Genomic DNA, 139919 nt, shown 5'->3' with positions numbered 1-139919 from the left:
TGAGACGTAGAACGGGCTGGGAACAACGGTAAAGGGGCCTGGGCTTTGCTCAGAGGGAAGGATTTGCGGGGGGAGCTATTGGTTTGGGGGAGGCGGAGGGCTGTGCGCTGGGTGAAAAAGTCCTTCCTTGTGTTTGTTTTAAACCCACTGCCTGTTAATTTCATTGGGTGACCCCTGGTATTCTGTCATGTAACGGGGTAAATAACACTTCCTTCTTCACTTTCTGCCCACCAGTTACGATTTTATAGCCCTCTACCATATCCCGCCTTAGTCGTCTCTTTTCCAAGCTGAACAATCCAAGTCCTTTTCATCCCTCCTCATACGGAAGCTGTTCCACACCCCTCATCATTTTTGTTGCCCTTCTCTGTACTTTTTCCAATTCCAATCTATCTATTTTTCAAATGGGGCGACCAGAACTGCAGGCAGGATTCAAGGTGTGGGCGTACCGTGGATTTATACAGTGGCATTAAGATATTTTCTGTCTCCTTATCTCTCCCATTCCTAATGGTTCCTAGTGTTCTCTTTGCTTTTCTAGCTGCTGCTGCACACTGAGTGGATGTTTTCCAGGAACTATCCACCATGACTCCAAGATCTCTTTCTTGAGCGGTAACAGCTATTTTAGATCCCATCACTTTGTATGTATAGATGGGACTATGTTTTCCAATGGGCATTTCTTTTCCCTCATCAAATGGATTTCATTTGCCATTTTGTTGCCCCGTCAGCCAGTTTTGTGAGATCTCTTTGCAGTCAGCTTTCGATTTAATTATTTTGAGTAATGTTATCTATCTATCTATCTATCCCCATACGCCCCATCTATCTATCTATGTATCTATCCCCATATGCCCCATCTATCTATCTATCTATCCCCGTACACCCCCTCTATCTATCTATCTATCTATCTATCTATCTATCTATCTATCTATCCCCATCCACCTCCCCTATCTATCTATCTATCTATCTATCTATCTATCCCCATACACCTCCTCTATCTATCTATCTATCTATCTATCTATCTATCTATCTATCTATCTATCCCCACACACCCCCTCTATCTATCTATCTATCTATCTATCTATCTATCTATCTATCTATCCCCACACACCCCCTCTATCTATCTATCTATCTATCTATCTATCCCCGTACACCCCCTCTATCTATCTATCTATCCCCATACACCTCCTCTATCTATCTATCTATCTATCTATCTATCTATCTATCTATCCCCATACTCCCCCTCTATCTATCTATCTATCTATCTATCTATCTATCCCCATACTCCCCCTCTATCTATCTATCTATCTATCTGTGATGGGGATCCCGGGGTGCAACCTGGAACAGGGGTCAGGGCCGGCTCCAGGCACCAGCTGAGCAAGCTGGTGCTTGGGGCCGCAGACTGTTCCAGGCGGCATTCTGCCCAATCCTAGGGCGGCACGGCCGCTTTGTTGTTGTTGTTGTTCTTGTTCCGCTCCGGCCGCCCTGTAGGGGGCGGCAGCGCGGAGAACCATAGCGCCCTGTAGGGCAGTCCTCTTCCTTCCCTCCCCGCCGACCGGAGCGGAGCCCTCGCGGCAGGCGGCAGGAGGCGGCGCAGCGGGAGGGGCCGCGTGGCAGCGCCCCTGCTGTAGCCCTGGCCGCCCCCTTCTCTCTCTCTCCCACCCGCTCCCTGCTCCCTCCTCCCCCCCACCCCCCAGCCGGCCCCCCTGCACCCGTGCTCCGGCCGCGCCGCAGGCTTTGTTTTTTTTTTGCTTTGCCGTTCTGGCCACTCCGTTTTTTTTTTTTTTTTTGCTTTGTTTTTTTTGCTCGGGGCGGCCAAAAAGCCAGAGCCGGCCCTGACAGGGGTACTGCTGAGCCCCCTGTCCCACCAGCCTGGGCTCCCTCTCACACTGTGATGCTGATATCAAGCCACGGACCTCTGACAGGCCCTGCACTCACACAGCCATCCCCAGGCTGGGACACACCCACCTGAGTTCCATGAATGGTCTCCCAGCCCCTTATGAACCACCAATAGGGAGGCTCCAGCCAATTCCCCCCACTCCAGCCTTGCACCCCAGGATGGTACCGTCTTGCATGCGTCAGAAGCCTGGCCAATGGTAGCTCAGTACTTAGTTCTCCACTTGGTCAAAGGAAAGTGGACGTCCAGTCTTTGCAACCCAAGCAGATTTCTCAAGCACTTTAGACAAACTATCTGGTAAGGATAAAACATTTAAATAAGTTTATTAGCTACAGAGAGATTAATTTTAAGTGATTCTAAGTGGTAGTCGTAAAGATCAGAGATAGTCACCATAAGGAAGTAAAATGTAAACACGCATTCTAAAGCCTAAACGTTTAGTCTATGCAAGAGATGAATCAAACAGCTTTTCTCACCCTGGCAGATGGTACAAGCCGTACTCCTGGGGGAATTCTGCACCAAAACATTAACAATTCTGCGCACAATATTTTAAAATTCTGCACATTTTATTTGTCAAAATAACACTATATAATCATGCCAGTTTCAATTATTTTGGTAATTTATTTCAAAATACTGTCAGCAAGTCTGTCTGTAACAATACAGACACACACAAAAATTTCCCCAGGAGTAGAGTTAAAGAAACCCCTATGACAGCCCAGTTCCTGTTTCTCGGCCCCCTTCCCCTCGAGAGCTCAGCAGGGGAGCCAGAAACTCACCCCCCCCCCTCCCCTCCAGAGCCCAGCCACGCGGGTTGCCAATCTCTGACCAAACAAAACTGAACCCAGGTGTTGTGTTGGGGGGAGGGGGGGGGGACTGAGGATGCCACTGTCTCTCTTTTATACTTTCTCCCAGCTTGCTGGAAAGATCTTTGCTGTGACATCAGGAGCACCGCCCGCTTTTCTGCCGCCCTAGGCAGCGGAAGGTCCCGCCCCAAAATTCCGCCCCCCATAGAGGCGGTGGAAGGTCCCGCCGCCAAAATACCACCACAGTCGCGCTCCCCAAATTGTAGTGCCCTAGGTGACCGCCTAGGTCGCCTAATGGGTTGCGCCGGCCCCGTGTGACATGTGTTATAATCCGCTACCACGGCGTAAGGGCCTTCCCCGAGAGGTCTATAGGATAGTGGATTGGGTATTGATGAGCAATTAACATTGTCTGGCTATTGATGGCTACTGCTTTGTTGTAACTGAAAGGCAGGCTGTGGGCGTCTCCCAACCTCACAACATAGCTCAGTAGCACATGTAGCAATACCGCATAACCTCACCTACAAGGCTAGCACATCCAGTCCAACAGGAGATTAATGTTCAACTAAACAAGACTTGAAAACAACACTTCACAAGGCACGCATGATACAAAACAGATCATAATTATAAGCCAGTGGTGAATGTGGGGGCTCCAGGGTGCTGCTTTGAGGTACACCCTGTCACACTATCCCCATACACTCTATCTATCTATCTATCTATCTATCTACCTATCTATCTATCCCCATACACCTCCTTTAGCTATCTATCTATCTATCCCCATCCACCTCCTCTATCTATCTATCTATCCCTGTACACCCCTTCTATCTACCTATCTATCTATCTATCCACATACACCTGCTCTATCTATCTATCCCCACACACACCCTTTATCTATCTATCTATCCCCATACACCTCCTCTATCTATCTATCTATCTATCTATCTATCTATCTATCTATCTATCTATCCCCATACACCTCCTCTATCTATCTATCTATCTATCTATCTATCCCCATACAGCCCCTCTATCTATCTATCTATCTATCTATGTATCTATCTATCTATCCCCACACACACCCTTTATCTATCTATCTATCTATCTATCTATCTATGGAACCACTAAAAGATCCAAGCATTGAGGACAGGTGATGCCCAGGAGTATAACAGGAAAAAGGGGACATGGGTGAGAAAGGGGAGATTTCTGTTCTCCTGGAAGGCAAAGGGCCTCTGGGGAAGAGACTAGCTCATGGTTCTGTGTCTGTACAGCACCTAGTGCCATGGGTCCTTGGTCCTTGGCCCTACCTACTGCTTGGAGATGCTACCGTAATACACCTAATATATAATAACGATAAATACAGGCAGCAAGGGAATTCCCTCTGTGAAGGAAAAGCTGATGGCAAGCCTCAGGAACATTGCTGTAGCCATGAAATGAATCAAGCTCTGAAACACGGCCCAAGTACCATGGGTTCCAAAGGGGTACGGAGTTGGGTTAGTACTCGGGACACCTGGGTTGTAATCTCTTCTCAGCCATACTGGGGGCACTCAGTTGTCTTGTCTGTGCCTCAGTTTCCCCCATGTGTAGAACAGGGATCATGATACTAGCAAGAGCTGGTCAGCAAATGCCCATTCATTGAAATCGAAACTCGCCATGGAAGCAGCTTGATTGTGATGAAGTTTGGTTGGATTCATGCCTCGTTTCCTGACCGCTCGCCTGCTGGGCTACCTCAGAGTCAGGGAGACCAGGACAGCCAGGGTTGCAGCACAATGGGGCCGGATCTCAGCTGGGGCAGGGCCTGTCTCTCGCTGTGTCTGTGCAGTGCCCAGCACAACAGGGCCCTGATCTCAGCCCGGACAGGGACTGTCTCTCGCTGTGTCTGTGCAGTGCCCAGCACAACAGGGCCCTGATCTCAGCCCGGTCAGGGACTGTCTCTCGCTGCATGTCTGGGCAGCGCCCAGCATGATGGGGCCCTGATCTCACAGGGAGGAGTGTTGCGATGAGGTCACCTAGGAATCGGGTCAGGATTCTCCCCTGCTGTCTGGCACCTGTTAGAGTCGGCAGATGCAGAGAGCTTATAGCCCATCAGAACGCCCCCACTTGGAGCAGGTGAATAATGCCAGGGGCAGGGAAGAGCCGCCACCAGGGGGCAGAGAGAGGAGAGGAAGAGGAGGGAGCAGGAGCTGCTGGGCAGTGCCAGGTGAGCCCAGAAAGGAGGGAGGGCGTGAGAGAGCCGCTGGCTTCAGAGAGGTCAAGGCAAGCCAGGAGATGGTGGCAGAGCTTGGCAGAGTGGAGAGGGAGGAGCCGGACTGGAGCTTCGATTGCCTGGGTCATGTGGGGCCAATGATGGGTTGCTGGCCCGGGGGATGTATGCTTGAGTACAAGGGAGAAAGGACAGTGCACCAGACCATGGGGCCTCGGAGAGCGACTGCTGATAAGATCACTTGGGTTTGGATCTAATTGTGACCTGAGGGCACCTTCAGATCCACACAGGATCTGGTGGCAAAGGTGCTTTCATCCCACACACGTTAGTGGGCTCCGCAGAGGAATACCTGAAATTGATCAGGGGGGCGGGGAGGAGCCACACTGCAATTGACGCTGGAGGCGGAGCGTCCGCACTGCAATTGACACTGGAGGCGGGGCGTCCGCACTGCAATTGACGCTGGAGGCGGGGCATCCGCACTGCAATTGACACTGGAGGCGGGGCGTCCGCACTGCAATTGACGCTGGAGGCGGGGCATCCGCACTGCAATTGACGCTGGAGGCGGGGCGTCCGCACTGCAATCAATTCTAGGGGCGGAGCGTCCAGCCTGCTATTGGTTTAGGAGAATTGTGGGGCCACAGTAATTGACTTTAAGAGTCAGATCTGGTGGGGGTGAAAAGAAGCGAATTGGTCTGGAGGAGGGGCCAAAGGGAGGGCTGTTTTGGGGGTGCAGGTGGGAGAGATTGGGAAGGTCAGGGGGGGTTTCTTCAGAACCCCGAGATTGTGACTTGGGGGCAGAGAGGCTGGGGGCTGGGGCTTAGGATGGGGGAGACATTTCAATGTTTCCGAAGCGATTTGCCACCACCACTGAATTTCAGCTCGAGGGGACATTTCAAAATTTTGGTTTTCGTGGCAACCAATTTTTGAGATTTCCTGCCAGGAAGAAAATTCCCAACTTGCTGCCGTACGTCGAGGGAGGAATGTGGTGGGAAGGCGACACAAAGGAACGTGGTGGTGCCAGATCACGACCGTCTTCTCCTGGGCGACGCTTTGCCGGAGGGACCCGGGTGGTGTTGGGGCTCAGCCAGGGAGTGGCTTGCGGCAGGCACAGGGGAGGATGCGATAGCTGGGGCTGTGAGCACGGGCAGGGCTGTGGGCATAGCCAGTGCCACGGGAGGAGCAGGGGCAAAGCAGTTGTGGGTGGAAAGGAGGAATCCCTGCTCCCCTGAATGATGCCCATTTGATCCCCCACTTAGTGACTTGGCAGAGAGACCGGCTTCAATACAGTCCTTTAGCAGGATGGCTATGGAGCTGCTGAACATCGTGTTGCTGCTAGTGCCGGCAGGTAGGATGGAGTGTGTGTGTGTCTGTGTGTGTGTGTGTCCCTGCTGGAGGGGATGAGCCCTGCTCTGTGTGTGTGTGTGTGTGTGTGTGTCCCTGCTGGAGGGGATGAGCCCTGCTCTGTGTGTGTGTGTGTGTGTGTGTGTGTGTGTGTGTGTGTGTGTCCCTGCTGCCCCCTGCTGGAGGGGATGAGCCCTGCTCTGTGTGTGTGTGTGTGTGTGTGTGTGTGTGTGTGTGTGTCCCTGCTGCCCCCTGCTGGAGGGGATGAGCCCTGCTGTGTGTGTGTGTGTGTGTGTGTGTGTGTGTGTGTGTGCGGTACTCTTCAGCCCTCCTTTGCTTGCATTTATCATGTGGGCCAATTCCCCCTCACTCCCCCTGGAGTAAATCAGGAGTAACTCCACTGCAGTCAATGGGGCTGGCTCATTATAAAACTGGTGTGAGACTAGAACCAGGCCCTTGGTTTTTATTTGCAGCTGTCTCCACACACACACACACACACACACACACACACACACACACACCCCTACCTCCCCCGGCTCCAGCGTTGCAGTGCTGTGTATTGCTCTCCCCTTGCAGTGATCGCACAGACGGACACGCGGATTGTCGGGGGCTACCCCTGTGAGAGAGCCCAGCCCTGGCAGGCCGCGATCTTCGATTTAAACCGGCTGTACTGCGGAGGAGTGCTCATCAACAAGGAGTGGGTGATGACGGCCGCTCACTGCAGACTGCCTGGGTAGGTGTGGGGGAGGGGTGTCCCTGCTGACCCCTGCTGGAGGGGATGAGCCCTGCTCTGTGCGCAGAGCCTGGGACAACGGGGTCCTGATCTCGGTCGGGGTCTGGGCAGCGCCCAGCACGACAGGGCCCGATCTCGGTCGGGGTCTGTGCAGCGCCCGGCACGGCGGGGCCCGATCTTGGTCGGGGTCTGGGCAGCGCCCAGCACGACAGGGCTCTGATCTCGGCTGGGGTCTGTGCAGCGCCTGGCACGACGGGGCCCGATCTCGGTCGGGGTCTGGGCAGCGCCCGGCACGACGGGGCCCGATCTCGGTCGGGATCTGTGCAGCGCCCGGCACGACGGGGCTCTGATCTCGGTCGGGGTCTGTGCAGTGCCCGGCACGACGGGGCTCTGATCTCGGTCGGGGTCTGGGCAGAGCCCGGCACAACGGGGCCCGATCTCGGTCGGGGTCTGGGCAGCGCCCGGCACGACGGGGCCCGATCTCGGTCGGGGTCTGGGCAGCGCCCGGCACGACGGGGCCCGATCTCGGTCGGGGTCCGGCAGCCTGATCTCTCAGCTGTTTTGCAGTCAGTTTCCCCAGACAAGCTGCTATTTGCATTTGCTTTCAGCACCACCAACATACGGCTGGGCGAGTACAACCTGCGGCAGATGGATGACTCCGAGCAGCGCCGGGTGGCAGCGAAACTCATTCCCCACCCCAACTACAACCCCACCACCAAGGACAACGACATCATGCTCATCAAACTCGTCACCCCCGTGCAGCTGAATAACAATGTGCACCCCATCGCACTGGCCAGCAGCACCGCCCCGCCGGGGAGCACCTGCCAGGTGTCTGGATGGGGCACCACCACCTCCCCCCAGCGTACGTTGACCCACCTGATACAGCAATGAACCTGGGACCTCTAGGCTCTTAACACATGAGCTGATGACCAGCTGCATTAGCCACGGCTGCAGCCCGCTCAGCCACCACTAGAGGGGGACATTGAGTCAGACACATGTCTCCTTCATCTGGGATGGGGTGGGACCTGAGAAGGGCAGAGGGGGTATTCCAGATATTGAGAAAATTTCTCATCCTGACCCAGGAGGAAAAATTATATTTTTGTTATTTAAAATTTTCAATTCGGGGTCCATCATAACCTTTTGTTTCGATCACTTCGGAACGTTTCCTTTCGCTTTCAAACTTTCCCCTCTTTTTTTTCCCTAACATTTCAAAATAAAAAGTTGTTTCAACTCACGCCCCCTCCCCCTCAACATTTTCCAGTTTGAAAATGTTGCAAAACTCTCGACAATTTCGAAACTCTGTAAAAAGCGACAGAGTCCTGTGGCACCTTAGAGACTAACAGACGTATAGGAGCATGAGCTTTCGTGGGTGAATACCCACTTCGTCGGATGAACGCGGACACTCATCTAACGAAGTGGGTATTCACCCACGAAAGCTCATGCTCCAATACGTCTGTGAGTTTATAAGGTGCCACAGGACTCTGTCACTTTTTACAGATCCAGACTAACACGGCTACCCCTCGGATACTTTCGAAACTCTGTTATCCAAAAAAGGGTCGAGTCGGGAGAGTGGCCGAAAACTCCCCTGTTCAACAAACCGGCACGTTTCGGTGCAAAACCCGTTTATTGAGCAATTCCCCGCCTGCGTTGATTTTCCCTTTTCGTTGCCTGGGTGGTGCAAATGAGAATTCAGAGCCATTTAGCGTTGATTGTTCTATTTCTCTTGCATCCAGCAGCGTCATTCCCAGCCTTGCTGCAGTGCGCTGAACTCAGGATTGTCTCAGCGGCAGAATGTCGAAGAGAGTATTCCAGCTTGGTCACGGACAACATGCTGTGTGCTGGTGTGCGACAAGGAGGCATTGATTCTTGCCAGGTCTGGGACATTGTTGCAGCTACGTTGGGTAGATGCCTGGGAAACGGGTGTCCTGTCCCGTGAAAAAATTCAGTGCTGACGAATTGCCATTTTTCAATGGAAAATTGCTTTGTCAAAACATTCCCAGCGAGCTCTACGTTTGACCTCGAGTGGCGGAAAGAGGATCAGGGACTGTGGCTGGCAGAGAATGGGTAGTGTGGGGTCTATGCCGACCCCTTTTCAGCCCCTCCCCGTGTCGTGGCAGCATGTGGGGATGAGTGTTGTAGAAAATTCCCCATGCGTGGGGCATCAGGGATCGAACCTGCCACTGCTGGGCCTTCAAGGAGGCCGAGCAACAAGGAAGGAGGCTGAATGTAGATGCGAGCAGAGGGCTACAAAGCGGGGGCAGCCGGGAATATTAGGGGCAAGGTTTTAGCGCTGGAGCTGACACTATGGGTGGGGCTTCTGCACTGCAGTTGACACCGGGGCGGGGCCAACCTGGGTTCCGCCCAGTTCCGTTCCATGTGATGCTTTATGCAAATTATTTCAGCAGTTGATTTGCATATTTGCCGCTCCCCTCTCCAAACGCATGCTTGCCTCCTTCTTCCCCACTGAGCCATTGCCCCCCCCCGTCCCCCATGGGCACATCGGGGAGGGGTACACGGCTGGTGACACATGGTTCTATCTCCACAGGGTGACTCCGGGGGTCCCCTGGTATGCGGCGGGAGCCTCCAAGGCATCGTGTCGTGGGGGTTGGAGGAGTGCGCCCAACCTAACAAACCGGGTGTTTACACCAAGGTCAGCAAATACATCAACTGGATCCAGCAAACTGTACGGGGCGGGTGAGTCGCCCCGGGAACCCCAATAAAACATGAGAGACACACCCATGCCTCCGCATCTTCTTCTGTCCTCAGAGCTCTGGGTTTCCGGGGCAACAGCGGATGCAGCGCTGCCATGGTGATGGGGCTGGCGGCCCCTCAGTCCCCTGAGTGCATCTAGCTCTTGGGTGGAGCTGGCCAGAGAAATGGAATTTCTGTTGATTCAGAATCGGGCTTGAATCCAAAGGAAAAGTTGAAATACTGGCATTTCCTGCGCAAGGAAATGTTCCCCCGAATGTTTTTTTTTTTTTTTAATTGCTGGTAATACACTATTCATAGCTTCCAAGGCCAGAAGGGGGCACTGGAGAGCGGAGATCAATTCCCTCCCCTGACACAGACGCTCCATGTGTGGCTGTGGGCAATTAGCTTGGTGCCTCGTTTCCCATCTATAAGCTGGAGATGGGCGCATTGCCCTGCTGCCCAGGGGTGTTGTGAGGATAAATATTGCAACGTGCTTAGCTACTAAGAGGAGAGGGACCAAATAAGCACCTAAGATAGACAGACCCCTCGGGTGCAATATCCGTTCCAGGATGCAGGAACACCAAGAATGTGGGTCACACTCACAGGCTGGGGGGCGGTGCCCTGGAAAGCAGCTACTCTCAAGGACCCAGGAGTTCTGGTGGAACCAAGAGCTTCCCAGGTGATGCTCTGGCTGGAGAAGCAGAGGGCTAACGAGTAGGAGCCAGGTGGCAGGGTCCCCTCTGGTACAGCGTCAAGAAGAGCGTGAGTGGAGACTGCGCCCACCTTCGGGCCGGGGGGGGCTGCATGTCAAACAAGACATCAAGCAATTGGGGTTCAGCAGATGATCCAAGGGCTAGAAAACCTGCCCGACAGCCAGACACTGAAAAGAGTTCGATCCAGTGAGTTTCTCCCAGAGAAGGTGGAGAGGTGATTAGTTCCCAGTCTATTGGCAGCACCCTGTGGAGGAGATTTTGGGGAGCAGAGGGCAGACAAAGGCAGAGCACAGTCTGACAGCTGACAGACAAATCCAGACTGGAAACAAGGGGCAGATTTCCCCCAGCGAGGGGAATTGATCCTTGGAACGTGTGCCCCAGGGATGGGATAGATTCTCCCTCCCTTGGAGTCTTTCCATAGAGCTCCATAGAGATCTAGCTCACCCACCAGATATGGGTTTGAAATCTATGAAGGGGCAGAGTTAAGGGCAAACAAGCAAGGGGGCAGAGTTAAGGGTGTGCTAGCTCGACCCCGAGACCTGGGCCTGAGGCAGGGATCCGTGGGAAAGGTTCTGCAGCCTGGGTGAGGCTGCATGGCAGAATGGTTCCTTCTGTCCTACAGATCCGTGGCCTGTTGCTCAGATGCTAGTGTAGCATCAATACACCATGGCACTGAGGGGCTTGTGCACTCTCCCCCACCCCACAACACCCACACAGCCCCTGTGTGGCAGTGAGTATCAGTATCCCCATTTTGCTGATGGGTAAACCGAGGCACGGAGTGATGACATGAATTGCCTGAGTTCACACAAGGACTGTGTGGAAGGGGAAAGAGTTGAAGCCAGATCTTATTAGGCCCAGGCCAGCGTCTTAACCCCCGAGCCAATCTCCCTACAAAGACATAGACTCATTCTTGTTTATTCTGAAATTGGTCTGCCCCCATCCACTTAGCTCCTTGCAGTTGCCCAGGGCGCCATCTCAGGCTGAATTCTGGCTTGTGTGTTCACCTGACGCCCCAGATTTGTCCAGCGCCGTGGGAAAGGGTTGCCCCCGTGCCGTGTTACAAACTGCCTTTAGCTTTCACAAGCTATAAAGCAGGGGACGGGAAATCAGCTGCTGTGGCTTATGGGAGAACTGCCCAAATCTCCCAGAATGCAATGCAGCCCATTGGTTGAAATCCTCCTGGATTACGGGAGGTTGCACTAGTCTTTGAAGTCGCTAAGTGCTTTGTAAGTGGCCTGGATCCTTACAATGGCTTTCATTATGATGCAGTAGTTCTGTTCCAACTCCGACTTCCGAGGGAATGATGGAATGGAGCAAATGTCTTGCCCGCAGCGGGCCATAAAACCATGCTCATTGACTTGCCGCCAGAGTAAATGATTTCCAAGGAACACGCTTAACTAACATGGATGTTCCAGTAGAACGGGTGGGGGGGGCAATAATTTTTGCAGGGGGGCCACTCCGCGAATTGTGGTAAATCGTCACGGGCCGCACATTTCTACTGTTTTAATGGAGGGGGTGTGGGGTCTGGGAGGGAGTTTGGGTGTAGGAGGGGCCTCTGGGCTGGGGCAGGGAATTGGGGTGCAGAAGGGGGTGCAGGGTCTGGGAGGGAGTTTGGGTGTAGGAGGGGCCTCTGGGCTGGGGTAGGGAATTGGGGTGCAGAAGGGGGTGCAGGGTCTGGGAGGGAGTTGGGTGCAGGAGGGGATTCTGACCTGGGGCGGGGGTTGGGGTGCGGGGGTGGTTGCGAGATGCAGGCTCTGGCCAGGAGGTGTTTACCACAGGCAGCTCCCGGCTGGCGGCGCAGCAGGGCTCAGGCACACTGCCTGCCATAGCCCCACACCGTTCCCGGAAGCGGCTGCAGCCGGCTGCTGCTGGCACATCTCTGCGCGCCCCTTGGGAGGAGGGGGCAGCGGGTCTCCATGCGCTGCCCATGCCACAAGCACCACCCCTGCAGCTCCCATTGGCTGGTTTCCGGCCAATGGGAGCTGTGAGGACAGTGCTGGGGATGGGGGCAGCGCGTGGAGCCACCTTCCCCCCCCCCCCACACACACACACACACCAGAGGCGCGCAGAGACATGCCAGCAGCAGCCGGCCGCTTCTGGGAGCGGTGTGGGACCACGGCAGGCAGGCAGCGGGATTTTTATGGCCCGGACTCGGAGATCGCGAAGGGGCCGGACAGAAATGTTAGACGGGCCGGATCCAGCCCACAGGCCGTATTTTGCCCACCCTGCAGTAGAATCTAGAGGCAAGGATTAGAGTGAGGTGACGCTGTTCAATCCAGGGGTTCTCAACCTTCTTCTTTCTGAGGGCCCCCAACATGCTATAACAACCCCACAGCCCACCTGTGCCACCACAACTGTTTTTCGGCGTATAAAAGCCAGGGCTGGCATTAGGAAGCAAGGCAATCGCCCAGGGCCCCACAAAGCTAAGTTGCTCAGGCTTCAGTCCCAGGTCATAGAATTGGAAGGGACCTCAGTCCAACCCCCTGCTCAAAGCAGAACCAATCCCCAGACAGATTTTCACCCCAGATCCCTAACTGGCCCCCACAAGGATTGAACTCACAAACCTGGGTTTAGCAGGCCAATGCTCAAACCACTGAGCTCTCCCTCCCTTGGGGGTGTCAAGGCTTCGGCTTTCTACTCTGGGCCCCAGAGAGTCTAATGCTGGCCCTGCTTTGCGGCCCCTTCAAAACCTGCCCCTACCTTTCCACCTGGCACCCGGATCTGGGGGTGCTTGGGCGGGGGTGGCTCCGGCAGGAGGGGCAGGGCTGTCAGACTGTGAATTGAGCTCACCCGTTTCCCACGAGCAATCGTCAGTCTCATGATGTCACCCAACACTCTTTCCAGTCACTGAATGGACGGGCAAAACTTTTCGGAGTGCTGGTCTACACCAGGACCTTACATCGGCCCAGGGGTACATCACTCGGGGTGGGATGAAAAACCCATATCCTTGAGCGATGTCATTAAACTGACCTAACCCTCGGTGTAGACAACACTAGGTCGACGGAAGAATTCTTCCATCACGGGCAGGTGGATTCCTACCCCTCCTGTCAGCGTAAGTAGCGTCTACACTGAAACGCTCCAGTTTTAAGGATACCATAGGCGCTGACTCAGTGGGCACTCCGGGACTCAAGCACCCACATAAAGCAATAGGGGGTGCTAAGCACCCAGCAGCTACGGTGGTTCTGCCCCAGCGCTGGTCACACATCACCTGTTGGGCGGAGCCCCGCGGGAGGCGCTCAGAGGAGGGGGCAGAGCAGAGGGCGGGTGTGGAGAGGCCTGGGCAGGAAAAGGCAGAGTGAAGGGAGGGCCTTGGGGAAAAGGCAGAGCAAGGGTGGGGCCTGGAGGCAGAGCAGGGGGCGGACCACACACCGGGAAAAATCAAGTCAGCGCCTGTGAAGGGTAGACTTACGCTACGCGACTGCCACTGGCTGCCTGCGCCCTAGCGGTGACGGTGCCTGTGCAAACCTGGCTGACGCACCGGGGATGGGAGCCGGGGCCCTCCAGAGCTAAAATCTGCCACACTCTGGGCTACAAAATCAGCCCTTTGTCAGTGGGGGCCGTAACAGCTGCATGTCCTCTGCGGAAACCCATAAACACACTGATCAGTAGGTTACAGATGTAAGCAGGGTCTGAACGAACTCTGCCCTGGCAGCTAGTCTGGGAGGGGGAGAGACTTCAGGAGAAAACTGTATTTACATGAACACACCTACTCTGCCTAGGTATCCAGCAGACAGGCGTTGTGTAGCGCCAAGTGATCCGCTTTGACCGGTGTTGGGTTCCAATCACTTCAGTACTGAATGCAGGGGCAGTGACATGCTGTTATCGATGTTGTCGTCTTTACTGTAGAAATAAAGGGGAGCAGAACTGTGCTTAACCTGTCCCAGATGAGGGGGTCACCTTCAGCTGAAAGGACCTTTTTAAGCCAGGGGCTCGAATGCCAGAGCCCTGTGAAAGTAAGAAGAGGTGGGGACAGGCATCCCAGCCAGGACCTGAGACGCTCCCTAAGGGTCCCCAGTCTGGTTTAACCTGTTCCTCCCGCTGTTCAAAGATAGAGCTCAACAGGTCCATTAGGAGCCTCTGTTATTTTAAAGTGCTCAATCAGAGCTGAAATCACCTGAGATGGGGCAGCATTTCTGCCCAGCCTGCAAAGAGCAGAAAACCACCAAGAGACTGACCTGCAGAGGTCACAGCAGAGAGGCAGGTGGCACCAGAAGGTAACTGACAGTCGGCCGGCGAATGAGCCGCTGGCGAGCGGCAGGTGAGGTGGCCAGTGGAGAGAACCGAGAGGCTGGCGGGGCGGCCTGCGGAGAGGAACAGCCAGAGGAAGTGCTCAGCTGCTGGAGAAAGGAAGGTGCCTTCTTCCCCGGCTGGGAGGTGAACTCATACGGATACACCTCTGAACCCTGGCACCTCACTGACCAAGGACAACCACTGCGAGAGGGGTCTGGTGAGGGACCAGAGGGGGGCACAGAAAAGGAACTTTTGGTTGTAGAACTCAAGAACATGAGGCGAAAGGCATTAATGTGGCAGCTCAGAGAAGAAGGGAAATGAAGCAGATTCTCTACCAGCAGGAGACTTTGAATTGAGATTGGGAGATTCCTTCCAAAAGCTCCACTCTAGCTCAACCCCCCCAGATATGGTCTGTGGGCAGAGATCTACAGTGGAGGTTTTCTGGCCTGTGCTAGGCAGGTGGATCAGGCTGGATGGACAGCATGGACTTCGTTGGTTAGATCTATGGATCTATGAGTGCCCAAAGCTCAATGCAGATAGGACATGATAGATAGATGGAGAAGTCGCAGGAAAATCTGGTGGGGAGCAGGTGGTTGCCGTTGGACACGGCTGGGCTGTCACTAGGGGGCTGGGAGGATATTTGCACAGCTCGGGGTTGGGAGGCACAGCCAGCCCCCACCCTAGGTCTCTCTCGGAGGAGGGGGATGGATTCAGGGCTGAGCCATTCCTTGAATGCAGTCCTTCATGACAGCCAGGAAGGTTCTTTGGGATGCATCGAGATGGGAGGGAATTCTCCCAAGCTCCGTCCATCACCCAAGCTCCACCCACTCCTGACATCAGGACACCCCATCCACCACAGATTGTGGATGATGCCACTGGCTGGGATGTTCCCAAGCTCCACCCACAGGCCAACAAAAGGAGACCCAGCTCACAATGGGTTGCGGAAGATGGCATTGGCTGAGACGTTCAAAGACACCTCATGGGGATGACCACGGAGCAGGTCAAACTCATGCTATGCCAGGGGTCATGGTACAAGTGAGGGGTTTGGGGAGGGGCAGACAGAACTGATAGCCTGCCCACTGTATGGGCGGAGCTTATTTAGTGGGCGGAGCTTGGAAGAGCGGCATGAACTATTTCTTCTCCAATTTGCTCTCTGAGTCCCTGAGCCAGGTCTTGGGCTGCCCGCTGGAAGTGCCTTCCTCAGGTGGGGCCTCTGCCAATCTCCCAGGCCTTGTTATGGCCAATGAGGGGAAACAGAGCAAAGCGGAGCCGGTGCAACTATTGTTTCATTGTGCTCCTGTGACATTCTATACCGTGGGGGAGTGTACTGTGACCCCCATATTCCTCATGGTCATATAATCATGATCTTACATATAAAGTGTGCCTTGTAAGGTATCAGGGGAGAGGTTATGATCTGCTGAAAGTCACTTCTCTATCCATAGATGTGTATCATTAATGCAGATGAAGTTATGAGAATTGTGTTGTATGGTGGTCACTAAAACATGCTGTAAGTTGGGGAATCTGCCAGATATTTGCTTCCCCAGGGGCAACAGCAAGGAAAGTAACCAAGGTCCGGGCTGGTGTCAAACAACCCATCAACAGCCATTGTCCAGCAATGGAGCTACAAGGCAAGGACTCACCTGCATGAGGCCACACCAGGGGAATTGCGCAACCTTGCCTGGGGACTCAGCAATGCCCCAGACATGCCTGGACTTGTGTTCTAGAAGCACATGGACTGAGGGTATAAAACAACCAGAGCGGACACATACTGGGCCCTTCACCTGCCCCCACCTACGCTGCAAGCAACCAAGACACTGAGAAGAAGACAAGAGTCCAACACCGGAGACTGGCCCAGGTTTAAGGAACAAACCTGTATATTAAGAACTGCAATATCCAGTGGGGTGAGAAAAACTGCTTCATCTAGTTACTGCCCAGTCTAATGAGGTTGAGCGTTTAGACTGCGTGCTTAGATTTTATTTTATTTTGGTAACTAACTCTGACTTGTTACGTTTTGACTTATAATCACTTAAAATCTCTCTTTCACAGTTAATGAATCTGTTTGTTTATTCTACCTGGAGCCGTGCGTTTGGGTTGAAGCGTGTCAGAGACTCCCCTTGGGATAACAAGCCTGGGACATAGCAATTTCTTTGTTAAACTGACAAACTCATATAAGCTTGCAGCGTCCAGCGGGCATAACTGGACACTGCAAGACGGAGGTTCCTAGGGTTGTGTCTGGGACGGGAGATATTGGCTAGTGTATTCGGTTGCACAATCCAAGGAGCAGCTTTAGGCCAGAGGCTGTGCGTGAACAGCCCAGGAGTGGGGGATCTCACAGCAGAGCAGGGTAAGGCTGGCTCCCAGAATCAAGGATAGGAGTGACTAGCAGATCACCAGTCCGGATAACAGCAGAGGGGAACATCACAGCTCCCCAGTCTGAGTCCACCCATTGTCTCAGTTCTTGCATTCAGCTTGCAAACTCTTTGGGGTAACACAGCTGGAGGATGCTTGGGGCCAGCTGGGTCTGCAGTCCACCCACCAGTGCACCAAAAAGGGTCATGCGTGATCGCCGCTGAAAGCTGTTTTCCATGATCATTGCAACACTTGTGCAAGATGCTTACGTGCGGCATTATCGCCAGCCCCTGAAAGTGATGGCCGGAAAAGTGATCCACACGTTCTGTTCACACAGGGGAGGTGGGAGGAGGAGACGTTTCTCTTGCGCTGGCTGCGCATTGTGTGTCTTCCAAAGTATGGCCGTCTGCACATGAAACCGCGGGTAATCGAGTCGGCAAAGTGGACAAGAGATCGCAACGCCTACGGACAGAACGCACAGCGGGAAGGGGGACGGTTTATGCCTAAAATCATTGAATCGGGCTGGTATATCGGGGTCGCAGTAGTACACCCCGTTCGTTATCCTTCACCCAGGAGACAAGCAGCCAGCTGGTTTGTCTTAGGAACGGAGGGGCACGGCCAGTCCCAGTCTGATGCTGGGAGAGACACATTGGGTGAGCTGACCTGGACGAGCTGGGGGACTGTCCTGTTGTTGGTTAAGAGCATGATGGCTCTATTTTATCCATCAGCCTTTGCCTCCATTCCTTCCACTTGCTGTTTCTCGATGCCGCTGGTCTTTGTGAAATCAACGACTTCATGCTCCGGCTCTAGCCAGACTGATGTGCTCTGGGCTGGGCCGAGCGGTGATGTGGGGTGGAACTGGGAGGCACTGCCTAGTAAAGGTACCTGCCTGATCCCCATTGCTGGGGCATCTGCTGCCTCAGTCTTTCATGTCTGTATCCTCACAACCTGCGAGGTAGGGCAGGGCTAGTATCGCCATTGTTCATGTGGGGAAACTGAGGCACAAGGTGACAGGCTTCCCCCCAACTTAGCCTGGAAAGTGTTTCTGAGGCACAGAAGAGGCTGGTTAACCTGAGGGATGGGGCCACCGGAACAGGGAGGCCATGGCCCCATCACTTTTTTCCGGCCAGAAAGGCAAGTGACGGTGGGGGAGGGGCAGAGACGAGCGAGCGGAGGGCAGGGTCTCAAGGGAAGGGGCAGTGTGAGGGCAGGGCCTCGGGGGGGGGGAGGAACGGCGCAGGGATGGGGCCACAGTTGGGGGGCCGGTGGCCTCCCCACTTTTAGGGAGCTTCCAATGCCCCTGGAGGATTAGGTTTGATGAGCCATCATTGCTGGAGAATGGAGAACATCTGGGCAGGAGCAGGTGGGGCTGGCACAGGCCGATCAGCGGGGGCTGAAGGAGGCTGCAATGTAGGAGCTCGGCAGGCAGTCTCTGGGCTCTGGGAGGGGAAAGGAGAAGCCCGGAAGGAAGGGTGCACCCAGAGAGGTGCTGAAGACGGAAAAGGGTCCAGGAAAGAGAAGCCAAGTTTGGGACGGTAAAGACCCAGGCCGCTGATTCAAGGGTCCCCGAGCTGCAACCTGGAGTTGCAGGTGGGCCCAGGTTCCTCTACCAGCCCCTGGGAAAGTGGCGCAGTCCGGGCGGTGAATTGGGAGTTTGTACGGAGACCCTTTGATAGGGTTACCATACGTCCGGATTTTCCCGGACATGTCCGGCTTTTTGGGCCTCAAATCCCCGTCCGGAAGGAATTTCCAAAACGCCGGACATGTCCGGGGAAATAGGGAGGCATGGTAAGGGGATCGCCTCCACCCCGGGCTCCAACTTTCCGGGGCCAGGCAGCGGCTGTTCGTTCTCCCCACCTGGGCAGCCGGACTCGGGAGCAGCCCTGCTGCAGCTCCCACTGCCGCGGGGGGAAGCGGCCAAGCATGTGGTGCTCGGTGGCTGCGGCTCTGGCGCCCGGGGCGTGAACCCCCTGAGCCCGGGCCTGCTGCGGGGACCCAGCTGGTGCAATCCTGCGGGCAGCTCGGGAGTGGGAGCAGCAGGCCCCAGCCCCCCCCCCTCCGCCCCCATCCCGCTCGGGTCCCGCAGGGGAACGAACAGGGCTGGGCTGCTGATGCCTCCACCCCGGGGCTGCCCGCGGGATAGCACCAGCTGGGCAACCAGCCCAGACGCGACTGGCCAGGGGCTGGGCGCAGTGTGCGCGCTGCTGGGTCCCCGCAACAGGCCCGGGCTTGGAGGGTTCGGGCCCAGGCGCCACAGCCGCCGAGCTTGGCCATCGGCCACTTCCTCCCCCCGCGGCAGGGGGAGCTGCAACAGTGGCTGCTCCCGAGTCCCGCTGCCCGGGGGGGAGAACAGCCGCCGCCTGGCCCCGCGGGCCGCCCCCTCCTCTCCCTACCGCCCGACTGAGTCCTGCCTGCTCGGGGCCAGGCCGGACTGTTACTCACCCCGGCCCCGCGCTTCCCCTGTGTCTCCGGGGCCTCCCTCCAGCGCTTGCGGAGGGAGGAGGAATGGGGGGGGGGGGGGGGTTGGTTGTTGGTTTTTTTTTTTTTCTCTGGTCACCCTGGGGGCGGAGTTGGGGTGGAGACTTTGGGGAAGGGACTGAGTTGGGGCGGGGGCAGAGTTGGGGCAGGGCCGGGGCCCCGTGGAGTGTCCTCTTTTCGCAGGACTGAAATATGGTAACCCTACCTTTGAGACCCCAGGAGGGGCAAAATGCCAGCGACCCGGCTGGAGGGCCAAGCCATGTGGCAGCACAAGACAGAGAGCCCCTTCCCCTCCCGAGTCCTGGAATGTGAGGGGTGCGGACACGAGGCAGAGGGGGGAGCCCAACCAGGCCGAGCTAGTCGGATATCCCCAGATCCAGCCGCAAGGAGGAGCCCGCCATGGAGAGGAAGCCATTTCCTCACGGTCAGATGGGAATTCTGTAGCAGAGGAGGGACGGTTGCAAGCTAACCGACTAATCCTTCCAGCCCTTTAGAAGATCCACGCGGACGATTCAAGGCTAGAAAACCTGCCGTACAGTGAGAGGCTCGGTCTGATCAGCTCCACACAGAGCAGGTTTGGGGGTGACGTGATCCCCGTCTATCAGTATCTACCAAGGAAACCAATATTTCATAATGGGCTCTTTGATCTCGCAGAGGACGGTCTAACCCAATCTAACGGCTGGGAGTTGAAGCCAGACAAATTCAGACTGGAACACATTCCAAAATGAAACATTTTGCAGAAGACAAAATCCATTATTTGCATTTGAGACAAGCAGAGGAAATGCCAATTTTCTCCCATTTTTTTCCTTATTGGAAAAAAAAACAGGCAAAGATTTTTAAAAAGGTGAGAAAAAAGCCCCATTTCTTTGCAGTTATTTATATTACCCACTGGGAAAGATGTAAAGGAGTGAGAAAAATTGTTTAAACAGCCTTAGAAACTTTATTCCTGTTTTTCTGCTGGGAAAAAGATTTTGTTGCATTCCTGACTTTACAAGTCTACACACGCACACACACATTCTTTTCCAGTGAAAAAAGGTTTTGTTGAGATCAAAGTCTTTCACTATTTTCCATTTTCCCAGGAAAAAAAGGGTTTTGTTACATTTGAAATTGTTCACTTTTTTATTCTGTTTTTCAGGAAAAAAGTGTTTTTCTTGAGTTAAACTTTTTTACCTCATTTTTCCAGTAAAACAAATTTTGAGTCATTTTTTTTCACTTTCCCCCCCTTTTCTCTGGTGAAAAAAAGATTTTGTCACATTCAACGTTTTTCAGTTTTTTATCCCATTTTTCCAGGAAAACAAATTTGAGTTAATCCCCCCACACACTTTTTTTTTTCTAGTGGAAAAAACATTATCTTGCATTCAAAATCTTTCACTTTTCTTCCTGCTTTTCAACAAAAATATAATCCCAGCAAAATGGTTTTTTGCGTGGCAATTTCTCGATCAGTTTTTTACTCCTTCCTACTTTTTTTCCCAGTGGAAAACGCTGGGGGGAGGGAAGCTTTTAAAAAGGGAGAGAAAGTGAAGGAGAAACACCCCACGCCCATTTTCTCTCACGTTTTAGACTTTGGGGGAGAGGGTTGACTTGAAAATTGAAAAAAAAATGAAATGAAAATGCAAAAGGAATGTTGGGAAAGAGGTCGGTTTTGAGCATTTTCATCAAAAAATGGGGAACTGAAGTGAAAAAAATTTCCAGCGGCATTTAAAAAATAAGCAATTTTCTTTCCAAGTTATTGACGGAGGGAAAAAACAGTCGTGAGCAGAAGCACAGGATGCGCAGGCCAAGGCGGGAAAGGAGATGCTGAGGCTCAAGGGAGTAGCACCTGGTTTATTCTGGGGTCCCAGCCCAAAGCAGTTGGGGGCTCAGTTTGTCCACATGGTGGCCTGCAGCCAGTCGTGGTATTTACAGATGTTCATGTAAACGCCGGGTTTCAGGGTGGAGACACAGGGCACGTCGCCCCAAGACACGACGCCCTGCAGCTTCCCATTACACACCAGCGGGCCGCCGGAGTCGCCCTGAGGAACCCACAGGGAAAGTGTCAGAAAATGAAGACAGGACACGTGGGGTCACAGGAGAGCCCCCTCACCCCACAGACCAGCCCCCTGCACCTCCCCATTGCACCCCCTCAGTGATCCCCCCCCAGAGATGCCCCCTTTCCCCACCGACAAGCCCCCTATGCCTCCCCATTGTACCTCCTCTGTGACCCCCCAGAGATGCTCCCTCACCCCACAGACCAGCCTCCTTCACCTCCCCATTGCACGCCCCCAGTGACCCCCCAGAGACACCCCCTTGCCCCACCGACCAGCCCCCTATGCCTCCCCATCGTACCCCCTCTGGGACCCCCCAGAGATGCCCCCTCGCCCCACAGACAAGCCCCCTGCACCGTCCCATCACACTCCCTCAGTGACCCCCCCAGAGATGCTCCCTCACCCCACAGACCAGCCTCCTTCACCTCCCCATTGCACGCCCTCAGTGACCCCCCAGAGACACCCCCTCGCCCCAGAGATCAGCCCCCTGCACCGCCCCATCGCACCCACTCAATGACACCCCAGAGACTCCCCCTCACCCCACAGACAAGCCTCCTGCACCTCCCCATCATACTGCCCTCTGGAACCCCCCCTGGAGACACCCCCTCACCCCACAGACCAGCCCCCTGCACTTCCCCATCACACCCCCTCAGTGACCCCTCCAGAGACGCCCCCTCGCCCCACAGACTAGCCCCCTGCACCTCCCCATTGCACCCCCCAGTGACCCACCCCCAGAGACACCCCCTCACCCCACCGACCAGCCCCATGCACCGTCCCATCACATCCACCCTCACCTCACAGGAATCCGTGCCCCCGCCCTTCAAGCCTGCACAGACCATGTTCCTGTTGACGTGCCCGGGGTAGTTGGCCGCGCACTGCTCATCAGAGACGATGTGGACCATGGTGCAGTAGAGGATGATGGAGATGTTTTCTGGAAGAGACAGATTGGCCATGGTTAGCGCAGGCACTCAGGGATGGAGGGATGAGCCTTGGGCCCATCTAGCCCGGTATCCCGTCTCCGAGATGGATGGCATAAGAGTCAGCCCACAAGAGACAGGGGATGATCTACCCGGCCAGGCCTCCAACTACAGCTCCTCCTGGCAGGGCCGGCTCTAGGATTTTTGCCGCCCCAAGCAGAAACAATTTCCCCCCCCCCGTTTTTTTCTTACCCCACCATCGGCCCTCCCTCAACTCCGCCCCTTCCCCAAATCTAGGGTTACCATATCTAACAAATAAAAAAAGAGGACCCTCCACGGGCCCTGGCCCCGCCCATTTCCCACCCCCCGGCCCCGCCCCAACTCCGCCCCTTCTCCACCCTAACTCCGCCCCCTCCTCCCTCCCACTCCCAGCCACGCGAAAAGGGCTGCCCGAGCGCTACCAGCTTCACGGTTTGCCGGGCAGCCCCCAGACCCTGCGCCCCCGGCCGGCGCTTCCCCAGCGCAGCTGGAGCCTGGGAGGGGAAGTGCCCAGCCAGGGGCGCAGGGTCTGGAGGCTGCCTGGCAAACCGTTAAGCCGGTAGCACTCGGGCTTCGGGCAGCCCCTATGCCTCCGGACCCTGCGCCCCGACCGGGCACTTCCCCTCCCGGGCTCCGGCGGCGCAGGGTCCGGAGGTATGGGGGCTGCCCAAAGCCCGTAGTGCTCGGCCCTTAAACAGAGCCGAAGAGTCGGGGAGGAGCAGAGCCGCCGCGGCCGGAGGCTCTGCTCCTCCCCGACTCTTTGGCTCTGTTTAAGAGCCAAGCTGCCCGAGCGCTCTGGCTTCCGGCAGCCCCCATGCCTCCGGACCCTATGCCGCCGGAGCCCGGGAGGGGAAGTGCCTGGCCGGCATTTTCCCGGACATGTTTGGCTTTTTGGCAATTCCTCCCAGACAGGGGTTTGATTGCCGAAAAGCCGGACATGTCCGGGAAAAACTGGACGTATGGTAACCCTACCCAAATCCCCAGCCCTGCCTCCTCCCCCCAGGTTCTCAAGCCTAGGAGGGAGGGGGAGAAGCGGCGCGCGCGCCGCAGCCACTCAGAGTCTCCCCCTCCCTCCCAGGCTCTCAAGCCTGGGAGGGAGGGGGAGCAGCGGTGTGCAAATCAGCTGTTTCGCGCACTGCGGCTGCTCGGGATCTCCCCCTCCCTCCCAGGTTTGAGAGCCTGGGATAGGGGAGCAGCGGTGCGCAAATCAGCTGTTTCGCGCGCCGTGGCGCGCGAGCGGCAGCAGCGGAGGTGAGCTAGGGCGGCCGGGGCACATGTTTAGGGGAGGCATTCTGGCGCCGGCCATGCCGCCCCTAAAAATGTGCCGCCCCAAACACCAGCTTGTTTTGCTGGTGCCTAAAGCCGGCCCTGCTTCCTGGAATCCCACAATCTGGGGAGATGGGTGTGTATGGGGATGGATGGATAGAGATAGGGGTGTATGGGGATAGATAGATAGAGGGGGTGTATGGGGATAGATAGATAGATAGATAGATAGATAGATAGATAGATAGATAGATAGATAGATAGAGGGGTTGTATGGGGATAGATAGATAGATAGATAGATAGATAGATAGATAGATAGATAGATAGATAGATAGATAGATAGATAGATAGATGGGGTGGATGGGGATGGATAGAGGGGGTGGATGGGGATAGATAGAGGAGGGGTATGGGGATAGATAGATAGAGGGGGTGGGTGGGGATAGATAGATAGATAGATAGATAGATAGATAGATAGATAGATAGATAGATAGATAGATAGATAGATAGATAGAGGGGGTGTATGGGGATAGATAGATGGTGGATGGGGATAGATAGAAGAGGGGTGTGTGGATAGATAAATAGATGGGTGCATGGGGATAGATAGATAGAGGGGGTGGGTGCGGATAGATAGATAGATAGATAGATAGATAGATAGATAGATAGATAGATAGATAGATAGATAGATAGATAGATAGATAGATAGATAGAGGGTGGATGGGGATAGATAGAGGGGGTGGATGGGGATAGATAGAGGAGGGGTGTGGGGATAGATAGATAGATAGATAGATAGATAGATAGATAGATAGATAGATAGATAGATAGATAGATAGATAGATAGATGGGGTGTATGGGGATAGATAGATAGATAGATAGATAGATAGATAGATAGATAGATAGATAGATAGATGGGGTGTATGGGGATAGATAGATAGATAGATAGATAGATAGATAGATAGATAGATAGATAGATAGATAGATGGGGTGTATGGGGATAGATAGATAGATAGATAGATAGATAGATAGATAGATAGATAGATAGATAGATAGATAGATAGATAGATAGATAGATAGATAGAGGGGGTGGATGGGGATGGATAGAGGGGGTAGGTGGGACACTACTTGTCTGTTTCACACACTAGCCAAGGCTCCCTGGAGGTGGCCAGTGTGGGGGTGGGGGGCCTGCGAACATCACTCCAATGTCTCCAGTCCCTCTGACCCCCGTACCTTGGGCACCGTCTCCCCCAGCAGCATGCCCACGGCTTCCCCGCCCCCATGGCCACGGCTTCCCCTTCCCCCACCCCGTGCCTATGGCTCTGGGACAGCCACCCTCCCCGCCCCGATGCTGGCCCCCCTACCGGGGGCGTTGAGAGCGGTGCCCCACCCCGACACCGAGCACTGCTCGCCCGGCTCCGCACACTGGGAGGCCAGGCCCAGCGGCCGGACGTAGCGGTTGAGCGTGGCCGGGGTCTGCAGCTTCAGCAGCATGATGTCGTTGTCGTGGTCCGTGCAGTTGTAGCCGGGGTGGATGATGCTTTTGGCCACGCCTTTGTGCTGCTCGGTGTCCTCGCGGACATACAGGTTGTAATCCCCCAGACGCACGTGGATGGGGCTGCAGGGGAAGCAAAGAGCTGGATTCACCTGTCAGGACACTGACCCCAGGACTGAGACGCCTGAATCCGGCAGGGTCTCAGCTTTCTGTTAAAACAAAAATTGCCTTTCTAGAACTTGTGGTTTTGGAGAAAAAGTGGGGAAAGGTCTGAGACAGGGACACTGCCTGGGTCTGCAGAGAGCCTGAGCCCGTCGCTGGGAGAGGGGGGAACTGCCCTGAGTGCAGGGCCGGCTCTAGGTTTTTTGCCGCCCCAAGCAAAAAAAATTTTGGCTGCCCCCCACCCCAGGCCTAGGCTCCCCCCGCACCTCTCTGCCGCCCCAGCCCTGGGCTCTCCCCCCACCTGCACCCCCTGCCGCCCCAGAGCTGGGCTCTCCCCCCCACCCCCTGCCGCCCCAACTCTGGGCTCTCCCCACCACCTCACCCGCACTCCCTGCTGCCCCAGCCCTGGGCTTCCCCCCACCAGTGCTGACTCCGCCCGCTCCCCCCTCGCCTCCAGTCGGTCTGGCGCTGGCAGGGTCGGGGTAAGTAGGGGGGCTCCCGGGCCGCGCCTCAGCTCAGGGTCCCTCCAGCCGGGGCTCCCACCTCCAGGACCGGCCGGGACCCAGGAGGGCAGAGCCGGGGGACCGCCCAGCAGAGGGCTGAGGAGCCGGGGCAGGGCAGCCCCAGAGGGAGCGTAGCCCCAGAGTGCGGGACGCAGGCCCCACAAGGCAGCGCCCCGGGCACTGGTCCCCACTATGACCCCGCTGCTGCTGCTGCTCCTGGCCGCCCTGCCACAGTCCCTGGGTGGCTCGGGCCACTTCGCCAAGTCCCGGCTGCGGCACTGGGGGGCGGCCGCCCTGCAACACCTGCAGGTGGCTCCGTCCGCCCCGTGGGGCGGTCCCCAGCCCGAGTGTCCCGCACTCGGAGCCCACCCGGGCATAAGGTGCGCGCACTGCTCCCCGACGTGAACTGCAGCGGCCCCAGTGTGCCCCCCGTATAGGACGCGCTGCTGCTTTCAGGCCCGGCTCTTGGCTTTTGCCGCCCCAAGAAAAGAAAGAGGGGAGGAAAAAAAAAAAAAGGCTGGCTGGAATGCCGCCCCTGAAAATTTGCCGCCCCAAGCACATGCTTGGTTTGCTGGTGCCTGGAGCCGGCCCTGCCTGAGTGTCACTTTCACAGTGACACTGCCTGGGTCTATAATGCAGCAGGTTTAAAACAAACAAAGGAAAGTATTTCTTGAAACAATGCACACTCAACCTGTGGAACTCCTTGCCAGAGGATGTTGTGAAGGCCAAGACTATAATGGTTCAAAAAAGAACTAGATAAGTTCATGGAGAACCAGAAGCTGGGAATGGGCGACAGGGGATGGATCACTTAATGATTATCTATTCTGCTCATTCCCTCTGGGCCCTGGGCATTGGCCACTGTTGGCAGACAGGACACTGGGCTAGCTGGACCTTGGGTGTGACCCAGTCTTGCCGTTCTTATGTAACCCAAACCACACCCCAGGCCCCACCCACCCCACACTCAGCCCCACCTACCCAGTCAGGCAGTGGGCTGCAGTCAGGACCCATCTACTGCTGATGAGGGTGGCACCGCAGTTGTACTTGGAGCGTTCGAAGATGGCTGCCTGCCAGGGCTGTGCGTGGGGGTGGCATGGATGCCCCTTGAGCTTTAAACTGCCCCAGGCTGCAACTGGAAAACGAAGAGGCAGATATAGTGGCAGATCTCCATCTCGCCCCCAAGGCTCCTCCTGGGATACTGGAGAGCAGGGGCTGAGTTGGGTGAGCAGTGCACGGGGGTGAGGGCTGAGCAGGGGCACAGGCCCGAGCTGAGATCAGGGCCCCATGGCACTGGGCGCTGTCCAAATACACAGCCAGAGACAGTCTCTGTTGAAGCTGAGATCAGTGCAGGGCAGAGCCACAGCCAGGAGTAGAAAAGTCAGGCACCCAGAGTCCCCATCTGCAGAGGGGTCGCAGCCACGTGTGCGACGGGGCGTGTACGTGGCGCTGGGTCGCGGCCACGTGTGCGACGGGGCGTGTACGTGGCGCTGGGTCACAGCCAGGTGTGCGACGGGGCGTGTACGTGGCGCTGGGTCACAGCCACGTGTGTGACGGGGCGTGTATGTGGCGCTGGGTCGCGGCCGCGTGTGCGACGGGGCGTGTACGTGGCGCTGGGTCACGGCCGCGTGTGCGACGGGGCGTGTACGTGGCGCTGGGTCACGGCCGCGTGTGCGACGGGGCATGTACGTGGCGCTGGGTCACGGCCGCGTGTGCGACGGGGCATGTACGTGGCGCTGGGTCGCGGCCATGTATGTGTTGGGCTGTGTGACATTCTGTACCTTGGGGGAAAGCCCTGTAACCCCCATATTCCTCATTTATATATAATTGTGATATTGCATATAAAGCAGGAGGTGTGAGATATCAGGGGAAAGGTTATGATCTGCTGAAAGTCATTTCTCTATCCATAGATGTGTATCATTAATGCAGATGGAGTTATGAGAATTGTGTTGTATGGTGGTCACTGAAACATGCTGTAAATTGGGGAATCAGCCAGATATTAGCTCCCCACATGCAACAGCAAGGAAAGTAACCAAGGCCCAGGCAGGTGTCAAACAACCCATCAACAGCCATTGTCCAACAAGGGAGCTACAACGCAACGACTCACCTGCAAGAGGCCACACCAGGGGAATTGCTCAACCTTGCCTGGAGACTCAGCAATGCCCCAGACATGCCTGGACTTGTGTTCTCCAAGCACATGGGACTGAGGGTATAAAACAGAACACGGGGGCCCCATGCTGGGCCTCTCTCCTGCCCCCACCTACACTGCAGCAACAAGGACACTGAGAAGACTGAAGACTCCAACAGAGGAGACTGGCCCAGCTTTCAAGGGTGAAACCCGTGTAGTATTAACTGGAATATCCAGGAGAGGTGAGGAAAAACTGCTTCATCTAGATGCTGCCCAGTCGTATAGGGTTGAGAGTTTAGACTCTGTGCTTATATTTTATTTTGGTAACTGTAAGCGGGCGCAGACTCCCCCGGCGGCGCCTCCTGCTGGTCGTCTCAGGGAATTAGCTCATCCAGCCTCCGCAGTGCCCTCTGCAGGCCGCTGTCCCGCTTGCCCCCCGTGTCCCTCCCCGACCTGGTGCCCTGTTGTCTGGGGTGTTGCCCCCTGGCAGTAACCCCTCCCAGCTCTGGGTCTCCCCCTCCCAGGGGAACCCCCACCCCCTTCCCCCACTTCACCTCAGTCTTGGCTACTGCCCAGTCTCCATCTAGCCCCCATTCACTGGGGCAGACTGCAGCGTATCATGGACCTGCTGCCTCTGCAACCCCCAGTACCTAATAGGCCTTACCAGGCCTGCAGCCTGGGGCTTTCCTAGGCCGGAGCTCCCCGGCTCCCTTGGCCTGTCCCCAGCCCTGCTCCACTCCAGATACCTGCAGCCAGGCCCTTCCCTTTCTGAACACAGAGAGAGACTGCTGAACTCCTGGCTCACAGCCTTTTCATACAGGCCAGCTGGGGCCTGACTGGGGTGTGGCCCAGCTGCGGCCACTTCCCCAATCAGACCAGATTTTAGAGCTGCAGCCTCCTCCAGGGCCGCTTTTACCCCTGCAGCCCTCCTTCAGGGCTGATTTCAAGCCCTTCAGGGCAGGAGTAGGTGTCCACCCCCCTGCAGTAACTAACTCTGACTTTTTGCCTATCACTTTAATATCACTTAAAATCTAGCTTTTGTAGTCAATAAACTTCTTAACCGTTTATCTTTACCAGTGAGTTTGCCTGAAGTGTTTGGTGAATCTGCTCAGGTGTACAAAGGCTGGTGTGTATCCACTTTCCACTGTGGAAGTGGTGAATCAATTAATAAATTTGCACTGCTCGTCTTGAGCAGTGCGGGATGGTATATTCTGGGGTACAAGGCTGGGAGCTGGGGGGATTTGGCTGGTGCCTTTCTCTGTGTGATTGATGAGTGGCTCTGGGACATTCATGCAATCTAGCTGGGTGTGGGGCTCCACATGCTGTTGTGCTGAGTGATAACAGCACCTGGAGGGGTTTGCTGCTTGTCACTAGCAAGGCCTTGTGAGAGACAGCTCAGGCTGGAGAGTTAAGGGGACACAGCGGTCCCACAGTCCCAGGCTGCACCCCAGATATCCCATCACAGGGTGTGTATAGAGCACTGGATCACGGCCATGTGTGCGATGGGGCGTGTACGTAGCACTGGGTCACGGCCATGTGTGCGACGGGGCGTGTACATAGCGCTGGGTCAGGGCCATGCGTGCGAGGGGGCGTGTATGTAGCGCTGGGTCAGGGCCATGTGTGCGATGGGACGTGTACGTAGCGCTGGGTCAGGGCCATGTGTGCGATGGGACGTGTACGTAGCGCTGGGTCGTGGCCATGTGTGCGACGGGGCTTGTACGTAGCGCTGGGTCAGGGCCATGTGTGCGATGGGACGTGTACGTAGCGCTGGGTCGTGGCCATGTGTGCGACGGGGCGTGTACGTAGCACTGGGTGAAGGCCATGTGTGTGATGGGACGTGTACGTAGCGCTGTGTCGTGGCCATGTGTGCGACGGGGCTTGTACGTAGCGCTGGGTCAGGGCCATGTGTGCGATGGGACGTGTACGTAGCGCTGGGTCGTGGCCATGTGTGCGACGGGGCGTGTACGTAGCACTGGGTGAAGGCCATGTGTGTGATGGGACGTGTACGTAGCGCTGTGTCGTGGCCATTGGTGCGACGGGGTGTGTACGTAGCACTGGGTCAGGGTCATGTGTGTGCTGGGACGTGTACGTAGCGCTGGGTCAGGGTCATGCGTGCGACGGGGCATGTACGTAGCGCTGGGTCACGGCCATACGTGCGATGGGGTGTGTACATATAGGGTTACCATATTTTAAGTGTCCAAAAAGAGGACACTGCACGGGCCCTGGCCCCCCCCGCCCCTCCCCCTCCCCTGCTTCCCGTGAACATTTGATTCGCGGGAAGCCTGAAGCAGCAGGCAAGCTGGGGCGGGGGGGGCGCGAGGAGGCACGGCCCAGTCCGGCCCCCCAGGCTGAGCAGCTCTAGCCCCGGCATCTCCCACCCGGCTTGGCTCGGGCCCTGGGGCGCCGGCCCCTGGCCCCGCACCGCCGGCCCCCGACTCCGGCCCCTAGCACCACCGCCCCCGGCCGAGCACTGCCGGCCCCGGCCCAGCCCCCGGCCGAGCACCGCCGGCCCCAGCCCGGCCCCCAGCCAAACACCGCCGGCCCCGGGCCCCGCACCACCAACTCCGAGCACCCCGGGCCCCGGCCCCGCCCCGCCGCCCCCAGCCGAGCACCGCAGGCCCCAGGCCCCGGCCCCGCACTGCCAGCCCCCGGCCGAACACTGCCAGCCCCGGGCCCCGGCCCCGCACCGCCAGCCCCAGCCCCGCACCGCCGGCCGAGCACAGCCAGCCTCAACGGCTCCGGCCCCTGACCAAGCACCGCCGGTACCTCCCTCCCTATTTTCCCGAACATGTTTGGCTTTTGGGATTTCCTCCCGGACGGGGATTTGAGGCCCAAAATGCTGGACATATCCGGGAAAATCCGGACGTATGGTAACCCTAGTACATAGCGCTGGGTCAGGGCCATGTGTGCGATGGAACGTGTACATAGTGCTGGGTTGTGGCCATGTATGCGACGGGGCGTGTACGTAGCGCTGGGTCAGGGCCATGCATGCGAGGGGGCGTGTACATAACGCTGGGTCACGGCCATGCGTGCGATGGAGTGTGTACATAGCTCTGGGTTATGGCCATGTGTGTGATGGAACGTGTACGTAGCGCTGGGTCACGGCCATGTGTGCAATGGGGAGTGTATGTAGCGCTGGATCACGGCCATGTGTGCGACGGGACGTGTACGTAGCACTGGGTCGTGGCCATGCGTGCTACGGGGCGTGTACATAGCGCTGGGTCACAGCCATGCGTGTGATGGGGTGTGTACGTAGCTCTGGGTTATGGCCATGTGTGTGATGGAACGTGTACATAGTTCTGGGTCAGGGCCATACGTGCGAGGGGGCGTGTACATAGCGCTGGGTCACGGCCATGCGTGCGATGGGGTGTGTACGTAGCTCTGGGTTATGGCCATGTGTGTGATGGGACGTGTACATAGCGCTCGGTCAGGGCCATGTGTGCGACGGGGTGTGTACGTAGCGCTGGGTCAGGGCCATGTGTGTGATGGGACGTGTACGTAGCGCTGGGTCAGGGCCATGTGTGCGACGGGGCGTGTACATAGCGCTGGGTCAGGGCCATGTGTGTGATGGGGTGTGTACGTAGCGCTGGGTCAGGGCCATGTGTGTGATGGGACGTGTACGTAGCGCTGGGTCAGGGCCATGTGTGCGACGGGGTGTGTACATAGCGCTGGGTCACGGCCACGTGTGCGATGGGGCGTGTACATAGCGCTGGTTCACGGCCACACATGCGATAGGGTGTGTACGTAGCTGTGGGTCGTGGCCACACGTGTGATGGGGTGTGTATGTAGCTCTGGGTCGTGGCCACGTGTGTGATGGGGTGTGTACATAGCGCTGGGTCACACACACAAAACTGCATCTCCCCTCTCCCACACACACACTTGAACACTCACATAATCACACATGTCAGAATCTCACCACACATACGCAATCTAACCACCACACACACTAAAACACACACACAATCCCAGCCTCAGGGGGACACACTCCCCTATATGCACACACCCCCTACACAACCCCACCTCTGCCAATACACCCACACACCCACATGCACACTATCACATGCACATACTCGTGTACATGCTCATGCACAAACACACATGTGAGCACACTAGCACACACACATGTGCACACACAATAACACAGGTGCAATGCACACGCCAACACATGCACACACACAGAAACACATGCACAGGCACGCACACACAAATACATGTGCGCACAGACTAATACATGGGTGCAGACACACACATTAACACGTGCACACACATGCAAATTAACATGCGCGCACACACTAACACATGTACAGGCACAACACAAACACACGTGCACGCACACACTACCACAGGGATGCAGACACACAAACACACACTAACCTGCAGTTCCCAGCAGTAGCACGATGCTCAGAAACTTCATGGGGCTCGGTGGCGGTGATGGGCGGGGCCAAGGGCTGCTGGCTCTGCGGGGGAGATGGAAAAGGGGCGTCACTCTTGGGGAACTGGCCCCGCCCACAGGCTCTGCCCACTGCCACCTGCTCTGGGTTTGATGCCTGACTCTGCTGGACCTCTTGGCAATCGGCCCTGGGGGGGGAGTCCAGTGCCCGTGGCTTGGCCCATCCTTAGCATATCTGGCACAGGCCACATGGGCACTGGGAACTGGGCAGAGACGTACCTGCCTATCCCTCCATCCCAGATACACCCCGCCTGCCATTCTTCCCCCATCCATCCATCCATCTGTCCCATATATGCCTGTCCCCATTCCTCCATCCCTTCTCATTCATCACTCCATCCCAACAGATAGATAGATAGATAGACACACACACACACACAGGGTGTATAGACAAATAGCTTTGTAGCCCTGCACACATTTCTCCAAGGAGCTGAGAGCTGTAGATTTCCCAAACACCCACGCACCTACCACCTGGAAGTGTCAGATCTGGGACCGTCCCCCGCCCCCCAAAGCTCGTCATAAGGATCCCCCGCTCCCTGCCGCCAGCTCAGACCCCAGAGATTCCATTGCCAGCCCGGCCACCGTACGCCCAGTTCCCCTGTGGACTGAGTGGGGATGGAGCAGGTGAATCCCCCCCCACATCCACCCCTGGAGACAGCCCCACTCCCCCTCACTCCTCAGCAGCGGACTCGGATCCCTTACCTGGCCGGGGATCAGCACCAGGCACTCGGCTCTGGAGGACACTAACCAACACCAGCCCTCTCCAACCTCCAGCCGCCCTGCTTTTAACTGCCCGCCCAGCCGCCCCGGGTGCCAGGGGCAGCATTTACGGGGCGCCGGACGCCAGCTGGCCTCCCCACCCGCACCTAATGAGGAGCTGGCACTCTCTAATTAGCACCGCTGCTAATCCTAATAACGAGGCTTCAAAGGGCTTCGCCCCAGCCTCATCCACGGCATGGCTCACATGGCCAGAGGGTTGAGCCGATACCAGCTGGTGGCGTGTTTACCAGCCATGGTGGTGCCCAGAAACATGCCACGCATTTCTGGGTCCTGGCTGCAGTCTGGCTAAAGTAGGGAGTGCAGAGTTCTGGCTTTGAATTCACTGCAGGAGCTGCAGGGCTCTGGCTGGTATGCAGTGGTTTGGCAAAGCAGCTGTTCTCCTGGAGCGGATCCCTGTTTTCATTTTCAAAACAGCCCGTGGCTCTAGGCGTAGGGATGGGAAGACGACCTTGAAAAGGGGAAGCGAGAGTGAGCGATGCAGCAACCCTGCCTGGGTCTGCCGAGAGCCTGAGCCCATCACTGGGAGAGGGGGGAGCTGCCCCAAGGGTGACCGACCCAGCAACGCTGCCTGGGTCTGCCGAGAGCCTGAGCCCATCGCTGGGAGAGGGGGGAGCTGCCCCAAGGGTGACCGACACAGCGATGCTGTCTGGGTCTGTAGAGCCTAGCTTCCGCCGTAGTCAGAGGCCTGAGTGTGTCCAGCAGCCACCCGTCTGGCATGAGAGATATGGAACCAAGGATATGCTCGCTCAAGGGCTTTCCATGAGCGGCAGGGCCGCTCCCTTGATCTGGAGTCAAAGGAGGGGAGGAATAATTGGAAGTGAATTCAAGAGTGGCTGGGGGACGCAGCTGGGTGTAGTTCCTAGGCTGCTATGGGGCCCTGATCTCAGCCGGGGCAGGGACCGTCTCTTGTTGTGTCTGGGCAACGCCTGGCACGATGAGGCCCTGATCTCAGCCGGGGCAGGGACTGTCTCTTGTTGTGTCTGGGCAGCACCTGTCACAACGGGGCCCTGATCTCAGCTGGGGCAGGGACAGTCTCTTGCTGTGTGTGGGCAGCGCCTGGCATGACGGGGCCCTGATCTCAGCTGGGGCAGGGACCATCTCTTGCTGTGTGTGGGCAGCGCCTGGCACGACGGGGCCCTGATCTCAGCTGGGGCAGGGCCTGTCTCTTGCTGCGTCTGGACACAGGGCTGAGTTTTCCAAAGCAGCTGAAGGATTTATGAGCCACATTTCATGGGGCGCCAGCCTGACCCTACTGAAGTCACTAGATTTGTCAAGGAGAACCAGGATTTCATGCCATGGTGTCTAATTCCCCTAGGCAACTCTGATTACCCCAGCCTAAATCTCCAAGCTCAGACCCACTCTGTAAAATGGGGGCGATGGCCCCGCCCCATCTCAAGGGGGTTACACCGGGGAATGGTCGCAGCCCACTTTCATAAAGTCCATTTGTTTCACCCCAGTGCCATCAGACAGTCAGGTGCTGCCACCTAGTGGACTGTTGCGGAGCTGCGCTGGGCCCCGAATATTTTCACAAGTTCGAAAATGTTTATCCCAAAGTGGGATTAAAAAGCCAAAATCTCGAAAATTTTCACCAGCCGAGAAAACCCAACATTGTTTTCGGCTCAGGCCCACAGACATGGTCCAATTGGATCATTTCAAAAAGGTTTGTTTCATTTTGGGGCTCTCTTTTTTTAACCTTTTTACCGGGCTAATTTGCTTAAGAACTAGATAGATTCCTGGAAGATTAGGTCCATCAATGGCTATTACCCAGGATGGGCAGGGATGGTGACCCTAGCGTCTGTTTGCCAGAAACTGGGAATGGGCGACAGGGGATGGAGCACTTGATGATCACCTGTTCTGTTCATTCCCTCTGGGGCACCTGGCATTGGCCACTGTCGGCAGACAGGATCTAGATGGACCTTTGGTCTGACCCACTGTGGCCGTTCTTATGTTCCTATGTTCTTAAAGCACCATAGAAAGAGTCGGCTCAAGCCAGAAAAACCAGACTTCGTTTCATTTTCAAAATGCCAAAATGAAACATTTTGATACTAGCACAACTTCCCACCCCGCTCAAAATACTTTTTCTCAAATTGGAAGATTCATGGGAACCGCCCCATTTATAAAGTTGCATTTTAAACAATTCAGCATTCGATGAATAATCATTTTGTCGATAAATCCCCTGTTACCTGAATCCATACAGATTTCTGTGAGGTGTCGGAGGTCACACACAGCTATGGGAACAACTGCTTTTTCCACTGGATAGCTGAACCAGAAGAAGAAAAATAGATTCTGGTTGACACAAAATTAATTCTTTTCACATTTGTCAGTATTTTGTTTCATTTTCAGGTCTTCTAAATAAAACTGCAGTGAAATTCGAAACAAAAAGGTGTTTCAAATTTTAAAAAAACCCTCAAAATGTTCCAAAATGTTGGAAATGACAAAATGCAACATTTTGATTTTTTTCTGTGGCACCTTTAAGACTAACAGAAGTACTGGGAGCATAAGCTGTCGTGGGTAAGAACCTCACTTCTTCAGATGCAAGTGAGGGAAATCTCCAGAGGCAGGTATAAATCACTATGGAGATAACGAGGTTAGTTCAATGAGGGAGGGTGAGGTGCTCTGCTAGCAGTTGAGGTGTGAACACCAAGGAAGGAGAAACTGCTTCTGTAGTTGGATAGCCATTCACAGTCTTTGTTTAATCCTGAGCTGATGGTGTCAAATTTGCAAATGAACTGGAGCTCAGCAGTTTCTCTTTGGAGTCTGGTCCTGAAGTTTTTTTGCTGTAAGATGGCTACCTTTACATCTGCTATTGTGTGGCCAGGGAGGTTGAAGTGTTCTCCTACAGGTTTTTGTATATTGCCATTCCTGATATCTGACTTGTGTCCATTTATCCTCTTGCGTAGTGACTGTCCAGTTTGGCCAATGTACATAGCAGAGGGGCATTGCTGGCATGTGATGGCATATATAACATTGGTGGACGTGCAGGTGAATGAGCCGGTGATGTTGTAGCTGATCTGGTTAGGTCCTGTGATGGTGTCGCTGGTGTAGATATGTGGGCAGAGTTGGCATTGAGGTTTGTTGCATGGGTTGGTTCCTGAGTTAGAGTTGTTATGGTGCGGTGCGTGGTTGCTGGTGAGAATATGCTTAAGGTTGGCAGGTTGTCTGTGGGCGAGGACTGGTCTGCCTCCCAAGGTCTGTGAAAGTGAGGGAACTTTGTCCAGGATGGGTTGTAGATCACTGATGATGCGTTGGAGAGGTTTAAGCTGAGGACTGTAGGTGATGGCCAGTGGAGTTCTGTTGGTTACTTTTGGGGGCCTGTCTTGTAGCAGGAGGCTTCTGGGTACACGTCTGGCTCTGTTGATTTGTTTCTTTATTTCCTTGTGTGGGTATCGTAGTTTTGAGAATGCTTGGTGAAGATCTTGTAGGTGTTGGTCTCTGTCTGAGGGGTTGGAGCAGATGTGATTGTACCTCAGTGCTTGGCTGTAGACGATGGATCGTGTGGTGTGACCGGGGTGGAAGCTGAAGGCATGAAGGTAGGCGTAGCGGTCGGTGGGTTTTCGGTATAGGGTGGTGTTAATGTGGCCATCGCTTATTTGTATGGTGGTGTCTAAGAAGTGGACCTCCCGTGTAGATTGGTCCAAGCTGAGGTTGATGGTGGGGTGGAAGCTGTTGAAATCATGGTGGAATTCTTCCAGGGTGTCCTTCCCATGGGTCCAGATGATGAAGATGTCATCAATGTAGCGTAGGTAGAGAAGGGGCGTGAGTGGACGAGAGGTGAGGAAACGTTGTTCCAGGTCAGCCATAAAAATGTTGGCATATTGTGGGGCCATGCGGGTGCCCATAGCGGTGCCACTGGTCTGGAAGTATATATTGTCACCAAATTTGAAATAATTGTGCGTGAGGATAAAGTCACAGAGCTCAGCAATAAATTGTGCTGTGTCATCGTCAGGGATACTGTTCCTGACAGCTTGTATTCCATCTGTGTGTGGGATGTTTGTGTAGAGAACCTCTACATCCATTGGCCAAACTGGACAGTCACTACTCAAGAGGATAAATGGACACAAGTCAGATATCAGGAATGGCAATATACAAAAACCTGTAGGAGAACACTTCAATCTCCCTGGCCACACAATAGCAGATGTAAAGGTAGCCATCTTACAGCAAAAAAACTTCAGGACCAGACTCCAAAGAGAAACTGCTGAGCTCCAGTTCATTTGCAAATTTGACACCATCAGCTCAGGATTAAACAAAGACTGTGAATGGCTATCCAACTACAGAAGCAGTTTCTCCTCCCTTGGTGTTCACACCTCAACTGCTAGCAGAGCACCTCACCCTCCCTCATTGAACTAACCTCGTTATCTCCATACTGATTTATACCTGCCTCTGGAGATTTCCATTACTTGCATCTGAAGAAGTGAGGTTCTTACCCACGAAAGCTTATGCTCCCAGTACTTCTGTTAGTCTCAAAGGTGCCACAGGACCCTCTGTTGCTTTTTACAGATTCAGACTAACACGGCTACCCCTCTGATACTTGACACCGTGCAAGGCACTGCATTTAGCCGTATGGAATAGAAATCTATCAACCTCATGAAGAAACTTGCACAAATACAGACAGATATCATCTTCCTTTCCAAATGCAAACAGATGGACATCATACCAAATGGACTGAAGGTGAAAAATCCATTGCTATCTACATACTGCACAGACCACAGTGAGAGATTATGCCATACACTATCAAAGAAACTGAGGAACCACCTGATCAGCATCCTATACAGCAAACAGAAAAACATCAAAAAAGAGCTCTCCAACCTGGAGACTTTCATAAATAACCAACCCTCCACACAAATGGACTTTACTAAAATCAGACAGGAGATCTACATTACACACTTCACCTTTCTACAAAGGAAAAAGGACCACAAGCTGTCTAAAATCCTACCTGCCACATGGGGCCACGATAGAATAGTGGTACCCCTAACTCACCCAGCAATATCCTCAATTTATCCAGCTACACACTCAACCCAGCAGAAGAGTCTGTCCTATCTCGGGGACTCTCCTTTTGCCCCAGCACCCCCATGAACATGATACAGTTCTGTGGTGATCTGGAAGCCTACTTTCGCCATCTCCGACTCAAAGAATACTTTCAAGATAACACTGAACAGCGCACTGATACACAGATACCCTCCCACCAACAACACAGGAAGAAGAACTCCACATGGACTCCTCCTGAGGGTCGAAATGACAGTCTGGACCTATACATAGAATGCTTCCGCCGACGTGCACAGGCAGAAATTGTGGGAAAACAACATCGCTTGCCTCATAACCTAAGTCGTGCAGAACGCAATGCCATCCACAGCCTCAGAAACCACCCTGACATTATCATCAAAGAGGCTGATAAAGGAGGTGCTGTTGTCATCATGAACAGGTCTGACTACCAGAAGGAGGCGCCAGACAACTCTCCAATACCAAATTCTACAGGCCACTTTCCTCAAATCCCACTGAGGAATACACTAAGAAACTGCACCATCTACTCAGGACACTCCCTACACTAACACAGGAACAAATCAACATACCCTTAGAGCCCCGACCGGGGTTATTCTATCTACTACCTAAGATCCACAAACCTAGAAATCCTGGGCGCCCCATCATCTCGGGCATTGGCACGCTCACTGAAGGACTGTCTGGACATGTGGACTCCCTAATCAGACCCTACGCCACCAGCACTCCCAGCTATCTCCGTGACACCACAGATTTCCTGAGAAAACTACAATGCATTGGTGACCTCCCAGAAAACACCATCCTAGCCACCATGGATGTAGAGGCTCTCTACACAAACATCCCACATACAGATGGAATACAAGCTGTCAGGAACAGTATCCCTGAAGATGACACAGCACAACTTATTGCTGAGCTCTGTGACTTTATCCTCACGCACAATTATTTCAAATTTGGTGACAATATACACCTCCAGACCAGTGGCACCGCTATGGGCACCCGCATGGCCCCACAATATGCCAACATTTTTATGGCTGACCTGGAACAACGCTTCGTCAGCTCTCGTCCACTCATGCCCCTTCTCTACCTACGCTATATTGATGACATCTTCATCATCTGGACCCATGGGAAGGAGACCCTGGAAGAATTCCACCACGATTTCAACAGCTTCCACCCTACCATCAACCTCAGCCTGGACCAATCTACATGGGAGGTCCACTTCCTGGACACCACCGTACAAATAAGCGATGGCCACATTAACACCACCTTATACCGAAAAACCACCGACCGCTATGCCTACCTTCATGCCTCCAGCTTCCACCCCTGTCACACCACACGATCCATCGTGTACAGCCAAGCACTGAGGTACAATCGCATCTGCTCCAACCCCTCAGACAGAGACCAACACCTACAAGATCTTCACCAAGCATTCTCAAAACTACGATACCCACACAAGGAAATAAAGAAACAAATCAACAGAGCCAGACGTGTACCCAGAAGCCTCCTGCTACAAGACAGGCCCCCAAAAGTAACCAACAGAACTCCACTGGCCATCACCTACAGTCCTCAGCTTAAACCTCTCCAACGCATCATCAGTGATCTACAACCCATCCTGGACAATGATCCCTCACTTTCACAGACCTTGGGAGGCAGACCAGTTCTCGCCCACAGACAACCTGCCAACCTTAAGCATATTCTCACCAGCAACCATGCACCGCACCATAACAACTCTAATTCAGGAACCAATCCATGCAACAAACCTCGATGCCAACTCTGCCCACATATTTACACCAGCGACACCATCACAGGACCTAACCAGATCAGCTACAACATCACCGGCTCATTCACCTGCACGTCCACCAATGTTATATACGCCATCACGTGCCAGCAATGCCCCTCTGCTATGTACATTGGCCAAACTGGACAGTCACTACGCAAGAGGATAAATGGACACAAGTCAGATATCAGGAATGGCAATATACAAAAACCTGTAAGAGAACACTTCAACCTCCCTGGCCACACAATAGCAGATGTAAAGGTAGCCATCTTACAGCAAAAAAACTTCAGGACCAGACTCCAAAGAGAAACTGCTGAGCTCCAGTTCATTTGCAAATTTGACACCATCAGATCAGATAAACAAAGACTGTGAATGGCCAAAGACTGTGAATGGCTAGCCAACTACAGAAGCAGTTTCTCCTTCCTTGGTGTTCACACCTCAACTGCTAGCAGAGCACCTCACCCTCCCTGATTGAACTAACCTCGTTATCTCCATACTGATTTATACCTGCCTCTGGAGATTTCCATTACTTGCATCTGAAGAAGTGAGGTTCTTACCCACGAAAGCTTATGCTCCCAATACTTCTGTTAGTCTTAAAGGTGCCACAGGACCCTCTGTTGCTTTTTACAGATTCAGACTAACACAGCTACCCTTCTGATACTTGATTTTTTTCTGTTTTTTTTCCCCGACCGATACAATTTGGTGAATTCAACTCAAATTCTAAAAATATTTTGACTGACCCAAATCTGCAAGATTTTGGTGAAAAAAAATTTGACCTGAAAACATTCACCCAGTTGCAGTGGCAAATGCCAATTTACAACTGAGCCCTGGTGCAAAATGAATGCCCCTCTGCCATGTACATTGGCCAAACCGGACAGTCTCTACGCAAAAGAATTAATGGACACAAATCTGACATCAGGAATCATAATACTCAAAAACCAGTGGGAGAACACTTTAACCTGTCTGGTCATTCAGTGACAGACCTGCGGGTGGCTATATTACAACAGAAAAACTTCAAAAACAGACTCCAACGAGAGACTGCTGAGCTGGAATTGATATGCAAACTAGACACAATCAACAAAGGATTGAATAAGGACTGGGAATGGCTGAGCCATTACAAACATTGAATCTATCTCCCCTTGTAAGTATTCTCACACTTCCTATCAAACTGTCTGTACTGGGCTAGCTTGATTATCACTTCAAAAGTTTTTTTTTCTCTAACTTAATTGGCCTCTCAGAGTTGGTAAGAGAACTCCCACCTGTTCATGCTCTCTGTATGTGTGTATATATATCTCCTCAATATTTATTCCACTCTATATGCATCCGAAGAAGTGGGCTGTAGTCCACAAAAGCTTATGCTCTAATAAATTCGTTAGTCTCTAAGGTGCCACAAGTACTCCTGTTCTTTTTGCAGATACAGACTAACACGGCTGCTACTCTGAAACTTATGATTATTATGTATAATAGCAAGGCCTGCCAACTCCAGGCACAGACCAGGGGACCCTGTTAGCGTAAATAGATTTTAAAATGGTTAACTGATAGATCTCTTATCATAGGAATGAGGTGGAGGCTCCATTACTCCAACTTTCCATTGAGATTGGGCAGCTCTTTCAAAAAGCTCTGCTCTAGCTCATACACCAGATATTACTCCTGGGAGAATTCTGCGCCACTCCGCATGTGCATAATTTATGTCCCCCGCAGATTTCTTTGCTCCCCCACAGAAAAATGACTTTCTGAAGGGGGAAGCAAAGGGAAGCCACAAGAGTGGTCATGTGACTCTCCCCAGCAGTTTTGGGTGCCCAGGGCAGCTGGCAGAGAGGTAAATCACTGTGGGGCAGGAGGCGGGACTGGGGAAGACCTGTCTGGTGGCTCCTACCCTGCGCCAGGCTCAGCTGCTAGTCCCGGCTGGGCTGGGAGGGGGCTTCCTCCTCCCCTGCACGGCATCCAGGGCCATAACAGACCTACCCCCAGATTTCGTCCCTGGCTGTAGGAATCTCTGAGAACTGCCCACCCATCGGTCCTCAGCTGCAGGGGGAGGGATCACTGTTTGGGGAGCTACTCCCCCATCTACCCGACCCCCGTGTTTCCAGACCCCATTGCTCCCAGACCCGCCCGTTAAGCCTCACCCCCCCACCCCAGCACCCAGAATCCCCCCTGATGAGCCCCACTCCTCTTGCACCTGGACCACCCCAATGAGCCACCTGCACCCAGATCCACACCCCACTGAGCCCCAATCAGCTGCACCTGGATCCCCACCCCTCTGAGCCCCACGCCCCCAGCATCTGGACACCCCCCACTGAGCTCCCCACACCCAACCCGCACTGCCGAGCTCTATCCACCCCACACCCAGATCCCTCCCTGCTGAGCCCCAACCACCTGCACCAGGACCCCCGTGCAGAGTCCCATTATTACCATTGCACCCAAACCCCCAACAAGCCCTTGTGCATCCAGATCCCCCCCACTCCCGCCGCACTCGGATCCCCCACTGAGCCGCTCGCATGCAGCTTGCCCCACACAGAATCCTCTCAAGCCCCACCTTGATCCCCCACACTAAGCCCCTGCATACTTGGATCCTGCCTTGCTGAGCCTGTCTCCCCACACCTGGTGCACCTGGCAAGGAGGGGCAGGGCCCTGGGGTGTTTCTGGGGCAGGCCCAGTCCTCGCGCTGTGTCAGGGTTGGGTACAGCCTCCCCGCTGAGTCCACACCCGCTCTGGCCTTAAATTCTCCTCCACCCACCAGCTCCATAGCAGACGTAGAGCAATGCAGCCGCTTACTTCAGTGGGTTCAATGAAGAGCCCGTCTTACCGGCACTGACCCCTAAACTGGCTCCCAGACCCCTCTTGGCTGCCTCTCTCCCACCAGGGTCCCCGCACACCTGACCGCTGGGACAGTCCTATCAGCACCTATAAACCGACCAGCTCCATTCGCATACAGACACCCACCCCCCCACAGCTGGCTAGGTATCTGGCTGTCTCTCTCCGTACGCATGCCGCATCTAGCTAGCTATTCCCATTATACACCTGCACCTATCTGCCCATCTATCTCCACACACACCCCTCACCTACCTACCTGTCTCCATAATTCACCCCATCTATCTATCCCATACGCCCCCTCTATCTATCTCCATAATTCACCCCATCTATCTATCCCATACGCCCCCTCTATCTATCTCCATGATTCACCCCATCTATCTATCCCATACGCCCCCTCTATCGATCTCCATAATTCACCCCATCTATCTATCCCATACGCCCCCTCTATCGATCTCCATAATTCACCCCATCTATCTATCCCATACGCCCCCTCTATCGATCTCCATAATTCACCCCATCTATCTATCCCATACGCCCCCTCTATCGATCTCCATAATTCACCCCATCTATCTATCCCATACGCCCCCCTCTATCTATCTCCATGATTCACCCCATCTATCTATCCCATACGCCCCCCTCTATCTATCTCCATGATTCACTCCATCTATCTATCCCATACGCCCCCCTCTATCTATCTCCATGATTCACCCCATCTATCTATCCCATACGCCCCCTCTATCAATCTCCATGATTCACCCCATCTATCTATCCCATACGCCCCCTCTATCAATCTCCATAATTCACCCCATCTATCTATCCCATACGCCCCCTCTATCGATCTCCATAATTCACCCCATCGATCTATCCCATACGCCCCCTCTATCGATCTCCATAATTCACCCCATCTATCTATCCCATACGCCCCCTCTATCGATCTCCATAATTCACCCCATCTATCTATCCCATACGCCCCCCTCTATCTATCTCCATAATTCACCCCATCTATCTATCCCATACGCCCCCCTCTATCTATCTCCATGATTCACCCCATCTATCTATCCCATACGCCCCCCTCTATCTATCTCCATGATTCACCCCATCTATCTATCCCATACGCCCCCCTCTATCTATCTCCATGATTCACCCCATCTATCTATCCCATACGCCCCCTCTATCTATCTCCATAATTCACCCCATCTATCTATCCCATACGCCCCGTCTATCTATCTCCATAATTCACCCCATCTATCCCATACGCCCCTCTATCTATCTCCATAATACACCCCATCTATCTATCCCATATGCCCCCTCTATCTATCTCCATAATTCACCCCATCTATCTATCCCATATGCCCCCTCTATCTATCTCCATGATTCACCCCATCTATCTATCCCATACGCCCCCTCTATCTATCTCCATAATTCACCCCATCTATCTATCCCATACGCCCCGTCTATCTATCTCCATAATTCACCCCATCTATCCCATACGCCCCTCTATCTATCTCCATAATACACCCCATCTATCTATCCCATATGCCCCCTCTATCTATCTCCATAATTCACCCCATCTATCTATCCCATATGCCCCCTCTATCTATCTCCATAATACACCCCATCTACCTATCCCATATGCCCCCCTCTATCTATCTCCATAATTCACCCCATCTATCCCATACGCCCCTCTATCTATCTCCATAATACACCCCATCTATCTATCCCATATGCCCCCTCTATCTATCTCCATAATTCACCCCATCTATCTATCCCATATGCTCCCTCCATCTCCATAATACACCCCATCTACCTATCCCATATGCCCTCTCTATCTATCTCTATAATACACCCCTTATCAATCTGTCTATCTCGGTACACACACGTCTATCTATCTATCAATCCATCCCCCTAATACACCCCATCCCCTCTATTTGTCCATCCCCTACCCACCCTGTATTTGTCAACCCTCCATCCATGCCCCGACACACCCCTCATCTCTCTGAGCGCTCCCGGAGCCGCCCAGAATTCCAGCACATTTTCCCTTCCCTGATTCTGCCCTTCCACGGACTGGTTGGTTCCTCGGGCACAGAGATGGTGGCAGGCCCGGCAGCGGGAGGAGCTTGTTCTGTCTACACTACAGAGGATACAATCTAGGCATGTGGGGGGGCGGGGGCGTGGAATCAGGCTGGGGTCTGTCATCGTCATTTACTGTCCAATCGCCAGCTACCTGGCAATTCCCCAGCCCTGGGCCCTGATGGGCCTTAGAAGCCTGCACTGGGCTGAGCCATTGGTGGGTTTGTGTGCAGTGCCTGGGAGGAAACCAATTCAGGAAAACAAAGCTCAAAGCGGATGGAAGCAAGATTTGAACCCAGGTCTCTGGGGAGCTAGGGACCAGCAGGCCAGCGCCTTACCGCTCAGCCCCAACGAGAAAGTGCCTTAAAAAGCACCCCACTCAGCCATCATCAGAAACGGGACCGGGGGGCTGCAGGTCAGGAGTGACGTGCATCATGTGGGGGGGCTGCAGCTTTGGGATAGAGGTGTTTCTGCGATGTCTTCCCTGGGGTGAGTTTCTGCCTTATTTCGGGGTGGGGGGCAAGAGGCAGGTGATTTAAGGCAAACTTGGCTCCGGGGTCTGCATCAGCTGGAACATTTCTGTACAAAACAGAGTCTTTCGGGAACAAGGGAACGGAGCACATAGGGCCACATGGGGGCGCTAGACCCTGAGGAATGAAAACCAAATGGGTTTATTCCCTGAGCTATAGAAAGGTCACAGGGCAGGAGCCCTAGGGGATTGTGGGAAAGAAAGTCTGGGGTGGGAGGGAGGGAGGCTTTCTGCAGACTCAGGCAGCCCTCACTGCGCTGGTTACACTTGGGCCACAATTGACAGATTTGCTCTGCACCCGTTGTTACTGCTGCTGTTACTGATTAGGGCAGTGCCCGGAGACCCCAGCTGAGATCAGAGCCCCGTTCTGCCGGGTGCTGTCCAGACACAGCGAGAGACAGACCTGCCCCAGCTGAGATCAGAGCCCCGTTCTGCCGGGTGCTATCCAGACACAGCGAGAGACAGACCTGCCCCCGCTGAGATCAGAGCCCCGTTCTGCCGGGTGCTGTCCAGACACAGCGAGAGACAGACCTGCCCCAGCTGAGATCAGAGCCCCATTCTGCCGGGTGCTGTCCAGACACAGCGAGAGACAGACCTGCCCCAGCTGAGATCAGGGCCCCGTTCTGCCGGGTGCTGTCCAGACACAGCGAGAGACAGACCCTGCCCCAGCTGAGATCAGGGCCCCGTCGCGCCAGGCGCTGCACAGACACACAGCTAGAGACTTTCCCTGCCCCAGCTGAGATCAGGGCCCCATCGCGCCAGGCGCTGCACAGACACAGCTAGAGACTTTCCCTGTCCCAGCTGAGATCAGGGCCCCGTTGTGCAGTTGTTCTCAAACTTTTGTACTGGTGACCTCTTTTACATAGCAAGCCTCTGAGTGTGATCCCTAGGGTGATCAGACAGCAAGTGTGAAAAATCGGGACAGGGGGTGGGGGGTAATAGGAGCCTATGTAAGAAAAAGACCCAAAAATCGGGACTGTCCCTATAAAATCGGGACATGTAGTCACCCTAGCGACCCCCCTTATAAATTAAAATTTAAATCTATTTAACACCATTATAAATGCTGGTGGCAAAGCGGGGTTTGGGGTGGAGGCTGACAGCTCATGACCCCCTGAGGGGTCCCGACCCCCAGTTTGAGAACTCCTGGTGATGTGCCAGGTGCCGCCCAGACACACAGCAAGAGATGGTCCCGGCCCCGGTGGCGATCAGGGCCCTGTTGAACCGGGTGCTGCCCAGACAGTCCCTGCTCCCCAGTTTGTCTGAATAGACACGGCATGGTGGTGGGTAAACTGAGGCCCCCAAAGGGTCATCCCAGCAGGTCACAGTGGGGCCAGGCCAATGCGGGTCATAATGGGGCTAAAACACCACCCGCCTGGCCCTGCCCCTCAGCTGCAAAAACTCCCCACGCCCCACTGGACCCCACCCTGCTGCGATTGTCGCTGACACTGACTGCCCCCCTGCAGTGGTGAGGGGGCTAGGCTCCCTTCCTGGGGAATGGTTAGGGGTTGGGGGTCATTCTAGTCAGGTGGGGGTGGGGCAGATTTTGGATTTGAAGGGTTGAGGGGCAAGGGACAGTAGGGCCTGGCTCGGCGTAAGGGGTCACTGGGGTCAGGGTGGTACTGAATGGGAGGGCTCAGGGTAGCAGGGGGGCGGGGCAGGTGTGGGGTGGCGTCAGGGGTTGGGGTGTATTTGGGGTCACAATTGAGCTTGGTGGAGGATTTGGGGTCAATGGGGGGTTTAGGTTTGGAAAGGGGGGTTGTTGGAGGGTTCAGGGGGCTCAGGATTTGGGGTCACAGATGGGGGACATAGGTGGGGGGCTGGGGTATTGGAGGGGGGAGCTGGGGTGGGGTTGTGGGGGTCAGTATATGGGGGTCACAGTTAGGGTTGTGTTGGGAGTCAGGATTTGGGGTCATGGCTGGGGGGTAGGGGGTTTGGGTCACAGCTGGCACTGGGGGGGCAGGCTCAGTCCGTGAGCAGGGGCTGAGGGTGGGAGTGGCACTGGGGTCCCCGTTGATCTGGGGGAGCCCTGACTGTGACCCTGCTCCCCCCCAGCCTCATGGATCCCACCGAGGAGCCCTCTCTGAACTGGGACACGGACAGTGCCAGCTCCAGCATGCTGGGGGGCCGAGCCTGGGGGGCCGGGGCCGGACCGGTGGGGGCTAGCAGCCTGCACTGTAACCTGGAGGAGCTGCTGGCCCAACGGGAGTTGGGGGGGCGCCGGGAGGCCAAGCCACGGGGCAGCCCCTGCCAGTGCCCCCCTCCTGCCCCCCTGGACCCAGAGGGCAGCGACGGGGACACCTCTGACAGCGGGGCTGAGTCGCCCATCTGCATGGAGCCCCCACGGGCGCCCATCCTCTGCCAGCATGTCGCCGGCACTGCCACCGCTCAGGTGGGGGGCTGGGGACTGGGATTAGGAGTGCTGGGGGGGTCAAAGGGGTTCCAGGGATTGGGATCCCTGGGTTCAAAGGGAGCACTGGGCTTGGTGGGCACTGGCTTTAAAGGGGTCTCTGGTCTGTGCCCAGTTGGGGGGGGTTAGGGTCGGGGGTCTCTGTTCCATGCCTGGTCAGGGAGCTTGGGTTGGGAGTCTCTGGTCTGCCCGGTCACGGGGGCTGGGATCAGGGGTCACTGGTTTGTGCCCAGTCTGGGGGGGGGGGGGTTGGGGTCAGGGGTCACTGGTTTGTGCCCAGTCTGGGGGGGGGGTTGGGATCAGGGGTCTCTGGTCTGTGACCAGTCGGGGGAGGCTGAAGTTGGGAGTCTCCGATCTGTGCCCAGTTGGGGGGGGGGCTGGATTAGGGGGTCTCTGTGCCTGGTTCTCATCTCTGCCCTCTGCCCCCAGCTGTGGTGGGTCACCCCCCGTGAGAGTGACTGGGTGTCTCTCTACGAGCTGCGTCTGCAGGAGCCCAGCGGGACCCGCAGCCAGTGGTTCTGTGCCCAGGCGCCCGAGCGGCTGCAGAACCTGAGCCCTGGGACCCAGTACCGGATCTGCGTGCGGGCTCTCAACGCGGCGGGTCCTGGGCCCTGGAGCCCCCCCTACACAGTGAGTGAGGGTGGGGGGCATCAGGACCTGGAGGTTGGGTGCATGGGGGAGCTGGGTGTGCAGGGAGGGGGGAGCTGGAGTGCATTGGGCCTGGGTGCACTGGAGGAGCTGGGTGCAATGAGATGGGGAGGTTGGGTGTCCTGAGGGGAGCTCAGCCCCTCAGGGTGCCCTCCCCCCAACCCATCTCCTCTCCGTTGCAGTTTGCCACGGTGCCTCGTGCAAAGGAAGCCGTCCCCGTCATGGTCACCGTGCGGCGGCGGCTGGATCCCCGCAGGAAAACGCTCTATTTACCCGGCCCCTAGGGGGTGCCGCAGGGTGGGAGGATGCCATGGAAATAAAACGGGGGCATCCATCTGACTCGTGCATTCCCTCCTTGCAAGCCAAGGCCCCCCCAACCCCCCTAGTGCCCAAGCCCATGGGGCCCATCCCCAGTCCAGGGGTCGCCTGCTGTCATACTTGGGCTGTCCCAGGAGACCCAGCCATGGGGTAGCCCCAATCCCTCTCCATCTCTGCTGGGGCCTCCACACCAGCCGCAGGCAACTAGAGCCTCCCCTATGGGGGGCACCTCCCTCAGGGCTGCAGGGAGAGGAGCCCAGGCAAACCCCAACCAGGATCAGAGCCCAAGGGGTGAGAATCTGCCTGGAGTCACGCAGAGTTTCTTGATCCCTGTGAGAATCAGGATTGCAGTGCATGATGGGAGCAAGGTGGAGGTGATTGGAATCTGCACTGCGGCTTTACGGCAGGGTTCAATCAGCAACCCTCTACTGGAAACCTGGAGATTTGCATCATGCGGGACTGATTCCTCCCAATGCAACTGGACATCTGTGCTTTTGGGCTTCCCCCGCAGGGAATATTGGATGGGGGGGAACATCCCAGAAGGACCAGGATGACGGGGGGATTAAACCACCCACCCAACTGCCCTGCCTGTGCTGGAACAATCATCTGGGGAAAAGAGGCTCATCCATGGAGGAACCCAGGTCAACCACAGACGCCTTCCTCAAGCACCCCTGCCTTGCCCATGGAAACCCCACTTCCTCCTCCTCTGTAGTCGTTGCAGACTCACCACGCATCCCATCTGGCAGCTTCCTTCCCAGGGAGGTTTAGAGCCAAGACATGGCCACGATGGGGACGTTGAGCTGACAGATCTTGGCCGACGCTCAGCTCCATCCCAGTTCTCTTGACCTCGGCCGATGCTCAGCTCCACCCCCAGTTCACTTGACCCCAGCCGACGCTCAGCTCCACCCCCAGTTCTTTTGACCCCGGCCAACGCTCAGTTCCATCCCCAGTTCCCTTGGCCTGCACTCAGCTCCATCCCAGTTCCATTGACCTTAGCCTACGTTCAGCTCCATACCCGGTTCACTTTAAATTCAATGCCCCACTGGCTCCTGGTGCCAGTGGGATGGAAACACAACTGCTTCCATAGATCCAGGAGTTCCAAGGTCAGAAGGGGACATTCGATCATCCAGTCTGCTCTCCTATATATCCCAGGCTGGAGAATCTCCCTGTTACCCCTGGATTGCCACCCATAATGCAGGTTTGATTGAAGGATCTTCCAGCAGGGCCCTTGATCTGGATTGGAAGACGCCAAAGGTTGGAGACTCCACCACTGCCCTGGGGAGTTTGTTCCAATGGTTACTCACCTGCACTGGGGAAAATCTGTCTGATTGCTAACATTCTCCTTCACATGTGAGCAAAGGGGGGTTACGGGGCCCTGACGTACCTCATGGGGGCAGGGGGTATATGGGGCACCTCTGGGGTGATTGGGGTTTATATGGGGCCCTGGAGTGTCTGCTGGGGGAGGGAGACTACATGGGACTGAAGTGTCTGGGAGGGGGGCAGGGGATATACAGGGCCCTGCTGTACCTCTGCAGGGGTTATACAGGAACACACATTGAGGGGTGGGGGATTATAAGGGGCCTTGGTATGTCTCAGGGGGTCAGGTTATACAGGGCTCTGCCATGTCTCTGGGTGGGCTCCAGCACTGGGGTGGTCAAGGGGCAGATGCCCATCAGCCACATATCCGAACCCCTGCCTGCTGCACTCACCCCAACTCAAAGCTACTGGGTCAGCCAGCGCCAGGATACTAGGGCAGGTGCTGCCCCACACTAGCTGGGCTAGAGCCCCCCATGAGTGCTGGGAACAGGGGTGTTGCAGCCTGCCAGAGTCCTGGCCTCTTTAGTCCAGGCTGGTGGGCAGCCCCTGGCCCTCAGAGAAACCTGTCCCCCCGGGGGGCAGGCCCCAGGCAGGTTGAAGCCACTGACTCCATCCCAGCTAGGAAGACTTCAGCTGCTGGCAAACTCCAAGCAGCTGCTGCCAACACCTGCTCCCAGTCCTCTGGGCTGGCTGTCAACCTGTGGAACTCCTTGCCAGGGGAAGTGGTGAAGACCAAGACAATAACAGGGTTCAAAAAAGAACTAGATAAGTTCCTGGAGGATAGGTCCATCAGTGGCTATTAGTCAGGATGGGCAGGGGTGCTGTCCCTAGCCTGTTTGCCAGAAGCTGGGAATGGATGACAGGGGATGGATCACTTGATGATTCCCTGTTCTGTTCATTCCCTCTGGGGCACCTGGCACTGGCCACTGTCAGAAGACAGGGTACTGGGTTCGATGGACCTTTGGTCTGACCCAGTCTGGCTGTTCTTATGGCTGCAGCTCAGTGCTGCCAGTCCCAGACACCAGCAGTCCCCCAAGGCTGCCCCCCACACACACAAGTGGGGGCTGGAAACATCACCCCTGCCGTTTCTCCAAAGAACAAACAGCAGCATCTCCACTGGGTAGGGTTACCATACGTCCGGATTTTCCCGGACATGTCCGGCTCAAATCCCCGTCCGGGGGGAAATCCCCAAAAGCCGGGCATGTCCGGGAAAATCGGGAGGTCAGCCGGGCCGGCGGGGAGCCGGGCCCGCGGGGAGCCGGTCAGCCAGGCCGGCGGGGAGCCGGGTCAGCCGGGCCCGCGGGGAGCCAGGCCCGCGGGGAGCCGGGCCCGCGGGGAGCCGGGTCAGCCGGGCCCGCGGGGAGCCGGGCCCGCGGGGAGCCGGTCAGCCGGGCCGGCGGGGAGCCGGGTCAGGCGGGCCGGCGGGGAGCCGGGCCGGCGGGGAGCCGGGTCGGCCGGGCCGGCGGGGAGCCGGTCAGCTGGGCCGGCGGGGAGCTGGGGGGTGCGCCGGGCCGCCGGGGGTGGTCGGCCGGGGCCCGAGCTGACCCAGGCTGGAAACGCCGGGGGGCCAGCCTGGGCCGCGCCTCCTCCCCCCACACTCCCCTTACCTGCTTCAGGCTTCCCGCGAATCAAATATTCGCGGGAAGCAGGGGAGGGGCGGAGACTTTGGGGAGGGGGCGGGGTTGGGCGGGGCTGGGGCCGGGGAGTGTCCTCCATTTGGAGGCACAAAATATGGTAACCCTACCACTGGGGCACAGTGGCGCCTGCAGCTGGCACTAGAGCTGCCCAACGGCAGGGGGTGGGGGGGATTTCCCTACAGAATTTCAATTTTTGGCCATACAAAAAAATCAGAAATAGCATGTCATGGTGCCCCATGTCTAGACGTCTAGTTCAGGTGCATCACACTCCCATTCTCCTCTCTGGGCTGGGCACTTTAGCTGGGCTACATCTCCCATGATGCACCAGTCTCCCCTCTGGCTCTGCCCCCAGAGTTATCTCCCTTCTTGTGGAGAGGATAGAGTACATGGTCAATAGACTGTTTACAGGAAATACTTCCCCTAGGAGGAAAATGGGGGCACGACCCATTCGAACTACAACTCCCATGATACACCTCTCCTCTCTGGCTCAGCCCCAGTGCCTCATGGGAGTTGTAGTTCAGCTGCCTCACATTCCCCATGAGCTGGGCTTTGTTGCAGCACTATATTTCCCATGATGCACCCCTCTTGTTCAGCCACGACAGTGCATCTTGGGAGTTGTAGTCTCTCAAAAGAACACAGTGTATCATTGGAGAAATACTACCAATGGGGAGTGCATTCCACACAAGAATGGGGACATGAGCCATCCAACCTATAGCCCCCATGATGCACCACTCCCCTGTGGCTCAGCCCCAGAGTGCATCACGGGAATTGTAGTTCAGGTGCCTCTCAGTCTGACCCCTCCCCCATTCTCCATGAGCTGGACGACTTTTCCCATGAAGCATCCCTCTCACTCAGCCACCACAGTGCATCTTGGGAGTTGTAGTCTAATATACTATCAATGTGGAGTATATTCCATAGGAGAAAGGGGGCATGAGCCAGCCAAACTACATCTCCCACAATGCATTAAACAAGCAGTGAGGCTGCAGTGCATCATGGAAGATGTGGTCCAGCCCAAAAAGAACAGAATTGAACTACTGCTCCCATGACACAGCACAGAGGCAGCACTTCACCAAACCAGCCCAGATCTCTACCGGTGACACAAGCCCCGTTCTCCTGCCAGACACAGCTTGGCTGGCCAATTTCAGAGCAGCCCCAAGGGCTGGTCCCCAGCTCTTCTAGCAACATGGGACCCATGGCTCCAGAAGTCAGATATCTCATCCAGCACCCTGGGCCGGCTGGAGCGGGGACCTGAACTCGCCCAGCTCCGGGACGGTCAGGCCAGAAGGACCTACCTGCTCTGGGGCTTGGTGGCTACTCTCCATGAGCATTGCAGGAGACACACAGAGCAGGCCCCTGGCAACGTGCACACGTGTCCAGCTGCCACGTGGGGGGCAGCTTTGGATCCACCAGTTGCCATGAATCACCTCCAGTCTCCAGTGCAGGCCAGCGTCCCCTGCCCCACAGTGTGGACCCCAGCAGGGAGGCCTCTCCGTGGGTGATGGCAGACACCAGCAGGACACTGTGCCCCCCAAGGGACAAGACTCCCCTGGGGGGGGGGAAATCAATCCCCCCTGAGAGCAGGCTCCAAGCGCTAGGGCTGCCCCAGCTCGTTGGCAGGGCCAGACAGGTGGTGCCCAGTCCTGGCATTAGGGTCTCCAAGCCATCAGCTGCCAACGGGGGCGGGGGAGGGAGCTGCCAAGGGCATCCCTGGCACAGTGAGGAAGTTTTACATTTGGCTTTTACATTTGGCTTCTTTCCCACAGCAATGTCTCCAAACTACCCCACGATCTTGCCCATTCCCCTGCCAGACTCGTTAGCATTAGGGCCCCGTCATGCCAGGCGCTGCGCAGACACACACCAAGAGAGGCTGTGTCTCAGCGTAGATCAGTGCCCCATTGTGCCAGGCGCTGCCCAGACACAGCGAGAGACAGGCCCTGCCCCAGCTGAGATCAGGGCCCCCTTGGGCCAGTCCCTGCCCCAAGGAGCTCACAGTCTAACCAGCCATAGCAGATATATGAAGGCTCACCCTCTCCCCGTCCCCTCGCCCGAGTGATTCAGTGCCCAGAGCTGGCAGCAGCAAGCAGGTCTCCAGGCTGCCCGCGGGCGGAAGACACCAGCAGAGGGACCGGGAGCCGGTGGAGCTGCTGTCACTATTTTATTCACCACCCCCTCCAAAGCAGAGACCCCGGGTCCAGCGGCGAGCGCAGGGGCCGTGCCGGGAGGGCCCGACGGGGCAGCCCCTCCGGCCTCTCCAGGGGAAGCCGCGCACCGTCTTTGGTACAATAAATTAAAGACAAACAGTACAGCACGAGCCACGGAGAGGGGGCAGCCAGCGGGCACGGGGCCACCACGGCCACGCTGGGGCCACACGGCCGGCCCGGCTCGCTGCCACACCAGTGCCGGGGTGTCGGACCACGGGGCACAGGGCTCATCCCCGGGGGGCAGGGCAAGAGGGGAAGAGGCTCACACCACCCTGGAGGGGGAGGAGGGTGGGGCAGGGCAAGAGGGGCATGGGGCTCTCCCAGCAGGACATGGGAGGGGGGGATCAGGGCGCTCCTTCTCCATGGTGGGAGGGGCCGGGGTCTATAAATATTGGCTAGGGCCCTGCTGCCCGGGGCAGGGGGCGGTTTTAGCAGCAATTCCAGTTGGACAGTGGGGCGGGCAGCCTGGCCGTCAGTCCGTGAAGTGCAGAGGGTCCCTCTGTCCAGCCGGCGGCCCCCCAGCGCCCACCCGGCCCAGGGAGCCAGTGTTAACAAGGAACCACTTACAGTAGGAACCAGATGGACACGAGGGAGGGGCAGTGCCAGCTCCGGGCCGTGGGGAGTCTGGGGGGCAAGGGCAGTGCCAGCTCCAGGCAACCACAGGGGCACTGGCTCTGCTGGCTATGGGATAGCAGGGGTGGCACTGGCTTGGGGGGGCAGAGGGCTGTGGGCATGGGGCTGGCTCTATGGGAGAACAAGGGCCGCGGTGGCTTGGAGGTGGGTGGGTCAGAGACCGTGGGCGGTGCTGGCTCCGGGGCAGGGCAGGGTGCCATGAGTGTTGCCACCCCCTGGGGGTTGTGGTGGGCAGGGCCAGCTCCCAGAGGCAGGGGGGCGGCGGGCAGCACCGGCTCCCGGGATGGAGGTGGGGGTGGCGGGCGGCGCCAGCTTGCGGGGCTGTGAAGATCCGTGGGCACCGTGCCCGCCCCCCGCCGGGCGGCGCATCCTAAGAGCGTTATGGCTTGAGGAGTCATCAAGAGCTGGCTGCCGTGCTCTGCGGGACGCACACGCCCAGCATGGGCGCCGAGTCCTCGGGCTCCGCCCGGCTGCGCAGGTGGGGGGGGTAGGCCAGCGGCAGCCCCCCCTCGCCCGCCCGCCCCCCCACCGCCGCTCTAGTCCGGAAGGCTGACGAGCCGAAAGGGGCGCAGTCCAGGTGCCGGGGGCCCGGGCCCAACTCCATGCACTCGGGGCCGTGGGGTGAGACGGGCGGGCGGTGGTAGTGGGTGCGCCCGGCCGGCTGGAAGAGCGGGTGCGGGCCCGCCCCGTGGAAGTGCGGTGCCGCCGGCTGGCTGGGCGTGGGCTTGTGAGGTAAGATCGGCGGGTAGCCATCGCTGGGCGGCGCCGGGACATCCCCCCCGGCCCAGAGGCGCGGTTGCTGCTGCTGGGGAGGAGCCTGAGGAAAGAGAGAGAGACGCCAGCGGTGAGGGGAGTAGGGCTGGGGACGGGCTAAAGGGGCAGGGAGGGGATAAGCTGGGGGTGTCAGCAACTCATAGTCAGTGTGGGCAGTGGGGAGCAAGGGGGCCGTACCTGGCGTACCTGTGGTGGTGGGATTGAGAGGGTAGGGGACAGGGGGGTCAGGCCTGTGGCTCTGCATCTTGCAGTCAGTGTGGATGGCATGGGGGCTGTACCTGGGGGCTCTGCATCTTGCAGTCGGTGTGGGCGGCGGGGGGGGCGTACCTGGGGGCTCTGCATCTCGCAGTCGGTGTGAACAGCAGCGGGGTGTTAGGGGGCCGTACCTGGGGGCTCTGCATCTCGCAGTCGGCGTGGGCGGCGGGGGGGCTAGGGGACGTACCTGGGGGCTCTGCATCTCGCAGTCGGCATGGGCGGCAGGGGGGGCTAGGGGCCGTACCTGGGGGCTCTGCATCTCGCAGTCGGTGTGAACAGCAGGGGGGTGTTAGGGGGCCGTACCTGGGGGCTCTGCATCTTGCAGTCGGCGTGGGTGGCGGGGGGGCTAGGGGCCGTACCTGGGGGCTCTGCATCTCGCAGTCGGTGTGAACAGCAGGGGGGTGTTAGGGGGCCGTACCTGGGGGCTCTGCATCTCGCAGTCGGTGTGAACAGCAGGGGGGTGTTAGGGGGCCGTACCTGGGGGCTCTGCATCTCGCAGTCGGCGTGGGCGGCAGGGGGGGCTAGGGGCCGTACCTGGGGGCTCTGCATCTTGCAGTCGGTGTGAACAGCAGGGGGGTGTTAGGGGGCCGTACCTGGGGGCTCTGCATCTCGCAGTCGGCGTGGGCGGCGGGGGGGCTAGGGGCCGTACCTGGGGGCTCTGCATCTCGCAGTCGGCGTGGGCGGCAGGGGGGGCTAGGGGCCGTACCTGGGGGCTCTGCATCTCGCAGTCGGCGTGGGCGGCAGGGGGTGTTAGGGGGCCGTACCTGGGGGCTCTGCATCTCGCAGTCGGCTGTGGGCGGCAGGGGGGGCTAGGGGCCGTACCTGGGGGCTCTGCATCTTGCAGTCGGTGTGAACAGCAGGGGGGTGTTAGGGGGCCGTACCTGGGGGCTCTGCATCTCGCAGTCGGCGTGGGCGGCAGGGGGGGCTAGGGGCCGTACCTGGGGGCTCTGCATCTCGCAGTCGGCGTGGGCGGCAGGGGGGGCTAGGGGCCGTATCTGGGGGCTCTGCATCTCGCAGTCGGCGTGGGCGGCAGGGGGGGCTAGGGGCCGTACCTGGGGGCTCTGCATCTCGCAGTCGGCGTGGGCGGCAGGGGGGGCTAGGGGCCGTACCTGGGGGCTCTGCATCTCGCAGTCGGTGTGGGCGGCGACCGTGCTGGCGTAGTAGCGGTTGCTGTAGCGGTAGTTGCGGTTGTCATTGGAAGAGCCACTGGAGCCGCCTGTGGGAGGAGAAAGAGGCTGTCAGTGCCGGTTCCAGGGCTGAAGGATCTGGAGGCCGTACAGAGCATGAGATGAAGCTGGCAATGCTGGTGGGTCAGGAGCTGTACCAGGGCTGGGGCAGGGAGTCTGGGCCATACCCAAGCTGGAGATGGAACTTGTGGTTGTGACACTCTACACCCCAGGGGTGATCCCTGTGACCCCCATATTCAACATTTGTTTATAATTGTGATATCGCATATAAAGCATGTCTTGTAAGGCATCATGGGAAAGGTGCTGATTTGCTGAAACCCACTGTTCTATCATGAATGCACATGAAGTTTTGAGAATTGTGTTGTATGATTGTCACTGAAATCGGCTGTGGGTTTGGGAAGCACCCAGATACTAGCTCCCCAGAGACACTAACCAGGGCGATAACCAACGCTGGGCAGGTGTCAAACAACCCATCAGCAGCCATTGTCCAGCAAGGGAGCTACAACGCAATGACTCACCTACACAAGGCCACACCAGGGGAATTGCTCAACCTTGCCTGGTGACTCAGCAATAACCCCAGACATGCCTGGACTTGTGCTCCCCAAGCACATGGGACTGAGGGTATAAAACAGACACAGGGGCCCCATGTTGGGCCTTTCTCCTGCCCCCACCTGCACTGCAAGCAACAAGGACACTGAGAAGACTGAAGACTCCAACAGAGGAGACTGGCCCAAGTTTCAAGGGTGAAACCCATGTAGTATGAACTGTAACATCCAGTGGGTTGAGAAAACTGCTTGATCTAAATACTGCCTAGTGTCTTACAGGTTTAAGATTCGATTATGTGCTAATTTTGTTCTTTTTGGTAACTAACCCTGACTTTTTGCTTATCACTTATAATCACTTAAAATCTATCTTTTGTGGTCAATAAACATGTTTTGCTGTTTATCTTTACCAGTGAGTTTGCCTGAAGTGTTTGGTGATTCTGCTCAGGTGTACAAAGGCTGGTGTGTATCCACTTTCCACTGTGGAAGTGGTGAACCAATTAATAAATTTGCACTGCTCGTCTTGAGCAGTGCAGGATGGTATATTCTGGGGTACAAGGCTGGGAGCTGGGGGGATTTGGCTGGTGCCTTTCTCTGTGTGATTGATGAACGGCTCTGGGGCATTCATGCAATCTAGCTGGGTGTGGGGCTCCACATGCTGGTGTGCTGAGTGACCCCAGCACCTGGAGGGGGTTGCTGCTTGTCATTAGCAAGGCATTGTGAGAGACAGCTCAAGCTGGGGAGTTAAGGGGGCACAGCGATCCCACAGTCCAGGCTGCACCCCAGAGATCCTGTCACACTGGTGCTGGGGGATCACGGGCGGGACACAGGGGGCTGCACACAAGCTGGAGACGGAGCTGCTGGTACTGGTGCCATGAGATTGGGGGCCTGAGGTAGAGGATTGGGGGCTGGGCACTGGGGGCCCTATCCAAGCTGGAGACGGAGCTGGTGGTGCTGGGGAACCGGGGGCCGGGACAGGGGATCGGGGTTGTTCCCGAGCTGAAGACAGAGCTGGTGGTGCTGGGGAACCGGGGGCCGGGACAGGGGATCGGGGCCGTTCCCGAGCTGGAGACGGAGCTGGTGGTGCTGGGGAACCGGGGGCCGGGACAGGGGATTGGGGCCTTTCCGAGCTGGAGACGGAGCTGGTGGTACTGGTGGATCGGGGGCCGGGACAGGGATCGGGGCCGTACCCGAGCTGGAGACGGAACTGGTGGTGCGGGGGAACCGGGGGCCGGGACAGGGGATCGGGGCCATTCCTGAGCTGGAGACGGAGCTGGGGAACCAGGGGCCGGGACAGGGGATTGGGGCCGTTTCCGAGCTGGAGACGGAGCTGGTGGTACTGGTGATCGGGGGCCGGGACAGGGGATCGGGGCCGTACCCGAGCTGGAGACGGAGCTGGCGGTGCTGGGGAACCAGGGGCCGGGACAGGGGATCGGGGCCGTACCCGAGCTGGAGACGGAGCTGGTGGTACTGGTGCTGTGGCTGTGCTCCATGGCCGGGCTGGTGGAGTTGCTGTTGCTGGTGTTGGTGCCCTCATCGCTGGTCTTCTTGAAGAAGTTGTGCTGCAGGGCGTAGAAGGGCGTGATCCGGCTGCGCGGCTCGTAGTCCAGCATGCGCAGCACGAGGTCCTTGAACTTCAGGTAGTCCGAGGGCAAGTGGCCCTGCTCGCCCGCCCGGCGCCCCCCGGGTCCGCCGCTCTCCACCCCCAACACCTCGTGCAGCCGCCGTGTGCCCGGCACCTTGTATTCCTGCAAGGGAAACATGTTTAGCAAGGGGGCCCGGCTGGGATCCTGGTGGGGGAAGAGAGGCAGGGGTCCTGCAGGGCATGGGAGAGGAAGGAGGAGAGGAGAGATGCAGGAGTCCAGCCAGGGTGGACCTGTAGGTATCTCGGCAGGTGGCGGGGGGGATCCCAGCAGGGTGGGGAAGAGTATAGGAGAGACAGGGTCGGGGAGGCAGGGGGACAGACACCAGGGCAGGGATGGGAGGGGTAGGAGGGAGATGCGGGGATCCCGGCAGGGCGGTGGAGAGCACAGAAGACATGGGGGGGGGGGGGGGGGGTGGAATGACACGGGGATCCCAGCAGGGCAGAGAGGGGTTGTGGGGATCCCAGCAGAGCAGGGATGGGGTGGGTGGCGTAGCATGCAGCAGACGCAGGTTGGGGATGTGGGGTGAGATGCAGGGAACCTGGGGGGGGACCCAGCAGGGCGGGGATGGAGTGGGGCGTGGGAGAGGCAGTGAGGGGCAGCAGTGGGGACATGGGAATCTCAGCAGTCGGGGGGCACTGTGGGGGAAATGCAGATGAAGGACAATGCACAGGTAGCTGGTGCCCCAGGGGAGCGGGGTTCCTGGTGGCGGGGGCTAGGGAGCAGTGCAGGATATAGGGTGGCTCACGGGGGCAGGGGTAGCATGGAGGCACGGTGATCCCAGCAGCATGGGGGAGGGCTTGGCATCGGGGCCAGCATGGCAGGAAAAGGTGCATGGGGAAAACAGAGATCCTGCGGGGGCGGGAGGGGAGTTCAGGACCATGGGGTGAGGACCCCAGGGCCCCCATTACCTTTTTGACCTCCTTGTTCTTCTTGAGGGCCCAGCCCCCCTCGGGCAGCTTGTCGAAGTATTTCCGGGCCTTCGGCGCCTGCTCCAGCATGTGTGGGGGCGGCAGCCCCAGGACCTCCACAATCCTGTTCATCTGGTCTGCCTGCAGGGAGGAAGGGACGCGTCATGGGACGCCCGTGCCAGCCTTGCCCCACCCAGCCCCGCTCCCTCCTGTTATGAGGGCACCCGCGCCCAGCCTCTCACCCCAGGAAGGGGTGACATCCTGATTGCCACCAGCTGGGACTTTTCCGCCCAGAGGATTTCTCTATGGAAACGTGGTTCCTTCAAAAACTGAAAATTTCCCTGGGGGCAAAAGTTTGCATTTTGCCAAAACTTTTCCCATTTCCGTGGGGGGGGGGGGGGTAGCAGGGGAGCCAAGCAGGATACACTGGGGCTGGTTCCACCCCACTCTAAATAGTTCAGTTTGCTGAAATGAACCAAACACGCTTCGTTTTGAGTTTCAGAGCGGTAGCCATGTCAGTCGGTATCAGCAAAAAGTACTTGTGGGTTTTAGCCCACAAAAGCTTATGCCCAAATAAATTTGTTAGTCTCTAAGGTGCCACAAGTACGTCTCGTTCTTTTTGTTTTGAGCGTTCATCATTAAACTGCCCTTCCACAGGTGCCTCACGGGAGATGATGTTCATGTGCTTGGGCTCCCATCCTCCCCTCTGAGAGGAGCTCCTTGGATGGACTACGTCTCCCATGATGCACCATGGCACTCCCCCCCCCCTCCAAACAAGCAACAAGGTGCCTCATGGGAGATATAGTTTATATGGCTTGTGCTCCCATTTCCCCCTCTTTGAGCTGAGCTCCCTGGCAGGACTACATGTTCCATGATGCTCTGCTCTGATGAAGTGATGGGGTGCATCCTGGGAGATGCAGTCCAGTCAGGGAGCTTGGCCCAAGGCCCCCAAACAAAAGCTCCCATGATGCACCATGGTCCTCCCCTCACCGTCGATAGAGCCTGTTTTCCCCTCCCACCTAGAGAAGGGATGTGGCCCTCGGTCTCTGCCCATTGGCACAGCCCCAGTGGCAATTCCCTCTCCCATCCCTCACCTCGTTGGAGCCGCTGAAGAGAGGCTCCCCCGTGTGCATCTCCACCAGGATGCAGCCCAGAGACCACATGTCGATGGCCAGGTCGTAGGGCATGCCCAGCAGCACCTCCGGCGAGCGGTAGAAGCGGCTCTGGATGTACTGGTAGATCTGTGGAGATGACGGGCAGCGTGATGAGCCCCTGATGTGCTTTGCTGGGAAATACATCCCAGAGCAGGGATAGAACCCGGTCCTGGTTCCCAGCCCCTCTCTGCTCTAACTAGTCCCTATGCTCCTCCCAGAGCTGAGGGAGAACCCATGTCCTGACTCCCAGCCTCCCCTGCTGTAACCACTAAAGCAGGGGTGTGCGGATCTGGCAGTGGGGATGAGGTAGGGGTGGGGCAGGCTGTCCCCCCAGAGTGGGGTTAGGGGACGGGTGAGGCAGGGCTAAGCACACTCCCTGCTGGCAGAAGCTGCCGAAGTCAACAATCTTGAGGGTGCTGCACTTGGGGTTGCAGGGCAGGGGGCACGGGTGGGGCCTTGGCACAGGGGTGGGGCTATGGCACAGGGGCCGCAGCTTGGGGGTGGGGCCGTGGTTTGGGGGCGAGGCCGGCGCTCTCACCGCTGGCAGGAGCTGCCGAAGTCGACAATCTTGATGGCGCTGGGCTTGGGGTTGCAGAGAGGGGACGGGGTCATGACACCGGAGGGAGGGGCCTATGGCTCAGGGGGCGGGGCTGGGGCATTGCACAGGGGGCGGGGCTGCAGCTCGAGGATGGGGCCGGCGTACTCACCCGCTGGCCCAGCTGGCAGGAGCTGCCGAAGTCGACGATCTTGATGGCGCTGCGCTTGGGGTTGCAGAGCAGGATGTTCTCGGGCTTGAGGTCGCAGTGGATGATGCTGAGCTCGGGGGTGGCCAGGAAGAGCAGCGCCGTGCACAGCTGCTGGGCAAACTTGCGGGTGAGGTTGAGCGAGACACCGCGGAAGTTGGTGTTGCGCAGCAAGTCGTACAGGTTGTAGGAGAGCAGCTCGAACACCAGGCACAGGTGGCTCCGGAACATGAAGTGGCGCTTCAGGTGCACTGGGGGAGGGGGAGGGACTGTGAGGGACAGCCAGGGGGGCACTTCCCCTCCACCGCAACCCCCAACCTTACGGACGTGTTTAGTTCCCCCAACACGGCACAACGAGAAGAGGAGCAGTCCTCAGTATAACCTCCCCAGCTCCCCCCACATCTGCCCCGGCCCTCCAACATCCCCCCACTCCTCAATCTACACCCCAGCCCCCCGATATAGGTCCCCCTGCTCCCCAACATCCCCCCCACTCCCCAACAGATGCCCTAGCCCACAGGTACATGATGGCCCCCTGATGTTCCCCCCACTCCCGGATACATATCCCAGCCCTCCAAAATCCCCCCATTCCCCAACATATGCCCCTCCCCCCAACAACCTCCCACTCCCCAACAAACTTCAGCTCCCCACGTATGCCCCCCGCTCCCTGACAAACCCCCCCCCCACTCCCTAACATATGCCCCAAGTCTCCCCACATACACCTGAGCCCCGGACATTCTCCCCACTCTGATATACGCCCCCACTCCCCAATGTATGCCCCAGCCCCCTGACATACCTCCCACTCCCTGACATATGCCCCACCCCTCCAACATACACCCGGGCTCCTGGTACATGCCAGCTCCCAGATACCTCCCCTCTCCCCAACATATGACCTGGCCCCCCAACATCCCAGCCCTCACCATTGTTCCCCCAGCCCCCCAACTTCTTCCCCACTCACCGATGTAGTATTTCATCTCTGTATCATGCTGGTTCATGAGCTCCAGCAGCCGCAGCTCGATCTGGGCCTGGTTCAGAAATGCCTTCTTGTTCTTGATGATCTTAATGGCCACCCACTCCTGGTCGTGGTGGTCGTACGCCTTCACCACCTGGGGGGGGACAGAGCGCTGTTGGGGGGACAGCCTGACTCAGGGTGGGGAAAGGGGAGGGGTCAGACCAGTACTGGGGGTGGATGTGACAGATGCAGGTAGCTCTCAGCTGTGTGAAGGAGGCCTTGATGACCAATGAGTTGATTTCATAGCAGGGAATTAGGAAGGGGGGAAGAGGGTACGGCAGGGGTTGGGGGGGATTAGGGGTACAGCGGAGATTCAGGGGGGTCAGGGGCTGAGCTGGCTGAAAGAGCCCTTGCCAATGAGTGAGTCGATCTTGTAGCAGGGGGCTAGGGATATGGGGGCAGTCTGGGGGTCTGGCGGGGTTTTGGGGGTTTGGCGGGTTTTGGAGGCTGACCTAGTTGAAGGAGCCCTTGCCGATGAGCGAGTCAATCTCGTAGCGGGCGGTTAGGGACATGGGGGCAGTGTGGGAATACGGCAGGGTTTGGGGGGCTGACCTGGCCGAAGGAGCACTTGCCGATGAGCGAGTCGATCTCGTTGCGGAGGGGTTAGGGGTGTGGGGAAAGGGCAGGGTTTCGGGGATACGGCGGGGTTTGGGGGGCTGACCTGGCCAAAGGAGCCCTTGCCGATGAGCGAGTCGATCTCGTAGCGCTCCAGCCAGCGCTCCCCGCTCTTGACGATGTAATCGTAGTTGTCGTCGTCGTAGCCTTCGTTGTACACCTTGCGCTCCTTCTTGGTGCTCGAGTCCTCGGGGGGCACCTGCTGCGCCCGCCGCTTCTTCTTGGCATAGTACACCTGGGGGGGGGAGCAGGGGCAGAGTCAGCACCGGCCTTCTATCACAGGGGGAGCCGGCATCCCGGGTCTGGGAGCCTGCCCACGCCAACCCCCAGGGATCCAGCATCCCAAGCCAGGGGGCCCCCTCCCGTGCTTTGCCCATTCCCAGCACTCCAGGCCGGCCCATAATATGCACAGCGTCACAGTGGTCTCGGGGGGGCAGTGCTGCCCCAAAGCGAGACCACCCATTGGTGCCAACGCACCCCTGTGAGCTCACCTCATTGATGTGCTTGTATGTTTTGATGAGGTCGACGGAGAGCTTGCGCAGCGGCGCCGTGGCCGAGTCGCGGAAGGTCAGGGGGATTCGCCTCTGCAGGACGCTCAGGTCTGGCAGGATCTGCGGAGATTATGGACAGGCGGTCACGGCGAGGGACGGGTGCCCCCCGGGCACACCCCCTGCCTTCCCTCATCTGCGTCTATTCCCTCCTGGCATGGTGCCCTCCCATGACGCCGGCCAGGCTGTGCCAGGGCAGCAGGGATCCTGCGTCCGGCCCTAAGCCCGTCTGCCGGACGTATCCCAACTGAGGCCGGGCTCCCTGGCGGGGGGGGGGGGGGATCTCCAGCTCCTTCCAGGGCTCCTCGGCTGTTTGTCTGTCTCGTGGCAAGGGTCAGCCCGGGCCCTGTGCATCTAGAATCCCTCCTCCTGGAGCTGGCTCCTCCCCTCTAGGCACCCAGGCCAGAGGAGGCGGGGAGAGCCGGTACCTGCGGGTGATCAGCCATGGACTGGATGCTGGAGAAGGGGGCATGACCGTGCTGGCTCGACATGTTTGGCTCAGTGGGAAGGGAGACGCCCAGAGAGGCAGGCTGGCTGGCGGGCGGCAGCTGGCATCCTGCACTGCTGCTGCTGCCACCTGCGGGGCAGAGAGAGATGGAGACTGGATCAGTGCAAGTCCTTGGCCCGGCGGCCATTCCTCGATCCCCAAGTGCCCGCCTGCCCTCCCCGCTGGATCCCCACGCCTCTGCCCCTCCCGCTGCATGGTGCAGTCCCCAACTCGGTGCCCACGCCCCACTACACAACCCAGCAGCCTTCCTCCCCATACCCAGCTGCCAACTTGGATGCCGCTCCACGCCCCCCACCCGCTCAACTGACGGCCACACGCAAATTAGTTGCCAATCAGCTCGCTCACAGGTGGTGCAAATGGCCACTGCAGAGCTGCGCCCCGCCAGGATCCACTTAGCCTTAAGTAACAGCGCACCCTAGTTTGCGGGTGCAGGGACTGGGCGTTGCGGAGACCTAGTCCCAGCCGGGCTGGTGCTCACAGCCTGGGCCCAGGTGTCAACCAGAGCCGAGCGAACAACTGACGGGAGGGGTTCGGGGCTGCAAAAACTGAAAAGAAATCAAATGAATCTGGTTCCGTTCCAAGCCAAACTGAAGCTTTGCCGGGTTTTCTCGTCAAACGAAACAAATTTGCTTGGAAGGAAACGTTTTGGTCAACCCCAAACGATGGTCACCTGGACTTTGGGTTCATTTCGGGGCCTTTTCCCATCTTGATTTTGTTTTTAAAATATGAGCTAAATCGCTCAACGGAACCAGAGTCAAAACCCTGAGGGCCAGCGGGGCCCCAGCGCTCTCCCACCCACCAGAATAATCAAGGCCCCTGAGCAGAGAGCAGGGCTGGGGCACGCTATCCTCGCGCCAGCTGAGGCACCCACGGGCCAGGATCCTGCACGCCTGGACTGGGGCCCCACGACCCGCTGAGTGCTACGCGAGGAGCTGGTGCACCGGGATCGGGGCCCTGTGACCTGCTCAGGTGCCAGCTGAAGAGCTTATGCCCCGGGATCGGGGCCCTGTGACCCGCCTGGGCGCCATCCGAGGAGCTCGCGCACTGGGATCAGGGCCGTTTGACCCACCCAGTCACCAGTCGAGGGGCTCACATGCAGGGATCGGGGCCCTGCAATTCACCCAGGCACCAACCGAGGATCTCACGCCCAGGGATCATGTCTCTGTGACCCATCTGGGCACCAGGCGAGGAGCTCACATGTGGGGATCAGGGCCCTGTGAACCACCCAGGCACCAGGCGAGGAGCTCATGTAGGCTGGGATTGGGGCCCTGTGAACCACCCGGGCACCAGGTGAGGAGCTCATGTAGGCTGGGATTGGGGCCCTGCGTCCTGCGCTGCCCCGGCGCCAGCTGAGGAGCTTGTGCGCCAGGCCTGGGGAGGGGCCCTGCGACCCGTTCCAGCACTTGGCTGAGCGCCACCGGAGAGCCAGCTGGGAGGCTGGGTGGGGTCCCAAGCAGCACAGCTGCTGGGGTTATTTTTAACCCCCAGGGAGCAAGGCAATCCTGGCAGCTGATTGGGGCGGTGAGGAGGAAGTAGAGCCAATTGCTATGGAAAGATGGAGCCCCCGGCTCTGGGATCCTCCCATACACAGCACAGGAGCAGGGTGCCAGGGCCCCCAGCTCTGGGATCCCCCCACACAGAGCAGGGGTAGGTTGCCAGGGCGTGTCTGAGCCCCCAGCTCTGGGATCCCCCCACACAGAGCAGGGGCAGGGTGCCAGGGTGTGTCTGAGCCCCGGCACAGGACAGACAAGGCCAGTCCCAGCCCAACCCTGCATCACCCCCCTAGGGGAGGACTACCTACGATACTCCTACAACATCCGCTTTAAGTCCCTTCCTCCCTGCCAGCCTCTACACCCCAACATATGCCTTGAGGCCACCCTGTGGGTCAACAGAGACCTGGGACCCACCCCCAGCTCCTCTCCCCATCTGACCAGCATCCCGAAAAAGCCATAGGAACATAGAAGCAGCCAGAGTGGATCAGCCCCTAGGCCCATCTACTACTCCTGGGGAAATTCTGTGTCACTGCGCATGTGCAGAATTCATGTCCCCTGCAGATTTCTTTGCTTTCCTGCAGAAAACTGACTTTCTGACAGAGAAGCCCCAAGAGCGGCATGCGACCCTCCCCAGCAGTATGTTTTGGGTGCCCAAGGCAGCCGGCGGAGAGGTAAATCACTGTGGGGCAGGGGACGGGACTGGGGAAGACCCAGCTGCTGGCTTCTACCCTGTGCTGGGCTCAGCTCCTAGTTCCAGCTGGGCTTGGGAGGATGAGACTTCCTCTTCCCTTGCACAGCATCCAGGGCCAGGTCAGGCCCACCCACAGATTTCTCTCCAGGCTGCAGGAAGCTCTGCAAACTCCCCACCCATCGCTCCTCAGCTGCAGGGGAAGGGATCACTATACGGGGAGCTTGTCCCCCATTTGCCCAATCCCCCATGCATCCAGATCCCCTCATACTCAGACCCTCCCGCCGAGCCTCACCCCCCCCACCCACCCACAATCCTGCTGCCGAGCCCCACTCCCCCTTCACCTGAACCATCCCGAAGAGCCACCCACACCTGGATCCCCATTCTACCGAGCCCCAGCGGGCTGCACCTGGATCCTCACCTCACTGAGCCCCACTCTCCCAGCATCTTTACCCCCCACCCACTGAATCCCCCACACCCAACCCCCCCTGCCAAGCTCTATCACACCCACACCCTGCCCCTCTCAGCCCCAACCACCTTCACCTGGACACACACACCCCCTGCAGAGTTCCATTACCATTGCACTCAGAACCCCCCAACAAGCCCCTGTGCATCCAGAGCGCCTCTCACACCTAGACTGCCCCACACAGAACCCTCTCAACCCACACCTGGATCCCCCCCACACACTTGAATCCCGCTGGGCTGAGCCTGCCTGCTCACACCTGGTGCACATGACACGGAGGGACATGGTCCTGGGGTGTTTCTGGGGCAGGCTTGGTCCTGGTGCTGTGTCAGGGTTGGGTGCAGCCACACCCCCTCTGGCCTTAAATTCTCCTCCACCAGCCAGATCCATAGCAGACCTAGAGCAATGCAGCCGCTTACTTCAGCGGGTTCAATGAAGAGCCCGTCCTATCGGCACTGAATTTTAGAATACTGTGCGCAGGATTGTTATTTTGTTGGCGCAGAATGCCCTTAGGAGTAGTCTATCCAGGTATCCCATCTCGGCTAGCACCAGATTGTTCAGAGGAGGGTGCAAACCCCCTGCAGCCGCAGATGGGGATAACCTGTGCCCATAATAGCTCTCACCCTGGTCTCAGAGAGCTCAGCTGAAGCTGCAAAGCAGCTGATTTCAGATCCCTGCCCCACTTTGATATCATTATGTTCTCTCTGGCCATTCCTATTAGCCACAGAAATGCCAATCCCCTCTTTGTATCTTGTTGAGTTCTTGGACTTATCATAAGAACATAAGAACGGCCACACTGAGTCAGACCAAAGGTCCCTCTAGCCCAGTATCCTGTCTTCCTACAGTGGCCAGTGTCAGGTGCCCCAGAGGGAATGAACAGAACAGGGAATCATCAAGTAATCCATCCCGTCGCCCATTCCCAACTTCTGGCAAACAGAGGCTAGGGACACCATCCCTGCCCATCCTGGCTAATAGCCAATGATGGATCTATCCTCCATGAATTTATCTAGTTCTTTTTTGAGCCGTTATAGTCTTGGCCTTCACAGCATCCTGTGGCAAAGAGTTCCACAGGTTGACTGTGCATTGTGTGAGGAAATACTTCCTTTTGTTTATTTTAAACCTGCTGCCTATTAATTTCATTTGGCGACCCCTAGTTCTTGTGTTATGAGAAGGAGTAAATAACACTTCCTTATTTACTTTCTCCACACCAGTCATGATTTTATAGACCTCTATCATATCCCCCCCTTAGTTGTCCCTTTATCACCATCCAGTGGCAGGCAGTTCCACAGGCCAATCACACAGTTGATGACAAAGCCTTTCCTCAGATGGGTTTGCAGTTTCCCCATCTTTCAATTTCGTCACACGCCCCCTAGTCCTTGAGCTGTGAGGCTGGGAGAACAGACACTCCCGATACCCTTTCTCAATTCCACCGATCACTTTACAGATCTCTACAGTAACAATCCCCATCTCTCTCCAGTTTTTCCAGGCTCTAGATCATTCTCATCCCCTTCCTCTGACACCTCCCCATCCCAGTTCTGCAGTATCCTTTCAGAGTTGGGGAGCCCAGTAATGCACACACTATTCCAGGTGAGGCTGCACCACTGCTCTACAAAGAGGGGGCAGAGACGCAAGTCTCCCTGGTTAACATTCCCCAGCTCAGCCCTTATGTGCCCAGACGTGACAGGGGCTTTTCTAGCAGCAGCTGTGCAGTGGGCAGAACTCTCCACCGAGCTGCTCACAATGAGTGCTCGCGGGTCGTTTCCACGCCTGTCCAAGCGGTTTCAGTTTTTCCCTCTTGGGCACATCACTTTGCATTTAGCAAACTTGATTTCTGTCTGCCACCAAGGTCCTCTTTCACCCAGCTCAGTCAGCTCCCTCTGGAGCTCCTCGCACCCCTCCCTGGCCCTGTGTCAGCCCCATAACTGAGTCATCCAGACATTTCGTCACTTGGCTGCTCACCCCCACATCCAGATTGTTCAGAGAGAAGTTCACGACACGGGACTAGCGTGCAACCTCGAGGCACCCGCTGGCCACCTTTTCACAGAGCCCTGCTCGCCCAGCCACCTCAGTCCTTGCTCTCCCAACCCTTCCACTCAAACCCTGGCCTCCATGTCCACCACGCAGGGATGAGGCAGGCACCAGCGATCCCCCACCGCCCAGTGCCGGGGCCCACCTGAGGATGGCTGTCTGTGGCAGCGGGAAGATGGCAGGTAACACGCGGGCTCCCTCCTGCCCCAGTCCGTCTGCAGTGCCAGCAGCATGGCGGGAGGCGGCGGCACCTCAACGCTGGAGGGTATCACCATGGGGGAAAGTGTTCAGTTGCCCCTGGAGTGGGCAGCTGCTCCCGGCACAGATCCTGTGAAGGTGGGGGAGCGAATGGAAGGCGCTAGCCCCAGCTCCCTGTCCCTCCCGGGGAAGCTGTCCTTGCAGTGCGCAGGCGAGACCGGAGGTCGGGGAAGGACGGCGGGGAAGGGGGGCTGGGATCAAGGCAGCTGTTTGAACAAAATGGCAAAGAGGAAACTGACGAGATGAACAGCTGAGCGACAGCCCCAAAGCAAGCTGGACAGGAGTGTGACCAATTGAGCAACCCGGCCTGCCCTGCACGGGCAGGGCTGTGCTGCCACTCAATGGGAGCCCGCCTGCTAGGCCGGGCCACAGCCAGGCTCCTGGCAGTCCCCCACCGCCCACGCACTGCCTCCGGGCCAGCTACCTCTCTGAAGGAAATCCAGCCATACGAGGCATTCTGCTTCCCACCAAACATGAGCCCCCTTGCAAAGACACCGAGACCCCAAGCAGAGTCTGCTCGCACCAACTGAGGGAGTTGCGGCCAAAAGGGACCCTGATGATCCATCCTGCTCAGTCTTTTCTAGAACACGGGCCAAGGAACCTTCCGCAGGGATCCCTGCATTCGGCCTACGGTTTCTGGCCAAGCTAGAGTGAAAAAGCCTGTTTCTTGGGTTGTTCACTCTGGACCCTAACAATGACAGAGACCCCAGCAACATTGCTAACTATTTCTGAGAGATTCAGTGGAAGCAGCCACTTAACAAGCACTCTCCGGGTTGCAGAGAGGCTGCCTATGGAGCAAAGACACACCGCAGGAATAAAATAGGGGTGGGGAAGAGTCCTGAAATACCCAATCAAAGGAATCAAGTGTAGGAGACTTTGCTTAACCAGCAGGTCCTAACCAGGCTTCATTCTAGCTCCAGCAGAATCCATTGGCTGAGCAGTCAGCCCCATCGGCACCTGCTACCAGCCAAGACTGGTCTCCTCACACCACAATGCCCCCAGCACACTCCAGAGAGCCGTGCAACACTGTGGGTGCATGTACAGGGAAAGAAAGGATAGGTGGAAAGGCTCAGGGAGGCAAGGTCCTGGCCTGACCAGGTTCGTTACCCTGAGATGGAGGCAGCAGGCGGGCCCCAGGCCACCTTGGATTGGACCTGGGGGAGGAACGGCACATGGGCACACTGCAATGGGAAACCCAGGCATCCCCTTGACAGGGCTTCTCTACAGGCCTCCCAGCCGAAGCTCTAGTCCCAGGGCCCTGCTTGCTTGGGATGGAATCGCCGCCATCCTTCCCTCGGCAGCACGGAGCGTACCAGCCTCCCGCTGGCCAGGAGGGGCTAGCAAGTGGCTGTACGGCTCTACTGGCAGCAGGTGTCAGGGCTGGGGAGAGGGGGTGAAAGAAGAGAGCCCAGCTCAGGTGGGAGCTGGCTGGGAAAGGAGAACAGCTCCCTGCGGGAGGCTTAGCTGGGGCTGGGAACGGCTGAGTGAGGCTGCTGCAGACAATGCCTCGCCTGAAGGGGGTGACAGCCACATCAAACCCTTTTGTCTGGGCCCCAGCAGTGGCCATCTCGCACTAAGTCATCCGAGCTCGGCTCTCGCTGCCTTTATGGCTGGTGCCGTTGGACTAGAGCAGCTTCCTGGGAACATCCTAAGGACCCAGCCGCAGGCCCATTTGCCCCAGGGAACGATGCCCAGCCACTCCCGCTGGGAGACAGCGGAGGGACCTGATCAGACTAACCCACAGCAACCCAAGGAACTGGAGTCTACAGCAGGGACACATCCACAACGAGCACACAAGATGCCTGGCTCTGAGGCACGGACGCCAGGCCAGCCCTGAGTCCTGGCCTCCTCCACGCATGGGCCCCACTGGCAGGGCTGCTTCGGATGCAACCGGAAAACTCCAGGATGCACTGCTGGGAAGTGCCAGCCCCAGGTCTCTAAAAGCAGGGGGAGTGTCACCCTGGCTGGCGCAAAGTAGCTTAAGAGTGGAACTCAGAGCACGGGGAAGCACATGCAGTGCTGGCTGCCAGCAACCTGGATGGGGAGCATCTTGTTCTGTACAGCACCTAGCGCAAAGGGGTCCTGGGGGCCATGATAACACAGACAGTAAATAACAACACTGAACGCAAAGGGGTCCTAGGCACCATGGTAAAGCAGACAATATGTGAGTTGTGGCTCCTAGGTGCTACTGTAATATACACAATAAATATTAATGTGCCGCGCCCTTCACAATGGGGTCCTGATCTATGAAAGGGGCTCCCAGACACTACCATAATCCACCTAATAAATAATAACATACAGTGCTTCGCACAGCGGGGCCCTGGGCTGTGACTCGGAATCCACAGCATTACGGTAATATCAGAAATAAAGAATAAACCATGTGACGCTGAAGGGTGGGACCCAGCATCCTACACAACTCCACACCAACAGCACACAGGACTCTCTGCTCAGCACAAGCTGTCCCTACACAAAGCCGACACTCCCTACCTCCGTCCGCTTCAGGCACCTGGGCCTGACCCAACAACGGGTGACGAAAATGGGTTTGCAGTAACTGGGAAGCAATTTGATCCTCATTCCAACCCTGGTTTAGACTCTCCAGCTTGTAAGGTCAAGCCCCTAGTGGGGCATCAGCAACAGGGATCGAACCTGGGAGCTCTTCATCTAAACGCATGGGCCTGCTGTTAGTTCACAGACAGTAGCACTACCACATGTGTCCCAGTCTCCTCTAGAGGGCGACAGTTCAACAGTGAGTGGGGAGGCAGTGACACCTAGTGGAGAGAGCACTGGAATGGGAGACCTGGATTCTTATTCCCCACTCTGCAGCTGGGAGACCTTGGGTAAGTCACTTCCCCCGCTATGTGTGTCTCAGTTTCCCCATCTTAAAGTGGGGAATGATGATTAGAGCTGGGTGGGAAAGTGTTTTCCCATCCCAGGAAAATGTTGAGAGTTTTTGGAATGGGAAATTCATCTAAACTGCCCTTTCCCTGTGAAAAGTTTCGGTTTCCACGGATCGGCATTTTTGAGCAGCAAAACATTTGTTCAAAAAATTCCTGACCAGTTCTAAGAATGACGCTGACCCGCCTTTGTAAAGTGCTTTACAAGGCCAGAAGGGACGATCAGACCATCCAGTCTGATCTCAGACATAGAACAGAGCACCGGCCTCCACCCAGCCACCCCTGCACTAAGGCAACAGCCAGAATTAGACCAAAGTCTTACAGCCCTCCAGAGACTCAACTTGCGTGTGCCACACTGGCAGAAAACAGGAGAGACTGAGGTACGCTAATGGCTGAGGCCCCTGCTGTTCTAAGACTGGAGGTAACTGTCCCAGTCTGCTCAGCACTGGTGAGGCCTCACCTGGAGTACTGGGTCCAGTTCTGGGCACCAGGCTTAGGAAAGATGAGACCAATTGGAGAGAGTCCAGAGGAGAGCAACAAAAATGATCTAAGGTTTAGAAAACCCGACCTATGGGGAAAGGTTCAAAACTGGGCATGTTTAGCCTTGAGAAACGACAACCGAGGGGGGCCCTGGGAACAGTCTTCAAACCCGTTAAGGACTGTTCTAAAGAGGACGAGGATGGATTGTTCTCCATGTCCACTGAAGGTAGGAAAAGCAGGAATGGGCTTAATCTGCAGCAAGGGAGATTGAGGTTAGATATTAGGAAAAACTTTCTAACTCTCGGGAGTTAAGCTCTGGAACAGGTTTCCAAGGGAGGCTGCAGGATCCCCATCCCTGGAGGTTTTAAAGGACAGGTTGGACAAACCCTGGTCAGGAATGAGTTTACTTGATCCTGACACAGCACAGGGGACTGGATTTGATGACCTCTCAAGGTCCCTTCCAGCCCCACATTTCTATGATTCTATGGCAGGGAATCAGTCAAGTGAGGTAAGGGAACTGCTCTGTAAAAACTAGGGATTATCATCTGCTGTAGAATTTTATTCTCCAGAGAGATTAAGACTGGGAAACATCAGCCCAAAAGGGAAAAGGTTCGTGAGACCAGGGACTGACTCTAGTCCACAGAGGTCTCTCGGCCAGGGAACACAGGCTAGACACACAATCAATCTTCTCCTTCGCCAGTGGAGCACCCTGCACTAAAGCTGGTCACCCCGTACATGTGCTCGGTAGTGGCTTCACCACAGGCTCTGGGGTCTATAAACTATCCCCACGGATGGGGAAACTGAGGCACAGAGACACAACTTGCCCAAGGCCACCCAGCAGCAGAGTGGGGAATAGTACCCAAGTCTCCCAGTAAAGGACTCTATCCACCAAGGCGTACAGCCTCCCCCACTCCCAGTGGCACTGTCCCGCTTTAGTGGTGACTGGGCCACATCTAGAGGGGGATGAGCTTGCGAGCGGCCATGAGCTAACAGAGTTGGGTCTGTTAGCTCAGCCAATAGAGAGTGCTTTGAGATCCAGTGGTCCTAAGTGCAGTCCCGTGGCCAACGCCCTGCCCGTGGGCATGGCGTTACAAGCTTCAGAGTCAGGTTTGGGATGAGGGGAAGATGAAATAGCATCTTAACTCAGCCAGAGCTTCCCGGGAGCGTACACAGAGCGTGCAGCTGTTCTAAGAGCTCACGTGAGCAGTGCTGATTTAGTGACGCGTGAATCTGATTTGCCTTCTGAAACCTCTTCTCAAACGGCCTCCACCCAATTCAGACAGCCCTGGCTTTAACCGATCTCCAAGTCCGACTTCGCAAGTTAACCAAAGTGAAAAGTGCCTCTTTCCCAAGCCAGCAAAGCAAAGCAGAAGAACCTCTAGTCTGCTAAATAATTCACAGCATCACCCAACACTATGTGCAACACCAAGGCGAGCTAAGACAGCATAGCGGAGAGCTGCAGTCTAAGTATACTGGAAAAATCCATGCTGACCTTGTTATTAAAGCACATCTGCAGGACCTTGCTTAAGGAAAATGAGATTGGTACTTTGTCAGATACAGACACAGACAACCCTACACGTGTATCTAAACTTGTGGCATAAAAGGAATGCTAGAACACAGGGATTAGGTAATTCAAACTGACAGGAAGGTAGCGGAGCTGAGTTAAAAGCAAAAGGAACAAACTTTAATCTGCCTGACTCGATAACTATATTGTACAAGCGTAAGATTCGCTTCACCCAGCTCTCTTGGGGGGAAGTTCCCAGGTTTTATAAAACTGAACACCCAATCAACGCAATGCAGAAGGCAAGTAGGACCAGACGACTCTCTCTATTGTGCTATCCACCCCTGCTACCGCATTACCTGAGCACCTAACCATTTCCACTGGATTCATCCTCACAGCCCAGGAAGAAGGGCAGTGTTTCCCCATTTTACAGACAGGCTACGTGACTTGCCCCCAGGAAGTCGGTGGCAGAAGCACGGAATGTAGCCCCATTCTCCCAAGTTCTAGGTGAGAGCCCTAACCACTGGCCCATCCTTCCTCACAGGCTGGTGCGTTCTGCTGTCTGTGGCAAGCACAAAATAGCTTCCTAGCAGCTGGCTGTATTTGGGTGAAGTTTTTGAATGGCAATGTGAATAGCGCCTCCAACACCCTCACACCTTGTCTACACACAAAAAGTTGCACCATTTTAACTACGCTGCTCTAGCTAACGCAGTACGATCTCCCTGTATTTAGACTGTCAGCTCCCTGGTGCAAGGACTATCTTTCTGTCCGGTGTTTGTCCAGCGCCTAGCGCAATGGGGTCCTGGCTCCTAGGCACTCCGACAATACAAGTAATAAATAATAATAGTCGTGTGGATGCAATTTTACTGGTGTACAAAGGTGCCTTGTATCACTATAACTATTTATGGAATCACAGAAATGTGGGGCTGGAAGGGACCTCGAGAGGTCATAAAGTCCAACCCCCTGCATCGTGGCAGAACCAAATAAATCTAGCCCATCCCTGACAGGGGTTAGTCCAACCTGTTCTTAAAAACCTCCAATGACTGGGCTTCCACAACCTCCCCTGGAAGCAGATTCCAGAGCTTAACTCCCCTGAGAGTTAGAAAGTTTTCCCTAATACCTAACCTAAATCTCCCTTGCTGCAGATAAAGCCCATTACTGCTTGCCCTGCCTTCAGTGGACACCGAGAACAATTGACCCCCATCCTCTTTATAACAGCCCTTCACATGTTTGAAGACTGTTATCAGGTCCCCACTCAGTCTTGTCTTCTCAAGACTAAACATGCCCAGTTATTTTAACCATTCCTCAGAGGTCAGGTTTTCTAAACTGATCATTTTTGTTGCTCTCCTGTGGACTCTTTCCCATTTGTCCACATCTGTCTTACCGCATGGCACCCAGAATTGGCACAGTATTCCACCTGAGGCCTCTTCAGTGCCAAGTACAGTAGGACAATTACCGTCCACGTCTCACATATGACACTTGGCAATATACCCCAGAACAATAGTAGCCTTTTTTCACACCTGCAACAAATTGTTGACTTATATTCAATCTGTGATTCACTATAACCCCCAGATCCTTTTCTGCAGTATTACCGCCTCCCAAATTATTCCCCATTTTGTAGCTGTGTATTTGATTTTTAATTCCTAAGTGGCATATGTTGAACTTGTCTTTATTGAATATCATCTTGTTGATTTCAGACCAATTCTCCAATTTGTCATCAAAACAGGGAAAGGGGAAATACCTACACCACTATAAGACATATACCAACATATCCGCATCCATGCTAGGGGCCGTACTCATCTAATGACTGGTAGCAAATAACACACACACACACACACACACACACAAAATAGTTCAATTGGTACAAAAACTGTGCCTAGACCAGGCACACCCTCCTTTGAAAATCCCAGCCTTGAGGGAGATATGTGCAGCCACAAGTAACTCCAAGAATCCTGTCAAACTTGGCTTACATTGTAGACCTCAGCAAGATCTAAACATCAAGCCATGGGTGAAAACTACAGCCTCAGTGTGGGGGAGTTACACGCAGTTCAGCCAGTAAAACCATGGCTGTATCATACTGAGCACTCAAGGAAACTGGAGACAGACCCGCCCAAACCTGGCTTGATTTGTGGGTCCAACAGCTTTAACGTTTAAAGTCAGCACAGGCTGACAGACAGTTATTTTCTACTACCCATCCACAGTAGTGACTCTTCTGTACTGGGGTTACAAGACAAAGCTATTCTCTGACGGGTGGAGAAGCATGTGCTGCTCATAAGGCAGCAGTCACAGGACGAGGTTTGCACCTCTAATTGAGTCATTTTTCAATGCTTATTTATCTGAATGCAAAGAGGGTGTTTTACAAACAATATCAAAACTCTGCAAGGGAGTTTGATTAAAGATCAAACCACAGGAGCCACCAGCCTGGATCAGACCCAGGGGACCTGTCAAGTTCGGTATCTTCTCAGACCCCAGGGGGCCTATCTAACCTGGTATCCTGTCTCCAGAAAGTGATCCGCACCAGATGCTTCAGAGAAAATGGCATGAAACACCCCACTGCTGGCAGGAATGGGATAACATGACTCCGGAAGCTACCTCCTCAGTTAGAGGTCTGAGTTGGAGGATTATATCCCTCTTCCAGAACTCTTGGATTGTTTTAGGGGGTCACAGTATTGATTATAACTGCCCTGGCTAGTCTTGTTAGTCACAACAACGACTAATCCCTTTCTATCTAGATAGAACACACAGGTCTCACAGCTAGCTCTTTCCATCCACAGACCTCAAAGCACTTCACAAACCAGGATCGTTATCCTCTTTTCACAGAGACGGAAACTGAGGCACAAGGAGGGAAGTATCTTATATGCTTATATCCCCTCCCATTACCGCTGTATCTGTGCACCTCACAATCTTTAATGTATTTATCTCACAACATACATGTGGTAGAACAGCACAATCACCCCCTTTGTACACTGGGGGAAACTGAAGGACAGAGAGGCTAAGGCTACGTCTACACAGCAAAGAAAAACCCACAGCCACTCAGGCTCGCGGGGCTCGGGCTGCGGGGCTGTTTCACTGCTTTGTAGATTTCTGGGCTCGGGCTGCAGCAGGAGGGTCCCAGAGCCATGGAAAAAAATGATACACCGGGAGAAGAGAGGAGTCCAAACAACACTCCCAGGCTGCTGATGTGTGGAACAGAGTATCTCAGAGACTCAAGGACTTATTTAAGGGACTATCACGATCATCTAATCTGACCTCCTGCACATTGCAGGTTGCAGAATCTCACCCATCCACTCCTGCAATAGACTCATAACCTCTGGATGAGTTACTGAAGTCCTCAAATCACGATTTAAAGACTCAATTATCTGTACTGTCTTAGTCACAGACCAGGCCTCCACCGCGCTAGGTGCTGCATACAAGGTTACCGTCTGAGTATTCATGCGAGCCTCTAGATAGTAGTTACATTAGCTCCCATCACCACCACCACCACCATAGTCGCTGGCTGCAGGATGGGAGCAGCCTGCCTCTGCTGCTGCTCAGACCTTTGCCAACAGAAGCAGAATGAAACTGACTCAAATCGTGTCAGTTTCACAGCTGCTCAACCATCTGGGTGATTCTGACCAGAGTCTGGTTCCTTTGGTTCTGTGGCAGCCTGGCAGAGCTATAAGCAGCGGCAGAGGCACCCGAGCAGGCTGCCTGCCTGCAGATGCAGGAAGACAGCACTGCATTTTCAGCTTCACCACTGGAAGGTTTAACTTCCCAACCACAAGGGCTAGACACTATTTTCCTGAACACTTAGAATCTGCAGGAATCAGTGACATTTTCCTGGACTAGGAAGTACCTGAAAACTGGGGGATAATTATAACAGGACAAATCCCACCCCCACAGGATATAAGAAGCCCCTCCCACACAGGGGATTTCATGAGTTTGAATGCCCCCTGTACAGCAACGAGGGGGAAATGACGCAAGGTGGGGGGTTCACTGGAAAGGTGGAAATGTAATTGTCACCATTTGCAATCCCCTGACGAGCTGTGGCCCAGGACAGGAGGGAAAAAGGACCGTTTTACGGTGTCTGTCTCTTGCAAGGCGCTTCAACCCACCCTGGCAAGGCACCGCGCCTGGATCTCCTGGCAAAGGGCCATGTCTGCACTTTGCTTCTAGGCTAGATGCTGCGAAGTAAAACCTGGCCATTGCCAGGGCAGGATGGGCACTTGGGAGCGTGATCAAGCCCCGCTGCCCAAAGAGCAGATCCCTGCTCTGGGCCCCTGCAGCCCCAGCTTGAGGGACACCTGCCACTCGCTGGGACCGGGCGGCTGCAACCCGGATGCCCTGACAGCAGATCTAGGGAACGCCTGCCTCTGAGTCGCCTCCGTGCAACAGTCCTCTGCCATGGCAACAGGCTCCCCATTGGCCAGTTGGAATCCCCGGGAGCCAATGAGGAAGCAGCCCGTGTTGCTAGGCTCTCTGGGATGCAGCGGGGACGATTATGCCCAAACAAAGCGTGAAACAGGAGCAGGACAGAGAGGCTCCAAAAATACCCGCCTGGGAAGAGCCAGATCTCCTTCCAGGAACACAGGGCTATAAATAATCCACTCCCCGCTCAGCCGGCTGCCCCGGAGACAGCAGGGCCCAGGCCGCTGGCACTGCGCCACAGAGGGATCAAGGCAGTGCCCGCTCCTCCGGGAGCGCAGCGCCACCCAGGCACAAGCAGGGACGAGCAGTGGGGGCGAGGCACAGGATGACAGCACCGCCGCTCCCTCCCACATGCCACCATGAAGCAGTTCACACAGGGCAGCCCTGGAGCGTGGGGTTGGCACTGCTCAACTTCCCTCAAGTGCCCCCATCACTCACATGTCACCCCGGGGTGTGGGGGGGTGCAATCCAGCGCCCACCACCACATGATCCATTCCGGGGATCCCCAGACATTCCCCGATGTTCACAACCAGGGCAGCACCTTGCTATGGCACCCCAGGCACCTGCCACCTCCAGGTCTGAGCGCCCGGAGCTGCAGGGCACTCGGGAGTGCAGAACTCAGCCACTCGCTCACTTAACAGGATATGGTTATTGTGCTGTCCCAGCTCCTCGGGCGCTTCTAGACCCTGGTCTCTTCCCAGGCAAAAGGATCATGAAGCAAGAGTCTCTGGCACTGTCAGCCCCCTCTCCCGCCACCATGGCTGCAAAGTCTCAGTGCCAGGGCATATCTAACTCACACAACAGGAAGCCTACAAGTTCCCAGTCAACGCTGCACTTTAGAGAAAGCCCCAAGCTGCTGGAAGATTCAGAAATGCCCACTGGTGAGTGGGTGTTACAACTCCCTCTCTGCACTCAATCCACAGGGGATCCAAGTCTGTGACAGCCTAAGGAGCCCTGGTTCTAGCTCTGTTGTAGCTGCTCATGCTTCTAGTTCTGGAGGTCCCCAGTTCTACCCCCAGGGTGGCAGCCTACACACACACTGACGGGGTAGGCAGGGCACCTTAACTCTGCCCCCATCTGCAACTGAGCACCACCAGAAACTTTTACCCTTCCTCATAAATCAAAAGTAACTGTTGAGGGAACAGCTCCAGGGGTCAGCGTGGCTGACTCCTCCAAAGCATCTGCTCAGAGGGTTGGGGCCATGAGAAAAGGACATGCTATTGCTATTAATTTTGCGGAAGGTGCATACCATGATGATGGGGCTGCAGTATAAAACTAGAAAGACAGGTGTGTCCAGGAGCAAAGATTTATGAGAGAAGATTAGAGACACGCACCAGAGCAGTATAAAGTGTGGGTGCGCCCCCCCATCACCTTTCTCACAACACAGACAGCCAATCTGGTTAAAAGGGAACTGCTCTAAAACCATGCAGTGACCCTTTAAGCAGTTTGTGAGCTCTCTAGCAGCGCTCACCATGTTGCAGGCCAGAAGCCAGTCAGAGCAGCAGTACTTATGCTAGGTAGGCTTTGCAAATGTGTGTGTTTAATAAGCAGGGTTATTTGGGACCCAGGCGGGCCTGTGTGGATTCTTCATATTACTGCTGGGGAGGCAAAAGATACAGCAACCCGATTAAAGGAAAATTTGTTTTTGTAGACACAACCCTGTTCACCTGCGGAACTCACAGCCGCAAGGGAGGGGCCAGGACTGAGAAAGGCATTAGTAATGGGGCTGAATAATGAAAACATCAGAATTATATTACATGGGACTTTTTAAAAATAAGGGATATAAAAGCTGCTGCTCTGGGACATAAACCGCCCTTCCTAGGGGTTAGGAGGCAGGATCCTGTCAGGGTTCAGCACGGCACTTATTACTGTGGTAGCCCTAGAAGGCCAAGTCACAGTCCAGGCCCCATTGTGCTAGGTGCGGTATATTATTATTTATTAGGTGTATTATGGTAGTGCCTATGCCTACGAACCCCCAGCATGGACAAGACTCCCACTGTGCTAGGTGCTGTACCTTATTATTAGGTGTATTAGGGTAGTGCCTAGGAACTCCCAGCATAGACAAGGCTCCCCCTGCGCTAGACGCTGTACATTAGTATTTATTAGGTGTATTACGGCAGTGCTTGGGAGCCCCCGGTCATGGACCTCACTGTGCTGGGTGAAGCACATTATTTATTAGATGGTACTGAAATACACCTAAGAGCCCTACTAATAGACCAGGACACCACTGGGCCAGGAACTGTATGTTATTGTTTTGTTAGGTGTATTACGGTAGGGGCTAAGTTTATTATGGTAGGGCCTAAGTGCCCCAGTCATGAACCAGATCTTCCTTGTGCTAGGTGCTGTACAGACACAGATTGAATGGACAGTCCCTGCCCCAAACAGCTTCCAATCAGTTCTTGAGTACCTGTCCATCACACTGGCCGTTTCATTAGGAAGTATTACCCGCTTCGTGACGGACAGACATGGCTCTCCCAGGGCAGCCTATGTGGGCAGAGTTAAAATGCTTTGGGTGGCCCCAGCATGCATCTGCCACCTGGGATGGGTTCAGACACCCACCATCACCCCCTCCTGGCCCAGCTAACGGCACTGGCACTCTCAGGGACGGGCTCCACTCCTCTCTCTATCTTATGTACTTACATGGCTCGCACCACAACAGGATCTGAGTGCCATTATCCACCTGATACAGATGAGGAAACTGAGGCACAAAGCAGCTAAATGACTTGGTCAAGGCCACACAGGGAGACTGTGGTGGAGCAGGGAACTGAACCTGGGTCTCCCAAGTTCTTGGCTAGTGCTCTAAGAACTGGGATGGCTCCCCTCTCAGAGCAAGAGACTCTAGGAACTCCACAGTCATTAAACTGGGAGAGCCCCTGACTGCCACTTCCCACACTGAGACAGAAAGATCCCCTTCCAACTAAGACTTAACACGAACAAACAGATAGCTACTGTTGTTCCAGGAGTCCCTTCCTTCTACTACCGGGGAAACAGGGAAAGGGAGACGGCCAGGAGATAGAGGCAGGCCCATTGGGGGAACCGGTAGGAGAGATGGGGACAGACGCATTGGGTAGGAGGGGGAGGAGAGGAAATGGCAGGTGGCAGGCACACGACGTGGGGCAGGTGGGAGACAGAAATTCACATGGGGCTGGCCCATAGGGAGGGGAGAAAATTAACACTCAAGCTTATGTCAAGGCCATAAGTTCTGGAGTAGTTACAACCTGATCAGTCCACCAGAGCAATGGCAAATCCAGCAGACCCTGAGGAAGGGAGACGCCCTGAGACCAGACACCAGCCGCGAGACATAGGCTCTCCAGCGGTGCCAGAACTCCAAACCCACACGGCTGCCCTCCCACAGGCAGCACCCCAGAGTCAAGGAGCCCAGCCAGATCAGAACTGAACCAGACACAGTCTTTTGCTCTCCCCACTCCCCTGGGAGCAACACTCTCCAAACTCTGCTAGGAAACAAACCGGAATGACTGCACTCATATGTGCATGTAAACGTGCCCTGCAAAAAGCACCAACGGCCGCGGCCTCTTCCAGCATCTGTGCAGCCAGAATGAGGCCCATCACCCCCAGAACCATATTTCTGTTTGACTCTGGGAAATGGGTCTTCACCACTCATTTCTATTGGGAGACTCTATGGACAACTGGCTGGTGGGTGACTGCACAGACACTCAAGCCTGGTCTACACTAGACTTAGGTTGACAGAAGGCAGCTTACGTCGAACTAACTCTGTTAAGTGTCTACACTAAAATGTAGCTCCCACCAATGTCACTCGCCCACTACACCGACTTAACTCCACCTCCGCAAGAGGAGTAGCGCTTAGTTGATGTAGTTAGGTAGATGTGGCGTTGCTTATATCGACTGTTGCTGCCTTTCAGAAACCATCCCGCAATGCCACACACTGGCAGTTAAATCGATGCAAGTGCTCCTGGTGAGGGAACACACAGCCAACACAAGAAGCATAGTGTGGACATGTAAAACCGATTCAATTACTGCAGTGGCTGTACGTGGACGTAACTTAGGTCAACTTAATTTTGTAGTGTAGACTTGCCCTCAGTAAGGGGAACCGAGGGCAGGCCTACACTTAAAGTGCTGCAGTTGCACCCCTCCGTACAGATCCCCCCACCACACTGGCCTGTCCAAACCAGATGCCCTCCATCCCAGACCTGCTCCGGCCCTGCCCAGACCCCCTCATCCTAGATCCATACCACACAGTCCCTGTTCAAACTTGGATTCACCCCATCCCAGATCTGCATCACTCCAATGCAGATATTCCCCACAAAGCACCAAGCGAAAACAACTTCCCTTCCCCCGGTGCAGATACCCCGTAGAGTGCAGGCCTCACCCCAGACACACACACACCCCCACTAGCAAAAACTCCACCCAGACCAAGATCACCCCATCACCTCTCAAAGCTTGGGGAGAAAGTGAAAGTGGATCAGGTAGGGCTAGGGGGCGATACCTGGGATGGTGTAGGACCAGGGCAGGAAAGGGCTGTCAGAATTAGATAGGGAAATGAGGTGAGAGGGATTCCAGGTTCCCAGGAGGGGGCCAGGTTCCTTGGAGTGGAACAGAAATGGGCTGCATAGTTCGGGGGGTGAGCATGGATTGGGACAGGGCCCTAAGCAGCATATAAGAGCAGTTTTCTAGGAGGTACCATGGAAGATCAAAAGTGCCACCCAAGCAGTAGGGGAGGGAAACATAGTGATGGTACCTAAGGGGGGAAAATTGAGGATCCGCAAACAGCATCAGGAGAGAGTTTTCAAGTGGTAACAGATGTGAGGGGGAGGAAGGAGGGGGCAGTTTCCAGGCAGTACCAAAAGAGAAAGGAGTTTCCATGTGCTTTTGCGGGGTGACAAATGTAACAGGGTTCCCAGGGTCCAGACATCAGGGATACCCATGTGGGATCAGGGTTCTCATGGGGCATGTGCAGGGAGATATTGGGTGGGGGGGGGGGGAGAAAATGCAATGGGTAGAGATTCCAGGTGGGTCCCGGGTGTGGGCAAGACAGTTTCAGGCAGGTGTCTGGGGGTGGGGTTCCCGTGGGGAATTTTTCAGGTGACATTCAGTAAAAACAATGCTTTGTGAGAGGAGATGGGGCTGAAGTTCGTGGGTGAAGTACAGGGTGTTCCCAGAGGTCATGGGGGGTTGCCAAGTGGCCAATACAAGCTACAGCAGGCAGAGGGCTATGGAGAAGGGGGAAGTTACTTCCTGGGCAGTGAGTTCCAGGACAGGTGCAATGGGGCAACAGAGATCGCTTTCTGAGTGATGGGATCCAGGGCCAGATACAAATACAGTGGGCCAGGGGCTCTGGGGCAAGATGCAAGGGCTCACTTTCTTTATGGTGGGTTCCAAGACAGGTAGAGCAGGGCAAGAGTAGATCCATTTCTGAGGCAGGTTAGATCCTGGAGGGTCAGCTCCCAGGTAGGAAGAACAAGACCCGGTACAGCAGGATAATTTCAGGGCAGCATCCAGGGTACATACAGCGGGACAGGGTAAGGCGTCAGTTCTCAGGAGTTTGGGGGGGGAGGGAAATCTATGCTAGGTACAGCAGAGTGGTTCCAGACAGATGAGGCTCCAAGCATGGAGCAGGGACCCTGGCTGGTCTCACCTGCGGCAGCGTCCCTGGCAGGACAGGTGGGGAATTAGTGGTGGAGGTGGGCCCACCCATGGCAGTGACCCTGGCAGATAACTAGGGTTTCTGGTGGGGCCAGGGGAAGGAATCGATACTGGGCCAGGCAGGGGTAGTGGGGGGCAGAGGGTCAGGTCCTAGGCAAAAGAGGGAGGGGATAGAGCTATGGCGTTCTGGGCAGCTGGTCTCCGGCCAGGGGCTGGTGCCAGGCCCGTCTCACCTGTGGCAGCAGCCCTGACAGGAGAGGGGGATTCAGGGTGGGGACATACAGAGAAAAAGTCGTCCTGGGGGGTCAAAATGAATAAGGGCAGGGGGCAGCTGCCCTAGTGAGAAGAGGGATGGAGGGGAGGGGAGGGGAGGATCCCGGGCTGAGAAGGAAGGAAGTTGGGGATGCCCCGCACGGGGGCACAGGCCGGGCACGGGGATGGGAAGAAGGAAGGAAGTTGGGCCCGGGCGGCGAGGGGCCAGGTCGGATCTCGGGGGCGGCGAAGGAACCGAGGCCGGTTCAGATCCCAGGAGGACGTGGGAGGAGCCGAGCCGAGTCCCGGAGGCAGTGGGAGGGGCCAGTCCCGGGCGAGGTCGGGTCCCGGGGCCGGTGCAGATCCCGGGGGCGGGGAGCGGGGATGGGGCGGATCCCGGGCGGGGGGGCGGGGCAGAGGATACGGGACTGGGGCGGGTCCCAGGGTCGGGACCGGTCCCGGGCGGGGGGGTCGCGGCCGGTCTCACCTGCGGCAGCGGCCCTAGCGGGGGGTCTCTGGCGGGCCCGGCCCGGCGCGGGCGGAGGCGGGTCCCAGTCCCGTCCCGCTGCGGGCGGCGCCCCCCGGCGGCGGGTCCCGGTCCAGTCGGGCGGCTCCTGCGCGCGCCCCGGGATTTCCCAGTAATGCAACAAAAAATGGCGACCACAACAAACCGCCGCCGCCGCCAGGGCACTGCGCATGCGCCACGCCGGCCGCCCACGTGATCCGGGCCAACCAGAAGGCGTGCGCACGCGCGCGGCCGGCAGCCCACGTGATTAGACTGACCAGAATGAATCTACGCATGCGTGTTACGGAACGAGCGCGTGACCAAAATCAACGGGACGAAATGCGCATGCGGAATAGCCCTGACAAGTGACTGAGGAGCCGTTTGATGGTGTCATAAATTATCGCCGACGCTATTGCCTCATTGGTGCTGAAGTACCACCTGACCTCTCCTGGAGGTGCGCAGGCGCTTCCCCCCATTCCCGCACAGGGCATGCGCCGGCACGTGACCTTTCTCTCTTCCGCACGCAAGCCACAGGCGCCGGCGGGGGAGCCGCGAACTGCGCATGCGCACCCCCAGCCAATCAGGAGATTCGACGAGCAGCCCCACCCCTTCTCTGAAGGGTACCCTCACCCTTCGGAGGGGGCTGGGGCCAGGGCGTTTCCTCCTCACTATGATCCCGCCCATTCGGAACAGACTGCGCATAGGCCCCGCCCCTTACTGACCTCTCCCCACCCCCACGTGGCTGGCCCTGGCCCCTGCAGCATTCCTCCCATTAACCCCGCCACCTACCTGTCCCCCCCCCTTGGGGATCGCCCAGTGCCAGCCCCTCCCCCAGGGCAAATCCTCCCCCCTCGCCCCCCAGCAGTCCTAGGGCTCCCCACCCTAACCCACCCTAGGGTTCCCAACAGTCCAGCCTCACAAACCCAAACACCCCTACCCCACCCCCCCACTCACTCCCACCCCGTTCCCTCACTCACTCTTCCCCACCCTCACTTTCACCAGGCTGGGATGGGGTGCAGGCTCTGGGCTGGGGCCGAGAGATTCGAAGGGTGGGACGGGGCTCTAGGCTGAGCCTGGGGGAGGGAGTTAGGGTGCAGGAGGGGGTGTAGGAGCAGACTGGGGCAACAGCACGGGAAGGGGTTCAGGCTCCGGCCCGGAGGTGCTTACCATGGGTGGCTCCCACAAGCGACATGTCCAGCATGGGCTCCTAGGCAGCGAGGCGGCTCTGCGTGCTTCCCCTACCAGCAGACACCGCCCCCGCAGGTCCCACTGGCCACAGTGCCCCGTTCCCAGCCCATGGGAGCTGCTGAGTTGGCACTTGGGGCAGGGGCAGCGTGCAGAGAGCCCCTGGCCACCCCTGCACGTAGGGCAGTGGTTTTCAAACTTTTTCTCTGACGACCCCCTTGAAGAAATTTGTTGATGCCTGCAACTCAACAGATAAGGGGGGTTTGGGGTGTGGGAAGGGCTCAGGGCTTGGGCAGAGGGTTGGGGTATGGGAGGGGTGTCAAGGCTCCGAGCTGGGGGTGGAGCCGGGGATGAGGGGTTTCGAGTGCAGGAAGGGGCTCCAGATTTAGAGGGGGCTCAGGACTGGGGCATGGGCTTACCTCGGACAGCTCCCGGTCAGCAGTGCAGCGGGGGTGCTAAGGCAGACTTCCTGCCTGTCCTGGCACTGTGGATCGTGCCGCACCCCAGAAGCAGCCAGCAGCAGGCCCGGCTCCTAGGCAGAGGTACCCAAGTGGTTCCACGTGGTTCTCGCCTGCAGGCACCGCCTCCACCTGTGCCCCCCCCCCACCAGCAGCCAGACCTGCTGCTGGCCACTTCCAGGGCGCAGTGCGATGTCAGAACAGGGAGGGACTAGCCTGCCTTAGCCAGGCAACACCACCAACGGGACTTTTAACAGCCCGGTTGGCAATGCTGACCAAAGCCACCGCGACCCAGACCCGCCGTTTAAAAACCACTGGCCTAGGGCCTGCAGAGACATACCGCCACTTCCGGGAGCAGGATAGAGCCAGGGAGCCTGCCTTTGCCCAGCTAGGCAGCCAGACTTTTAGCAGCCTAAAATCTCCCAGATGGGCTGCAGTAGCCTCCGGGAGATCAAGCCCAATTCCAAGAGACTCCCGGTGAAACCAGGAGGGTTGGCAACTCTACCCTCTCCAGGTACCCTGCCAATCCCCCTGCCCCCTTTGGAGAGATCAAGGAACAGGCCCCCCTGGCTTCCCCCAGAGACACTCCCTCCTGGGCTGGGGGCAGTCACCTCCCCCACCAGGCCAAACCCACACCCATCCCCAGCAGGCACTGAGCTTCCCCAGGCCGACAGTCACCCTCAGGGTTGGAGGGGAGCAGGGCAAATGGCCCAAGTGGAAGCCACTGAAGATAGGGTCACTACTCATGCGTGTGAACTGCCTGCCCAGCACACACAAACCTGCTGCTACCATTTTCCCATATTTTAATAAAAATACATCTGGAGAAAAAAAAAATCCACAAAGCAGAATAGAAATGAGTCCCGTGGGAGAGGGAGGGTGGGCAGCAAGATGACCCCACACCCAGGGAGCACTCCCAGGCCCAATGCCAGCAGACGATAGAATCCGGCCTGGTGGCCCAGTAACAAGGAGCTCCAAGGAGATGCTACTTCTTCTGTTTGGGGGCAGGTCTGGAATAGAAAGACAAGGGCTAGATCCATGCTCCGAACAGAGCGGTCTCCCAGCCCCACAGGGCAAGCATTTACCCACCGCACCTGCATGCACGTTCCCATTGGGGGTACATGGACACACCCTATCCCTCTGCTGGGCAAACCCAGCCATTGTCTCCTCCCCAACCCCACCTCTCACATCAGTGCAGCCGTACCTGTAAATCCCCACCACCACAGCATGGTCTCGCTCGTAGGGCTCCAGCGTCAGCTGCTCCTGGGGTTTCATGTTCTCCTGCTGCATCTTTTTCACCTCGGAGGCGAAGACGGCCTCAGGCGCCGCTGTGGAATCGATGCAGTTGGCCTGGAAGGAAGCCATGAGCAGCTAAGCAGGTTTCCCCCGCTCTACGAGCGATCCTGTCACTGGGTATCCCCTCCCAGTGCTGCTTCCCTGCCAGCCCTGAACCTGCCCCACAGCTGAGCCCCCTCCTTCAGGGACCACACAGGGTCCTTCAGTTGAGGGCTTGGAGGGACCAGCTCTGGCCCAGGAGATCCAGCAGACCTCCACAAGAGACAACGTCTGTACATGGTGCCTGCAAGCCCAAGGGATCCAGCTTGGGCCAGAGGAGACAACCTACGCCCAAAGACACCATAATGTACAGGGATTGCAGCCCAGGGGATCCAGCATGGGCCAGAGGAGATGGCCCACAGGACCCCAAAAATAGATCCCAATGCACAGGACTGCAGCGCAGGGGAGTTATTCTATCCTTGTGAAAAGAACAGGAGTACTTGTGGCACCTTAGAGACTAACAAATTTATTAGAGCATAAGCTTTTGTGGACTACAGCCCACTTCTCGTTGAGAATGTGAAAGTAGAAGGCAGCCTGGGTGAAAGTGATCATGAAATCATAGAGTTTGCAATTCTAAGGAAGGGTAGAAGGGAGAACAGCAAAATAGAGACAATGGATTTCAGGAAGGCAGATTTTGGGAAGCTCAGAGAGCTGATAGGTAAGGTCCCATGGGAATCAAGACTGAGGGGAAAAACAACTGAGGAGAGTTGGCAGTTTTTCAAAGGGACACTATTAAGGGCCCAAAAGCAAGCTATTCCGCTGGTTAGGAAAGATAGAAAATGTGGCAAAAGACCACCTTGGCTTAACCACGAGATCTTGCACGATCTAAAAAATAAAAAGGAGTCATAAAAAATGGAAACTAGGACAGATTACAAAGGATGAATATAGGCAAACAACACAGGAATGCAGGGGCAAGATTAGAAAGGCAAAGGCACAAAATGAGCTCAAACTAGCTACGGGAATAAAAGGAAACAAGAAGACTTTTTATCAATACATTAGAAGCAAGAGGAAGACCAAAGACAGGGTAGGCCCACTGCTTAGTGAAGAGGGAGAAACAGTAACAGGAAACTTGGAAATGGCAGAGATGCTTAATGACTTCTTTGTTTCGGTCTTCACCGAGAAGTCTGAAGGAATGCCTAACATAGTGAATACTAATGGGAAGGGGGTAGGTTTAGCGGATAAAATAAAAAAAGAACAAGTTAAAAATCACTTAGAAAAGTTAGATGCCTGCAAGTCACCCGGGCCTGATGAAATGCATCCTAGAATACTCAAGGAGCTAATAGAGGAGGTATCTGAGCCTCTAGCTATTATCTTTGGAAAGTCATGGGAGACGGGAGAGATTCCAGAAGACTGGAAAAGGGCAAATATAGTGCCCATCTATAAAAAGGGAAATAAAAACAACCCAGGAAACTACAGACCAGTTAGTTTAACTTCTGTGCCAGGGAAGATAATGGAGCAAGTAATTAAGGAAATCATCTGCAAACACTTGGAAGGTGGTAAGGTGATAGGGAACAGCCAGCATGGATTTGTGAAGAACAAGTCATGTCAAACCAATCTGATAGCTTTCTTTGATAGGATAACGAGCCTTGTAGATAAGGGTGAAGCGGTGGATGTGGTATACCTAGACTTTAGTAAGGCATTTGATACGGTCTCGCATGATATTCTTATCGATAAACTAGGCAAATACAATTTAGATGGGGCTACTATAAGGTGGGTGCATAACTGGCTGGATAACCGTACTCAGAGAGTTGTTATTAATGGTTCCCAATCCTGCTGGAAAGGCGTAACGAGTGGGGTACCGCAGGGGTCTGTTTTGGGACCAGCTCTGTTCAATATCTTCATCAACGACTTAGATATTGGCATAGAAAGTACGCTTATTAAGTTTGCGGATGATACCAAACTGGGAGGGAATGCAACTACTTTGGAGGACAGGGTCATAATTCAAAATGATCTGGACAAATTGGAGAAATGGTCTGAGTTAAACAGGATGAAGTTTAACAAAGACAAATGCAAAGTGCTCCACTTAGGAAGGAAAAATCAATTTCACACATACAGAATGGGAAAAGACTGTCTAGGTAGGAGTACGGCAGAAAGGGATCTAGGGGTTATAGTGGACCACAAGCTAAATATGAGTCAACAGTGTGATGCTGTTGCAAAAAAAGCAAACATGATTCTGGGATGTATTAACAGGTGTGTTGTGAGCAAGACACGAGAAGTCATTCTTCCGCTCTACTCTGCTCTGGTTAGGCCTCAGCTGGAGTATTGTGTCCAGTTCTGGGCGCCGCATTTTAAAAAAGATGTGGAGAAATTGGAAAGGGTCCAAAGAAGAGCAACAAGAATGATTAAAGGTCTTGAGAACATGACCTATGAAGGAAGGCTGAAAGAATTGCGTTTGTTTAGTTTGGAAAAGAGAAGACTGAGAGGGGACATGATAGCAGTTTACAGGTATCTAAAAGGGTGTCATAAGGAGGAGGGAGAGAACTTGTTCACCTTAGCCTCTAAGGATAGAACCAGAAACAATGGGTTTAAACTGCAGCAAGGGAGGTCTAGGTTGGACATTAGGAAAAAGTTCCTAACTGTCAGGGTGGTTAAACACTGGAACAAATTGCCTAGGGAGGTTGTGGAATCTCCGTCTCTGGAGATATTTAAGAGTAGGTTAGATAAATGTCTATCAGGGATGGTCTAGACAGTATTTGGTCCTGCCATGCAGGCAGGGGACTGGACTTGATGACCTCTCGAGGTCCCTTCCAGTCCTATAATCTATGAATCTATGAATCTATGAATCTTCGGAAGTGGGCTGTAGTCCACGAAAGCTTATGCTCTAATAAATTTGTTAGTCTCTAAGGTGCCACAAGTACTCCTGTTCTTTTCACAAGGATACAGACTAACACGGCTGCTACTCTGAAATCTATCCTTGTGCAGCACCTTGCGCACCAAACCCCCCTGATCCTTGGGGACTACTGGAATAACCAGGAACAAGTGACCAGGAGGCTCCCCACTGAGCCCAAACATTAGACAGCCCATGGGTCCCACGGGGCACTGGGAGGGGCAGAAGCCAGGCCCTGCTGCCGTTACCTTGATGGAGATGACGAAGTGCCCTCCGTTCTTCAGGAAGTTGTGAGCGTTTAGGGCCACAATGCGCGACTGGTCAGGCTGGGCCACGTCAGCGAAGATCACGTCCACCATCCCTGCAGGGAGAAGAGGGTGGTTTAGATGCCTGCCTCCACCATCCCCCCAGCCAGGGGGCGGCACCAGGCCCATCCCCTCAACGCCCCGCAATCCAGCCTGAGCGCAGGGGGCCTCCAGCCTGAGCGCAGGGGGACACCCAAGACAGCAGCTGGGGAGAGGGAACCCCAATGTCCCCTGGTGCAAGTGAGGAGCATCAGCTCAGGTTCTGTGCATGGCGGAGAACCACTCTTGGTGGCTCCCCCCACAGCTAGGGAAACCGTTCTGTGGGGGTTACAGGACCCTGGGCATGATGGGAGGGACCTCACTCTGTAGCCCCCCGCCCCGCTGAGAAAGCCATTTCTATCAGCGGAGGTGGGGAGTTACTGGATCCTGGGCATGGCGGGGGATCCTCGCTCTGTAGCCTGTCCCCCCCACAGCACTCACCGATCAGCATGCGGTACTTGTGCGGGTGCCGCGCGTCCTCAATGACGGGGATGATGTTGGTGCGTTTCTTCGCCACGTTGATGAGGTCGCGGCCCGAGCGATGGGAGAACTCCACAGCGTAGACCAGACCTTCCTGGGTGCGGCAGAGAGCCGAGGTCAGCCATCTCCCCCGCCCAAGAGCAGAGCAGCCTCTCTTCTCCCTGCCACCCTACCCCGACACTGCAAGGCAACCAGGCACTGTCCTCTTTCAGCACAGCTGAGTCAGGCCCTCTAGATCTCCTCCTCCCCGCCTCCCACCCCATTACAGACCCAGGCCCAGCAGTTGCTCTGGAGGGAAAGGCTCCTTACCGGCCCCACAATATCAGAGACGTGCGAGACCGTGGTCCCGGAGGCAGCTCCCAGGTACAGGACCTTGGCTCCCGGCTTGATGTGGATTTGATCGATGCCGCCCAGGATGGCCGCCGCCAGCTTGGAGCGGAAGGGGTTCCAGGCGCGGTACTCCACCTTCAGCTCACTGTCCTGTGGCGAGAGCAGCGGGGTCAGAGATGAGCTGCTCAGCTCCCCGGGGGGCTTCCAGCTGGCTGTAAGCATGCTCAATAGCGGCATTCCTCCCCCACCCCCCAACGCCCTCCCTGCTGTGACAGCACCAGCTCTGGTAACACTGGAGCTGCCCAGGCAGACTGGCACCATCCCACCCCCGAGTCCTGGCACAGGCAGTGCTCCCCTGAACCTCCCCTCAACCACCGCCTAGCAAGGCCGCCTACCTCCACTGAGATCCTCTTCTCCCCATACACAGACTCGCCAGGCACCAGATTCTTTGTCACCAGCGCATCCTCCTTCCCCCTGCAGATGAAGACGCCTGGGATGGAGGGAAAGAGATGAGAAGCCATCAGAGCAGGAGGAGCCCCCTCTCCGAGCAGGGGAACACGCCCAGCTACGGGAAGTAGTCGAACACTCCTGAGAATCATGAGGGGATCTCAGCTGGGCAACCAAGCCATGGCTCAGCCGTGCAACCTCCCAATAGCAGTATCAGAAACACTGCACCGTGCTCAGCCCCAGTGCCCCGATCAAGCACGGCCCAGCATCTGGTCATGAACCCCAGCGCCACCCTGCTCCCATTTGGGCAGACCACCTTGGCCACACGGCCCCCACTGCTCCGGGAGGAAGAACTGGAGCATCTCATGCCGCTCCAGCACCCATGGCCTGGCTGGTTACCTTCATGCCTATGGGGTTCCACAGTCACCTTCTTGCCTCCTCTAAACCCTCCTCGGCCACCCCGACCTCCGCCTCCACGGCCGCCCCGGCCTGGCCCGCCTCTTCCTCGGAAACCACCGCTGCCGCCTCCTCTTCCTCTGAAGCCTCCATCGCTTCCACCTGGAGATCTAAACCCGCCACCTACAAGGGAGAGAGGAGATGGGAGTAACACGCATGTCCCCCTGTACCAGCGCCCCTGCCTTGTGTGGAAAGGGGAGGGGCACAGCAGCTGGACTCTTTGGGACAGGATGTGAAGGGGACCAATGTCCCTCTGAGATCGCACGGGGGGGGGGGAAATGTCTCAGGCAGGGGTTTGGCCAGGGCACCCCGATAGAGCTGGGGCAGGATACACTCTGGCTCAGGGTGGACATTGACTGCATGGACAATGACCACTGTGCGAAGCCGGGCACAGTTCTCCCAGCATTCACTGGACAGGGAGACCCTGCAGACACAGCTGCAACAGTGGGTGCTGCACAGCCAGGCTGGGACTGGGGGGGGGGGGAGGGGGGGAGAGGGCGCTAGAAACAGCCAGGGAGAAGGGCTGGTTCCCCGGTCAGGCACTCCTCCCTGACCACAAAGTTCCCCCAGACTTAGTGATGCCACTAGGGCACACAGGGCACATACCTCGGCCTCCCCGGAAGCTCCCTCGGCCTCCTCCACGGTCCCCGAATCCACCACGCCCCCCGCGGGGGCTGAAACCTGCAACCAGGACAGAGAGTTGGAGACGGCACCCCAACACTCCCCCCCAGCACCCCAACACGCCCCACACCCGCACCTCCAAAACCAGGGGAGAGACAGAGATCGGCCTGCAGTCCAACACCGCTCCCCAACCATCACCGCTCTTCCCAGGGATACGCCCCCCCCCGCAGTATCCCCCCCTGGACCCCCTCCCCAGCCCTTCCCAGGGACATGGGGCTCCCACCCCACATCCCACCCACCTGATATTCCACATCCGCCCTGCCCCCCGGCATCTCTCCAGCACCCTCCATCCGCGCCCCTCCCCTCGGAGACACGATCCCCACGGTACCCCCCAAACACCCCCAACCCCCATCTCCCAGAGACAGTGACCCCCTCACCCCCCCCCCGGACACGCGTCCCCCCCACGCCACGTGACTCCCCCCACTGACCGCCACCCTTCATCAGCCCCACGTCCCGTCCCCCCCGACCGGCCCCCTCTGCGGGGATACGGAGACGGAGACACACACACACACGCCACGGGCCACGGGCGCCCCCTCCCGCCCACGTGGGCCGCCCGCGCTCACCCGGCCTCATGCTGCTCCACTAGCGCCGCGAGCCGCCACACTGCAAACAGAGCCACCCGCACACGCGCAGCGCTGCTCCGGAAGAGCCCTCGCTGCGCATGCGCACAACAGCTCCGCTCACCCCGCCGGCAGGAGGCACCACGGGAAATGTAGTCGCCGCCGCCGGCGCATGCGCGCAGCCACCCCGACACGGATGCGTGTAGCAATCCCCGTGTCCTGCTTCAGGGCAGGGGTTGGGGAGGACGGACACCGCCCCTCCTCCCCGTCAGGGCTGATGAGGCCAGGTGGCTGTAAGGGTAATGAGGACTGGAGTGCAGCCCCAGAGCTGCTGAGGTGGTGGGAGACCAAACACCGAGCAAGCTGGGGCACCCTGCGGGATAATAGTGGAGTGCATGAATCTGTTAACCTGTGGAACTCCTTGCCACTGTAATTGTAGCACGTGTAGCTGAGCTCAAAAAAGGCCTGGATAAGTTCTTTGGCTATTAGCTGAGATGGCCAGGGATGCAACCCTGTGCTCCAGCCAACCCTAAACCTCTGACTGCCAGAAAGAGGGAGGGAAGGAGGGGTGGATCACTCCAAAATTGCCCTGTGCTGTGCTCTGCTCCTGAAGCTGTGGTATGGCTGGGCCTCTGTCGGAGACAGGATATTGGGCTAGATGGACCCTTGGTTGAACCCAGTCTGGCAGCTCTTATGGTCTAATTAATCTATAAACTGCGGGATTTTGCCCCACAGGAAAGTCAAATTTCCTATGAAACAAAAATTTTGAAATTTCATGCTGGAAACAGTTCCCCCCCAAAATTCAATATTTCCCATGAAAAAAATCTGACATGTCCCATGGAATTTTTTTTAATTTCTGCAAAACAAATATTCCAAACATTTTAATGCAATACATTTCCCACAAAAGTAAAAGAAAATCAAAATTTCCTATGAAATATTCCAAATTTTCTCATGGAAAATTATTTTTTGAAAAAATCAATCTCCTGTGAAATAAAAACTCCAAAATTGCCCAAAGAAAAAAAATTGCCCCCCAAAATTCAAATTTACCCACTAAACAAAAATTCTGAATTTTTTCATAATTTTTTTTAATTAAAAATTTCCTGTAAAAAGAATTCTGAAATTTTCCCTGGAAAAATATCCCCCCAAAATTTCCAGCAAAACCAAAAGTCTGAAATTTCCCCCCCACAAAAAAAATTAATAAAAAATTCCCATGATTTCTTTTTAAATCACAATTTTCTGCTTAAAAAAAATCTGAAATTTCTCATGGAAAAAATCATTTTTTTCCCAAATTTCCTGCAAAAAACTTCCAAAATTTCCCATGAAAAATATTCCCCCTAAAATTCAAAATTTCTAGTGAAACAAAAATTTCCCATGAAAGGAAAATTAAAAAAAAAAAAAAAATTTGGGACCTTTGAAATATTATTGTTTCGATAGTGTCACAATGCTTACACTCATTTCATTTCAACTTTTATATTAAAGTATTGCATAGAGATTGGAAGTAGATTTTTATCAGTGAATGTCTGTAAACATCAATTTCAGAAACAAACAGAAAAATATTTCCATCAATAATAATTTAAAATTTATAGAGAGGCAATGTAAGATAAACGCTGCTTGAGACCGTATTAGAGTTTGATTTAAAGCTGTTTGCTTTCTGTATGTGATGTTGACAATTTTTATAAATCTTTAACTGTTTGAATCTCAATGTCTATTGTCATTAAATAATTACTGTCTGACATTTTCCCACCCCCGCATAATTTCCAACTGTGAAAATTTAAATCAACAAAAATTTTAAAAATGCTCCTCAATGCTCCTCCATGCTCCCCTCCCCCCCCCATTCATAAGCTCCGGGGCTGGAGCACCCACAGGGAAAAATTGGTGGGTGCCCTGCACCCACCATCAGCGCCCTGCCCCAGCTCTGCTCCGCCTCTGCCTCCTCCCCTTAGCTCCCAGCTGGGAGAGGGGGAGGGGGAACACGGCGGGCTGGAGGAAGAGGCGGGGCCGGGGCAGAGATTTGGGGAAGGGGTCCAATAGGGGCAGGGAGAGGGCAGAGTTGGGCCGGAGACTTTGGGGAAGGGTTTGGAATGGGGGCGGGGTGGACAATGCACCAACCTTTGTAACCTGAGCTGAGCTTTCCCAAGCACAAGACAAATACACTGTTTTACGTAAAATATAAAACAGGGGCAGGGGTGGAGTCGGGGTGGGGCCAGGGGCAGGGGTGTTGAGCTTCCACCGGCGCCAGGAAAAGTTGGTGCCTATGCCCCCCATTCTCCTCCTACCAGACTTGGGGACTGAGCTCAGGCCTTCTGGCCAGTGAGGAGGGGAGTCTCGCGGCTTCAGTCCTGCAAGGTGCATCTGCCGGGCTCAGGGCTTCAGCAGGAGCAGGGCTAGAGCCCCGAACCCTGGCAGGCACCTCCCGTTGGGCTGGTGCCCCGAGACCCCCCTTCCCACTGCAGGGCAGAAACCTCGAGCTCCAGCAGGCATGCCCCACAGGGCTGAAGCCCCGAGACCTCTCTCCCCGCAAGGCAAACATTCCCAGTCCTACCAGCCCACTGCAGGGCTGAAGCCCCATTACCCCAGAAGGCACGCCCCGGCTCTCATTCCTGTGCAGTTCGGAGGGGCAGTAAGTGTGGCCACCCCTTCTTAATAATGATACAGGCCTCCTTTTTAAAGCACTTGGAGATCTAGTTCCTCTCCCCAAAGCACAAAGGCAGCTGGTGCCCCATGTGCTGATTGTCAATAAAATGCTGTATCAGGTCATGTCACCCCCTAGTGGCCGCAGACATTGTTAATGCCCAGGGTATGACACACTGTACCTCAAAGCAGCACCCTGGAACCTCCATATTCATCATTCATATATGGCTGTCATATTTCATACAAAGCAAGCTGTGTGAGATATATGAAAGGTCCTGATCTGCTGAAACCTGCTGCTCTGTCCAAATATGCGTATCGTTAGTATGTATGAAGTTACAAGATTTTGCTGTATGGCTGTTAGTGAAATATGTTGTAAATTTGAGAATCTCTACTACAAGGATAGTCAAGTATCAGAGGGGTAGCCGTGTTAGTCTGAATCTGTAAAAAGCAACAGAGGGTCCTGTGGCACCTTTAAGACTAACAGAAGTATTGGGAGCATAAGCTTTCGTGGGTAAGAACCTCAGAAGTATTGGGAGCATAAGCTTTCGTGGGTAAGAACCTCACTTAGATGTGAGGTTCTTACCCACGAAAGCTTATGCTCCCAGTACTTCTGTTAGTCTTAAAGGTGCCATAGGACCCTCTGTTGCTTTTTACAAGGGTAGTGACCTCTGCCCAGGAGGGTGTTAATCGACCATTAATCAGCAGGGGAGTTGTAATCAAAGGCTGGGAGCTGGGGTACTTAGCTGGTGCCTTTGTGTGATTTGTGAGTGGCTCTGGGAGCATTCATGCAATCTAGCTGGTGTGCTGAGTGATAACAGCACCTGGAGGGATTTGCTACTTGTCACTAGCAAAGCATTGTGAGAGACAGCCCAGGCTGGAGAGTTAAGGGGGCACAGCGGTACCCTATTTCCAAGTTGCACCCAGGGCCGGCTTTAGGCCGATTCAGCCGATTCGGCTTAATTGGGCCCCGCGCCAAGAGGGCCCCGCGCTGCAGCTCTCCACCCCACCCCCAGCTCACTTCCCCAGCTTCTCCTCCCCTCCCCTCAATGCTCCGCCCCCCCTCCCCGACTGCCCGCGAATGCAGGAAGTCTGAAAAGAAGCAGGGGCGGGCCGGTGTATCAGCACACAAGGTAAGCTGGGGTGGAGGGGCGCGAGAAGGGCTCGGGGAGGCGCGGCCCGTTCCTGCAGGCCCCAGCGGCTCTGGCCCGGCTTGGCTCCAGCCCGGTCTGCGCGGCCCGGCTCCGGCTCAGCTCAGCCCCCACGGCGCGGCCCGGGTCGGCTCCGGCCCGGCCCGGTCCCCGCGGCTCGGGTCGGGTCGGCTCCGGCCCGGCCCGGTCCCCCCGGTGCGGCCCCCGCGGCGTGGCTCGGGTCGTGTCTCCCCCCCACCCCCGGCGCGGCCCCCGCGGCGCGGCTCTGGGTCGTACCCAAGCCCGGCAACCCCGGCCGGAGCCCGGTTCGATTCCTGGGGGCGGGGCCCGCCCCCAGGAATCGGGCCCCACTCTTGCTAAAGCCGGCCCTGGTTGCACCCCAGGGATCCTGTCACACAGGGTTAGTGGTAGCTCTTGTGTTGAGGGCCTCACCCTCCCTGATTGAACTATCTCCAGACTTCAGAGTAGCAGCCGTGTTAGTCTGTATCCGCAAAAAGAACAGGAGTACTTGTGGCATCTTAGAGACTGGGCTAGCATGATTATCACTTCAAAAGTTTTTTTTCTCTTACTTAATTGGCCTCTCAGAGTTGGTAAGACAACTCCCACCTGTTTATGCTCTCTGTATGTGTGTATATATATCTCCTCAATATATGTTCCATTCTATATGCATCCGAAGAAGTGGGCTGTAGTCCACGAAAGCTTATGCTCTAATAAATTTGTTAGTCTCTAAGGTGCCACAAGTACTCCTGTTCTTTTTATCTCCAGACTGATTCTCACCTGCATATTTATACCCGCCTCTAGGTTTACAGAGGGAAACATGAGCATGGCTGATGTGGCTAGATTTATGCACCATGTGGCTTCTTTGCAGACCGTCGCGTGAACTGGGCTTTGTGAAATTGCATCTTCAGAGCCTTCCCTGTACCCAGCCTCTCCAGCATGCCCTGGCAAAATGGCCCCAGATTCAGACCCCGTGCTCCATCCCTGCCCTTGAGCTACGTATCACAATTTCAGGTTCATCTGTCTCTGCATGGGGATTTTGAAAAAATTAGCTCTAAAGATCAGAGGGGTAGCCGTGTTAGTCTGGATCTGTAAAAAGCAACAAAGAGTCCTGTGGCACCTTAAAGACTAACAGATGTTTTGGAGCATAAGCTTTCGTGGGTGAATGCCCACTTCGTCAGATGAATGTAGTGGAAATTTCCAGAGGCAGGTATAAATATGCAGGCCAGAATCAGTCTAGAGATAACGAGGTTAGTTCAATCAGGGAGGATGAGGCCCTCTTCTAGCAGTTGAGGTTTGAACACCAAGGGAGGAGAAACTGCTCTTGTAGTTGGCTAGCCATTCACAGTCTTTGTTTAATCCTGAGCTGACGGTGTCAAATTTGCAAATGAACTGAAGCTCAGCAGTTTCTCTTTGAAGTGTGGTTCTGAAGTTTTTCTTTGCTGTAGGATGGCTACCTTTAAATCTGCTATTGTGTGGCCAGGGAGGTTGAAGTGTTCTCCTATTGTATATTGCCATTCCTAATATCTGACTTGTGTCCGTTCATCCTTTTACGTAGGGACTGTCCAGTTTGGCCGATGTATGCTCCAATACGTCTGTCAGTCTATAAGGTGCCACAGGACCAGGGCCAGCTCCAGGGTTTTGGCCGCCCCAAGCAGCCCCCCCCCAAAAAAAAGCCACGATTGTGATCTGCGGCGGCAATTCGGCGGGAGGTCCTTCGCTCCGAGGCGGAGTGAGGGACCGTCCGCTGAATTGCCGCCAAATACCTGGACGTGCCGCCCCTCTCCGGAGCGGCTGCCCCAAGCACCTGCTTGACAAGCTGGTGCCTGGAGCCGGCCCTGCACAGGACTCTTTGTCACTTCAATGGGGAATCTGTGCATTATCTATCCAGCACCATTCCTAAGGCAAGCAAAGAATAAATAACAAGAGTCAGAACCAGGAGCCCACGCAGGCCCCCAGCTGAATAGATGGGCAGGAGGTCTCTAACCCAGAGCCCCAGAGATCAGTGGGTCTCCAATGGGTTTGCTGCCCTCCTGGGTAATTTGTAGTCCAGCACAGTCCAGCTTTGCATGCTCATCAAACTGTCCGGTGGGGCTCATATCCCAGGGACTTTGACAGTCATCGGGGCAGGCGAGAATGATGGACTCACCTGCCATACAACAGCATCACGGCAATGGGGCCGATCCCGGCACACAGGAAAGGGATCTGCTCCGACTGAGCCCCAGAGAAGAAAAGGAGCCAGAGGATATGTCCACACTGCAATGGGAGCCCGGGGCTTGAACTCAGAACATAAGAACGGCCAGACTGGGTCAGACCAAAGGTCTATCCAGCCCAGTAGCCTGTCTTCCAACTGTGGCCAATACCAGGTGCCCCAAAGGGAATGAACAGAACAGGGAATCATCAAGTGATCCATCCCTGGTTGCCCATTCCCAGTTTCTGGCAAACAGAGGCTAGGGACACCATCCCTGCCCATCCTGGCTAATAGCCATTGATGGACCTATCCTCCATGAACTTACTTAGTTCTTTTCTGAACCGTGTTATATCTTGGCCTTCACAACATCCTCTGGCAAGGAGTTCCACAGGTTGGCTGTGCGTTGTGTGAAGAAATACTTCCTTTTCTTTGTTTTAAACCTGCTCCCTATTAATTTCATTTGGTGACCCCTAGTTCTTGTGTTATGAGCATGGGCCGCACGTGACTCCTCCATTCGGGGAGGCTAGGCACGCCCGGGCCGTGGCCCCACCCCAAGGCCCATCCCTGCTCAGTCTCCTTCGCTGAAAGGCCCGTCAATGCTCTGCCCCGGCCCCGCTCCCCCACCACTACTCGTGCCTCTTCACCCCCTCACCCAGACACACACCTCCCGCCCGCCCACTGGCTCACCGCTCGCATGCGCGCACCTCTTCACCCCCTCCCCCGGCCCCCCTACCTGCTAGCCCCACCCACTGGCTAAGCAGCCGGCCAGTTGATCATTGCTCACGCCTGCCTCTTCACCCCTCCCTCAAGGCCCCCATGTGGGTGGAGTGGGGCAGGAAGAGGCTGAGGGAAGTTGGGGCCTCGGACAAGCACGTGTGGGGCCTTGGGGCGGGGCACCTACTCTTTCAGCAGCAGTGCTCTCCAAAGGTGGTGGGCCCGCTGTCTGGGGAGGTTTAGCCTCCCCGGCCTCTTCTACCCGCCGCCTCTGGTTATGAGGAGTCAATAACACTTCTCTATTTACTTTCTCCACCCCAGTCATGATTTTATTTTTATAGACCTCTATCATATCCCCCCTTAATTGGCTCTTCTCCATGCTGAAAAGCCCAGTCGTTTTAATCTCACCTCATACGGAAGCTGTTCCGTATCCCTAATCATTTTTGTTACCCTTCTCTGTACTTTTCAAATTCTACTATATATTTTTTTCAAATGGGGCGACCAGAACTGCACGCAGATTCAAGGTGTGGGCGTACTGTGGATTTATATAGAGGCATTAAGATATTTTCTGTCTTCTTCTCTCTCCCGTTCCTAATGGTCCCTAGCATTCTGTTCGCTTTTTTGACTGATGCTGCACATTTAGGGTTACCATACGTCTGGATTTTCCCGGGGGTGCTCGGCCGGGGGCCGGCGGTGCTGGGCCGGGGGCCAGGGGTGCTCGGCCGGGGGCTGGCCCGGGGGTGCGGGGCCGGGCCAGGCCCCAGGGTGCGGGGCCAGCAGTGCTGGGCCGGGGCCGGGGGTGCTGGGCCAGGGCCGGGGCCGGGGGTGCTCGGCCGGGGGCTGGCCCGGGCCCGGCACCCCAGGAGCCGAGCCAGGCTGGAGACGCTGGGGCCGGCTGCCGGAGGGAGCCGCTCGGTTGGGGGGGCCAGAATGGGCCACGCCTCCTCCCCCCACCCCACCCCCCAGCTTACCTTCTGCCTGCTTCAGGCTTCCCGTGAATCAAATGTTCACGGGAAGCAGGGGAGGGGGCGGAGTTGGGGCAGGGACTTTGGGGAAGGGGTGGAGTTGGGGCGGGGGCATGGGCGGGGCCGGGGCGGGGCCGGGGACCCGTGGAGTGTCCTCTTTTTGGACACTCAAAATATGGTAACCCTATGCACATTGAGCTAGGGTTGCCAACTTTCTGATTGCACAAAACTGAACGCCATTGCCCCGCCGCTTCCCCACCCCTTCCCTGAGGCCCCGCCCCTGCCCACCCCCTGCTCACTCCATCCCCCCTCCCTCCATCGCTCGCTCTCCCCCACCTTCACTCACTCACTCATTTTCACTGGGCTGAGGCAGGGGGTTGGGGTGTGGGTAGGGTGACCAGATGTCCCGATTTTATAGGGACAGTCCCGATTTTTGGGTCTCTTTCTTATATAGGCTCCTATTACCCCCCACCCCCCGTCCCGATTTTTCACACTTGCTGTCTGGTCACCCTAGGTGTGGGAGGGGTGAGAGCTCCAGCTGGGGGTGAGGGCTTTGGGGTGGGGGCAGGGATGAGAGGTTTGAGGTACAGGAGGGGGCTCCAGAATGGGGCCATGAGGTTTGGAGTGGGGGAGGGGGCTCAGGGCTGGGGCAGGCGGTTGTGGTGTGGGAGGGGGCATGGGGTGCAGGCTCTTGGAGGCAGTTTGGGTGCAGGAGAGGACTCAGGGCTGGGGCAGGGGGTTAGGGTGCGGGAGGGTGTTTGGGGTGCAGGCTCCAGACGGCATTGACCTCAGGCGACTCCCAGAAAGCGGATGGCACGTCCCTCCGGCTCCTAGGCAGAGGCGCAGCAAGGCAGCTCTGCATGCTGCCCCCGCCCGCAGGCGCCAGCCCCGCAGCTCCCATTGGCCACAGTTCCAGGTCAATGAGAGTTGCAGAGCCAGTGCTCAGGGCAGGGGCAGTGCTCAGAGCCCCCGTGGCCGCCCCGAGCTGGAGGGACATACCAGCTGCTTCCCGGGAGTTGTGCAGAGATGGGTAGGAAGCCTGCCTGCCCCACGCCAACCAGACTTTTAACGGCGCCGTCAGCGGTGCTGAGCAGAGCCGCCAGGGTCCCTTTTTGACCAGGTGTTCCAGTTGAAAACCGCACACATGGCAACCGTACATTGAGTGGATGTTTTCAGAGAACTGTCCACAATGACTCCAAGATCTCGTTCTTGAGTGGTGACAGCTAATTTAGACCCCATCGTTTGATATGTACGGTTGGGATTATGTTTTCCAATGTGCATTACTTTGCACTTTTCAACATTTAATTTCATCTGCCATTTTGTTGCCCAGTCACGCGGTTTTGTGAGATTCCTTTGTACCACACACAAATCACACTATCCCAGGACTCAGACCAGGATCCCACAGGGGTGGAGGGTCCGAGCCTGGGTCGAGCCAGGCCCTGGGGTTCAAACCCTATTGCTCTGCAGTGTAGACCCAGCCCCACCGGCCTCTTGCTCTGGGAGTCCGCCAAAAGTATCCCACGGGCTGACTTTCTTTGTCCTCCGGGCAGTCAAGTTTGGTCGACAATCAAGTTTTACTACGTTACCATGAATAAAGGGCTAGAGCCAGAGGTGCCAACTCCATGGGTGATCCGGGCCTGGAGCACCCATGGGAAAAAAACAGTGGGTGCTCAGCATCCACCGGCAGCCCCACTGATCAGCTCCTCTCCCTCCCCCCAGCCCTCCTGCCCGCCGGTGATCAGCTGTTTAGCGGCATGCAGGAGGCGCTGGGGAGGAGCAAGGGTGGGGTGTGCTCGGAGAGGGGCGGAATGGGGTTGGGAAGAGGTGAGGCAGGACCTTGGGGGATGGGATGGAGTGGGGGCGGGGCTTGGGACGGAGTGGGGGTCAAGCCCCCCCCGGGAAAGTGGAATGTTGGCACGTAGCCATGTTTTGGAGGAGGGGTAGGAGGCCTGGAATAGGGTGGTTGGACCCCGGATCACGTAATGCTGGCACCCCAGGTTGGGACCCAGTTTCCAACAGTTCCTAACATGGGTTTGCAAACGAGTGCAGACGCTCAAGCTTCAGGTTAACAAACTCAGGGTCTGCTCACTCGAGTTCTACGAGCCCCAGCTTATGGTGCAGTGTAGACGGGGCCAGGGCGTCACTCCCATCTCTGCCCAGGAGGAACAGAAGTCAGATTTCATGCTGCGGTGCGAAACACCTGCCTAATGAGCGGCGACACCCCATGTGAGCAATCGGCTGCAGTATGGCAGAATTCGGCTAGGAAGCGATGGTGAGACGGGTACCCCGGCCCAGGAGGCGGCCCCTGCCAATGTGCATCACGGTGCCCAGGTGTCTGTCCCGCCCACCCCCCCCATTATAGTCTGTCCTCAAGCACATCTGTGATAAATAAAGGAGGGGGGAGCTCCCATTTATGGACACCCAGCCAGCCAGTTAGCTATAAAATCCCTGTTAGTAGCGGTTCTCTACTTGCTTTACCTGTAAAGGGTTAAAAAGTCCATAGGTAAAAGGAAGGGAGTGAGCACCTGACCAAAAGAACCAATGCGAAGGCTAGAAGTTTTTAAAATTGGTAAAAAGCTTCCCTTTGTCTGTGTGTGTTGTTCTCCTGGAGAGGGACAGAGCAGCGATGCTGTAAAAAGCTTTGGGCCAGGTATGAAAATCATCAGATCATACATAGAAACTACTAATTTGAAACCCCAGATATGTAAGTAGATCAGGAAATGTATAGGAAGACACGATTAGGTTTATCTCTTTTTCTTTATGGCTTTTGGACTCCTCTGTGCTAACTCCAAATGCTTCTGTTTTGCTTGTAACCATTAAGCCGGACCTCAAGAAAACCATTCTTGATGCTTAATTATTATATTTGCTCATTTTAAATCTAGCAATAGCCTAAGTTCCAGATGTTTTTTTTTTTAAATAAAATTTACCTTTTTTAAGAACAGGATTGGGGGTTTTTTTGTTCTAAGAGATTTGTTCACATGTTGTTTAATTAGCTGGTGGCAACAGCTGATTTCCTTTGTTTTCTTTTTCAGCTCTTCCCCGGAGGGGGGGTCAAAGGGCTTGAGGGCACCCCACAGGGAGGAATTCCCAAGTGCGTGTTCCTGGGTTCTCAAAGGGCTTTTCTGAACTTGGGTGGTGGCAGCATCTACCCATCCAAGGTCAGAGAGAAGCTGTGACCTTGGGAGTTTAATACAAGCCTGGAGTGGCCAGGATTAATTTTTAGAATCCTTGCGGGCCCCCACCTTGTGCACTCGAAGTGCCAGAGTGGGGAATCAGCCTTGAGAACGTCCCAGTACAGAGGGAGACTGGGACAACTTAACTCCATCCCCCGCATGATTCCCCACTGGCTGAGGGCTATTCCCCACAGCCCCTTGTCCCTCATTTGCCTGGTTCTGGAACCATTCTAGCCAATTGTCCAAGGGTCTCGCGCCCAGACCCCATCACCAGGCACACCATGAGGTTGGCGCTGTGCCCCTGATCTTGGCCAAGGGCACCTGCTTAAAGATTTCCATCTCCCAGCCGCCACCATGCTTGGGTGGAGACTGGTGTCTCCCTCCTGACCGGAGACCTTAGCTTTGCCATCCTGCTGCACCTCAGTGTGTCTTCCCCGTTCCCCATCCCACCTGCTGCGCCAGTGGTCACCCCTTCTCCAGCAGCTCCAGCACCAGGCGTCCCTGCCCAGCCTTCACACAGCAATGGCCGCTTGTCCTTTGGGTAAAAGCATTACAGAGAAACCACTGAAATCCGACAGACGTTCCCGTCCACATGCAACAAGCTGACCAGCGCCTGCTCAGGGTCTTAGGTGGCTTCAGGAAGCCAAAATCTTTCTAACTCTATCTCTGGGTGGACCCCGCCCCATGAATCTTTTGGGGCCTTAAATACAGGCCAGACCAGGCCACTCAGGCCACTCAGGCTCCTTCCCCACCACCGAGCTTTTAGTGCCTTCTTCCAGCTGGGCTACCCCCTGGAGCGCTGGTCACTTGAATTTACAGCCCCCCAGGAAGGGAGCCACTGACCCACTCCTGGAATACAGGCTATTCTGGTGCTTCCAGGAACAGCATGAACTTGCCCACTGCCGGCGTGGCCACCTCCCCCCCCCCCCCCAGCAGCGTGACCCCACCCCTCACCTGAATGACCCTGCCCACAACGGCATGACCCCTGCCTGCACCTGAATGACCCCTCCCCTGCCAGTGTGACCCTGCCCCTCATAGGCATGACCCCTCCCCTGCTCCTATTGGCATGACCCCCCCCATGCCAACATGACCCCACCCCCACTGGCATGACCCCACCCCTCACCTGAATAGCCATTGATGGACCCATCCTCCAGGAATTTAACCCAATTATAGTTTTGGCCTTCACAACATCCCCACCCCTGCCGACAAGTTCCACAGGTTGACTGAGTGTTGTGTGAAGACATACTTCCTTATGTTTGTTTTAAACCTGCTGCCTATTAATTTCATCGGGTGACCCCGGGTTCTTGTGTTATGAGAAGGAGTAAATAACACTTCCTTATTTACTTTCTCCACACCAGTCATGCTTTGTAGACCTCTATCAGATCCCCTTTAGGCGTCTCTTTTCCAAGCTGAACAGCCCCAGTCTTTTGAACCTCTCCTCCTACAGGAGCTGTGCCTTACTTTGAATCTGTGAGTTCCTCTTTATTAAATAAACTTTTGTTTATTTTTACCCCGGGTGGATCTGGGGTGCAAACGATATGGACCAAAGTGAAGCGATAGCAGGGGGCTGATTCCACCCCTCTGGGGGTGACAACCAAGGGGGAAAGTCCGACCGGCTGGTAGTTGAGAACTTGGGATGGACGGATTTGGGGACACACAGGACCAGAAGGGCAGTTGAGGTCATCCTGTATGGGGTAGCCAGGCTGTCCGGAGCCAGGGTGAAATTGTTATGCTTGTGGGCGGGGTACTGGTGTCAGGGCTCTGAGCCATGGGTCAGAGCATTAAGCCACCTAAAGTTACAAAGCAGGTGGCGAGAAACCCCGTTACTGATGTGGGGGAATCCCCTAAACAGTGGACCTGAAGAAGAGCTCTGGGTGCCTCCAAAGCGTGTCCCTGTCACCAGAAAAAGTTGATTAAATAAAAGCTATTCCCTCAACCTCCTTGTCTCTCTAAGATCCTGGGACCAACACGGCTACAACAACACAAATTAGCAGCATCCCAGGTCAAAATATACATCTGTAAATATCCTGAAATCCAATTCTGATGCGTTCCCAAGCAGCATTTTTCTTCCTTAGCCTGTATGTCAATTTCTGTTATTATTAAGGCCCGACTTCATTCCCGAAATTACGGATGTCACAATATTAGGCTTCCACCACAATTGTGATGCTAATGAGCTGACTTTGCACGGTGCCCAATTTGGCAGACATTTTGAGTATGCAATTAGCACTGTCCCAACATTCAATGCCTGGAACATGTGGACAGCTAAAGTGACTGGCCTCAATTCCTACAGCAGTTGTGTTAAGACTTTTAGTCTTCTGAATTTGATATTGTTTCAGGCACTTTTGTTTTAATGCGCGTAATTGTGAAGGAGCTCAGAGACTGCTGCCTGGCCCATCAGGGGTTAAAGAAAACCTGTGGGTTCAGCCAGCCCCGCCCCGTTATACCTGCAGCCAATGCCAGGCCTGGAGGAGGGAGAAAAGAAGGGAGCCTGGCTGAGAACTCTCCCTTTGCCTGTCTCAAAGCAGTCACAGGAAGTGAGTAAGTTTTCCCTCTCTAAGGGGAACGTACAACTAAGCCCTATCTGCCGGGGAAACTGGACTGCTGGGGCCATGCCCCAAACGTAAGGACTTGCATAGGGAGCAGCCCAGGGAAGCGTCCTGCCCCCCATGGCTGGGGGAAAAATCTCCCACTCCTTAGAGGTGTGAGCTGCTCAGGACCCTGGGCCAGGAACTGAGGGAAAAGGAGGGGTCCGGTCCCCCTCCTTCTGCCAGGTGAGGGTCAGGCACTGGAGGTTCATCCTGAGCTGGGATGGGAAGAGGCAGCTCAGGGTGACGTCCCCCCCCCCCCCCCCCCGAACCGAACAGTGACAGGTGACTTGGCTGTGATGAGCCCTGAAAGGGAAACAAAGTCACGGGCAGAGATCCCGCTGCCCAGTGACCCCAGAGAACCTGGCTGCAGCCCCGGCTCCAGAAACCCCGGGGACGCTCACTGCTGACCGGGCCATTGACTGTCTGGTTGGTAGTACTGCAGGGCTGGCAGGCTCCCTGCTAATAGTTGCGTGGTCTTTAGGCACTAAACAACAATTGTAATATTAAATACTGTAATGTGGAAGTATATGTGTTAGTACATGCTAGGTGTGTACACACGTGTATTCATGTGTATCTGCATGTAGGTGCGGGAGTCAGTTTCTACAGATTCCTTTATATAGGTAGCCGGACAGATGTGCACTTCTGTGGTTGTGCTCTATGGATTTGTATTTGGGCTTCAGGAGTGGGTCTTTAATGGACCCATTGCAGCGGTGATAATGTGTGGGCCTAATTCCACACATAAAATTACAATAACTTGAATGAACAAAACACATGGAGCTGGTTACGAAAAATGGGAAGAGAGGCAGGAAAGAATCATGAAAAACTTGGTGAAATTTCATTTTTTTTAATTGCCCTTTTTGACTATTTTTTGCTGCCAGGTCTAGCATCCTGTAACAAATAAAACCTGAACTTAGGGTACTACATCTGTCAAAACAATGCCTGTTTGGATCTTGCAGTGAATATGAGCATGTGAGAGAGGGTGGGGGACAGCAAGGGACAAAGGAAGAGAGGATGGGGGGGGGCTCAGGCAGGGGGGGGGGCAAATTTCTGCACAAATTCTGCATGCGCAGTGATGCAAAATTCCCTCAGGAGTAGCAGGTGCCTTGTACCGTCCTCACTGTCAGAGACAGGATACCAGGCTAGATGGACCTTTTGATCTGATCCAGTGTGGCTGGGGAAGGAAATGTTCCCCATGCTCCAGCCTCCCATCTCACCATCTGCACCCTCTGTGACGCTGGCAAATGAGGTGAGCCCCGGGCCTCACTGAATGCTTACAAGTGCATGGCTGAAGCTAGGCCGATTCACTTGGGATCTAAGTGATTGTGAGATGTATAAGAGTAGTTGGGGTTTAAACATTCTGAAAACGAATGGGGTGTTACATGCCTTGCATTTACTTATCTGTACCCCGTTATAATGTAACCGCAAACGTTTACATGGTATACATCCCTGTAACTGAATAACCCACCCAACGAGAGAGACGCCCTGTGGAATGGGTTGCCAACTTTCTAATTGCTGACATGAGGCCCCGCCCCTCCACTCTGCCTTTTCTCTGAAGCCCTGCCCCCAGCTCCTCTCCCCTCCTCTCCCCTCACTTGCTGCTCTCCCCACCCCTTTCCTCATCTCTGGATAGTCTCCACCTCCCTCCTGCCCCAGCTGGGCTCCCTGTGCTCCTGGGCTGGGACTGGAGCTGCTAGCCTGAAAAGGAACCTGCCTGCAGGTCGAAGGCAGCCCAATGACCTGGTACCTCCCCCTGCCCTGCGGTCGCCAGATGTTGAGTATTTGGTCAGTACATCTGAGCAAACACTGCCAGGTCCCCTTTTCGACCACACTTTCCAGTCGAAAACTGGACCCCTGGCAACCTTATGCAAATGAAGCACTTTAACAGAGCAGGGCTAATTTCGAAGCAAGTGGGCGCTGTGTGTGATGATCAGAGGTGAAAGCCTCTAGCTGCGTTCTTGTCTCGCCGTCCTCAAAGGAAGAGCCCACGGGGCGGTGACCCCGTCAGCTTGTTTTCCTGGTATGGATTCAGGTAGGGTTACCATATTTCAGCAAGCAAAAAAGAGGACGGGAGGAGTCCTGCCCTAGCCCCACCCCTTCCACTCCCTCCCACTTCCCGCCCCCCTCAGGACCCCCAACCTTCCCCCTGCTCCTTGTCCCCTGACTGCCCCCTCCTGGGACCCCTGCCCCTAACTGCCCCCAGGACTCCACCCCCTACCTAAGCCTCCCTGCTCCTTGTCCCCTGACTGCCCCCTCCTGGGACCCCTGCTCCTAACTGCCCTCCAGAACCCCACCCCCTACCTAAGCCTCCCTGTGCCTTGTCCCCTAACTGCCCCCTCCAGAGACCCCCCCACCCTAACTGCCCCCCCCAGGATCCTACCCCCTACCTGTACCCTGACTGCCCAAAACCTTATCCACATCCCCACCCCCAGAAAGCCCCCCCGAACGCCCGACCCCCCCTCCCTGTCTCTTGACTGCTCCCTCCAGAACCTCCCTGCCCCTTCTCTGACCCCCTGGCCCCCTTACCGTGCCGCTCAGACCAGCATGCCGGGGAAGAGGAGCAGGGGGAGGAGCTCCAGACTGCCGGTGCGAACGGCCGGCTGGTGCTCTGCGAATGCAGGGAGGGAGGGAGTGCTCTCAGCTGCAGGGGAGAGGAGGGGGAAGTGGAGGAGGGGTCTCGCTGGCTGTCGGAGCCCCATGTAAGTGGCACCATCCGGCCGGCTGCCCTGTCAGCAGCGCGTGCTCTGCGGGGGGGGGGGGGGAAGGGGGGGGGGGGGGGTCCGGACACTTACAAGTTCCCCCCGGACGCTATTTTTAACTCTAAAAGCCGGACATGTCTGGGGGAATCCGGACGAATGGTAACCCTAATGCAGGGAAAAAGATCCTGCATCTCTGGACTGTTTGGATTCGAACGGGGCGGAATAACCGAACGAGAAGACTGAAATCCCCAGGGTTATTCTGGGCAGTCCCGAGAGACTTCTGTGCAACTAGCAGATTACTACTTCTCTGCTAGCACTGGGAATTACAGACTGTCACTTCTGCCTATATTGAACCTGCTTTAGCCTCTCAGAAACTCCCCCCCTTTTTTTTTAGCTAATAAGCCTTTCGTTAGTTTACACTAGAATTGGCTACAGGTGTTGCCTTTGGGGGAAGATCTAGGCCGGGGGTTTTCAACCTTTTTACATTTGTTGCTCCCTAAAAAATTCTGGATGGTGGTGCGGCCCCCTTTGGAAATCTGGTCTCTTGGGACTAGGAGCAACCTGGATGTGGTGGTGGTTTTGGTGTCCGTGACCACTGATCACTAAATCCGACTTGCCTGGGGGCGAGACAGACTGGAGAGAGAATAGTCTGGGACTCTGCGGTGAGAGTGGTGCCGTAATCCAGGCGTTCGCGTTTGTGGGTGTACATCTAATTATAAACCACCCCACCCCGTTGGGGTGTTTGCCCTGTGTTCTGACAGGCTGGCGCCCGCCCTGAGGCGGGCAGCAGCCACACCTCATCCTGCCACCTGCCTCACCCGCCCGCGCCCCCTCTGCCATCCCCTAGGAGCCCCTTTTGCCATGTCTGGCCCGCCCAGGCCCCGCCGCATGGCTCCTGGCTGTGGCAGGTCAGCCCCAGGAGGACGGCAGGGTGTGAGTGCTGGATCCAGCCGGGAGGAGAGATCTGGGGAGAGGGAAGTACTGGGGGGAAGGGAGATGGGGTCAGGAGCTGAGGAGGGGTGGGGGAGAGACAGGATGAGAGAGGTGAGGGGGCTGGAGGGGGAGAAGGGGGCTGGAGGGGGAGTGAGGGGTAGGAGGGGGCAGGAAGGGGAGCACAATGAGTCACGGAGCAGGGAGGGGATGAACCATTTCATCGGGGGTGTCTCACTCACAGGACAGTTTAAGTGACACTGAAGCCTCGTGATATTTCCTGAGCTCCTGGAGTCAGGGAGCAGCTCAGCGCCTGCCCAGCTGCACAGGAAAGTTAGACGACAAGGCCCACAAAGGCTCAGAAATGAGCAGGCCAACAAAGTTTCCCTGAGCTCGCTGGGCCACATCAAACCCCTTCTGCCCCTCCCGCCTCCTGGGGACAAAGCCCTCGCCGAGGGACTGTTCCCCACCGCCGGCCTCCACGTGTCACACCAGCAGGGCCGGGGCCAGGTCTGGGCAGTAACCTGGGGCATTTTGATGCATTTCAGTTTCGTGAGAGTGTGAAAAGGAACCTGAAACCCACCAGAGATGGGGGCAGGGGAGGGTTGTTCAACCCGGGGCGGTTGTGATGCTTCTCTCCAGCGTCGCGTTCTCGGAGCTGGCAACATCCAGTGTTTCCCCACTTAAAAATGCCTCCCCCCTCCCCCCAAACCCCAGCGCTCGAGGTCATTCTCCCCCATTTCGGCTAGGACATTCGCCCTTCGGCTCTGCCTGCCGGCTCGCGGCTCCCCGCCCCAGACGGTTCCAGGTATGATACTAATAGCAATGGTGGAGTCCAATGTTAGTGAGTCACGTACACAATTGTGATCGGTAAACATAAATGCCAGAATAATTAGAAAAATAAATTCCTGTTCTTAATAAACCCTTAATCATGTATGTTAAAATTAAGTATGTTTTAGTGGAGTGAAAAACAATTGACTAAGATAATGGTAGTAACACAGGGGCTTTTCTTGTGGCCACAGCCTCCTGGGGGGAAAAGCAGCCATCCCTCCCCCCTCCCTGTTGCTCCTGGATGTGCCAACTTGATGTTGGTTGCTGGGGCTGCCAGCAGGGGCTGGCCCCTGCCGCTGCCCCCCTCTGGAAACACCTGGGACACAACACTGGAGGAGAAGGCAACCTGTGAATTCCCCACTTTCCCAGGGGTGGTGGGGCTTGGGCTTCAGCCCTGGGATGGCGGGGTGACAGGCTCTGGCCACGGGGCTTCAAGCTCCTTCCGGGGGCCCCGTCCCCCAGGCTTCAAGTTCTGGTTCCCTGCTGCCTCCCCCACCTCTCATCGCCCCTGGTCCCTGCTGCCTAGCCATCCACCTCCCCATCCAGGGCTTAATTTGTCCCCAGGCTTGCATAGGCTGAGTAAGTCTGCTGTGGAAAGTGATTCCTGTACGTTTGTTAATATCACTTTTCATAGCAGCAGACTTACTAGCTAGCAATAATTAAATTACAATGATTTTGATGTGCATATTTATTTGTTTTTCCCAAAGTTAATTATTTTAGGGAAAAATTGTCAGAGCGGCCACCAGCAGGAGTTGGTGGCCTCACTCTGAGGCCAGGAAAAAATTTGTCCTGGTATGAAGTATCAAACATGTGTTTCTGATATCAGTGTTAAAGCACCAGAACTGATACCTCAAGGCTTGGGATTGGGAATATCTTGCTGTATTATCTCCTGATTGTTCTAAATTTACATAGAAGCTTTAAATAAGGCTTTAATTGGCATTTGTATATATTTTTTCTTTCCTAGAATATCAGGGTGAAAGGGAACTCACGAGGTCATCTCGTCCAACCCCCTACTCAAAGCAGGACCAATCCCCAGACAGATTTTTGTCCTAGATCCCTAAATGGCCCCCTCAAGGATTGAATTTATAACCCTGGGTTTAACAGGCCAATGCTCAAACCATTGAGCTATCCCTCCTGCATTTAACAATTTAACAAAAGCTATCCCTCCCCCTATATAACAATTAGATACAGAGCTCCTGTTGGCTAATTCCTAAGTTATTATCTGCAAAAGCTCTGAGAGTTTTCAGGTGCCTAAGTAGTCCCTGAAAACATTGTTAAAGTTTCCTCCCACCCCCGAAAATCTGAAATGACACCCAGGAGCCAGGAGTGGCCAGGGGGCTGCAGGAGGCCGTGGGCTCTGGCAAAATGCAGCCCCCATGTGCAGCGTAAAGCCCGCCTTGAGCCACATGCCGAGCACCAGGCCCCACAAGCCCCAGCAGCAGCCGTCTGCGCTGCTCCTGGCGGTGGTGTTGTCTTCAGAGCTGGGCGCCCGGCCAGCACCCACTGGTATCAGGCCGCACTACCAGCGCTTAATTTGTGCCAGGGCTGAGCTCTGGCATCTCTTTCAATAAAATTAAGCACTAGGGGCTAGGCAGCAGGGCCCAGAGGTGATGGGGGAGTGGGGAGCCTGTGGGGGCCAGGGAGGGGTGATGTGGCCCTCCAAAATACAAGTTCACCCATGGCGCCATTTTTAGGGTTACCATAGTTTGAGTGTCCAAAAAGAGGACACTCCACGGGGCCCCGCCCCAACTCCGCCTCCTCCCCTGCTTCCCGTGAACATTTGATTCGCGGGAAGCCTGAAGCAGGCAGCAGGTAAGCTGGAGGTGGGTGGGGGGAGGAGGCGCGGCCCAGTCTGCCCCCCCACCCCAACTGAGCGGCTCCCTCCGGCCCCAGCCCCTCCAGCCTGGCTCAGCTCGGGCCCTGGGGTGCCGGCCCTGGGCCAGCCCCTGGCCGAGCACGCCCGGCCCCTGGCCCAGTACCACCGGCCCCCGGACCAGCACCCCCTGGCCCGGCCCCGGCCCCCGGACCAGCACACCGGCCCCGCCCTCCGCCCCCGGCCCAGCACCCCTGGCCCCGCACCGTCAGGCCCGGCCCCGCATGTCTCTATTTTCCCGGACATATTCGGCTTTTTGGGATTTCCCCCCGGACGGGGATTTGTGGCCCAAAAAGCCAGACGTGTCCGGGAAAATCCGGACGTATGGTAACCCTAGCCATTTTCCCTAAGGCCCACCCTGCTTAGCCCTCCTGTGGCACAATATTCCTGTGGAAGAATCTGCCCAGCCTGCCCTAGCCATGAGGTTCCCCCACTATCCGCTGAAATCCTGGAGAGCCGGGGGGAGCCTCAAGAGACCGAGCGGCAGAGTCGCAGCAGAGAGGCAAGTGGCAGCAGAAACTGATGGCGCAGGGCCATCGGCGGCAGGGCAGATGGTGGTGCGGTGGTGACAGCAAAGGAGGAGCTGCTCCATGTTCCCCTCCAGTGGGAGATGAACTCACATGAACACACCTCTGACCTCTGGGTCTTCGCTGACCCAGGGCAGCAACAGTAGGGTTACCATACTCAAACATTTAAAAAAGAGGACACTCCATGGGGCCCCGGTCCCGCCCCCGGCCCCACTCCAACCCCACCCCTTCTCTGCCCCCATTCCAACCCCTTCCCCAAAGTCCCTGCCCCAACTCTGCCCCCTCCTCTGAGCACCCCACATCCCCCCTCCTCCCTCCCGTTCTGATCTTGGTTGGGGGTTGCTAAGTGCTTCCCTGCTCCCCACTCGCCCCGCAGCCCCTATGCCCTTCCCTGCCCTGCTCCTCCTCAACCTGCAGCCTCTGCACCCCCTGCCTGCCCTGCCCCTGCAGCCTCTGTGCCCCCTGCTCCCCACTTGCCCTGCAGCCTCTGCGCCCCCTGCCTGCCCTGCCCCTGCAGCCTCTGCGCCCTCCCCGCCCCTGCAGACTCTGTGCCCCCTGCTCCCCACTCGCCCTGCAGCCTCTGCACCCCCCCGCCCCTGCAGCTTCTGTGCCCCCTGCTCCCCACTCGCCCTGCAGCCTCTGCGCCCCCTGCCTGCCCTGCCCCTGCAGCCTCTGCACCCCCTGCTCTCCACTCGCCCTGCAGCCTCTACACCCCCTGCCCCTGCAGCCTCTGTGCCCCCTGCGTCCCACTCGCCCTGCAGCCTCTACACACACACACACCCCCGCCGCCTGCCCTGCTCCCCCCACTCACCAGGCCGAGGGAGAGCTGTGAGCTCCACGTGGAATCAAACACTGGGACGCTGCTCTGTAGGGGAGGAGGGAGCGGGCGCGGGGGAGGGACTCTGGCTGCTAGAGGCCCTAGTGGCTGCGAGCGGCTTTCAATCAGGCCAGGCGTCCAATCAGCCGCGCCGCACTCTGCATGAGGGGAAGGGGGAAATCCCGGACATTTCTTCTTGTTTAGAAATCTCCCCCTGGACGGCCATTTAACACTGAAAAGGCCGGACATGTCCGGGGAAACCCGGAGGGATGGTAACCCTAAGAGTGGGGTGTGGAGGTGGGGAAATGGGAGCGGGGTGTTAAAGGGGCATTTGTCTGTCGGACTTTCACGCTGCATGGTGAGAAACTGACGCAAATGACGCTGCCCCGTGTACTCGGGGGCGGGGATTTTTCTCATGGTCAGATGTTTGTCATGACTGTGGAGTTTTCCCAAATCAGTGCCAGGTTCTTTTCACCTCTGTATTAAAAGTTTCTTTGCTGCGCACTGACTCGGGGTGTCGGGACGCTTAGCGGCTCCTGGGGCTGGTGTGTAATTTCCCAGGTTACTGGGTGGGGGCTCGAGCCGGCTCTGCGCTGTGTTGTTAAAAGGGACCCCTGGATACGGAACCCGGCCCTTGTTCTGCCGACCCCACCTGGCGGAAGGGTTCAGTTACCACAGGATACGCTGTGGTCACAGGCCGTTTAACCCCCCAGCCATTGACGGGTCTGACAGCTCCATGGTGAGCAGCAGCAGGTCCCTCCGAGGCTGCCTGTGGAGGAGGGGGGGTCGAAGACCAAAGCAAACTATGGGGGATTCCATCTTCGTTTTGTCTTCCACCTTGGTTACAGGAAATTGGTTTTAGCCCCCCATGACCAATCAGTTTGGGGACATTTTCTTTCACTGTATTTGTAAATCCCTGTGCTTCCCCGCATAATAATGGGCTGCTGGGAATTCCCTAGCTCAGCAATTTAAATACCCAACAAGGAGCGACTGATATTCAGAGCAGGTTTCAGGAGGCCACGCTGCCTGTGCCGGTCCCCCATTTCCTGACTGCGACTCTCTCTGGGCTCTGTGTCTGCCGGGTCCTGCTGGGCGGCTCCGGTGAGTACGGCAGTGACTCGGGTTGCTTGTCTCAGACAGCATCTGCCGGTCTCCATGGCTGGGACAGGATCTGCCCCGTGGCTGAGCGGTGATGTCTGATCCAGGGCACAGATTGTCTTGACCTCTGATCATGGCTGGGGAGTGGTTGTGGCGCAGGGAGAGGCGGAGGGAGGGGAATGGGGCATGGGGGTGGGACGGTGGGCTCAGGAGGGGGTTGATATGCTCGGAGTGGGGCTGGCTGAGCCAGTACATGCATTAGGAGGTGTGAAATGGGACCGGCTTTTGCTCGTTGCTGACCTGGGGCTGGGATGAAGTCGCTGGTTTGAGTTGGGCCCTGCTTGGGAGCTGGGAGATGTTGTTGGAGGACGGGGGGTGTAACTGTGAAATCAATTCCGTAGGGCGGTGGGGGGTTGCTTTGCCAATCAGTGTCTGCGCTTCTCTTGCAGGGCAAATCTGAGTCTCTGCGGCGTGTGATGTGCCCCGGCCTTTGTTCCCCAATTTTCCTGTTCCTTGTCTGGGGCACTCATTGGGGTGAGTATCTCACTTGCTAGCCCCTGCTGTCCTGTCCTGCCCTGTTTACAAACCACGGAGTCTCCCGAACTCTTGTAGCTCTCGAGCTCGGTGTTGGGGCCGACGCTCTAGTGCCCACCAGTGCGGGGAATGGTGTTTTTGAACACTAACAGGAAAACAAGTTGATATTTGTTCAGCTCTCTAAAACCATTTAGATTAAGAGACCTCCTTTCCCCACACACTCTGCCCGTTCCGTCCCAGAGAGTCACGACTTGATGGTGATATTGAGCGTTTCACGGAAAGCCCAGCTCTTGCTGATTGGGGATTACAGAGGATTATTTGGTTCAAAACTAAGATTTCTGCCCTCACGTTTGTGGAGAAAAGCTGTGAAGCCCGAGCGGGCCGGGATGTGGATTTTTGTTGCCAAGAAAAACGTCAGTGGAAAAGTTTGGGGTTTTGCTGACATTTTTCCTCAGAATTTTGGGGCGTTTTCATGGAAAACCCTGAAAATTAGAAAACTGAGAATATTTTTGCTTGTGACTCAAATTTGGGGGATTTTGGCTGCCCAAAACCGTTCAGTCATTGGGGCCGGGGGGGGACATGTGTTCATTTCAACCTCAAAAGCCATTTTTTGTTTGAAAACAACAATTCAGACCAAACTTTTGACCCACCCTAGTGCAAACCCGACCTGGGTGCAGCCCGAGGGCTCGGAAGAGAAGGCCAATGAGCAGAACAGCCCGTGTATTATTAGTTACAATCGCCTGATTTCTACGCCAAGCTCATGGCTCCAGTGTTCAAACATCTCCCCAGCCTTTCTGTTTCGGTGTCAGTCATGTTGATGCTAGGGGAGAGAGCATCACGGAGATCCTTTTGTCACCCCTCCCCCAATTTGCCCCACTGCCATATAGGGGGATGGCTGGAGATCAAGCTCTGGAGCCTGTCGAGCCTTCGGCCTCTCTGCTGCTAAGCAAAGGGCCAGTTGGGAGGGTGGTTTTATTGGTGTGGATGGCCGGTCCTGCTAGGAACTGGGCTGAGACCACCAACTCATCTCACACTGACTGACCTAATGGCTGACGTGTGAAAGGCTCCATGTCCTGGTCCCTGAAGCATGTCAGTCCATGTCCTCTTTCATCTCTTCCTGCCCCCAAGCTCCCATCCCATTTGGTACTAACCCCTAGGGTTACAGAGGCCCCAGGGCAGGGGGAGACTGGGCAGTAGATGGGATCTCTGCCCCTGACTCTGTTTCCCTTTCAGGGCTCATCACAGCAGAGTCGCCTGTCACTGCTCAGTTCGGGAGGGACGTCACCCTGAGCTGCCTCTTCCCGTCCCAGCCCGGCATGAACCTCCAGCACCTGACCCTCACCTGGCAGAAGGAGCAGGTGGGGGCAGAGGCCCTGGTGGTTCATAGTCACTATTACGGGAGGGAGCAGCTGGCGAGACAGGACGAGGCTTATAGGAACCGGACCTGGCTGGATCCAGAGGGGCTGGCTCGGGGGAACGCGTCCCTGATGCTGATGGGTGTCCGCACGCAGGATGAGGGCGTCTATCGCTGCCACGTCACCTCGGAGCTGGGCACAACTTCGGAGACGAGGCAGGTTACAGTGATGGGTACGGCTCATTCAACCTGAGGTTTCTCCTAACACTCCATTGCCTTTCGATATCTGATCAGCTGAGGGAGGCTGGGCTAGAAGCTCGTTTATTCGGAGATAATCTCCCACCTCACGCCAGCGGGCAGCGGCACGGGAGAGGTCAGTGCCTGGCACTGTGGGTATAATCGGCGCTGACGCCAGATGCTGTGACGTAGGTTTACAGGCTCCACCAGCTGCCCGGAGAAGATAAGGTTGACTCAGACCCATGGGGCCACGTAGCCCGTTAGCCCATTTCCAAGCGTGGCCAGCTGCTGAGAGGCAGAGGCAAGGGTAACTCTAGTGCACAGTGATAGACGAACATGGACACGGCATCTTAGCATTGAAATGTGGGGCTGGAAGGGACCTCAAGAGGTCTCCTGTCAGGAGCAAAGATTCAAAGATCTCCGACCTACAGCTGATTCCCCAAAGCAGAAGGGTTTGCAGCCTTCGACCTGGATTCTCTGCGCCATAGCAATGTCCAATCGTTTCTTCAATCTTTCTGTGCTCCTGGCCTCAGTGATATCTGTGGGAAGGAGTTCCATGGGTTAGGCTTGTACTGTGGTGGGAGAAGTATTGCCTAGAATCAGCCTTTACTGCTTTACCAATTCCATGTAGGGGTCTGGGGCTCAAAGCAATGTGCCATAGAGGGCTGAAGGATGGCAGAGATTGGTAGTTATCCACAGATTCGGACTTGTGTCCTTCCAGGCTGGCCACCGGCACTCCAGACTCTACAGTTCAGACTGGGGTGGGGGGGTAGAACTAGAGGCATAAATTGGGTTCTGTCTCTTAAGCAAAGTAAGCTGTCATGGGCTAAGAGGGAAGGTTCTCTGATGGATGGTAACTGGTTAAAAGACAAGTATCCGGGGGTAGCCATGTTAGGCTGTATCCACAAAAACAATGAGGAGTCTGGTGGTACCTTAAAGACTAACAGATTTATTTGGGCATAAGCTTTTGTGGTTAAAAAACCACTTCCGACTCCATGTGTTTTTTACCCAGGAAAGCTTATGCCCAAATAAATCTGTTAGTCTTTAAGGTGCCACCAGACTCCTCATTCTTTTTTGTTTGTTTGTTTGTTTGTTTTGTTTTTGTTCAAAGACAGGAAACAAAGGTAGGAATAAATGGTCAGTTTTCAGAATGGAGAGAGGTAAATAGCGGGGTCCCCCAGGGATCTGTACTGGGACTTATGCTGTTCAATATCTTCAGAAATGATCTAGAAAAAGGGGTAAACAGTGAGGTGGCAACATTTGCAGATGATACAAAATTCTTCAAGATAGTTAAGTCCTAAGCAGACTGCGAAAAGTTAGAAAGGGGTCTCACAAAACTGGGTGACTGGGCAAGAAAGTGGCAGATGAAATTCATTTGTTGATAAATGCAAAGTAATGCACATTGGAAAACATAATCCCAACTATACATACAAAGTGATGGGGTCTAAATTAGCTGTTACCACTCAAGAAAGAGATCTGGGAGTCATTGTGGAGAGTTCTCTGAAAACATCCACTCAATGTGCAGCGGCAGTCAAAAAAGCAAACAGAATGTTGGGAATCATTAAGAAAGGGATAGATAATAAGACAGAAAATATCATGTTGCTTCTGTATAAATCCATGGTGCACCCACATCTTGAATACTCAGTGCGGATGTGGTCGCCCCATCTCAAAAAAGATATATTGGATTGGAAAAGGTTCAGAAAAGGGCAACAAAAATTATTAGAGGTATGGAACTGCTGCCATATGAAGAGAGATTAAGAAGACTGGGACCATTCAACTTGGAAAAGAGACAACCAAGGGGGGATATGATAGAGGTCTATAAACTCATGACTGGTATGGAGAAAATAAATAAGGAAGTGTAGTTTACTCCTTCCCATAACACAAGAACTAGGGGTCGCCCAAGGAAATTAATAGGCAGCAGGTTTAAAACAAACAAAAGGAAGTATTTCTTCACACAACGCACGGTCAACCTGTGTAACTCCTTGCCAGAGGATGTTGTGAAGGCCAAGACTATAACAGGGTTCAGAAAAGAACTAGATAAGTTCCTGGAGGATCGGTCCATCAATGGCTATTAGCCAGGATAGGCAGGAATGGTGTCCTTAGCCTCTGTTTGCCAAAAGCTGGGGATGGCAACAGGGGATGGATCACTTGATGATTCCCTGTTCTGTTCATTCCCACTGGGTCACCCAGCACTGGCCACTGTCGGAAGACAGGATACTGGGCTAGATGGACCTTTGGTCTGACCCAGTCTGGCCGTTCTTATGTTCTTAAATATCAGTGGGAAGAAAATGAAGTTAATGTTGGAAACAAAACTGAAACCCCCAGGACAAGATTCTCCAGCATAGCCCCACTGATTCCAATGGCGCTATGGCCAATTGGGGCCAGATCCCCATCTGGTGTCAAAACATCTTCTGCAGAAGGAAACCAGGATTCCTATAAATGGTAACTGGCTCTGGCTGGTAAGACCAAGGTGGGGAGAGTGTTCGTGTGTGGGGTGGACACTGGCCATCCCAAGTGGATCTGAACTCAGACAAACAGCAGGCAATGTCCCTCCTCAAAGCTGGCTCAAACCCCAAACCTCATGTTTTAACCTCAAACTGCAAAACTTAACCTCTTGTGCTGTGTTGCTGGGCAGCTGTTACCTGGCTGTTCCACCCCAGAGGCAGCTGCATCTCTGCACTGGGGGAGCAATTCCTGTGTTTGGAGCCTGTCAAGCAACTGGTGGTGAAAAACTCCAGAGACAGGGGAAGTGTTTTTCCTTTCAGCACCCTACAGTGAGCCTCATCTGACCCTTGACCTCTCGTTTCGGCTGGGCCACACCCTCTTGACCTTCAGCTCGGGGGGCGGGTACCCCCGGGCGAGCGTGGAGTGGAGGGACGGGACAGGAACCAACCTGACAGAGCTCAGCACTACCACAGAGTCCGTGGACGCCTGGGGCCTTTACACCCTGTGCAGCGAGCTGGCCGTGCCTGTGGGGCGGAGCACCAACCTCACCGTGCTCCTGGTGACAGCACCCGGGCGGGAGACCCACATGCAGCACATCACAGTGGCAGGAGGACCAGGTGAGTGGGGGAAGGAGGATGGGAATTGTCCAGCCAGTGCAGGGCTCTGCCCCACAGCGGGACGTGGGCAGGGGATTAGTGGCTGAGCAGAATTATTTAACCCATTGTCTCCCTCCAGTGGCAGAGTGGGGTATTGCCGCTCAGCAGCCCCGAGTTTGGGCTTCTCCACAACAGCCCGGGCGGGAGGGCGACACGCTGAGCCTGGGGAGCTCGCTCCGGCTCTCAGGCCCTGTTCACAGGAAGCTCTGGGCTCTCTCTTGCAGGGCAGAGATGGAGCCACGTCTGGCTGCTGGTGGCCTGTCTGGGCGCCGTGATCCTGTCTGTGATAGTGGCTGTGGGGATCCTTCACTCTCCCGGCCGTGCGACTTGCAGACGCTGCTCAGAGAGTCGCTTCACCGGGACGAAGGATGTAGAGGATCCTTCACCCCAGAGCTAGCCAGGCCCTAGCACCTGCCCAGCCCTGGGTACACCCACCACTGGCCTCGGGGCTGATCTCCTGGCAGCTCCCTCGCCTTCACGCCTTCACGCCAAGGTTCTGTAGCTGGGAGCCAGGGGTCTCTAGAATCGATGGCCGCACTTCATAGCAAGGACAGCGCAGTTCTATGGGCAGCACAGAGCCACTGCACCAGGACTTGCTCTTGTCCCTGACCCCTGCGACGGGAGAGCCCCTTGCGAGGCGGGGACTGACCCATGTCAATACAACGGGGCTCATACACTACAGCCCCCACCGGGGGGAACCTAACCCCGCTCACGCAGGGTAGCTCTTTGTCCCCCTCTAATCACTGCCCCACATCAGAGCGATTAGTGAGGCCCCTGTAGTGCTAGGGCCAGAGCCTCAAAGGTATTTATAGAGCCCCAGAGATGTGGGGCTGGGAGGGCAGCCAGTCCAGCCCCCCACACTGAGGCGAGACCAAGTAACCCTAGAGCAGCCCTGACAGGGGTTTGTCCAGCCTGGGCTTAGAAACCTCCAGTGGCGGGGATCCCACGACCTCCATTAGGCCTGGTCTACACTACGGGGTTGGGTCGAATTTAGCCGCGTTAGGTGGATTTAAAAATGACTGCGTCCACAACCAAGCCCGTTCCGTCGACCTAAAGGGCTCTTAAAATCGACTTCTGTACTCCTCCCTGGTGAGGGGAGTAGCGCTAAAATCAACCTTGCTGGGTCAAATTTGGAATTGTGCGGACACAAATCGATGGTATTGGCCTCCGGGAGCTATCCCAGAGTGCTCCACTGTGACCGCTCTGGACAGCACTTTGAACTCCGATGCACTAGCCAGGTACACAAGAAAAGCCCTGGGAACTTTTGAATTTCATTTCCTGTTTGGTCAGCGTGGCGAACTCAGCAGCACAGGTGACCATGCAGTCCCAGAATTGCAAACGAGCTCTAGCATGGACCGAAAGGGAGACACTTGGATCTGATCGCTGTATGGGGAGAAGCATCTGTGCAGGCCGAACTCCGATCCAAAAAAAGAAATGAAAATATATTTGCCCAAATCTCCCAGGACATGTTGGACAGAGGCTACGATGGGGACACACAGCAGTGCCGCGTGAAAGTTAAGGAGTTCAGGCAAGCCAACCAAAAGACAAAGGAGGCAAACGGTCGCTCCGGATCAGAGCCCCATACATGCCGCTTCTATGAACAGTGCATGCCATTCTGGGGGGGGACCCTACCACTATCCCACCACTGTCCGGAGTTCCTGCTGTTGATGTCAGTGAAACGTCCCTTGTGATCCACCAGTGCTTGCAGCACCATTGAGAAGTACCCCTTGCGGTTCATGTACTGGTTGGCAAGGTGGTCCGGTCCCAATATAGGGATATGCGTTCTGTCTATCACCCCACCACAGTTAGGGAACCCCATTGCAGCAAAGCCATCCCGTATGTCCTGCACATTTCCCAGAGTCACGACCCTTGATAACAGAACGTCAATGATTGCATTGGGTACATGGATCCCAGTAGACTTGCCCACTCCAAATTGATTCCCGACTGACTGGTAGCAGTCTGGCGTTGCAAGTTCCCACAGGGCTATCGCCACTTGGTTCACAACTGTCAGGGCAGCTCTTATCTTGGTATTCCTGTGCTTCAGGGTGGGGGAGAGCAACTCACAGAGTTCCAGGAAAGTGGGCGGCAGGAACTGTGGGATAGCTACCCACAGTGCACCGCTTCGTAAGTTGATGCTAGCCACGGTAGTGAGGACGCACTCTGCCGACTTAATGCGCTTAGTGTGGACATATGCAATCGACTGTATAAAATCAATTTCTAAAAATCAACTTCTATAAAATTGACCTAATTCCGTAGTGTAGATGTAGCCTTGGACACCGAGTTCAGACTGAACTCCCCTGGGAGCTAGCAAGTGTTTCCGGATATCTACCCTCACTCTCCCCGGCTGCAGGTTAAGCCCGTTGCTGCTTCTCCTGCCTCCTGTGGAGATGGAGAACAATTTATCACCGGGGGCAGGAGGGAGACCACAGGGTGTAGGGGATTGTGCGCGGGGGTTGAATTGGGGAGTATAAAGTACTAAGGGGGGGATGGAGAGCACTAGGATAGCAGCTCCCCCACCCCAGGCTTAACAGAAGGACATGACTCCTCCACCACCCTGGAGCTGGCCCCAGAAATTCTCTGTGTGTGTTCGCTTCCAGTTGGCTGGAGCACCCCCAACCCTCATGTATGGGGTGCCGGCAGCCTCCCCCGGTGGCCCAGAGGGCAGATTTGACTATTAATTTATCTTTTAAAATCTCATGATTTCAAAGCCCATCTCATGATTTCCAGGACCTGCCTCGTGGATTTCAGAGGCGCAGAATTGGCTGGGGTTGATGGCAGGACCTCACGGGATTTGGGGACAGTCAGGAAGTTATTGCACATAATGTGCAGCTGTTGGTGTCACTGATTTATTTCTGCTGGGCAGACAGACTGATTTTCTTCAAAAGAAAGACTTTCAAAAATGTGTATTTTTATACTAAATCTATTGGGTGTTCCTTAAAAGAAACAAAGAGAAATGTGTTTATAACCTTTCTGCCAGGTGGAGCCAGCAGCAACAAGGGCCAGGTTCAGTAGCTAGGGGTTTCTTTTCAACAATACAACACAAAACCGGTTTGTGCCCCCACCCAGTGACAATTACATACCACTCCTAGGTGCCCCTAGGAGGCAAAACTTCTTCTCTCACAAGCACAAAGCCTGAATATAGCAAAAACTTTTAATAAAAGGAAGGAACTAACTCAGCATTAATTTGGGAAAACACCACAACTGGGGCTCATAAACACAAACCAGGAACAAAAAAACCAATCCCGACATAGGTTCTTTTATTTATATCATGAGTACAGACAAGCATGAGTCACATCAAACCCCCTTCCATAACACTCACTACAGCTACATCTCCCCACCCATTGGGCTTCGGAACCTATGTGCCCTGCCTAGCAAGTTCCATTCAGTTGAGGGTATGTCCCGCCATTGGGGTGTCAGTTCACACAACAAGGATAACAACCCTTTATTACTCCTGCCCCAATAACAAGGAGTCAGGGGATCCAACACCAGCCACAAGTGATCATTTGGGCACTTGTCCCATCAAGCAGTCCCATCATACTGAGCACCTAGCCGGGGTGAGTGTGTCCGTGCAAACGAGATCAGCTTCTGAAGTCTTTTTCCACAGCTCACCCCTAGATGTCAGGGGGGAGCTCACTCAGACTCTGCTTACAGATTTAATAAAGCCAGAGTCCTGCTTCTTCATACACAGTCCAAGATGACCTGCAAACGATTTCCTTTCTTTTTGCTACTCCCTGATGTAGAAGGGCCTGGAAAAGGGTGTTTTCCTCCCTTTTGGGACCCCAGAAATGTTCAATCTGGTTTTGCCGGAGCCCCATTGGCAGCTCTCTGGGATGTTGACTGGGCTCTAAGGTGGGGGGAATTGGGAAGTTAACCTTTTAACCAAGGCTTCTTCCCTCCAACCTGTTAATTGGTCATTGGAGTTAAGTGGCCAGGAACGAAAACAAGTTTGGACTCAGAACTTTTGATTTGCTGTGTGGCCCTGGGGGCAGGTCTATTCTCTGTGTTGTAACTCAGTTTCCCCAGCCATAACAGGTGAGGGACAATGCTGTCTCCCACATGGGGTTTTGCAAGGGTTAATTTAACAATCTGATTGGTGCTGTCCCTAGAGGGGTCAAAGGGTTAGAAATTCAACCCTCTCCACTAAATGGGATTGAGCCGCCTACCTTGACCCAAAGAGGCACTTTGCCCCCCTGTTATCCCTGGACAGCCTCCCCCCTTCTCATCGCTGTAATACCTGGGTTTGCTGGGGTTTCTCTGGAACAGGGTTGTTTCTCTGTCTTTCCCCTTCCCCACCTTCCAGGGCTGTTTCAATCCATGCAGGTGCCCCCAGTGGAGTGGCAGCTAATGGAGACTGAGGACAGGGACACCACAATGAACGGACGTGTTTTCACTGTGAAGCAACGTCTCTTCCTTTGTGTGCGCTGACACAACCCCACAACCCCACACAAGCTAGATTCTGGGCTGCTGCAAAGCTGCACGGCCTAAACCATTGACCCCAGCTGGGATTTGGCCCCATTGACTCCAATGGAGCTACGGCCAATTGACCCCAGCCAGGTGCCCCACAGGGAATGAACAGAACAGGTAATCATCAAGTGATCCATCCCCTGTCGCCCATTCTCAGCTTCTGGCAAACAGAGGCTGGGACGCTTCAGAGCATGGGGTTGCATCCCTGCTCATGCTGGCTAATAGCCATTGATAGACCTATCCTCCAGGAACTGATCCAGTTCTTTTTTGAACCCTGTTATACTTTTGGCTTTCACAACATCTCCTGGCAAAGAGTTCCACAGGCTGACTGTGTGTTGTGTGAAGTATTTCCTTGTGTTTGTTTTAAACCTGCTGCCTATTAATTTCATTGGGTAACTCCTGGTTCTTGTGCTATGTGAAGGAGTAAATAACACTTTCTTTTTTACTTTCTCCAGACCAGTCAAGATTTTACAGACCTCTATCACATCCCCCCTTAGTCTTCTCTTTTCCAAGCTGAGCAGTCCCAGTCTTTTTAATCTCTCCTCAGATGGAAACTGTTCCATACTCCTAATAATTTTTGTTGCCCTTTTCTGTAACTTTTCCAATGCTAATATAACTTTTTATAGATGGGGTGGCTAGATCTACACACAGTATTCAAGATGTGGGCCTATCATGGATTTATAAAGTGGCATTAAGCTATTTTCTATCTTATTATCTATCCCTTTCCTAATGGTTCCTAACATTCTGTTCACTTTTTTGACTGCCGCTGCAGATTGAGTGGATGTTTTCAGAGAACTATCCGCAGTGACTCCAAGATCTCTTTCTTGAGTGGTAACAGCTAATTTAGAACCCATCATTTTGTATGTATAGTTGGGATTATGTTTTCCAATATGCATTACTTTTGCATTTATCAACAAATGAATTTCATCTGCCACTTTCTTGCCCAGGAACCCAGTTTTGTGAGATCCCTATGTAACTTTTTGCAGTCTGCTTAGGACTTAACTATCTTGAGTAATTTTATATCATCTGCAAATGTTGCCACCTCACTGTTTACCCCTTTCTCTAGATCATTTCTGAATATATTGAACAGCACAAGTCCCAGTACAGATCCCTGAGGGACCCCGCTATTTACCTCTCTCCATTCTGAAAACTGACCATTTATTCCTACCTTTTGTTTCCAGTTTTTTAACCAGTTACTGATCCATGAGAGGACCTTGTCTCTTATCCCATGACAGCTGGCTTTGCCTAAGAGCCTTTGTTGATGGATCTTGTCAAAGGCTTTCTGAAAGTCCAAGTACAGTATATCCACTGCATCCCCCTTGTCCACATGTCTGTTGACCCCCTCCAAGAATTGCAATAGATTGGTGAGGCATGATTTCCCTTTAGAAAAGACATGTTGAATCTTCTTCATCAAATCGTTTTCATCTATGTGTCTAATAATTCTGTTCTTTACTATAGTTTCAACTAATTTGCCTGGTACTTGAGTTAGGCTCACTGGCCTGTAATTGCCAGGATCACTTCCAAAATCTTTTTTAAAAATAGGCGTCACATTAGCTATTCTCCAGTCATTTGGTACAGAAGCTGATTTAAATGATAGGTTACGTACTAGTTTGTAGTTCTGCAATTTCACATTTGAGTTCCTTCAGAACGCTTGGGGGAATAGCATCTGATCCTGGTGACTTATTACTCTTTAATTTATCAATTTGTTCTAAAACCTCCTCTAATGACACCTCAATCCGGGACAGTTCCTCAGATTTATCACCTAAAAAAAATTGCTCAAGTCTGGAAATCTCCCTCACATCCTCAGCCTTGAAGACCAATGCAAAGATTTCATTTAGTTTCTTCTCACTGGCCTTATTGTCCTTGAGTGCTCCTTTAGCATCTCGATCGTCCAGGGGCCCCATTGGTTGTTTAGCAGGCTTCTTGCTTCTGATGTACTTTAGAAAAAAATTGCCATTAGTTTTTGATTCTTTGGCTAGCTGCTCTTCACACTCTCTTTTTTGGACTGCCTAATTATACTTTTACACTTGACTTGCCAGAGTTTATGCTCCTTTCTATTTTCTTCAGTAGGATTTAACTTCTAATTTTTAAAGGATGCCTTTTTGCCTCTAACTGCCTCTTTTACTTTGTTGTCTAGCCACGGTGGAACTTTTTTGATCTTCTTACTGTGTTTTTTAAGTTGAGGTATACATTTAATTTAATCCTCTATTATGGTGTTTTTTAAAAGTTTCTATGCAGCTTGCAGCGATTTCACTTTTGGCACTGTATCTTTCTGTTAACTAACTTCCTCATTTTTGTGTAGTTCCCCTTTCTGACGTTAAATGCTACCATGGTGGGCTGCTGTGGTGTTTTCCCCGCCACAGGGAAGTCAAATGTAATTATTTTATGGTCGCTCTTACCAAGCGGTTCAGCTCTATTCACCTCTTGGACCAGATCCTGTGCTCCACTTAGGACTAAATCAAGAATTGCCTCCACCCTGTGGGATCCAGAACTAGCTGCTCCAAGAAGCTTCATTTAAGGTGTCAAGAAATTTCAGCTCTGCATCCCGTCCTCAGGTGACATGTACCCAGTCACTGTGGGGATAGTTGGAATCCCCCATTATTATTAAGTTTTTTATTTTTATAGCCTCTCTAATCTCCCTGAGCTTTTCACAGTCACTGTCACCATCTTTCCCATATAGTGCCACATGACCTGCTCTGTCATTTCTATACATCTTCCACCCTAGTATTACCATGTCCTATTGATTATCATCATTCCAACAAGTTTCTGTGATTTCTATTGTATCAATATCTTCATTTAATAAACTGGTGGGGATTTGGGGGATTTTGTCAGGGATATTTTTAGTAAAAGTCATGGACAGGTAACGCGCAATAAAGAAAAATTCACAGAAGCCCATGACCTGTCCCTGACGTTTACTAAAAATATCCCTGACAAAATCCCCCAAATCCCCACCAGCTTCTCCCTACCCCCTTCAGCCTCTTCCCACCCACCGTCCTCCCCCTCGATTCCAACCCCCGTTCCCAGGCTCTCCCGGCCTTTTGCCCCAGCCCAGCTTCCCACAATCCACCCCATAGTCTCCCCTTCCATGTTTCTCTACCCACAGGCCTCCCACCCTTTTACCCTAGTCTCCGCTCTCCCCTCACCAGCATCCACCCCCCATGGATCTTCCCAGCCCTGCTTCAGCTCACCCCACCCAAGCCTCCTGTTGCCCCTCCCCACTTTCACCCCCTCTCCCTCCTCGGGCCCTGCTCACTGGTCTTCCCCACAAACTCACTCCTGGGACCAGACTCCCACCCCAGGGCCCTCCCCTTCCCTCCTCCAGGTTCTAAAAGAAATTAGCAGCCCTTGCAGCAGATTTCGAATGCCATGTAGTACAATGAATGTCAGGTTCTGTACACCTGCTTTGCAGCTGTTAGTGGGGGCAGGCAGTGAGAAGCCGGGGTTCGTGCGCATGCTTTGCCCTCCACTGAAGCTGTGGTGCAGCTGTAACAGATGACAGCCTTCCTTCTTGGGAGCCATCATTTATTTATTTAAAAAAAAACCCAAGTTATAAAACCAGAGACTACTAAAAATGTTCCAAGACTTTTGTTCGAAGGCTGCGGATCCAACGAAAAATAGTTCTTCGACAAAGACCCTTGTGCAGTGTTTGAAACCCAAACATTGGTGCACTAGGACACTGAAAATGACATGAATTAGAAGTAGTAGAACTGATTTTTTTTTCAGTCTACAAGTAGAGAAATGCGAAGTTAAACTGCATGAGTAGTTACCAGCTACATTATATTTTTTTAATTCTTTCCTTTGTAGTGGCCTAATCGTTGTTATTATCAGCCTAGTCAGTCATGCAGTGTGGCAAGTGGGCGAAGTACAGAAAGAAATACAAGAAAGATTGGGAACAAGACAACCCATTAAAACAATGGACAAGGAGTGTACACGGGGCTGAATCGAAAGCAACGTGTAAATACTGCAAATGTGAATTAGGAGCACATCATAGCGCTCTTGTTGTGCACAGTAGACCGGATAAGCTCATAAAGAATACTGCTCTGTTTTCAAACTCAAGAATCCTGTTTGACTCCAGAATCAAAACAATACATGTTGATAATTCAGTGAAAATTGGCGATCTTAAACTAGCCGCTTACATTGCTTGTCACTCAAGTATTCTCTCCATTGGCCATCTTGGACGTATAGTAGCTGAGCTGTCTAGTAAGTCCATGCACTGAACAAGTCATGCAGTGAACAAAACACACAGCACTGATAAAAAGTGTTCCTGACCCTACAATGCAGCATCAACTTAGGACAGACATAAAATGTGCGTCATATTCGCTTTTGATGGGCAAAAGTACAGATACAGCAACCAACAAACAGGTGTGTGTGGTTCTGAGCTTCTATAGTAAGACACAGAAGTGAATTTTGTCAATGTTTGGTGGCACCACCGTGACTGTGGTGTTTTCCCATATCAGTGCCGGGTTCTTTTCCCTTTTGGATTAGAAGTTTTCTTTGCTGTGCACTGACTCGGGGTGTTGGGACGCTTAGCGGCTCCTGGGGCTGGTGTGTAATTTCCCAGGTTACTGGGTGGGGGCTCGAGCCGGCTCTGCGCTGTGTTGTTAAGAGGGACCCCTGGATACGGAACCCGGCCCTTGTTCTGCCGATCCCACCTGGCAGAAGGGTTCAGTTACCACAGGATACGCTGTGGTCACAGGCCGTTTAACCCCCCAGCCATAGACGGGTCTGACAGCTCCACAGTGAGAAGCAGCAGGTCCCTCAGAGGCTGCCTGTGCGTGGAGGTCAAAGACTAAAGCAAACTGCAGGTGAGTCTGTATTTGTTTCGCTTTCCGCCTTGGTTACAGGAAATTGATCACGGGAGGCTAAAACCGATCAGTTTCCACTCGCCGTAGGTGTCACATGTCCCATGACGCAGCATGTGGCAGAGCTCTGCTGATTGGAAACTCCATAGTCACGTGCAGGCATGTGGGATGTTTGGGGACATTACATTTCATATTATTTGTAAACCCCTGTGCTTCCCCCCCCATAGCTTCCGGAAATTCCCCATAGCTTGGCAATTTAAATACCCAACAAGGAGCGACTGATATTCAGAGCAGGTTTCAGGAGGCCACGCTGCCTGTGCCGGTCCCCCATTTCCTGACCGCGACTCTCTCTGGGCTCTGTGTCTGCCGGGTCCTGCTGGACGGCTCCGGTGAGTACGTCAGTGACTCGGGTTGCTTGTCTCAGACAGCGTCTGCCTGTCTTCATGGCTGGGACAGGATCTGCCCCATGGCTGAGCTGCGATGTCTGATCCAGGGCACAGATTGTCTTGACCGCTGATCATGGCTGGGGAGCGGTTATGGTGCAGGGAGAGGCGGAGGGAGGGGAATGGGGCATGGGGGTGGGACGGTGGGCTCAGGAGGGAGCTGATACGCTCGGAATGGGACTGGCTGAGCCAGTACATGCATTAGGAGGTGTGAAATGGGACCGGCTTTTGCTCGTTGCTGACCTGGGGCTGGGATGAAGTCACTGGTTTGAGTTGGGCCCTGCTTGGGAGCTGGGAGATGTTGTTGGAGGACGGGGGGCGTAACTGTGAAATCAATTCCGTAGGGCGGTGGGGGGTTGCTTTGCCAATCAGTGTCTGCGCTTCTCTTGCAGGGCAAATCTGAGTCTCTGCGGCGTGTGATGTGCCCCGGCCTTTGTTCCCCAATTTCCCTGTTCCTTGTCTGGGGGGCTCATTGGGGTGAGTATCTCACTTGCTAGCCGCTGCTCTCCTGTCCTGCCCTGTTTACAAACCAGGGGGAGTTTCCCGAGCTCCCTTGTAGCTCCCGAGCTCGGGTTCGGGGCCGACGCTCTAGTGCCTGCCAGTGGTGTTATTGAACACGAACAGGAAAACGATGTGACGGGTTGGATCACAGAGACCCCCTTGGGAACTGCCACCTGATGGGCTGGGACTACCTCTGAGCCTGTTTTCCCTGCCAGCTTGGGACGTGGGACTTCAGTGTCCTGCTTGGTTTGAGCCAGACACTCTAGCCTGCTACAAACACAGACCCAGGTCTGAACTATGTCCCCCCAAAGCTGCAGGCTTAACTGAAAACAGCTTAAGTGTTCCTGTCTCCAGCACTCAGATGGCCAGCTCCCAATGGGGTCCAAATGCCAAATAAATCCGTTTTACTCTGTATAAATCTTATACAGGGTAACTCCTAAATTGTTCGCCCTCTATAACACTGATAGAGAGAGATGCACAGTTGTTTGCTCCCCCAGGTATTAATACATATTCTGGGATTTCTCATGACTGCAGCCCCTTTTGTTCTGTTCCCCCCCCGCCCCCCATATATCTTTTGCACAAGGCGGGAATCCTTTGTCCCTCTTTGGGTTCCCACCCCCTCCTTCGAAATGGAAAGCACCAGGTTAAAGATGGATTCCAGGTCAGGTGACATGATCACATGTCACTGTAAGACTTTATTACCCACTTGCCAGCACACAGGTATACAGGAAGACTTACAAGTAAACAGAGCCATCTACAGTCAATTGTCCTGGTTAATGGGAGCCATCAAGATTCCAAGCCACCATTAATGGCCCACACTTTGCATAATTACAATAGGACTTCAGAGTAATACTTCATATTTCTAGTTTAAGATACAAGAATGATACAAACAGACAACTAGGATGAGCACACTCAGTAGACTATAAGCTCTGTAATGATACCTTACAAGAGACCTTTTGCATGAAGCATATTCTAGTGACATTATATTCACACTCATTAGCATATTTTCATAAAATTATTTAGAGTGCAACGTCACAAACGAGTTGATATTTGTTCAGCTCTCTAAAACTGTTTTGATTTAAGAAACCTCCTCTCCCCGCTCTCTCGGCATGTTCGGTCCCTTCACAATTTGAAGGTGATATTGAGCATTTAACGGAAAACCCAGCTCTTGCTGACTGTGAATTACAGAGGAATTATTTGGTTAAAAACTAAGATTTTCACCCTCACGTTTGTGGAGAAAAGCTTGGAAGCCCGAGCGGGCCGGGATGTGGATTTTTGTTGCCAAGAAAAAGTCAGTGGAAAAATTTGAGGTTTTGTTTAAAATTTTCCTCAGGAATTTTGGGGTGTTTTCTTTGAAACCCTGAAAACTAGAAAACTGAAAATATTTTTTCTTGTGACTGAAATTTGGGGGATTTTCGCTGCCCAAAATCATTCAACGGTTGGGGACGTGTGTTCAGTTAAACCTCAGAAGCCATTTTTTGTTCGAAAACAACATTTCAGACCAAACATTTGACCCGCTCTATTGCAAACCCGACCTGGGTGCTGCCCGAGGGCTCGGAAGCCAGAAGGCCAATGAGCAGAACAGCCCGGGTATTAGTTACGATCGCCTGATTTCTAAGCCGAGCTCATGGCTTTTGGGGGCCTGAATCATGAGGGTTTGGGGCTGATGATACAGAACTCACTCGCCCCCCCCCACCAGTGTTCAAACGTCTCCCCAGCCTTTCTGTTTCGGTGTCAGTCATGTCGATGCTAGGGAGAGAGCATCACGGAGATCCTTTTGTCATCCCTCCCCCAATTTGCCCCAGTGCCATATAGGGGGATGGCAGAAGATCAAGCTCTGGAGTTTGACGAGCCTTGGGACTTTCTGCTGCTAAGCAAAGGGCCAGTTGGGAGGGTGGTTTTATTGGTGTGGATGGCCGGTCCTGCTGGGAACTGGGCTGAGACCCACCAACTCGTCTCACACGTGAGCCACTGACTGACCTAATGGCTGATAGGTGAAAGGCTCCATTTCCTGGTCCCTGAAGCATGTCAGCCCATGTCCCCTTTCATCTCTTCCTGCCCCCAAGCTCCCATCCCATTTGGTACTAACCTCCTGGGGTTACAGAGGCCCCAGGGCAGGGGGAGACCGGGCAGTGGCTGGGATCTCCGTTCCTGACTCTGTTTCCCTTTCAGGGCTTATCACAGCTGAATCGCCCGTCACTGCTCAGTTCGGGAGGGACGTCACCCTGAGCTGTCTCTTCCCGTCCCAGCCCGGGATGAACCTCCAGCACCTGACAGTCACCTGGCAGAAGGAGCGGGCGGGGGCAGAGATCTTGGTGGTTCATAGTCACTATTACGGGAAGGAGCAGCTGGAGAGACAGGACGAGGCTTATAGGAACCGGACCCAGCTGGATCCAGAGGGGTTGGCCCGGGGGAACGCATCCCTGACGCTTATGGGTGTCCGCACCCAGGATGAGGGCATCTATCGCTGCCACGTCACCTCGGAGCTGGGCACAACTTCGGAGACGAGGCAGGTTACAGTGATCGGTACGGCTCATTCAACCTGAAGTTTCTCCTAAGGCTCTGTTGCCCTTCGATATCCGATGGGCTGAGGGAGGCTGGGCTGGAAGCTGGTTTATTTGCAGATAATCTCCCACCTCATGCCAGCGGGCAGCAGGACGAGAGAGGTCAGTGCCTGGCACTGTGGGTATAATCAGCACTGACACCAGAGGCTGTGACATAGGTTTACAGGCTCCACCAGCTGCCCAGAGAAGATAAGGTTGACTCAGACCCAGGGGGCCATGTAGCCCGTTAGCCCATTTCCAAGCGTGGCCAGCTGCTGAGAGGCAGAGGCAAGGGTAACTCTAGTGCACAGTGATAGACTAACGTGGACACAGCATCTTAGCATCGAAATGTGGGGCTGGAAGGGACCTCGAAAGGTCTGCTGTCAGGAGCAGAGATTCAAAGATCTCCGACCTACAGCTGATTCCCCAAAGCAGAAGGGTTTGCAGCCCTCGACCATGACTCTGGATTATCTGCGCCATAGCAATGTCCAATCGTTTCTTCAATCTTTCTGTGCTCCTGGCCTCAGTGATATCTGTGGGAAGGAGTTCCATGGGTTAGGCTTGTACTGTGGTGGGAGAAGTATTGCCTAGAATCAGCCTTTACTGCTTTACCAACTCCATTTAGGGGTCTGGGGCTCAAAGCAATGTGCCATAGAGGGCTGAAGGATGGCAGAGATTGGTAGTTATCCACAGATTTGGAAATGTGTTCTTCCAGGCTGGCCACCGGCACTCCAGACTGTACAGTTCAAACTGGAGTGGTGGTGGGGGGGGGGGGGGGGTAGAACTAGAGGCACAAATTGGGTTCTGTCTCTGAAGCAAAGTAAGCTGTCATGGGATAAAAGGGAAGGTTCTCTGATGGATTGGTAACTTGTTACAAGACAAGTATCAGAGGGGTACAAAGGGATCTCACAAAACTGGGTGACTGGGCAACAAAATGGCAGATGAAATTCAGTGTTGATAAATGCAAAGTAATGCACATTGGAAAACATAATCCCAACCACACATGTAAAATGATGGGGTCTAAATTAGCTGTTACCACTCAAGAAAGAGATCTGGGAGTCACTGTGGAGAGTTCTCTGAAAACATCCACTCAATGTGCAGCAGCAGTTAAAAAAGCGAAGAGAATGTTGGGAATCATTAGGAAAGGGATAGATAATAAGACAGAAAATATCCTATTGCCTCTATGGCAGCAGGTTTAAAACAAACAGGAAGTATTTCCTCACACAACGCATGGTCAACCTGTGGAACCCGTTGCCAGGGGATGTGGTGAAGGCCAATACTATAACAGGGTTCAGAAAAGAACTAAATACGTTCCTGGAGGCTAGGTCCATCAATGGCTATTAGCCAGGATGGGCAGGGATGGTGTCCCTAGCCTCTGTTTGCCAGAAACTGGGAATGGGCAACAGCGGGTGGATCACTTGATGATTACCAGTTCTATTCATTCCTGCTGGGGCACTTGGCATTGGCCACTGTTGGAAGACAGGATACTGGGCTAGATGGACCTTTGCTCTGACCCAGTCTGGCCATTCTTAAATATCAGTGGGAGGAAAATGAAGCTAATGTTGGAAACATGACAAACACAAGGACAAAATTCTCAGCTGAGTTATCCAGCATAGCCCCATTGATTCCAGTGGTGCCATTGCTGATTGACAACAGCTGGGGATCTGGCCCCAAAATACCTTCTGCAGAAGGAAACCAGTATCTCTGTAAATGGTAACTGGCTCTGGCTGGTAAGACCAAGGTGGGGAGAGTTTTCTTGTGTGGGGTGGACACTGTGGCCATCCCGAGTGGATCTGATCTCAGACAAACGGCAGGCAATGTCCCTCCACAAAGCTGGCTCAAACCCCAAACTTCATTGCTTAACCTCAAACTGCAAAACTTAACCTCTTGTGCTGTGTTGCTGGGCAGCTGTTACCTGGCTGTTCCACCCCAGAGGCAGCTGCATCTCTGCACTGGGGGAGCAATTCCTGTGTTTGGAGCCTGTCAAGCAATTGAAGGTGAAAAACTCCAGAGACATGGGAAGTGTTTTTCCTTTCAGCACCCTACAGTGAGCCTCATCTGACCCTTGACCTCTCGTTTCGGCTGGGCCACACCCTCTTGACCTTCAGCTCGGGGGGCGGGTACCCCCGGGCGAGCGTGGAGTGGAGGGACGGGATGGGAACCAACCTGACAGAGCTCAGCAGTACCACAGAGTCCGTGGACGCCTGGGGCCTTTACACCCTGTGCAGCGAGCTGGCCGTGCCCGTGGGGCAGAGCACCAACCTCACCGTGCTCCTGGTGACCGCGCCTGGGCGGGAGACCCACATGCAGCACATCACAGTGGCAGGAGAACCAGGTGCGTGGGGGAAGGAGGATGGGAATTGTCCAGCCAGTGCAGGGCTCTGCCCCACAGCGGGACGTGGGGAGGGGATTAGTGGCTGAGCAGAGTTATTTAACCCATTGTCGCCCCCCAGTGGCAGAGTGGGGTATTGCTGCTCAGCAGTCCCAAGTTTGGGCTTTGCTGCGTTGGCCCAGGTGGGAGGGTGACACGCTGAGCCTGGGGAGCTCGCACCTGCTCTCAGGCCCTGTTCACAGGAAGCTCTGGGCTCTCTCTTGCAGGGCAGAGACGCAGCCACGTCTGGCTGTTGGTGGCCTGTCTGGGCGCCGTGTTCCTGTCTGTGATACTGGCTGTGTGGATCCTTCGCCCTCCCAGCCGTGGGACTTGCAGACGCTGCTCAGAGAGTCGCTTCGCCGGGACGAGGGATGTGGAGGATCCTTCACCCCAGATCCAGCCGGGCCCCAGAGCCTGCCCAGCCCTGGGTACACCCACCCTCGGCCTCGGGGCTGATCTCCCGGCGGCTCCCTCACTTTCACGCCAAGGCTCTGTAGCTGGGAGCCAGGGGTCTCTTGAATCGATGGCCGCACTTCATAGCAAGGGCAGCGCAGTTCTACGGGCAGCACAGAGCCACTGCACCAGGGCTTGCTTTTGTCCCTGATCCCTGCGAGGCGAGAGCTCCCTGCGAGGCGGGGACTGACCCATGTCAATACAACGGGGCTCATACACTACGGCCCCCACAGGGGAACCTAACCCCACTCACGCAGGGCAGCTCTTTGTCCCCCTCTAATCACTGCCCCACATCAGAGCGATTAGTGAGATCCCTGTGGGGCTAGGGCCAGAGCCTCAAAGGTATTTATAGAACCCCAGAGATCATATAATCTCAGGGTTGGAAGGGACCTCAGGAGGTCGTCTAGTCCAACCCCCTGCTCAAAACAGGACCAACCTCAACTAAATCATCCCAGCCAGGGCTTTGTCAAGCCTGACCTTAAAAACCTCTAAGGAAGGAGATTCCACCACCTCCCTAGGGAACCCATTCCAGTGCTTCACCACCCTCCTAGTGAAAAAGTTTTTCCTAATATCCAACCTAAACCTCCCTAACTACAACTTGAGACCATTACGCCTTGTTCTGGGGCTGGGAGGGACCTCGGAGGACAGCTCGTCCAGCCCCTGCACTGAAGCGGGACCAAGTAACCCTAGAGCAGCCCTGATAGGGGCTTGTCCAGCCTGGGCTTAGAAACCTCCAGTGGCGGGGATCCCACGACCTCCCTTGGACACCGAGTCCAGACTGAACTCCCCTGGGAGCTAGCAAGTGGTTCCTGATATCTACCCTCACTCTCCCCGGCTGCAGGTTAAGCCCATTGCTGCTGCCTCTACCTCCTGTGCAGATGGGGAACAATTTATCACCGGGGGCAGGAGGGAGACCAAGGGGGAGTAGGGGATTGTGGGGGGTGGGAGGTGGACTGGGGAGTATAGTACTAAGGGTGGGATGGAGAGCAATAGGATGGCAGCTCCCCCACCCCAGGTTTAACAGAAGGACATGATTCCCCCACCACCCAGGAGCTGTCCCCAGAAATCCTCTGTGTGTGTTCGCTTCCAGCTGGCTGGAGCACCCCCAACCCTCATGCATGGGGCACCGGCAGCCTCCCCTGGTGGCCCAGAGGGCAGATTTGACTATTTATTTATGATGTTTTAAAATCTCGTGATTTCGAAGCCCATCTCATGAATTCCAGGACCTGCCTCATGGATTTCAGAGGCGTGGGATCGGCTGGGGTGGGTGACAGGAGCTCACAGGATTTGGGGACAGTCAAGAAGTTATTGCGCATAATGTGCAGCTATTGGTGTCACTTATTTATTTCTGCTGGTAGACAGAGCGATTTTCTTCAAAAGAAACAAGACTTTCAATAAATGTGTATTTTATACTAAATCTATTGGGTATTCTTTAAAAGAAACAAAGAGAAACGTATTTGAAACCTGTGAGGTTATTGACATAAACTGTAACCGTATAGATCATTGTTGCAACCACTGTTATATATTTGCAGCAAATATTATACAAAGGCTGTTGTGTGAGGTGTCTATGAAGAGGTTATTATTTGCTGGTTATGATTATGCTAGCTGTATGTGTGTCATTTGTGCAGCTGAAGTTATGAATATTGGCTATGTACTTGTATATCAGTGTGTTTTGATTCTAAGTAGCCTCAGTGAAGCATTTGGTCAGCTTCTTGACAAGGGACTATTCTCAATAAGTGCCCGATCAAGAAACACTTAACTGACAATGGACTTTGGGAGACGCCAATCCACATCTGAGCTTTCCTGGGAACGTTCAAACGAACATGTAAACAATGGCGTCGGCCTGCAAATTGAGCCATGCATGGACATGTGACTTGCCCATGTGACTCCAAGCTCCATCTTGCTGCTGTAATTTTCCATAGTAAGAACAAAGGGGTGTCCTTCCACCTGGAAGAGACTATAAAAGGCACCTGCCTCATCTCTATTTTGTCTTCAATCCTGCTTCTTACTTCTGGAGGAACCTTGCTGCAAACTGAAGCTCTGAACAAAGGACTGAGGACCCATCCCAGCTGGGGATGTTCCAGAGACTTGATTTGAGCCTGCAGTTTATTCCATCACTGCTACGAGCCTAAACCAAGAACTTTGCCATTACTGTATGTAATTGATTCCATTTAACCAATTCTAACTCTCATCTCTATCTTTTTCCTTTTATGAATAAACCTTTAGATTTTAGATTCTAAAGGATTGGCAACAGCGTGATTTGTGGGTAAGATCTGATTTGTATATGAACCTGGGTCTGGGGCTTGGTCCTTTGGGATCAGGAGAACCTTTTTTCTTTTAGTGGGACATTGGTTTTCATAACCATTCGTCCCCATAACAAGCGGCACTGGTGGTGATACTGGGAAACTGGAGTGTCTAAGGGAATTGCTTGTGTGACTTGTGGTTAGCCAGTGGGGTGAGACCAAAGTCCTCTCTACTTGGCTGGTTTGGTTTGCCTTAAAAGTAAAGGAGCCCCAGCCTTGGGCTATAACAGCCCTGCTCTAAGCAATTTGTCCTGAAGTGATACTCTCAGAAGTGTCCCATCAAGGGCAGCCTCGTTAGTGTTGCAGCCAGCAGCAACAAGGGCCGGGTTCAGTACAGTAAATCCTCGCTTAAAGTCATCCCGGTTAATGTTGTTATGTTGCTGATCAATTAGGGAACATGCTTGTTTAAAGTTGTGCAATGCTCCCTTTTAACGTCGTTTGGCACCTGCCTGCTTTGTCCACTGCTTGCAGGAAGAGCAGCCCGTTGCAGCTAGCTGGTGCGGTAGGGTTACCATACGTCTGGATTTTCCTGGATATGTCCAGCTTTTTGGTCC

General features: G+C 55.0%; 5 protein-coding genes and 1 long non-coding RNA gene across 14 annotated transcripts in view; 3 read left to right on the top strand and 3 right to left on the bottom strand.

Moving 5' to 3' along the window:
* Positions 1–9691, top strand: part of LOC101936122 (trypsin-like) — a 10013-nt gene extending 322 nt beyond the window's left edge. Inside the window, exons 1-6 of one of the 4 annotated variants that reach the window (XM_065573866.1) lie at positions 1–28; positions 6139–6227; positions 6800–6956; positions 7565–7818; positions 8693–8829; positions 9502–9691. The exon at positions 1–28 is cut by the window's left edge and continues 262 nt beyond it. In XM_065573866.1, coding sequence (XP_065429938.1) covers positions 6182–6227; positions 6800–6956; positions 7565–7818; positions 8693–8829; positions 9502–9654 — 747 coding nt within the window. In that variant the 5' untranslated portion in view covers positions 1–28; positions 6139–6181 and the 3' untranslated portion in view covers positions 9655–9691. Of the gene's footprint in view, positions 29–6138; positions 6228–6799; positions 6957–7564; positions 7819–8689; positions 8830–9501 lie in introns of all 4 variants that reach the window. The other 3 variants (XM_065573864.1, XM_065573867.1, XM_065573865.1) reach the window with 3 other exon arrangements.
* Positions 9692–21225: 11534 nt separating this feature from the next.
* LOC101936392 (kallikrein-15-like) lies at positions 21226–33608 on the bottom strand. 2 transcript variants are annotated; one of them, XM_065574443.1, is made up of 6 exons: positions 33388–33608; positions 32308–32390; positions 26787–26940; positions 25016–25269; positions 22236–22372; positions 21226–21429 (listed from the first exon to the last, which is right to left on the bottom strand). In XM_065574443.1, the coding sequence occupies exons 2-6, from the start codon at positions 32345–32347 to the stop codon at positions 21277–21279; spliced, it is 738 nt and encodes a 245-aa protein (XP_065430515.1). In that variant the 5' UTR covers positions 32348–32390; positions 33388–33608; the 3' UTR covers positions 21226–21276. The 2 variants fall into 2 exon arrangements, with proteins under 2 accessions (XP_065430515.1, XP_065430514.1); XM_065574442.1 differs by lacking the exon at positions 33388–33608 and having other exon boundaries at positions 32308–33009.
* LOC135976818 (uncharacterized) lies at positions 28037–49976 on the top strand. Its single transcript, XR_010594118.1, has 3 exons — positions 28037–28175; positions 48176–48376; positions 48577–49976. It is a non-coding gene; the product is annotated as an uncharacterized LOC135976818 (long non-coding RNA).
* A 3830-nt stretch (positions 49977–53806) lies between these two features.
* Positions 53807–85238, bottom strand: LOC101936665 (dual specificity tyrosine-phosphorylation-regulated kinase 1B). 5 transcript variants are annotated; one of them, XM_065574437.1, is made up of 11 exons: positions 84963–85238; positions 64310–64458; positions 63825–63944; positions 63380–63568; positions 62665–62812; positions 61674–61960; positions 60907–61053; positions 59813–59953; positions 58637–59006; positions 56639–56745; positions 53807–55317 (listed from the first exon to the last, which is right to left on the bottom strand). In XM_065574437.1, the coding sequence occupies exons 1-11, from the start codon at positions 85171–85173 to the stop codon at positions 54898–54900; spliced, it is 2289 nt and encodes a 762-aa protein (XP_065430509.1). In that variant the 5' UTR covers positions 85174–85238; the 3' UTR covers positions 53807–54897. The 5 variants fall into 5 exon arrangements, with proteins under 5 accessions (XP_065430509.1, XP_065430510.1, XP_065430512.1 ...); XM_065574438.1 differs by having other exon boundaries at positions 58703–59006; positions 84963–85228; XM_065574440.1 differs by lacking the exon at positions 84963–85238 and adding an exon at positions 83939–84914.
* A 2171-nt stretch (positions 85239–87409) lies between these two features.
* FBL (fibrillarin) lies at positions 87410–94234 on the bottom strand. Its single transcript, XM_005281335.4, has 9 exons — positions 94084–94234; positions 93446–93520; positions 92783–92962; positions 92332–92426; positions 91916–92086; positions 91568–91700; positions 91031–91143; positions 87825–87970; positions 87410–87630 (listed from the first exon to the last, which is right to left on the bottom strand). The coding sequence occupies exons 1-9, from the start codon at positions 94091–94093 to the stop codon at positions 87606–87608; spliced, it is 948 nt and encodes a 315-aa protein (XP_005281392.2). The 5' UTR covers positions 94094–94234; the 3' UTR covers positions 87410–87605.
* Positions 94235–107327: 13093 nt separating this feature from the next.
* On the top strand, positions 107328–139303 carry LOC101952528 (CD276 antigen-like). The gene is made up of 10 exons (XM_065574667.1): positions 107328–107433; positions 116709–116793; positions 118027–118380; positions 121150–121446; positions 121710–121877; positions 124083–124108; positions 131539–131671; positions 133868–134221; positions 136277–136573; positions 136837–139303. Exons 1-10 carry the CDS (start codon positions 107353–107355, stop codon positions 137211–137213), a joined length of 2172 nt encoding a protein of 723 aa, XP_065430739.1. The 5' UTR covers positions 107328–107352; the 3' UTR covers positions 137214–139303.
* The last annotated feature ends 616 nt before the right edge of the window (positions 139304–139919 follow it).

This window comes from Chrysemys picta, chromosome 20, assembly GCF_011386835.1.
Source record: "Chrysemys picta bellii isolate R12L10 chromosome 20, ASM1138683v2, whole genome shotgun sequence".
Classification (NCBI taxonomy): Eukaryota; Metazoa; Chordata; order Testudines; family Emydidae; genus Chrysemys; species Chrysemys picta.
This window is presented reverse-complemented; position numbering and strand designations above follow the sequence as displayed.

Bases quoted from the DNA above. Each gene is read 5' to 3' on its own strand.
- LOC101952528 (XM_065574667.1), top strand. From the start codon at position 107,353: ATGCCAGGCCTGGAGGAGGGAGAAAAGAAGGGAGCCTGGCTGAGAACT. The intron at 121,447-121,709 runs GTGAGTGGGGGA...TCTCTCTTGCAG, and splicing joins CACAGTGGCAGGAGGACCAG to GGCAGAGATGGAGCCACGTC. The intron at 131,672-133,867 runs GTGAGTATCTCA...TTTCCCTTTCAG, and splicing joins TGTCTGGGGGGCTCATTGGG to GGCTTATCACAGCTGAATCG.
- LOC101936665 (XM_065574437.1), bottom strand. From the start codon at position 85,173: ATGCGCAGTGCCCTGGCGGCGGCGGCGGTTTGTTGTGGTCGCCATTTT. The intron at 63,569-63,824 runs GTGAGCTCACAG...TCCCCCCCCCAG, and splicing joins CATACAAGCACATCAATGAG to GTGTACTATGCCAAGAAGAA. The intron at 55,318-56,638 runs GTACGGCCCCTA...CTCTTTCCTCAG, and splicing joins GCGAGATGCAGAGCCCCCAG to GCTCCTCCCCAGCAGCAGCA.
- LOC101936392 (XM_065574442.1), bottom strand. From the start codon at position 32,707: ATGAGAAGGGATGGAGGAATGGGGACAGGCATATATGGGACAGATGGA. The intron at 25,270-26,786 runs GTAGGTGGGGCT...CTTCCCCTGCAG, and splicing joins GCAGCCCACTGCCTGACTGG to CCCCATCCACGTGCGTCTGG. The intron at 22,373-25,015 runs GTAGGGGGGCCA...TGTCTCTTCCAG, and splicing joins CACCGCTCTCAACGCCCCCG to AAAACATCTCCATCATCCTC.
- FBL (XM_005281335.4), bottom strand. The intron at 92,427-92,782 runs GTAACCAGCCAG...CCTCCATCCCAG, and splicing joins GGAACCCCATAGGCATGAAG to GCGTCTTCATCTGCAGGGGG. The intron at 87,971-91,030 runs GTAACGGCAGCA...GCTTCCTTCCAG, and splicing joins ACTTCGTCATCTCCATCAAG to GCCAACTGCATCGATTCCAC.